We start from the raw sequence: 142802 nt of genomic DNA on the forward strand, positions 1-142802 counted from the left end.
CCCGACGTCTCGAACCCTTTACAGCGTTCGTGGTTAACGGCTGACTGAAGAAAAGCTACAATGTGCAAAAATACCCACATACAAAAATAATGAACCATAATAAACTATAAACTAAGGCTGGTTGTACATCCAAAATCGGTTTATAAGGCTAGTTATATAATAGAACTATTTTCAAGTAAAGATATACGCGATAAAGCTACGTCGGCTCTAACCCTACACCTCTGACCCGAGAAGATTTAATTCCCTCCTAAATTGTAGGAGGGTATCCCAATATGGGACCGGCAAGAAACCTAATTGACAACCGGCAATGTGGTACATTTTAGTTGACAACGTCACAATTGTTGACATCACAGAAAGTCACAACACCAAGTTCGAAAAACTCGCGCGGCTAGAAGATGTTGATATTAACTTTAGCCAGTCCAGACAACGCCGTCCTCGAAACGTCGGAGGTAAATTAAAAACTTATTTTACGCAATTAAGTCCCGCCGTTGTGAATAATAATGACAGAAAGTTTTAAACATCTTGTCAGTTAAATTCACATGATGATTATTTTAGATATAATTATAATTTATTTATTTTGTACGATAAATGAAAACAAAAAAAATCATATGAGAATTTTGCTTTATTTCTTTGTTTTAGTGTAAAGTATCATCTCATAAAATATCGATAACTAATTTGTTAGCACCTCATATATATGGGGAGACCCTTTTAACTTATGTCGTTTTGTCTCATTTTTCATTTATAGATAGGTAAAGGATGACTCACGTTAGACCGGGCCGTGTCCGGGCCGGAGCTTCCGGGGCTTCGTTTTCTATGGAAGGCATCACGTGATCACCTGTCATGTCATAGAAAAGTAAGCGCCGGAAGATCCGGTCCGGACACGGCCCGGTCTAACGTGAGTCATCCTTAAGTCTGTGTTTTATATGGGTGCTTGCCTAAAATAAAATCGATTTATTAATTTTTATTTTAACTATCCATCGGTGGAAAAGGTTTACCGATGGACACAACAGTGTGGGTGAAAAAAATAATCCATAAACAATTTATGTGTAAATTATTTTATAAACATGATTGTAATGGTAAGTAGTCTTCCCGTTTGTTTATATTATCTTTTAAAGGGAGATAAAATGAATAAAAACAGTTTTCAAATAGTTTATTTTCGCCGCAGTCTTATAACAATAAAGGTCGTCGACTAAAGACTATCTAATTAAGTATTAAAGGTATAATATCACATATCACTTGAGAGCACTGGCTAGTGGCACCGACGATTAGTGGTACTCGTGGTGCGCAGGCGCGGTGTTGTGTACTACCGCGTTGAAACTGAAAAAAAAAACAATATTAACAGACTTCGGTGATAGCTACAGGTCAATTGGTATAAAATACCTATTAAATAATATTGTCTTCGGTTACCACGATAGTTACTCATGAAATAAAACTATGAAAACGAATTATATCGCGTATATTGAATTTATAATACATCCTGACGTTACGAACCCTTTACAGCGTTCGTGGTCAACGGATGACCGAGGGAAAACTACAAAGTGTAAAAATACCCACATACTAAAAATAATGAACCATCATAGACTATAAACTTTAAGGCTGGTTGTACATGCAAAATCGGTTCATAAGGCTAGTTATACAATACAACTATTTCCATGTAAAGATATACGTATATATATATCTTATATATACGCGATGAAAACTACGCCGGCTCCAACCCTACGCCTTGGACCCGAGAAGATTTAATTCCCTTCTAAATTGTCCCTCCGAATATGGGACCGGCAACAAATCTATTAAATAAATTTTAAAAGACATATGAGAACATGATTTCATGTGGTGTCTCTACGTGTTGGCAATAGTATCAATCAACATTCCTAAAATACTCGTACCATCCAAAATTGACGGACTGTGAATAAAAAATTACAAAAAATCTGAGCAATAGCTTAATAATAACTTAATACGAATACGATTTACTTTAATGTCTTAAGCCCTAGTCCAGTTTCAGCTATATTTATTAACCGTAAAACGGTCCTTTTGTCCTGGGATGATTGCTGACACGGACATAGTTGTCGACTTATGTAATGATACATGTAATAAAAAACCCGGCCAAGAGCATTTCGAGCCATACTCAGTGTAGGGTTCCGTAGTTGCCCATCCATCACAACTACCCCCCTCAAACCTTTTTTTTTCTAGTATATTACTACTTTGTTTTTATATATCCATGCAAAAATTCCGTTTTCTAGCACTAACTATCACACGTAGCAAAGCCACAGAAGGAGAGACATACTGTACAGACAGATGGATAGAGTAGACATACGGGCTGACAAACTATATGTATGTACCTAAGTAATTTAATCAAAACTGTTATGCGTTCTAGTGACTGCATAACAATTTAGCAGTCTATAAATATAGCGATTGTCTTACCCATTGTGGTCATCAGCGGTGTAAGTAACCTTGCGGAAGGAACCGTCGGGCTGCAGCAGGGAGTACTCTCCCTTCACGACGTCTCCGTCGCGAGCCTCGTGCTGGGTCTTGTGGTCACCAGTGTGGGGGTCGGATACTGAGTAGGAATAGTCATATTTGGGATGGGCCTGTTGAAGAAAAAATATATCTTAGTAAACGTGAAAAAAAAAACACAACAGCTTGACTAAGCGACACATTCTAAGTTTAGTATAGCAAAGTTGGAATGTAGAATGTCGTTTCAATAGGTCAATCGTTAATGCTAACACACTTAACATTTAGTGTCGTGATATTCTGTTCATTAAATCACCGAACAGTGAACTTTGCAACGATCTATATATTGAAGTATATGTCCTCTACATATGTACATGTACATTCCAGTATTAACTATTCCACATTACTACAAGTCAAGAGTAATGAATACAGTCGATTGGTAAATTCAAGCAAAAAACAGAAGAGCATCTGAATTTTGTTGTTAATGTTGACGGATAGTCATTTATCATGTTGTTAAATTACTTTTATTTCACAAGTGCGCTCACATGTGATTACCGACCAGCAGGTGCATTAGTGTCTGACATTGTCTATAAGCGAAGTGTCTATTTGTTGTATAATCAGCACCATTGCCGTTTGCCATTGTTTCAGATCAGATAAGCTCGATACGTTCACGGACTGCGCAAGCCAACGAGTTAAATGAAAACTTCGCTTAATCCAGATTAGTGACAAAGTAAAGCTGTCAAATCGTGAGAGCTTTAACGCAACCGCGAGTATATTTAGGTCAGCATCGGCCAGCAATGATTCCACATCTGCCATTAAAACAAGCGTGAGAGCACGCGCCGGTTTATGCAAACAACGGTCCATTTTCCCTTGTATCATGACAGTCATTACGTCCCGGAGGCCTCGTGATTTGTGGGCGCTAATGTTGCAAGCGCCCTGGGAACCGCTCTGTTATCGGCCTTGCAGTCACGACCGGGATATACTCGTACTAAGTTCTGCAAAAGTGTTATGTAACCCACTTTATATCATATCATTACCTGCGGTGGGCGAATTATGACTGGACCGTAAAGACTAGCGACAACGGACTGAACCATGAATTATGTTTGAGTTGCATAGTCTGTTAATTCCTCCGTCGTGGGATATTATGGTGTTGCTTAATAGTGCTCAACTATGTCTAAATAAATATATGTACGCCTAATTAGATGCTGTAAGTAGATTTTTACAGAAACTACAGTGAATACTTAATAACGGATTTCTGATATTTAACTTCACACACGAAAAAAATAGCCCTTTGTTCTTCAGTCAAATGCTGTAAGACGCGGCTGCTTTCCTGCAATTTATGAGATTTTCCGACAGTTGTTTTCACACGTGCATTGAATAGCATAAGAAACAAATTCATACGCTAGGGTTATCTGCGTGCGTTGAATTTTTCAAAGATAGTGGTTCGTTTAAGGAAACTAAATAATTTTGCGTTGTTAGATGCATTGATCCATTTCATGCAAAAAGAGTGTGTGACGCAAGTTAAACCGGAGGGCCGCAGGCGCCGTCTCCCGGAAACGCAGTCGATTGTGTTGAATCGGGCCACAACACGCGCAGTTTATGCAAGCCATCAATTAGCTCGTTACTTCGTATTACGCCATCGTCGGGTAACATAGGCCCAGGGAAACAAAACCAGCTTTATTGCTCCACTTGCCACGAGATATTAGCGTTTGTTTATTCGCGGCGTAACAGCTTTAATTAAGAGAAAATTGGATCTGTTATGTTAGATTTTCATGCGCGTTGAACGCTGTCGTTGGGAATCGTTATCTAAATTTGTTCTAGCGTTTTTATTAACGTGTAATAATGTAACAAAGTGTTGTAAATGTAACGAGCCTTGCGACGATTACGCGGCGCTCGCGCATGCTTGGAACGGTCGCGATGTTCATTTGCTGAAGGTTAATGTGCGCGATGTAATGAAATAAAACGACAAGACATTAAGTTTCACGGGATGGGGAAATCTGCCCGCCTTACTGATACATATCTTAGGTTAGGTGTTGCAGAACACAATTGTAGCAAGGTATTATTGTGCTTTATTTTCCTTAAAAATTATAGTTCTTGAAATTTTAAAAATGTCACGATTTTCAAATTTCTAAAAACGGTCACTAACGTTAACAATGTTTTTAGTTGGGTTTATTGAAATGATTTAAAACATATGAGAAATGCACCATGGGAAAGCGTTTGCCACAAATAACTACTTTATTAAAACTTAAGTTTTTTGGTCGTTTTTACGCCTCGGGTCAAATTTCCCCATTGTGGGTGACAGATAGAGTAAAAAAAATCGTCTCTTCTATAGTCGAAAGTAAAGAACATTGGCGCCCGCCGTAATTTTCGAGTGTATCAAAACGTCTACATTTGTCCCACCAATATTCTCAAGTTTCGGGAATAGAAAGAGGAAAACAAGGTAAATTTTTGTTGTTACGTGTGATACTATTTACAGGATTTTTGGTCAGCAACGGGCATGTTCATCCGTTTAACTTTGGTGTTATTAATAAAGATTTGTATTTGAGTTGCAAGCGTTCACATGCTACGGAAAAAGCTTTTACCATCCAAGGGAGCATATGCTAATTTGCCACGTGGAATTATATAAAACATTTATTTTACGAAGCCTAGGACTTCGAACCTGTAATATTGAGCGTATTGAGGGTGTGATATTGCTGAATCCTGCTCCAGAACAGGTGACGCAGCAGGTAACTGTTGTGGCGCCAGAACGATATTTACTTAGACTTATATTGACCGGGATATAGATTACCTTTTGTATCACGGTCTATATCCCGGTCAATATAAGTCTAGTGAAACTAACCGTGAATCATTCAAAACTGTGATATTTAATTGCTACATTTTATATTATATGTACGTTACAGGTCAATTCGAACTCCCATTGACATCAAAATGACATCCAAATTATGTAATTTAGTTATCGTGCATTTCGCTCGTACTTTTCTGTACATGTATTGGCGCGAGCGAGGCGTACGATAATTAAATGTGGTATTTTTTATAAAAAGGGACCTTATTGTCGATGGTGCTTACGCCATTATTAACGATGCTCTGATATAAATACAATGCCGCGCGACGCTGTGCGGCGTAAGCGCCATCGACAATAAGGTCCCTTTTCATAGAAAATGCCCCAAATAACATTATTCAGATATCATTCTAATGTCAGTGTACGTGCGTTCGAATTGGCGTCTTAGTCTGTAAAAGCGCTTTCAAAATAGCATTTTATACGAGTGTACGTGTACGCGCGTATAGATAGAATGTATAGGGAAAAGTAACGCGCTTGTAAGCGCGTAAAACGAAAAACCAAATGTAGAGAAATGTAACGCGCGTGTAAGCTTGTAACGCCGAAACGACCGTATACGTGCAGAAAAATACGCTAGTCTGAAACCGCCCTAATATATGAATATGGATATATAAGTATGGGCCCTATTTGCCTAAAAAAATGATATTTGATTTGATTGGAGGAATCTTACATGATAGTCGACGTGGTGTTCTTCGTGTCCGCCGTAGTGCGCTACGGGCGCCGCGTACGCGACGGCCTCGTGGCCGTACTCCTCGCCGCCGTAGTGGCCCAGCTGGACGACGCCAGCCGCTGCCAACGCGACTACGGACAGGACAACTGCGGCCTGCAATCAAATAACAGATATTAACGTTGCATATGATGCGCTCAGAGAGACGATAGGAAAAGGCTGGGGCAAAGCTTGCCAGTGGTTACTATGAAGTACCAAATAGTATCGAATTTTAACTCATATTCTACTTGGCAGAAAAATCCTAGAATAAAAACTATGTAGTTGTAACCAGCGAAAACAACTGAGTGGTAACTTCTGGGAATAACCCAATAAAACTCTAAATCTTTCCATTCCATGGGTGGATCCTCGCAAAGAACACCATCAACTTGTTGCATGGAAAGCAACAACTGCAGTTGCCAAAGGTATCGCAAGGTACGTATTCTAAAAAGGTTGTCTTCGATCCAGAGCACTATACCTAAGGGCTATCGCGGCGCAAACAATCCTTTCACTTAGTGAATCACGGGCACTTACTTTGGCGATCATTTTGCGTTTGAATAAGGTTTGCTTCGTCTGAACGACCACACACGACTGGTGGTGAAGAGCGCAGACGCCGACTTTTATATTGGTTTAACCGCCAAGATGCGATGCAGTGTGCGTTGTCTACGCAAGACTACGGTAGTTGATAATGATAAAGTAATTACGTAAAATTACGTAGCCGGGTTCAAGGTGATGATAGAACATATGTTAGACAATAGTCGTAAAAATTAGAGCATTTTGCCTCCATTTACTTTCTATAAGAATGTTGGCTAGGGTTGCGTTCAGCGCATTGCACAATGGCAGTGATCACATAGCGATGTGACAACGATTACATTTTATGACCCTTTCTGTTTTCTCTGCTCGGGATATCTGATTAGATTCTACGTGACAACTGCCGTTTGCCAAACTGCTAAGGAAGTCAAGGAACCGCTATAATATGTAGTAGGTACCTAACTATTTTGTCATTTTATCCTGCAGTCGGCAAATGTTATCCGGTGTAGTTTTTCGAAATTGCATCTCAATAGCAGGAACCTAATGAAACACCAGATTAAATTAACAAGTCGAAGTGTGCTATACAACGCAACTCTTTCATTAACTCTTAGCAGTACTCTTGAAGATTGAACCTGTCTTGTTAACATGTAATTAGATACCTGCGTAAAGAAGTAAGTAGAGCGTTGCCAGTAAGCAGAACATATGCAACAGTAGCCTAAAGACAAAATAATGACCGTAATAATGACGACCTTGCCCGAGACAATTTAAATATGCAACTTTATCACATACTTTGCTGCATCAACTTGCTTAGCTCGTGATTCAATTAATCTTTCGCTTTCTCGGTACTCAAAATCAACACTCGCAAGAAAAACCAACTTTCCTCTCTTGTTGCACAAATAACTATTTCGATTTTCGAGAGAAAATGAGAAATTATTTGTATTAGGATCATCAAGCAGGTAAAATATATGGCAGTGGTCAATGTTTGTGATTGATTTAAGGTAATAAAATTGAATTTGACAATTAGTTGCAAACATTTTTCTATCGTATTCATTTGTTTATAACCTATTTCAACACAAACACACACATCAATCTCAATTGCTCAAAGGTTATAAGGAGTTATATATCCACCACATCTCCCCCAATAGGCGCATCCCCTTTACAGTACCGCTAGGACTATTAAAAGTTGACACAAGATCTCTGAATCCACTTGGTGAAAATATTCCACGTTTAAAGTAAATTGGACGAGTTAAAATTACGACATACGTTTCAAAATCCCGAGCACATTTATTTTATGAAACTACGAAACTATCGAGAAACATGTACAGTCAGCATATTACTCGCCAGTCTACCTGTGACCACGAACGTAACGTCACGTTCGAAACGTCAGGCCATAAACAAACGTAAGTTTTTACGCGATTAAATCCCGTGTTAGTTTCAAATTAGGAGTGAAATTTGTGTGTTTAAATCAATATAATAGGGTATTTGACAAAATTTTTATGAAAGGTATCAGTCGATCAGGTTGTTTTTTTTTGGATCAACGTATTTTTTTTATTTTTTTTATTTAGGGACTTTAAATCTTAAGATTACGCCAGTCCCATCGTACCTTAATCTAAATTACACTCATCTACGACCTGTCAGTATACTGACTAATATACACAAATAAATATATCTCCTTATGGGACCCATTGTTTTAAAACAATACAAAAGTCACATATGATGGTCAGTCACCCGCACTTTACTGACGAAATGCTTCTAACAAAATGCCAATACATCGTAACGTCACCATGCACCAGCTATTGCTTAGAAGGCGTTTCGATGTATGGAAAAGAAGGAAATTGCAATTTTGTCGATGAAATATTGCGTTTATGTATATTGTTGCTATATAATTTTTTTAAAGGTTTCCAATTTATTGTTATAAATTGCTCATTTTCTATCGTATAAAAATTCAACATGTGTCAACAACCTTATAGTAGCGGATGAAACAACGCGCGAAACGTATCTGCCACCCTGGAATACTTATCCAAATAGAAATAGGTATATAAAGTTCGCGTTCAAAAGTATCTATTATTACAGTCTAATTGTTCGATATATAAGGTCAATGCGGCCTATTCCGTCATACGGGAAATTCCATTGCGGAAACTAAAAGCAATCGCTGCTTTGTCGAGGAAATTACCAATTGTGTCCTGTTTTAGGATAAAAACGCTTGTTGGCGGAATTTTCAGTGTGACCGAATTGGCCGCATTGACTAGAGACAAGGACATACCGTCGACTGAGGTGAACAGGGGATGGCAGGGTGAATAGGGGATATTTCGTTTCGTGCCTGCAATATACGGCCACTTGGGCACCATTTTTTTTAAAAGAAACAACTTTATTATTTTTAATTAAGATTGAATCTCCAATAATCATAAATTGGCAATAAGTAGTATGCTTATTTTTTTAAAGATTTATATATTTCTTACCTTGAAATAATTATTGTTTCTGGTTTAAATATTACTACAACGGTTTAAAAACCGAGTCTGTGCGAAGACGGTTTCAGCATACGTTGCTCGCGCATATGATTAGTTTTAATTTTTTTAAACTAATAAATAAAAATATTTTAAGCAACTAAATCGTTAGTTAGACGTTTTATATGAAATCTTTGATGTTTTTGCGTTCAATCATAGCCAAAACAAAAACAAAACACAAAAGTAGTTCGTTCAATGAACTTAATGACAGCACTGACATTACAGATTTTGTCTATGTTCTTAGGTCTTACCAGCCCATTAGTACCAGCTAGACCCAAGTGCAAGGCCTATTTTGGGCCTATTGACAAAGATTTTTTTAAATTTTGTTAAGGAGGGTAGAGGCACGTTAACCCTCTGTAGATTTTATGAACATATACAAAAAAAAAACACAAAAAAAAAAAAAACTGAAATAGATAATAATTTATATCAAAAATTAAATAATAATTTACATAACATATATGTAGTAGTGTGACTACTTTATAAATACAAATCAAAATCTTTAATAAAATAATTTGATTTGTTCCCGGACTTGTATAGACGAAGCCCAAAGTTGTTGTTGTACAATATTTTTATGTTAATTACTGGCAACTTTTTCTAGAGAACGGACAACACATAGAAGCTTTTGGCGGGTCATATATTTCCAAGGAAGTCAATAGGCCTTGTACGGGAGTAGTAATTTGAGCCTTTGAGTGTTATTAAGGTTATTAAGTGTACCCTTCTATAAATAAATAAAGATTTTAAAAAAAAGTGTACCCTAAAAACAAATTGATCAGTGAATTCATGTTGATTGAGGTGTCGAGGTGTGACTTCTTTATGAAAAAGCAATGGTTCGTATTATCTGATGGTACCTTCCGATTTTCATCTCGGACACAAAAAAAATCGCGTTCAGAAAATGACCCTTAACTATAATTATTTTGGGTAGGCAGGCTTATCAAAATTGCTGCACTGGTGTCACATGTGATGAGGACATAAACTAGTAATAGGAAATAGAAAAACAGCGGTTCTTCAGTAACTAATGTATGTACCTAAATTGGATAATACTTGGGTGAGGTTGAATAATTTTTTTTCAAATTTTTTCAACCGTTAGGCGTAGGTTATTTATCGGTTCTGTTTAATGAGCACTTATTGTTGTTACTCAACTTGTTCATCGAGCGTTCCCGCGTGTGATACGTAACATTGTAAAAACGATCTTCAATAGCAATTTTGCAGAAAATTATGCTTCACGGCGTAATTTCAGATACTTAGTTTACCAAATAGACATTGTTTTAGTTTACGAATATTCAGTTATAAAAGTTCACTTATCTACTCACAGCTCTCACTGAGTATTGTATTTATTTTCTCTTTTAGACATGTTAATGTCACATGTTTTTAAATAGTTACCTAAATATGAATGAAATATAAGCCGTTTGTCAACATAATTCTAAGGATCGAATTTTACTTATCCACCTTTAAAACTAGTTCGATATCTGGGAATCAAACTAATGCTACGGTTAGTCGCGATTACTCAATCCATACCTAATTGCAGAACTTGAGATCTGGTACGTTCCGGTATACCAGCAGTGAACATAAACACTATCCTGATCACTCAAAAGGATATATTTTAGTGAAAATCTCCAGGCAGTTAGGTTCTTGTTCGGGCTGCAGTCGGTGTGACATAATAATGGAAAGACATCGATAGGTACTAGAGTTCTATAAGTGTACCTAAAATGCGAAAGTATGCTATGACTCGAAGCTTTATAGTCTAAGAGGTTTGCTGCGGTAATATTACATTATTGGATTGCATAAAACAATAATCTACGTCATAAATTTGCTAAGTTATTGTTTTCAAAGTACAAAATTGGCTTAAATATGCACTTAAGATACATATATACGTGGGTAATTAGTAATGGTCGGTTATTTATTAGCAATTTAATGGCAGAGTTGAGTTAAACGCATCGGTATGAGCAGTTTCAGCTAAAATCAATGATTAAAGCGAATAAAGTTTATATTGAGACCTTTAATTAAACTACATTGCCACCGAAATACTTCGAGTTAACGATCATTAGTCATTGTAGTTAGTTATTTTGCTTATAAGAACATTGTATAAACTCACTATAAAATGCATCCTTGTACTTGTAGGGAAGCCAGTGCTGTCAAACTGGTTTAACTTGGCAGATATTCTGAATCATCAATTTATTAAAATGCAGCAATACATTAACTTCAACACAATGTCTTCGGACTTGGTACAGTGCATAGTGCATACAACGTTTACTAAAAGCATCACTCTTAACTAATCATCGTTGGAGCTTGACTCTTCTCAAAAAAGCTTACAGTGGACGATGGTACCTATTAAACAATAACATTTAAGGAGTGTAAAGCAATGTATCTAACAAACGAAAATTAGGAACAAAATAATGATAGTCATAAATGTGTATAAATAATAACAATATTTATTAAATATGTTAATAGTGCGTTAAGGTGGAGGGTATTCAATGGTGGTACGCGTTGAGGGTGAGTCCATCGTGGTGGGCGGGCGCGTGCTCGTGCACCGTTGGCGCTGAGTTGTGCACGATGGCGTTAAATCTGGAACAAGTATAGTAAAAAGCTTCAAAAGTGTAACCCGACCACGATTTCTTTTTGTATACTTCATCTTTGTCTCCAAAATCCCTAATACATAACAAAAATAAACGCACTAACAAACAATACATGGAGCGATCACTATAGTAAATGGGGAAAGCATCAATAATTGATTTTTCACCACACCAGCTGGCAAAGGCTCTCTTGATTGTTCAAAAACTGATATCTCAACCGATGACGTTAAAAACAATTGCATTTATTATGCTATTTTTTCTAATTTTTTATACGTCCGATTCAAAAGTTAAAGATAAGAGGGGGACACATTCTTTTGGACTTTCAAAACGATTATTTTCAATAGTACTTATTCACTTATTAAAAAAACTTATAGAAATTATGTGGCACACATTGATTTTTACTGTTTTTTAGAGCAAACTTGATCAAGCGCCCTGCACCTATGCCGTGCGCTTGGCGAGGAATAGAAGACTATGGAGGAGCCCGAGTGGAGGATCCGCGCGAAATCGCCTTTTCATACAAACGTAGTCCTCATTTTCCTCTCTGGATATTAACATAATTGAAAATATTTATTTAAGTGGGGCTCCCATACAACAAACGTGATTTTTTTGCCGTTTTTTGCGTAATGGTACGGAACTCTTCGTGCGCGAGTCCGACTCGCACTTGGCGGGTAATTTTTCTTGCAAATTGACCACTAATAGCTTCACGTCTAAGACGTATTACCTAAAGGTACATTGAAATGAACCAAGAACATAGGTTTAGGTACCAGACGTACTTACTCCTAAAATATCTCCAGCAGTCTGTATAAAAAAAACCAGGCGCTATGTCATGCTTGCTATCTGTCAGATCAAACGTTATGACCTTATTAGTAGATTAATCAATTTAAATCAATAGGTACAACGTGCGTTATGCTTTAGTAAATATTTGTTGATTGAACCAAAAAATATATAAATAACCATTTGAGAAATGGGTTTAATTTGGTTTGCGATGAGGAAATAATGACCGAAGGGCATATTTTTTTTCGTCGACCATTATCTGAGTGGAGTATGTCATAACACTAATAACTAATAATTGGGGACTTGTGTCCAACATCGTTCGAGGCTGATGTGCAATTGATCATTGTAACTATGAGAAGCTTCAAGTGCAATTTAACGCAGGGTAGAAAACGTCAAATTGCAGTATTGCTGCACGGTTTATTGAGATACTATCAAAGTTATCGACCGACACAACATTCGTATCTAGATAAAGAGATGTAATAGATTGCACTGTCTATACAAAAAGCAATTAGTCTCGCCAGCCTCATCTTGGCTTTAACACAGTGGCGATTTCTTTTATATAACGCGGCAGATGCGTACGTTTAGCGTGCTCGATATGAATCTTATCTCTGCTTGAATAAAATTAAGATGAATGATCCTCTCAGCCTAGGTCATTATTAGCTAATTTACCACCGCGTAAGTTTTTAAGCTTTTATTTGCTTTGAACATCCGATATGCGGTGAGTTTTTGGAATGTTATGGTATTTAAATTTACGTATTTTGTTGTTTTACCCATTGTGGTGGTCGGCGGTGTAGGTGACCTTGCGGATGGAGCCATCGGGCTGCAGCAGGGAGTACTCGCCCTTCACGACGTCACCATCGCGGGTCTCGTGGTGGGACTTGTGGTCGCCAGTGTGGGGGTCCTCCACTGAATAGGCATATTCGTACTTAGCAGGACCCTGAAAACAAAAACATTTATAAACAAATATGATGAAATTTGAACTAAAATGTTATCTTCATCTACTCAGACTGATTGTCGGAGACACGCAAATTGCGCTAATGTTATGAAAGCTTTTCTTCTCCGTCCATCTCAACGGTGATTAATTAATACTGATTCCGACCAATTTGATTTACGCAAATAGTGAGTAATATTATATTACTAGTATGTAATGGAGTGTTTGATGAATAGTATTAATCCAAATCGCAGCATGATAGATTGTCGATGCAATGTTACAAAACTTTCTATAGTCTTAGAATGACAAGGAGCTTACACAATAAACATTTAATTGGGTTGTACTAACTGATCTCATTTTTAATCATATTATTAGCTGACTATGCCTTTCACTTTCTTTATGACAGTAAGTTTAGGTGCGTGTTTAGGCAATGTTCTGCGTAAATGATCTGAATGTCTAACGAGAGCCGAAGTGACTCAAACATATATTTTAATTAAGAACTCGGACGTACATGCTCTTCGACGAGTTCATGGTGGTCGTGTCCTACGGCGACATGTTGTACGATGGGGGCGTGGTGGATCTGGGCTGTTTGGTGGACGACGGGGGCGGCGTGGACAATAGGGGCAGCGTGGACCACGGGGGTTGCATGGACGGCATGGAACAAAGGAGTGCTGTGCTCATAGGAATGCTCTAGGTGGGAGCTCTGTCCAATAATAGCGGGGGAAGAGTGGATGAGAGGAGCAGACTGTTGGTAGATGGTGTGGATGGGAGTCGCGTAGTGGCTGTCATGGCTCTCTACGTGGTGAGATGGCTGGTCGTGTCGGATGATGCTCTGGGAGGAGACGGCGTGTCCGTGCCCGTGGTTATGGCCATCCTCCAGGATCAGGCCTGCGGAGCAAATCGCCACCAGGGCGCTGAAAACTGCGATCTGTGGAGAATGTATGTGATTAATATTAATGGGAATCGCACCCTCAGTTAATTATTAAGACAAGTATTTGATCCGTCCTGGAAATGAATTATAAATAAGGATGAAAGAAGAAGAATTTATGTTAGGACTTTAAGTGTTGTGTTGTTAATATTGGCATAAATTTTAAATTTGTATCAATAGGTCTGGATCATAGTAAAATAGAACAGAAAATAATTCAATTTATATAACTTAATTTATAATTCTCACTTTAGAGTACATGTTGGTGGTCTACCGAATTGAAGTCGATTGATAAGGTCCCTGCAGGGTTGGTAGTTTTTATACTTCGGGCAGTGCTCGGGCGCAGGTCACCCGATACTCAAAACCGGCCCGACATGCGATTCCGCCGTATTCGATTACCTTTAGGTGCATTACGTCATTGCATTGACATTTTTTAAGAATTTTTCAAGGTTACAGTAAAGCTCTGTATACAGGCCCTTTTAAGAAATACCAGAATAATGATATTGTTTTTTTTAAACAAAATTAAATACTAATCGTCATTCATTTTACAACGGAAATTGACAAAAACATCGACGCGTTCAGGCCGCTGCAGTAGTATAGGAGCAGTAGTGCAGCTGCGGTGGGAAATGGAATGTCACCTTTAGAGAGAATTAACTGGCAGTAGGCAGGTAGTTTGAAAAAAAAAACAATTTAGGCCTATATACATATACTAATATATAAATACGACCAAAAAGCGTGTAGCACGTAGTTGCTTATTAAAAAGGTATTTAAATTAAGTAACACTATTAAATTTGACTAATTAAAATAATATCTAGGTACGTCACTAACTGTGCCCGTAGGTACCTAGCAAGCAAGCAAGCTCGGTTCTCCATACGAACGTAGTTCCTCTCTTATTTTAAAACGACTAGCTAGATTGCTCTGAAACTTTTTACTTACAATAGAATAAGGTATATCTATGTCTGTAATTAGTTTATGTAGCTTCAGATACCTACCATAGTTAAAAAAATACAGCGAATTTAAGTTTTTTATACAAAACTTGTTTCTACTCTATTTCGTTTGTTTTATAAGCTGGAGCTATATAAACTAATTTCAGACCTAGATATACCACTTGTCATTGTATGTGCAGTTTCATTAAAATCCAACACGTAGTTTTAAAATGAGAGCGGAATTACGTTTGTATGGGAAGGTGCAATTCGGCCGAGCTTGCCAGGGACTCTTAATCTAAAATTGTTACATTAATTAGTCTCGTTAACCACATATAGCTTTACCGCTAGCCTTGCGGTCAGGAAGGTGCTAGGAAATCTATGATTAAGGTAACCACTGGTGTCCGTTTTCAGTTTTTGTTACTAATGACTCTTACCGTAAATACTTAGACGTAAAAACAATGTGTTAAAGTAGGGTTAAGCAGCGGCAAGTATTTTGACGAGGTAAAAGGCATCAAGAAAATTATAGGTATGTATCAAATTACTAGCAAATTATTAAATTTTAGGTACTGCTTGAGGCAATCTAATTCAAATTTCTCCGCTCATATTTGTTATATTAAGTTAGGTAGTATAAATAACCTATTTATTGCCGAACAAGTAAGTATGTTACTTAATGATATGTTCATTCTCTTTTCATAAAGTAGTTTTTATCAACATTTATCTTGGCTGTGAACAGTTTTTCACTATTCTCTAGCAGGAGAGGCGATCTCTACGTAGCAACGTGACACTAGGCTTTTATCTTACTTAAAAAAGATAAATAGTACAATAATATTTATTTACCTTTGATCAAGGTATGGATGAAATATTTTTCGGTAGTTCGTATTCTTAATTTTAATCTCTATTATCTATAATAAATAATTCAAAATTATCCGTACAAATGGCAAACTATCATACATTAAATTCATTCGTCATTATAATAGTCAATATAAAATGTAATACAAAAAGGTACTTTTTGTCGGTTGTCAATAAAGCACTATATATATATATATATAGCTTCAATTAGAAATCAACCTTATCGACAACCGACAATGTGGTACCTTTTGGTTGAAAACGTCACATATATACCAAACCATTAGCGGTTTATATGTCGCGGTGTTTTCCAAAGGCGATGAGAGGTCCATGGCTAATTTAAGAGGGTATGGGTTACATTATCGAGCGTTATTTATTTCTAGTTCGGATGGTACACTTTAATAGTTATTTGTTTTACAAGGGGGCAAAGTTGTTGCTTAACCTTTCGTACTTCTTGATAAGCGAGCAAGCGAAAGATTCCAAAATTGAACCACGAGCGTAGCGAGTGGCTCGAAAAGTGGAATCTTGGAACAATCGAGACAGCCTTTACCAGCTGCTGGTGTGGTGAAAAATAAATTATCTAGCCTAAAAATAATAGTTGACTAAACGTGTACAGTGTAAACTCAGCCGAAGAATATCGGCCGGTAAGAAAGTACAGGTAGCGCTTCGGGTTGCACCGAGTGCTCCGGTAAACTCTTGCACAATCAGGGCCTTGCTACACTTAGCTCATTATTTCATTAAATAAGATGAAGGCTCACCAGATTCTCTTGACTTACTTCGGCAGTTTTATGACTTAAGCGTAATCAGACACAATTTTTGCAAAGTACACACGAGTATACTTAATATACGAATTTAATGTTATGTTAGCTATCACGATAAGTCCATATTGACAAACTACCTATATTGTAAAAAAAAGATGGATACTTCCAAGTTTGACAAATTACTGTATGTATGATTACAATTGAAAACCACTTCAGTTTATGACTTAAGCGTAATCAGACACAATTTTTGCAAAGTACACACAAGTATAATATAGAATTTAATATTATGTTAGCTATCACGATAAATCCATATTGACAAACTACCTATATTGTAAAAAAAAGATGGACACTTTTAAGTTCGACAAATTACTGTATGTATGATTAAAATTGAAAACCACTTCAGTTGTAAACTGAAATAGATATCATACACTAAAGAAAAGTGACCAATTAACTCCACCGGTGTGACTCCTTAAAAAAAACCGGCCAAGTGCGAGTCCGACTCGCGTTCCTAGGGTTTCGTACATTACATAATATAAACATGGTATTTTTAGGTACGGAACCCTAAAAACAAATCAAAAAATATTTCATAAAATAATTTGATTTGTTCCATACTTGGCAAGTCATTTCAGTTGTAGTTTTTAATCATATACTCGTAAGTCACTAATTGACAAAAAGAAGCACCTAAATAATTTTAAATATTTTCTTACACAATAACCTAAAAACAATTATTAAGTAACTTCTGGTGAATAATTTAGTAATGAATATCTATATACAATGCTCTCAATTAATTTGCCTAATTTTCATGGTATTCACCCTCTCACTACTTTTGCGGTCGTAAAAAAGTCCCTGTTTCTCGGAGGAACTTTAGCTGGAGATACAGGGGAATATGTTTTCGTTTTGTCAAAACGTCCGTGATGATTTTACGTATTTCACGCGATTGTGGTAAACATGGAATAAATTATAAATATTGCTCCAGTACCCGGTGTGCCACCGGTCTGCGCCCGCCGCGCCGCTCTGCATGCTTCCCCGCGTCGTAACTGAACGTACGCGAGAACAGCTGCCTGTCCGTCAAGGTCACCCTACTTTGCACCCATGCACTCATTACTCACACGAGTCACACGATTATAATACAGTCGAAAATTATCTCAAAATTTGGGTTTTATAGCGCAAAATATATTTTTTTTTTAGGATTTATGACAGTTTGGTTCTGCAGTATTTGTTGTGCGGTTTAGTGAAACCTTGCAGCTGCGTCTTTGACTTATTTAAAACGGAAGTGGTATAGTAAAAGTAACTAATATTTTCTTATGTTTTTTTTTATAGCATTTTAGCGATAAAACAGCCTTGTCATTCTCTTCTACTCTATCTTTGTTATTGTATTCTCTGTATAGAATTTTATTTTATTTAGGTTTGATATAAATATTAAATAGGTAGGAATATAAAAAAGAGGATTTATAAAACAATTCAATTTCACTTTTTACTGCAGCTTATCCATATAGGTTCTTATTTAAGAATATTTAGCCATCAGATAGCTCCTGTAATTACTGTGTATATTCGGCAAAATTAAAATCAATATACAATTTTACTATACGCTTGTTTCTTTTTTATCGTATTCTGAATTATTTTGTTTTTAAGTATTTCGTTTTAATGGCCTTAAACTTTGAAATAAAAAAAAAATACGTTTAAAAATATTTAAGTACCCCCGCTTCATGTCTTGACAGGTAACAAACCAATCTAACGCCACTATATATAAAATATGCAGTTTCTGCGATAGTTGACATGCAACACGCAAGGTGCTAGCTGAGGATGTTGCGAAAATGTGCTCCGCTTGTCACCCTCCTCTAGATTAGAGGTCGTACCTTAAGGCGGTTCTCTGAGCCAGAAGGCGAAAAATCTCCTTATATGATCATGTTTTTCTAAGAGGCGTTGATATTCGTAGACGTGGAAAATATATATGTAGTTCTTGACTATATTATCTTTAACAACATAGCTTCCGATACACGAATTATGACACTTCGCTCGATACAATTAATTCCCAAAGTAACCTCTAACTCGTAATTTTAATCCTACTTTACTCGGTTATTTATTATGTGATACTATAAACAAAAAAAGAAGAAAAAACAATCTTAACATAAATAGTAATTTCATAGCTTTAGAATTTTGATATTGTAAGGTAACGTTTTTAAAATAAATAAAAACCGACAAAATTCGATCAAAAATGACACATGGCGCGTATGTTCTTTCCCGTTCTTTCTTGCGAAATGTGACAAAGACAGTTGCAAACCGATGGAACGGCCTTAATAGGTGACTACATATCGTTACTTACGTCTTTCTTACCATACAGATACTCTAATAAACCGCGTAGGTTAGGAATTAAATACGATCTAGGTGTCCAGGGTGAACGATACAGCTTTCGCATAATGCATTAGTTGATGAAGAGTTTACAATCGGAATTTCATGTGATTAATGGCGCAAATACACTGTAATGTAACGATTCTGGGTTGTTCGGCACATCAAAAAAGCGGTTGTGTCAAAATGAATTTATAAAAAATAATGCGTCGTTAAATGAATTTATGAAAAATATAACCATTATGGTGTACTATGCTATGCATTTTGATATAAGTAAATTCGTATTTGCTCATATGTCTGGAACATACACCTACATAATATATGCTTACCAACCTAAATTCAAAAGATACGTCTGTGTTATGACAATTATGCATTATATTTTTTACTTCTTTAGAGTTAGCTGATCTTTTTAATAACGTTTCTTCGCATGAGTCGTAACGGTAACTTTTCTTTGTGTGTGTTTCTACGAGTATATCGCGATGCGTCTAACCTTGCCTCCGTGACTGATTCGTATCAAAGCTCAAGCCAGCTGCCGCTCACGCAATATCAAATGCATTCAAACGAATTCCAATGTCATTGTTGTATTACTTAATTGGTTAATTGACACCCTTGGTCTTTTTGTCAAGGAGATATGTAAGCATTTAGTAAATGTTTTTATAAGACTTCAATATTTACAAGTAAAAACATTGGTTGGAGCACATGTTGTAATGTAAGCATATTAATAAAGGATGTCCACGGAGAAATAAAATATGTATAAGGACATGAATCACAATGTACCAATTAAAGTATGCAGTGCATGCATGCAAAGCATGAATAAGCAATGCGAGAGTGAAATGGATATTTTCGCAAATAAATCAAATTAAAATACCCGTTGAATTATTAAATTCGATAGTTCTAAGCTGTGAATTATCACAGCTTAGTAATTGAGATAAAAATGATGACTGTAAGCAAGACAACAAGACACGAGTTCAATTTCAAACCGATTCTAGTTTAAGGTACCTACTACCTACTGTCATTTTGTCTGATAACGGAACCATAAGCAGCAATTAGGTTCACTTCACCATTGTAGACATACTTACTTAAAGTTATGGACTATAACGCCTAATTTTCTTATCGAACCTATATTCGCATAAAGTTAAAGTTACTTAATCTTTTACTATTTATTAACCTGTGAGGTACAATTATAACTTTTACGTATGCACACAAGCAGTTAGCTAATCACATCTATGACAAAGGATAAACTAGATAACACAGTTATTAATATTAATGGCAACAAAATAACGCGAATTTCTTACTGCCAGCTTACTCTCCCGATGGTCTCAATAAAAATGGATTTTACGAATGAGGGTTAAGCGTGTTCATTTATTCCTGTAATCATTTTTTTTTAATTCGACTTAAACACATTGAAAATGCTCTTCTAAGATTTTCAGAATTTGTTTTGATCGTCGCCCCACAGCAGAAAGTATTTAAGAATATAAAAATACATTAATTTATTATCACTCCTCTTCATACCATGAAAACCAGCAACAATTTTTCATCAACGCTTCATCTGATATTGTAAGATTACACTTTCCTTAGTTAGGTTATAAGTATACATTATAAGTATAAGGTACACTTATAATGTGTCTATATGTGCTTAGCTCCACACATCCTTAAGTACCTATACTTTTAAAGGAAGCCATAATCTTTAACTCTATGTCATGTACATAGGTATCTTTAACTATTGGCCGCTTAGAATAAAACCTCAAAATTGGAAGAAGTACGAGCCGTACGTGTTCAATATAAAATCGTAGTTTTTCCCATGTCGACTAGATATTTATAGTTATTACCACATTTAACAGTTCCTAGATCCTAGTGTATCCGAGCGATCTCGATTGCGGAATGTCGAAATATTGTAATCTAGTAAAGGTACTTAATGCATAGTTTCACTACAGCAGAACCGGCGCAGGTTCGCGGCTTTCACTCCTTATTTTGGTTCGCACATTGTATGCTAATGGGCTGATATGCATTTTCATCTGATAGTTCCCACGCTCTGGTGCACTGTAATTTCAATTAGCTGCATTGTTAAAGTGCGGGATTTGTCCTTACTCTTAAGGAATGGACGCATAACAGCTTTGTGTCGAAAGAAGAAATAAAATTATTTAATTTTATCAACATGATTTTTATTGGCTACATTTTGACTAATATACAAGAAGTATCTATTTACAAAAGCATCAAAGAACTCAATAGATATTACAAAGTGGTAACCGTAACTAAAATAATGTTCTAACCGTTCAGTACTAAGAACTATAACACTAAGAGTAATAAAGGCGTGTCTGCAATAAGTAAGATATGCGGTTACTCTTTGCAAACCACTTGCTACAAGGAAATTTCATAATAAAATAATATGATACGCACTAATGGAAATGAGAACACATGGAAGACTTAGGGACTGGACTTAGTGACAAAACTAGAACACATTAACTCTAATATCACAGATTGGGTAAACGGGCCTTCTTAATGATGATGGATGACCGGTGGGGTGTTGTGTACCACAGCGTTGAATCTGCCGAGAAACAAAGCACGTTTTAACAAAGTAATTATAGAAACTGAGTTAACATACACACGTATTGCACCGTCTAGAACAAATAAATGCACGGGACATTCTCACCTGTGTTCTCACAGCTGTCTGCACTTGAACCACTTTTGCTATAATTATTATACTTAGCAAAATTACACTCGCAAATATTGAAATAATGTAACGTTTTTTTACCCGTTGTGGTGGTCGGCGGTGTAGGTGACCTTGCGGAAGGAGCCATCGGGCTGCAGCAGAGAGTACTCGCCCTTCACGACGTCACCATCACGGGTTTCGTGCTGGGATTTGTGGTCGCCGGTGTGGGGATCCTCAACGGAATACGAGTATCCGTATTTAGGATGAGCCTGCAATAATTCATGACTTAATTTAACTTGAGGGTTATTTTAGACAACACACTTTTATGTGTCTAAATCAAAATCGCCGAGCATAATTATCTAGAGGAAGCTGCTCGTACATAGTATTTATTAAAGTAAATGAGATAAGAATAACTTACGTATTCATCAACATAGTGTTCCTCCTCGTGGTGAGCAGGAGCGGCGTGGACGGCATGAGTGGGGGCGGCATGGACAGCGTGGGCTTCATAGATGGCATGAATCGGGGCAGCATGGATGGCGGGAGCGGCGTGGTAAGCAGGAGCGGCATGGACGAAGTGCACCGGGGTCTCGTGGTGTTGTTCGTGGTGCACAATATTCTGGTGCGACACCGCTGGGGCATGGTGCAGGAGACCAGCCTGGCACACCGCCACCAAACCGCACAAGGCTACGATCTGATACAAAAACAATCGGTTTTACAATGATGTTATCATTGGACATTTAGATAGGTATGAAAATTAGAATTTATATGAAATGATAAGATAAATGTAAATGTGGTTTATTGAATTCTTTTAACTCAGATATCCCTTGAGTAGCGGATTTTATGTAAAGGAATTAATCTGAATTCCCAACTAAAAAGTATTAAAATATATTATTCCTCTAAGCGAATGTCCTATGCGTAAGTTACGCAATTTATGAACGTGAGCTTACTTTGGAGAACATTTTGCTCTGAATACAAACGCCTGTACCTGACTGGTATAGCTCAGATGGAGCACTCTTTTTATATAACAAACAAAACATAAAAGCGGTGGTGGGGCTCTATTCCCTGAGATATCGGATCAGATCACAGCAATAGCCGCGTTGCCAATATGCTCACTTTATAGGATGTCGCAACGTGATATGGCTATAGTATGGACAGAAAAATGAACAGTGAGAGGCTGATCAAACTGATAACAGTAAATAAATACCTTTTTATTTTTTATGTAGAAGTTAATTTGTCTATGACACATTATTAAAATATTATGGGTACGAATAATTACCTACAGCAAATAATTTATTCTTTCAAGGTTTCGACTTAATAGGTTTAAATTGTTTTTTTTTTTTTATAAAATCTAGAAAATAAAAAAGGTAAGTAGGACTTTAATAAAAATTTAAAGTTTATAATTAAGGTGTCGTTCGGATTTAGACTAAACCAGCATTAGTGCTGCAGTATTGCAGCGCGACATTATATTGCATTACTGCAGAAAAAGTCAAATTCATCTAGTCTAGTTAAAATCACCTTTTTGACGTTTCCTGCGGTGATACAGTAAGCAGCATTACTGCAGCACGACATTACTGTTAACTGCATTGCTGCCGCAAATGTCAACATTGATGTAGCTGCCCAATTTATTGACATTTGCGGCAGCAATGCGGACTGGGTATGTCCTTAAACTACGTCCAAAAGAGAGGTATGGGCACTGTGAATGTCATTCCAGATCTAGAGCAGAGCCCAACTGGGGAAATACCTCCACCGTACATAAAACCGCAGCCAAATAACAGTATACGCTACTCATAGTGTTGTGTTCCTGCCGGTGAGTAGGTAAGGTTGCCAGAACTCAACGATGGTGCGGAGTGTTACGGTCGGCAATGCGCATATGTAGGTAACTCCACGTAAATAGGCTACGGAGACTGCTTAACACCAGGCGACCCGTATGCTTATTTGCCACCAACGTACTTAGTATAAAAAAATGCAGTCGGCAGCAATATCGCTCAGTATTAGTGCAGCAGGAATGCTGGCGTAGTCTCAATCCGAACGGTACCTTTATTGAGAACGTTGTCAAACTTGAGTGCACTTGATTTTATGATTATTAGTTGTTGTTGTTACAACCGCTTTACATCATTTCATACATAACTGCCTCTGCCCGCGACTTCATCTATCTGGGAGTCGTTAAAATACCTAATGTTGTTGCTAAGTTTATCCAGTTGTTTTAGTGTGATTGTGCAACAAATATCAAAAGGTAGAAACTTCCGCATCTATAAAATTAAGTAGAATATTAGGATTGTCCTATCGTGTTTAGATTCCTGTAATTTAAACAAAGAGTGTACCTACTAAACTAAAGTAAAATATTCACCGTTTCAAGGACAGATAATTATGTCAATTAATGGTGATGGTAGCTCAAAACAATCACAATTAAAAATAAGTTGTTTACGTTTATCAAATATTTATTTGAAATCATCTCACGCAGAAGATTGCAAAAACTTTGATTAATCTTTTCTTATTAGGATTCCGTACCCAAAGGGTAAAAAAACGGGACCCTGTTATTAAGACTCCTCTGTCCGTCTGTCTGTCTGTCTGTCACCAGGCCGTATCTCATGAACCGTGATAGCTAGACAGTTGAAATTTTCACAGATGATGTATTTCTGTTGCCGCTATAACAACAAATACTAAAAACAGAATAAAATAAATATTCCCATACAACAAACGTGATTTTTTTGCCGTTTTTTGCGTAACGGTACGGAACCCTTTGTACGCTAGTCCGACTCGCACTTGGCCGATTTTTAATGTCTATCATATAAAGGTGACAGGTCAACTGCAGTTTTGATGCCGCAGCTGTATCCGTCTATTTCCTTGATAAAATAAGCGACGCGACGGATATGTTAGGTCAGGTCAGGGTAGGTAGGTGCGACGACGAGCGAAGCGAGGAGGAGCGTGCTAGGTTAGTCGTGACTAAAACTGACTTCATAATGTTAATTAAAAAAAAGAACGTTATAACAAAAAGACGATGCATCGTCTAGTCAAAACTAGTTTTCATCGAGGTCTTTCGGAAAACTAGTTTTAACTAAGGAAACGGCGTTTTCCCTAGTTAAAACTAAGGTTTTTACGGTTACATACAGTATATTAAAGATCTTAACTGAACCTACTTTAGACGATACTGGTACCTACCTAAGAAATCGTCAACCGATTACAACGCGGTAGCTCTGGGCATCTGCTGACTGGACTGGACATCGGACTTCGTTCTTATTACGAAATATACTTGTAGCAACATTATGTCAAATCAGAATTAGGTTACAATTGATAACTTCTCGTACATAAATGACAGGAATCGAAGTTGATCCCGGACGTGTTACGAGTTACGATATTTAGTCTACCAGTTTACATAACTAGACTTGAGTACTGGAACTTATACAGTGTGTAAATCCAATACGGGCAATAAATTAATTCACATAATTATAGAATTCATCCGTGTAATCTTTCATTAAGAAGTTTTTTTTAAGTTACACTTTATTATGACCACGTAATTAATTTTTCAAAATTTACCGAGCAGCAATGTACTGCAAACATTACTAGACATAACATGACATGACATTACAAGATACGATCTTTTTATAGTAACTGCCAACAAGCGTTGACTGTATTTAAGCTGATATAAAGATATAAAGTATAGTTATAAATCATCTAACGTTGGGCTTCGATTTCGATATTATAACGCTAGGTTTAGTATAAAATATTTCATTCGATTCAACCTTAAAATTTAAAATTTGATTCGTTCTCTTAAATGGAATCTTTAATTGTCGAAGCGAAATTAAATTGGTGTAAAAACTTTATACGTTTTTTATGTGTAGGTAATCTTCGTTGTAACCTTGACCTTGTACATGATTGTAACACTTATGTAGGTATTCGATTGTGTTAGTATTAGTAGTAGGTAGCGATTTTTAGGGTTCGGTATCTCAAAAGGAAAAAACGGAACCCTTATATAGGTTCACTCGTGCGTCTGTCTGTCACAGCCCATTTCCTCAAAAACTACTGGACCAATTAAGTTGAAATTTGGTACACATGCCTATGTAAGTTTGTGACCCAAAGACGGACATGTAAAGTAAACAAATGAATTTTAAACATAACGGGTCGTGTCGTATCAAACAGTCAAAGAGCTGCCGCAGGATAGGGAAAGCTGGAAGATACTCCACCGACAAGAGAATAACTCTTAAGGGTCCCCGGCCAGCTCGGTTCTCCATACAAACGTAGTTCCGCTCTCATTTTAAAACGAGTAGCGAGATTGATCTGAAACTTTGTATTCACAATAGGATAAGGTATATCTAGGTCTGTAATTAGTTTATGTAGCTTCAGATACCATAATTAAAAAATTACAGCGAATTTAAGTTTTTCATACAAAACTTGTTTTTTCTCTATTTCGTTTGTTTTATAAACTGGGGCTATATAAACTAATTACAGACCTAGTATATACCTCATGTCATTTTATGTGCAAAGTTTAACTATAATCCAACACGACTCTTAAGTTAATGATGATGATGACGTTTTCTGTCAACAGTTGTCATCTTGGGGAGGGGAATAACAACGATTTAATCAAATACTTATTCTTCCTCCTTGACCTTTTTCCCATTTACTTGTTTTTGGCTATTTCAGCGTCTGTATTAACATCTTTCATGTCTTTTTCGACTGTCGTCAGCCAAGTGGCAGGTGGTCTTCCACTTCCTCTCCTTTGTGTCGGCACATTTAAGGCTAACTTGACCATATGATCTTCTGGGCGACGTATGATATGCCCGTACCACCGGAGACGATTTTCTTTAAGTTTCTCGGATATAGGTGCGACTTTAAAAGTTCCTCGTATATAGTCGTTGCGGATTCTATCCAACAGTGTGACTCCTCCCGACCAACGCAACATGCGCATTTCTGTGACATGCATTTTGTTTATGTGTTGTTTGCATGTTGCCCAACATTCCGAGCCATACAAAAGAGCAGGTCTTATTGCACTTTTATAGATTTTCCCTTTAACTTTTATTACATGGCAACAATTGGCAACATGGATTTAATCAAATACACTAATTATAAATACAATGGTCACAACTTGGTCAAGAGAACACAAGTCGGAACAATAATCATGTCATACTTAAATATGATAAACCATTGGCGTTTGTCATTGTCTAAAACAAAGTATTCAAGAGTATTCACGCACTATATTTGCAATAATCTAGTCTCTAATTGCGGCTTGCGAAACCGTATTATTATATACATAGCGACACCATAGACATACATTCTAATAGTCTTCGCATTCATCACAATTTGTTTTTGTTTTGTTATGGAAAATGTAAGTTATGGAAATGTTTGTAAATCCGTCAATAAGGCCGGTGATAGACGTCCGGTGTTTTCGCCGGACAATGGACCGTGTTACGTGACTACGTCAAATTTTGTATGTGGCTACCGACAGGTACACCCAAGAATACAAGACATTATCGCGTAAATCGGACAAATCCGGTGAAAACACCGGACGCCTACAACCCACCTAACAATTTTTTACGAGCCCTAATACAAAACAACTATTAGGTATATACATATATTTTTTTAAATGTTTATTATACTTTTTAATCGATAGACCAGGTAATGGGACATATTATTATTTGTTTCATCTATTTGATATTGGATTTTTATGGAAATTACGCACTAATCAATATCCTACTAACTGTCCTTTTCTATTATTTCACTTTGACACTCATGGGCTCAAAGCAGAATAGTCTGCTCAATTACGGCCGCGTCGCTATACTGATGATATTTTTTACCCCTTTTGAATTTTTAATAGACAATAAACGCATTTTTTAAATAAACACATTTTCTTGCAAAATGTAACAGTTGAAGCACTGTTCAAAATTAAGAAACCAGCAAATTGCAAATACGTACCCATAATAATCGTTTTGTTGCCATGTAATAAAGGTTCGTTTGCGTAATCTTTTTGGATATATATGTCTGCGAGCTAAACATACTGTGAAGTTTTATATAAGTATAATAATGCGTACGCAAATGCTACAAGTGCAACGTCTGGCTCAAAACGCACGTTGCAAATAAGTTTTCGGACTCATTACTCTTCAAAATACTTAACTTTTCTGTAAAACGTAATTAGATACCCAGTTAAGTAACGTTTTAACGTTATAATTACGAGTATGTCACTACATACACTGATTACTGGTAAAATGTTGTAAGTGGGTCGTGAAGTGGTCGTTTAAATATTAAGGATGAAAGTTTTATATGTTTGAGTTGTTAGTCTGGGAAAAAGTTTATTACTTACACTATAAAATACTGTGGTATTTTAAAAACAATATAAAATGTTTTATTCAGCAACATATTTTTATTTTATTTTTTGTTATTTTAAATTTATAAAGCAAATTGGCATATGAAGGGTGTGTATTTAGATGATAAACCGAAACCATTGGTGCTTGACTCCAGGGAGTTCCTGAATATAGTGTTTTGTAATTATCCTACATGTTAGCCCTTACAAAAATACCTTTTTTTTTATTAAAAAAGAAGGCAATGTAAATCACAAGCTCCTTTAAGTCAGTAGCTAAAAACATGTTGCATGTTGCACTCTATAGTGCACGTACGTTAACGTGTACAAAAACGAACATATATATGTAATTCAGTTTTTATTTTCTTTTTTTACAGTTCTTTTTATAACAATAACATAACCACCTGGAAATTCTTATCGTTTACTTCAACAACATTTTACACCTAGGCCGGTAACTTTACATGACTCTTAATATCTTACAACCCAACAACAAATAAATAATAAAAACAACCAAACTTTTGATTAATATCTTACAAAGTAAATTCTTGAGTGGTAATATGAGGAAGCCTGTTCAGAGTCTAACATGGAATTATCTTTCTTACTTGATGGTTCTTCGGTTACCGAAACAGGTTCTTTTGGGACGTTATCAGTAGATTCTGCGGATACTGGTATCAAGACCATACCTTCTGCAGCTGGCATTTCAGCAGACGGAGCGTTTTCCATTATCATTGATACAACGGCGGGCATTTCTTTAACGGGAGTTTGTTCAGTTTCTACCTTGACAGCTGGTTGCGTTTCCTTTTCTCCTACTTTTTCAACTACGGAAACTTTATCTTCGCCTTCACTTTTAATATCATCGGAGTTTTCAGATGTAATCTCATTTGCAGGTTTGTTATTTTCCTCAACAATTACATTATCCATGTTTGGTGTTTGATGGTATTTGTAATCCTTTCCAGGGAAATAGTGGTTAATTTTAACGCCATGACCAACGGGATAAAAATGTCTAGCGTGACCGCTGTAGGAAACAGCATGATTTCCGTGCATATTGATAGTTTTGCTCACAACTGCATTAAACCTGAAGAGAAAATAAACGAATATAATAAATAATAATATGACAGTTGTATAAGAATACAGCTTACAGGATCGTAGCAAAATATTAAACTTTCATAATATATTTTCACTAGATAGAAAATTAACAATGTTGTTCCATATCATATCCATAAGTACTAGATATATTATGAAACAGAGTGGATATATTTAGTCCTTAAGAAATATCTTTAGTTCCCAAAAAGTTTACTGTGAGTTAAACTCAAATTTCTGTAGGTTTACAGTTTTTATATATGAGTTTAGTCCAATAAAGTCATTTGATCCTCATAAAAAAGAAGGAACGGCATTTAGTTATTTTTGAAATAGATGACAGGATATCGTGTTTGTTCATCTGCACACACATAGCTTTTAAGGAATAAACACTCACCCGTTATGGTCATCGGCGTCGTACTCCACTTTGCGCAGGGAACCGTCTGCTTCAACCAGACTGTACTCCCCTCGCACGCGGTCACCATCCCTAGACTCCCTGTGGTGCTTGTGGTCACCCGTCTTCTTGTCCGACACCGAATACTCGAAGTTATATTTAGGATACGTCTGCAATAGGAGCTTAATTTTAATAAACCGACTAGAAATTAACGACCGGGAAATTATGAAGTTAATTATGTCAGATTTACCATCTTTATAGATTTTCATCATCTATAAATAAAACTATTCAACTGAGAACTACCCGATTTTTCAACAGATATTTAGTCATATAAAATCTAATAGTGCACAAAAGTGATGTATTTTTAATTAGGACATCATGTGGACGGACATGGGAGTTACAGTTGTCTCAGTAGTGAATAACTATGGGTTTAATAGTACTTTAATCCAGTTCCATGTAACAGTTGTCTCAGTAGTGAATAACTATGGGTTTAATTGTACTTTATTGTATTCATAAAGTGGCCAGGCACTGCAGCTGGGTGTACAATATAATACTTAGTACATTTTGTATTTGTACTCACGAAATAAGAGTCATATTTGTAGTAGTCGTGAGAGCTCGGCGGATGATACGTCTTCACCATTTGCCAACCTTTAGGGCTGTTGATGTCGACGTCCGATCCCTTGTTCCCACTTGGTCTGATAAAAACTGCGGCCACGGTGCTCACGAAGCAAATGAATATTAAGACCTAAAATATATAAAAATAAGTAATGTAAATTAAATATTAAGAAATACAAAATATATATACTTTGAGGTTTAACTTAATTTATTACCTTTCCAGACATTTTGTTTCACTTGGTTTAGTACCGTCCTAAACGGAATAGAAGAAAGAACTGTTGACTGTGCGTAGATTTTCTAACCAATTTATACTTTTCCAATTCCTATTGTAAAAATTGTTAAGTCTTTGTCATCGAGCGCTGATCAAGATGCGGATAGAATAGAGCGGATCTGTCATTCGTTAAGTTCCGGCAAAATATTAATGCAACCAATAGTTAGACTTCAAAAAATAATAACGCGCGTCATACATATAGGTATGTTGGCTGGTAACCTGATGCACGTGTGTGGTATTAAAATACTATTATAGGTATGATATTATGTAGCAAGGGTTACCTTGGGGCATTGTACAAGAACCAATTTTAGTAAGTATATACCTATATTATTATTTTCAGCTTGCCTAAAACAGAATCTGAAGAATATTCGGTACATCTTAGGTACAGTCAAGGGCATAAATATATATACATTTACAAAGTTAAAAATATGTGTATGCTCTTACACCTTAGACAATAGTCGTATTTATTAATTTTTGAGCCATTTGTCTGGATCGATATTTTTGTCTTCTACTGTACTTATGAATATTGTGTTATAATATTATAACTGAATTCTACGCACACGAACTTACACGAAGAGGCCTGATAAAAATCAATTATCGAAAGAGTAACGTAGGCTACAGGTCGCAGTTAAAAACTTAATTAAATACCAACCTGCTAAAGCTTGGACTTTTTAGCCTTTTGCCTTTGGTTATTTCACTATTCCTTAACTTTTTCACCTCTCACATGTAAATAACTAGCACTCGCTTTCAAAAAGTCATATAAATAATTATGTACGAAAAGCATCTGCCAACGTGGAATACTTTCCAAATATATATATCTCTACAGTTCGCATTCAAAAATATCTGTCACAGAGGCTAATTGTTTTACATAAATGTAGAGATATCTCGTTTTGTTAGGCTGTTAGATAATGTTTATTTTTATCTTGTAAGTTAATATCGTGTCAGACTAGCTTTTCGCTCAATTTTCCGTACCTAAATAATTTTGAGGGTTTGGGTAAGTATTTACCGACATAGGCACGTTTACACAACGTTATGGAAAGCCTACTTGCTGGTTGCTGGTATGTGTGTAACTTTAAAATACTCTACATTAAATTTTCAAATGAAGATACGGTACTAAGGCTGGCAAAGCTAAATAAATCTCACTTGTATTAAATACCTTATCCATGTTATTACTATCTGGAACATTTGTAATCGTATCATCACATTACGTTTCACAATCAAAAAGCAAAGGAACCATTGACACAGCTTTTGGGGACAGTTGACTAAAAATTAAATTTAACAAAACGTTTCACTTAAAACCTATAGTTAGTTACCTAGTTAGTTTTAAGTAGGTAACTAACTAGGGTTTACTTTGGTTGTAATACTTTTCGATACTTTCAGTTAATTCGTTTGTCATTGTATTGATATTTTGAGTATTATACGTAAGTATTACACACACCTTCAAGTGTAACATTTTTTAGCCACCCCGCATGACACACGTAAGTGACATTGAAAAATCGGTTTGTACTTAGTGGTTTCGAGTTTTATTATCATTATTGTATTCATTATTTAAATTTATTGGATTTTGATTTTATTGTTGAAAGTTTTGTTTTTATTTTTAATGTATTTACTAACACATAGCTATAACGATGGTACTAACAATATTGTATGGAATTTTGAATGTTCTGAAATAAAGATTTTTTTTATCGTTATACGCTGTGAACATTCCTTTTCACTTAATATCGGAAGAGTGTTACTAGTTAAATCGAATAATAAGTATGCAGAATAGGTATTTTAATTAAGATAATACTTTTCGATTGTCATAAATAATGTTTATAATTTATTTTTATTCATTCTTCAGCCGTCATTACGTTCAGTAGACATAGAAACTAACCGAACTAAATCATTACGATTGTACTTAATTTGTTATTTATCTGAACTAATAAACTTCCTTACGGATCACTATTTTTTAAGCACTTGTTTTGGCCTAACTTCCCCTTTCCGATTCCGTTTCTAAAAATAATAATTATTTCACGAAAGAGAGCGGAATCTTGCAAATGTTATCAGAATATCGCATCACCACAATTCAATGGATGCTGCTAATTCATTGTCCCACTCGGTTGGTACCTACTAATTCGATATTTGCGGTTGTTCTATCTATCTATATAAAAACTGCTACTTAAAATAAAACCGGGTTTTAGTACTGTGCTTAGTAATAGCTGAGTGAGATAAAAAAAAAGTACAGATTAACACATGTTTGCCCATGCGATGGCAGCTAGGTCTGTTTAGAACAAAAGATTAGACCAGGCCGAGACTCACGTTAGACCGGGCCGGGGCCGGGCCGGACCTTCCGGCCCTTCGTTTTCTATGGAAAGCATCAAGTGATCACCGATCAGCCGTCATAGAAAATGACATGTCGGACGCCTCGGCCCGGGCACGGCCCGGTCTAGCGTGAGTCATCCTTAAGAAGGATCATTCAATTCTTAAGGGCTTCAAGAAATTATCAGGTGAAATTTTGTGTCAATCGCTTTACATTAGAGGATGAAAGAGACCCTGCTCCGATAAGGGAAACAATCAGGAAGTGGACGTCAAGTACCGCGGTGTCAGATATTTCCAGGATCAGGTAACGATAAAAATGTTGTAAAGCCGTAAGTAGTTGGAATTATACGATTTTTATTATTGCTGTAAGTAAAATTTAATAACTAAGGCCCACTTGCACTATTCCACTATCCCGTGGTTAACCGGTTAAACCTGAAGTTGCCATGGTTACCAGTACATTTTGACACTTGGTTAACGATCTAACCGCTTAACCCCGGGTTAGTGGGATGGTACAAGTGGGCCTAAGAATCTCTCCGGAATAAAACGTAATTGCTAAATGTATAGTTTAATAAATATTTGTAATATTAAATATTTTAATCTACACATTTCTTGACTTAATGGTGGTAGTAAGTGGGGGCAGAGTAGACGACGGGAGCGGCCTTGACGACGACGGGGGCGTGCGTGGGGGCGGTGTTGTGCACCACGGCGTTGAAACCGTTGTGGGGGTCAGCGGTGTACTCCACGGTGCGGATGGATCCGTCAGCCTCCTTGAGAGAGTAAGAGCCCTTCACGACATCACCGTCACGGGTCTCGTGCTGGGACTTGTTGTCGCCGGTGTGTCCGTCAGCAACAGAGTAGGAGTACTCGTACTTGGCTGGCTGAGACTGGAAGCGAAAACTTATTAAATTTTTGTGCTCAAAATAACTAGAAATTCCTAAAAATTTTTATATTCTCGCATCCCAAAAAAAAAAAATTAGGTAGGTAGATTACGGCAACGTAGCTAAATACAAAATATGAAAAACTTACGATTTCCTCGTGGGCGACGGGAGCGGCGTAGTGGACGGCAGCGGGAGCAGCGTGGTAGGCGACGGGAGCGGGGGCAGAGTGGTAGGCGATGGGAGCGGGGGCAGAGTGGTAGGCGATGGGAGCGGGGGCAGAGTGGTAGGTCACGGGGGCGGGGGCGGAGTGGTATTCAACATGCGCAGGAGCGGCGTGGTAGGCGACGTGAGCGGGAGCGGCATGGTAGGCGACGGGGGCAGCCACCAGCTTGTGGGCCAGCTGGGGCTGGTCGTGGCGCACGATGCTCTGAGAGGAGACGGCGGCGGCCGAGGAGTAGTGCGGCTCAACTAGGAGACCGGCCTGGGCTACTGCCGCGAACGCGCAAAGGGCAACGATCTGTAAAATACATAGGTAGTTAATTAGTTTCATGAATACTACTTATGTTATATATTGTAATAATATACCAATAAATGATTTCAAAAGTTGTAGTTTTTTAAATCCTTTTCGACTTACTTTGGAGAACATTTTGTTCTTTGCTCAGATACGTTACAAATGTAAATGATAATTTTCGAGAGACAAGCCCTAGTTTTTATACATGCGAATTGCAAATGGGTAAGGTCATGCTCGAGTATAGTATGAGACAGCGGCCGAAGTGGTCAAGCGAGCTTTTGGCACAACCTTGCCCGGGTTACGCGTGCGCAAGCGCGCATTCTTCCTAGAAAGCACTTATGCTAAGAATAGCCTGGGCGTGGTGCAAATTACTTGTTTTCTTTCTTAAATATTTAACCCTCAAATAGTAGAAAATCTTTCTTGAAAAAATAATAATATATTTTTGATTAATAAAACGGGCCCATAGGCACATTAGGTACATAAATATATGTCCAAGAAGGTCAAATTTGACAAGGTGTAACTACATAAAATGTAGGGAAATATTTTGTATGTGCACTTGGCGTGATTTTGAGAAAAATGCGAAAAATGCATTACACTGTGGACGATAGTAAAGTCTTACATAGGAAAATTCTAAATAGTGGTTCATCGCGATGTGCGTTTTCGTATCTTTTTATCAAATTTTGGATAGTTCGGTTTGTAAGAACATTCAGATCTGTAATATTATAAAATTTACCAATATCGTGCAAGTCAGTGCACACTTATTACGCAAATTCAAATATGCGAAGGTGACACATTGAACTCTGTGCGATATTAAAATTGATGTTGTTGATAAAAACCATCCTATGTCCATCCCCGGGCCTCAAACTATGTCCATTATACCAAAGTAAATCTTTAATCGGTTCAGCGCTTTAAGCGTGAAGAGCTAACAGACAGTTACTATCGCATTTTATTATTCTATATCCTTCCCCACATCTAAAACTATCCCGATACCAAGTTTCATCTAAATCGGTTCCGCGGTTATTGATTCCCCATACAAATTTCCACACCATTTATAAAAAGTATCCTATATCCTTTCCCGGCACTCAAAATATCTGTATATCAAATTTCAACTAAATCAGTTCAGCGGTTTAAGCGTGAAGAGGTAACAGACAGACAGACAGTCACACTTTCGCATCTATAATATTAAGTACTAGCTTTTGCCTGCGACTTTGTCTGCGTGGAGTTAGTAATTTGGGTAGCTTATGTTTTATCCAATATGCTTTTTATTGATTTCCCATACAAACTTCCACCCCCCTTTTCACCCCCTTAAAGGTGATTTCTGGAATTAAAACTATGTCCTTCCCTGGGACTCAAACTATCTCTATACCAAATTTCAATTAAATCGGTTCAGCGGTTTAAGCGTGAAGAGGTAACAGACAGACAGACACACTTTCGCATTTATAATATTAGTATGGATGGATGTCTGGTGTTAAATAGGTAGGTATTAGATTAACTCTCAAATGAATAAAAAATTAGGATTGTTAAACGTAACATAAATTATTACCATAGATTTAGACTTAGATTAGAAGTTGTAGGTACGTTGGTAGGTACATGGGAGGTATGGTAAAACCTAACATTTATAAAACTCGCTTACTCATTAAGCTTAAATCTTTAACAAAATGAACACTAATAGACCTAATAGTAAAAAAAACAAGTGCAGTGATATACACGCATCAGCTTTCAGCTGCTAGTGTATTAAACAATATAATATAATAATAATAATAAATAAGTTTTCGCAAAGCTCATTTTTGCATGGAGTGAGCACTCAAAAGCTTACTTATTTTTTTATGTCATTACTAACCACTTCGACTGGTTTGTCCGATTATAAGTCCTTTTCACCTATTGTACCTATTCGCATATTTAAACACTCCTTTTTTTCATGTATCGGGAAAATTTATATAATCATTATTATATGTACCATTTCTATTTCACCTTGTGCTGACTTGGTATTATCAAAGAGGATATAATAAGATAGAGCGGTACTGTCATAGTAAATTTTGTAACCACTGTAAATTCACTGCCATCTATCGACATACTTCAAAACTAAAAATGAAGATTTATAAAAATACGTTAAATTGTATTTAAATATGGATAAATGATTTTTTATTTGCATTAATTATTTTTATATGGTTTTGACCCATGTTCTTTCACTGATATGCGTTAAAATTATAAATAACAAACGAAACCGTCAACGCCCTCTATACGAGAGTAGGCTAAAACTAGTGGCGCCATCTGATCGAGAATCAAATTTTCGTGATTTTCGAGGCACGTTTTTTCCTTAGACTGTATCCATCTATTACGGAGTTATATCTATCTTTGTATGTACCATTTCTATTTCACCTTGTACTGACTTGGTATTATCAAAGATTATATAATAAGATAGAGCGGTACTGTCATAGTAAATTTTGTAACCACTGTAAATTCACTGCCATCTATCGACATACTTTAAAACTAAAAATTAAGATTTATAAAAATACGTTAAAATGTATTTAAATATGGATAAATGATTTTTTATTTGCATTAATTTTTTTATATGATTTTGACCCATGTTCTTTTACTGATATGCGTTAAAATTATAAATAACAAACGAAACCGTCAACGCCCTCTATACGAGAGTAGGCCAAAACTAGTGGCGCCATCTGATCGAGAATCAAATTTTCGTGATTTTCGAGGCACGTTTTTTCCTTAGACTGTATCCATCTATTACGGAGTTATATCTATCTTTGGTATTATAAAATATGAATCTATATATCGTGTACGCCAACATCGCCCCTGTTGATAGTTCAGAGCAAATCTTTCTATTGTTACTTTTGTAAGCGTGTTTTCTAGAGGATTAAGAGTCACACGAACCTAGCCGCCGCCAAGTTACGCTCTCATTTTAATACGTCAGCCTAATATATCAGGCTTTGACATGAATATTCAAGTAACACATAAGGTAAACGTACTAATAGTGCTCGACATGCTAATACCCACTAGATAACACCCTCCTGTCACCATTATTGACAATAATTTAAGTTTAAAGATGCCATGTACTGGGACCGTGACGAGCACTAGTACGTTTACCTTATATTTATATTATGTCTGGTACTGGTTTTTGTTGATAGGAATTGAGTAGAAGTTTAACATACAAAACTTCTAGTCGCTCTATATTTTTACCATATTTAGCTTGATTTAGCATACCAAATGTCATCTTTCAAGTAGCCACCTATTGACGCTAACTCTGCACATACTGTGACGCTGTGACGGAACAAAACGTGGAATTGCCATTGCACACGTCATATTTTCATAAGAGTTTGACGTTTAACCCCCTTATTCATAAAACTTGCGCCTGATTTATAAACTGTAATAGATGTCATAATTATATTTAAAAAAACGTGACGAAGCCCTCCAGTGGTGAAGGCCGGATCCGAACCGGCGTCTTTAGCTGTCGCGGCTAACGCCATGAACCCCTAGGTCTTTGACCAACTCTAAGGGCAAGCAGGGCGGAATAACGATATAGCGAGAGAGATTGGTGCTGCCATCTATGAACAACTTTGGGAACAAATCAAATTATTTTATTAAGTACTAGCGACCCGCCCCGGCTTCGCACGGCTAGTTCAACTAATTCATACAAAACCTTTACAAATTATACATATAAACCTCCCTCTTGAATCCACTATCTATTTAAAAAAAACCGCATCAAAATCCGTCGCGTAGTTATAAAAATCTAAGCATACATAGGGAGAGACGGACGGACAGACAGCGGAAGGCGACTTTGTTGTATACTATGTAGGTAGTGATTTTAATGTGTTTTTTTAAGTAGTCACACTACTATATATAAATAATAAACTGTAATAGGTGTCATATAAATATTAAAGAAGTGACGAAGCCCTCCAGCGGTGAAGGCCAAATCATCTACCCTATCGGGCCTGATTTAATTAGTTAAATTATTTTTTATCCCTTTCTTACAAATGCATAAGTCAAAATCAGAGATACAGACAAACGATTCACATCTAATTCAGGCCTGCCGGGCTAGCACATGATTGGCACGAGAGTATCTCGCCGCGACATAGACTACTGGTCCCCCTTTAATTAATACAGTTAGTAAAAGACGGGTAGTCTATCTCGCGGCGAGATACTGTCGTGCCAATCATGTGCTCGGCCTACAGTAAAGCGTTTATGAATAACGCCATAAGAGGACACTATCATCCTAACCTATCGGGATGTGATGACAAATTTTTTTGGTGTTTGGGTGGCTGTCGATTTAGTATACAATCCTGTTTGTAAAACATGTGATCTAAAAACATGTACCGAAATATGTAGTCTAATTTAAAGTTAAATAAAAAACCGGACAAGTGCGAGTCGGACTCGCCCACAGAGGCTTCCGTACTTTTTAGTATTTGTTGTTATAGCGGAAACAGAAACTTTCAACTGTCTGGTTATCGCGGTTCATGAGATATAGCCTGGTGACGGACAGACGGACAGTGGAGGCTTAGTAATAGGGTCCCGTTTATAACCCTTTGGGTACGGAACCCTAAAAATGATTTGCTACGCTATCGTACAATGATGCGGAAGATACTATACGTTTTCATATTTAGGTCTATCGTCAACTTGCAACTCTCGCTCTCTTGCACTCACACACGTACAGGTCAATTCGAACAACGTGACAATGACAATTACCAGATACGAGAACAATACGAGATCTAATAGTTACGTTATAGTTTAGTTCTCAATTAGTTATCTTTTGCCAAGGGCCTGACACTCTTTGATAGAGAAAGATAGTCTTATTGCGATTCCTGTAAGAGGAAAGAGAAAATAGTGCCATGCTTTGTCCTATCACCGACCGGGTGGCATCATAGGTAGGAGGCGATGGCAAAATACCGAAATTTATAAGAGCGAAAGAGAAAAAATCCTATGCTGCCCAAATTTTATATGAATATTCTATCTCATACCCCCGGTCGCTCGGTGGCGCGTCTATTTATATAGGTAATGGGCTGGCTGTTCGATTTTAAGCTGTCGTGAGACATACTACTTAACATTCAACTATTCAACTTGAGAAAGGAGACCAAGGCTCTCCGAAACATGTCGCGCGAGTGACTAAAAACACGTGGTATACATAGCAGCAGCAGCAGCAAAGTTAGTAGCAACACTAGCAACATTACCTAGCGTTCGTATGTCTATCGTTTTCAGAGGGCCTAGCGAATTGACGTCATTTACATAAAACGCCAACCGAAGAATTAAATCCGTTATCTCTACACATTTTAACTTTCGACTGGTAATTAATCCATTCTGAGTTTTTTTTTGAAAGAAAACTGTGAATTGATTGTGTGATTGTGTGTGTGTGTGTGTGTGTGTTGCGCTAGAAAACATAATAATGCCGAAAACTTTTGTCCCCGGATAATTATTAAATTGACTGGGTGAAGAATTAAATACAGGATAATTAAATACAATTTTTTTTATTATATATGTATTTGCAATAAATTAACTAGTCATCATTAACTGTTTCTTTGGTCGAATTGCTTAGTGGTGGTAGTAAGTGGGAGCGGAGTAGACGACGGGAGCGGCCTTCACGACGACGGGGGCGTGGGTGGGGGCGGTGTTGTGCACCACCGCGTTGAAACCGTTGTGGTCGTCAGCGGTGTACTCCACGGTGCGGATGGAGCCGTCAGCCTCGTGGAAAGAGTAAGAGCCCTTCACGACATCTCCGTCGCGGGTCTCCTGCTGGGACTTGTTGTCGCCGGTGTGTCCGTCAGCCACGGAGTAAGTGTACTCGTATTTGGGGTGGGCCTGAAGTAAATAATAGTTATTAATTTTAAGATTAAAGGCAGTTAGCCCATAGGTAAATAGACAACCAGAATGATTTTCTTACAATTTCTTCATGAGCGATGGGAGCAGTGTAGTGGACAGCAGCAGGAGCGGCGTGGTACGCAACAGGAGCGGGCGCGGCGTGGTAGGCGACGGCAGCAGGGGTGGCGTGGTAGGCGACGTGAGCGGGAGCGGCGTGGTATTCTACGTGAGTGGGGGCGGAGTGGTAGGCGATGGGGGCAGCCACCAGTTTGTGGGCCACGGCTTGGGCCTGGTCGTGACGCACTATGCTTTGCGAGGAGACGGCGGCGGCCGAGGAGTAGTGCGGCTCAACCAGGAGACCGGCCTGGGCCACAGCCGCGAAGGCGCAAAGGGCTACGATCTGTAACATCACAAGTATCACAACAGTTTTAAAACATGGCTTCAAGTGCTAAACAAGGAGGACATTAATGAAACATAGTGTCATAGAAAATAAATATGTAAATTTCTGTGCACTCACTTTGGAGAACATGTTTGTATGTTTCACAAATGTGAATGATAAATGTGACACCCCGTGATCTAGTTTATATACTCGCAATTTGCACTAAGGAAGGTCAAATTTAAGCGAATCAACTCAGTTCAGTGGGCGTGGTCGGGCGGGCTTTCAATGCTACCTCGCCCTAGGTTAAGGCGCGCTTCATGCGTTTGTGATGTATTATGTGATAACAACGTCTAATTAGTAGGTATTCTATTTCCGAAGTAGGTTTCAGAGTTCCCGGCAAGCTTGGTTCTCCATACAAACGTAGTTACGCTCTCATTTTAAAACCGCTAGCTAGATTGCTCTGAAACTTTGTACGTAATTCCATTGTAAAATGGAATAAGGTATATCTAGGTTTGTAATCAGTTTATATTTATAACTTTTGATATTTCGAAATATTGTTGACCGAAGCGTGGCGAAGGTATGCATGTAGGTCTAATATGTAGCAAAATGCCCGAGTCTAAATTTTGACTCGGGCATTTTGGTCTCGTATGTTCGGATGTTCTACAGGTCACAATTCTCAACCGATTGTAATGTAATTTTGTGACCAGAATCTATGATTATTTTTTTTTGGTCTGGTCTTTGGAATTTTTTCAAAATGGCGGTTGTGATAGCTCACGCCTAAAATATGTCGTATGAGTCGTATCGATATCATAAGTTTTTTCTTTTTGAGACAATAGGTTTGGGGAAAGATTTTTGTTTGACTATTAAAAATAACCAAAATATTTAAGTAGTAAGAAAATAAATGAAGAGATAAAAATTGCCGAAATAAGGAAATTGCTTTCTAAACTTGTTTTGCAAGAAGTTCTGTTGCAAATAAATGTATGCTAAGTATTTGTTGAGTTGGGAAATTATTTAATTATTTAGCGCTTATGTTTATGGGATTAATTGTTTGCAAAATGAAATTTTTGTAATCCAGTAGTAATCCTGTTATGACGACTGAGGTTTATGTATTTAACCGTTATTGAGATACAACAAAACGAAAAAACTAATAAATAAATAATTGTTGATTATTTGTTGTTATATAGACAATATAAATAAGAGTGAGCTGAGCGGTCAAACCCGATAAGTTGAGCAAATGGATTATTGAAATTGGAACTATAGGTATGTGTGAAGTTCAAACATAAAGGAAAAAAAAATTGACATCGGATTTGACCGCTCAGCCCTCAATTACATTCTGTACTAAATTTCATCCGTCCATATACTACAGGTTACGAGATAGGTAAAGCCTGACCAGGAGTATATGATCACGCGCCATGTTGCGGAATTTCATTGGAACTAAGTTTTTCATACTAAACTGAACTGTCACCACTTACATGATAATAACAGCGCCCTCTTGACAATGATCATATATTTCTGGTCGGGCTGAACGACGCGTATATAGACCTAAATTATTACGTAGCGCCAATAAAAAAACAATTTGAAAACTTCAATAGTCTACATTTTACGATGTTTGAGATATTTTATAGCCCGCTGACAAATGTAGGTAAGAAATGAACAAACGAAGGATGTTTTTCGAGCTTTTATATGTAGATACATACTTATGTACCTAAATAGGTTTACATTAAGGTTTAGCAGCAAATTGAACACTCCTAATAGGCATACTTACCTCATGAACTTCATCTTAAAGTTCCACATGTTTTTAATGTAGATGCCTGTTTAATTAAATAGGTACATGCCTTTAGAAATGTGAATAAAAATTGTTAATCCTTTCATCTGCGGGCGAGACCCGAATCGGGCATCAGTCTTTGCGCAATTTTAAATTCAAATGTTTGAACTTCAAGGTCACTATTTAAACAAAATATCTTTGACAAGCCACAGATGAAAGGATATATAGGTATATAAGTGATAGGCTTAAGGTACCATTTCTATTCAAACTGTACCAGCATTCCTGCTGTAGTATTGTGGCGCGACATTACTGCTTTACTGCCAGTCGAAATCAATGTTGACGGACAAATCGTTGACATTTCCGGAAGCAATTGTTAAATCTGGGCGTAAAGGAAAACTATAAGAAGATCATACGAAGATGTATATTGCCTAGAGAATAAGCACGGATAACAAATTTAGATTATTCAGCAGCAAGGTCGAAAATAATGTGACGGCATCACGCACGCGAATAAAAGCTGCGTTTATGCAGTTACCTATAAAACAAGATTCTTTCAGTTTACGAAGACACGTTCTAACAGAAATAGTCTGAATCCGTACCTTAGACAATTTACAACAGTGACAACTCATTGTGTTTTTCGTGCTTTGTGCTGCTTAATGTAAGCTGCTGGAGGCCACTCCTCAACCGAATTCCAAAACCTGGTAACTAGTTCATACTTCAATCTAACCTCTAATAAACCCTGTTCCCTCCTTCACTTGCCAAACAGACTCTGGCACACCCACTGTCAGTAGAAAAATCTAATTAAAAAATGTAAGCGAGAAGGTTTGACCTAATTTTCTCCTCACCGTAGAAAATATTAATTTTGCCAAAATATGGATGACACCAAATGTCACATTCTCCTAATATTATTTATCATAAATAATAATAACAGTGACATCCATTGTTGGTATTAAATTTATTTAATCCTAATGCGCAGCTTACATTTTTTATAGACGGTAAAATATGGTAGAAAATTTCAAAAGTATCAAGACCATTGAATCCATTATCTGTGGTGTTGTTACATACAGATTTTTCAAAAACGACTTCCTCTCGGGCCTGCAGACTTTTCTTGGTCTAACTAAGAATAAATAAATATTTGAGGACAATCTTACACAGATCGCCTAGCCCCGAATTAAGCAAAGCTTTTACGGTTGGTCCTAGGCGACGATATACATACGTATATAGATAAATACATATATAGATAGAAAACACCCATGACTCAGGAACAAATATCTGTGTTCATCACATAAATAAATGCCCTTACCGGGATAACCCGGGACCATCATCGACTTCATGCCAGACCGGTCGTCATTAATGTTTTAATCAGGTACCTACTCGACCTTTTAAAACATTGCAAAGTTGTATTAAATGGATGTGCGGTTTCGATGTAAGAAAGGATGTGTCGATTTCTCAGACACGCTATCTATTAAATGATGCCGTATCGGATGTTACTTACATCTGTGCTTGTCGATTAGTTATGATTTTATGAATGACCGGCCTGATTTACACAGTACATAATTATTATGTCATTTCGGCCACTAAGTGGCACAGGCGTTCGAACTTAAATCTAGAGGGCGGCGATATAAATTGTCCTGTTAGGAATCTATATTCACCACTAGGTTTTTGATAAAAATATAACAGTATAAAATACTGTAAACACGCCAAAAAAATTCCGCGTTTGAACTTAATTATGTTTTCTGAGGCTGATCAAAAGGCGGACTGACCGCTGCGAAGATGGCGATAATCCAGTCATAATCGCTCGCAACTCACTTGTATATCGCAAAAAATAAATATGCATTTTTATTTTTGACACTTTTTATGTATTGCATGAAATAAATAAATATTTAACAATTATCGCCAGTTCCTTTCTATGATCTTTGGTAACAATTTCCCTAAATATATTAGTGGTGGTAGTAGGCGGGAGCTGCGTAGACGGGCGCAGCCTTGATGACGGCGGGCGCGTGCGTGGGGGCGGTGTTGTGCACCACCGCGTTGAAGCCATTGTGGTCGTCTGCGGTGTACTCCACGGTGCGGATGGAGCCGTCAGCCTCGTGGAAAGAGTAAGAGCCCTTCACGACATCTCCGTCGCGGGTCTCCTGCTGGGACTTGTTGTCGCCGGTGTGTCCGTCAGCCACGGAGTAAGTGTACTCGTATTTGGGGTGAGCCTGCAACCCAATGTTTGGTAAATATGATGCGACTTACACAGGACACGTACACTATTGAATTTTGTTTTGGCCACAACTTACGATTTCTTCCTCATGATGGGCTACGACTTTAGCGATAGGGGCAGAATAGTGGATGGCAGCAGGAGCAGCGTGGTAGGCGATGGGGGCGGGGGCGGCGTGGTACGTGACGGGAGCGGGAGCGGCGTGGTAGGCGACATGAGCGGGAGCGGCGTGGTAGGCGACGGGGGCAGCGACCAACTTGTGGGCCACGGCCTGAGGCTGGTCGTGGCGTACAATGCTCTGCGAGGAGACGGCGGCAGCCGAGGAGTAGTGCGGCTCAACCAGGAGACCGGCCTGGGCTACTGCCGCGAAGGCGCACAAGGTGACGATCTGAAAACGAAGTTATTATTTGAGTATACTTTATGTTTATTTATTTAATAAATTGGCATTTATTTATTTATTGGCTGTTGCTGTACTCACTTTGGAGAACATGCTTGGTAGTTGGTTTAGCTTCAACGTCTATCTAAAGTCTGAATGATGTATGTGTCGTATTGAAATCTGATTTTATACTTACTCGCCATCCACTGTGCAAGCATTCCCAATCAGGTTGTAATGCGACCTTGCCTCCGGCCAGAGGCGCGAGCTTACGTATTAGTTCATTCAAAAGTACGACATGACATCCTCCTTAAATGTAACAATTGATTGGTGATCAGTGAAACAGTTAAAAAACCAGCCAAGATCATGTCGGGCTTAACTTCTTTTTAACTGATAATGTTCAAAATAGTTTTCATTAGAATTTGAATTTTATTGAAATGATCTTTATTTTTGCGATGTTTTTTTATTCACGGTTTAAAAGTTATTACTTAGACAGATTTTTTTTGGACTCACGGAGCGATTATTCCCTAACATACGTAGGAATTTGATCAAAAATGGTTTTACGTGTACGGTAGGTATACCCACTCACACTAAAAATAAGTAAAATAACTGATAATAAAGAAGCGGCAACTATTGCATAATAAAAAAATTTTTTTTTTTAATAGCTTTGTAAATCTTATAATGTTTTCCTAATTATGTTTAGAAATTTTGTGGCCGAGGTCCTCAGAACTAATGTAAAAAAATAATTGTTTGCAGGTAACTAGGTTTTGACTAAGAATTGATATTTTCATTAAATTGGTAAACCTACTAAAATTGTTTTCAATGGGTTACTCACATACAAGTAATTAAGATGGAAAAAAAAACGCTTGACATGTTTTAATCCAATAAAATACTCGACCAGTAAAGGCGGTGCAGCCGGCGGTCCACCGTCAGGAAAATCCTCGAAAATTGGATCTAAACATGTACTTATACCGTTTTTTTTCGACTTAATAATACGTGAGTAGGTAACCCGTTGAAAGCGATCTTAATATGTTTGAATCTCACGGGAGTTTTATGGTTCGAATTGGTAAACCTGTTTCATGATACTTGCTTTTATTTTAATATTTGGTTAATATTGCCAAAGAGGATTTCAAGTAGGTACTTATTTGTTTTTCTATGGTAAATAATTTTTCAAATATTACTACTAAAACCAGGCTTACAATATCGTTTTCACAAGATTTCATTTAGTTTCGGCTGTGTGTTCTCTTGTCTGTAGTCAAATCTTGCTAGTTTTTGACACAATGTTTTCAGGAACTAAAATTTATCAACCTCATGAAATTTTGACTCGTAGCAATTTATCTTAATTAATAGTGACTGTACAACGCGTATTCGGGATTTCTTACGTATGTAGAAAAAAATCTGACAAAAACACTTTTTCATTTCTCATGCTTTTAAAGTGCTTCGTTGTTGTTCTAAAAAGTGTGCAGAAAATGATACGTTTCTGCTTTAGAACACTGTACTTTCTAACTTTGTATGTTTTTGTTTTTTATTTTTACTATAAATTTATGCAGTTAAAATTTTGGTTTTAAATGGATTTGTTGTACAATTTCCATTCTGATAATTAAACCTACCCTCAAGAAAACTACTGAAGTTTATACTTAGCCGTGTTTTTAGGGTTCCGTACCTAAAGGGTAAAAACGGGGCCCTATAAATTACTAAGACTCCGCTTTCTCTCTGTCTGTCTGTTCGTCTGTCACCAGGTTGTATCTCATCAACCGTGATAGCTGATAGAAGAAATTGTTAGTTGAAATTTTCACTGATGATTTATTTCTGTTGCCGATATAAGACCAAATAATAAAAACAGAATATATATATTTAAGTGGGGCTCCCATACAACAAACGTGATTTTTTTGCCGTTTTTTGCGTAATGGTACGAAACCCTTCGTGCGCGAGTCCGACTCGCATTTGGCCGTTTTTTTTAAATGCACTGTACCTATTTTACTTTCCTCGTATTCGAAATGAAAAGTAGTGTTTAACTCGGGTGAAAGGCACCATTTCATCCCTTGGTTAACAATCTACTATTGCACAATTTCATTACTGAACCTACCTTTTACGGGTACGAATAAAATACGATAAGCGACTTTCTAAAATGTGTCCAATGAATAGTTACTTGAAAATTTGAACCTACACGCATGGCACATTTGACCCGAAGCAAGGTTACGTTACGCTATGTTCTGCTTGATACATTTTACAACAAGTATAAAACCAGAATTCAGCTCTATACTAGCATCATTTACTTATTAGTCATAAAAGTAAAACAATCAATTATGTTCTCCAAAGTAAGTTTAATCATAAATACTGAAAATAATAGGTACTAAATTAAAGCCTTCAATATGACGTGATTAACAAATACCGCCACTGTTCCAGATCATCGCTTTGTGCGCCTTCGCGGCAGTAGCTCAGGCCGGTCTCTTGGTTGAACCACACTACTCCTCGGCTGCCGCCGTCTCCTCGCAGAGCATCGTGCGCCACGACCAGCCCCAGGCCGTAGCCCACAAGCTGGTGGCTGCCCCCGACGCCTACCACGCCGCTCCTGCTTATGTCGCCTACCACGCCGCTCCCGCTCCCGTGACCTATCACGCTGCTCCCGCCTCCATCGCCTACCATGCTGCTCCTGCCGCTGTTCACTATGCCGCGCCCGTCGCTAAAGTTGTTGCCCACCACGAGGAAGAAATTGTAAGTTGCAATAAAAATAAATCTAAGTAATAAATTTCCTTCCTCTTCAACATCAAAACCTACAAAATATATATTTTACAAAACATTGACTTTCCAGGCTCACCCCAATTACGAGTACACTTACTCCGTGGCTGACGGACACACTGGCGACAACAAGTCCCAGCAGGAGACCCGCGACGGAGATGTCGTGAAGGGCTCTTACTCTTTCCACGAGGCTGACGGCTCCATCCGCACCGTGGAGTACACCGCTGACGACCACAACGGCTTCAACGCGGTGGTGCACAACACCGCCCCCACCCACGCGCCCGCCATCATCAAGGCCGCTCCCGTCCTAGTCAAGGCTGCGCCCGTCTATGTCGCTCACGCCTACTACCACCATTAAGTTACATGTTGAAAATTATACCAAAGAGAAAAACTGGCAGGAGTTAGTGGTTGAATATCTATTTATTTCATGCAATGTATTAAAAGTCACAACAAGTAAATATTATGCTGATTTTATTTCTTTCCCAATAATTTAGGTAATATTGTGTTTTTTTTATAATCCATTAAAACGCATGATTAATGTAGCATAGTCTTCTCAAATAAGTCTTCTAAAATGAAGTAATAAGTTAAATGTAGTTAAACATTTGTATTATTCACGTATTATTGTTAAAAGTATGGAGTTTTAAAACTGTAAGAAATATTTAATCTCAACTACGTTGCTGTCTATGGCGTCTATTCTTACCTTATAATTTGTGTCAAAAATGTATTAGGTAACAATATACAATCCCATCAGTTAATTGCACTATTTGTCACATAACTTACACAAGTGGCCTACTACTTTGCTAACAAGATGATATCTATCGATATGTTGATCGGGATTTAGATACGTCATACAACACGTTTTACATGTCTGTGTTTTGAAATAAGTAAGCCATTCAATCAGTCCTAAACTGAGCAAGGATTTAAAATTGTTGAGTTTGGATCTTGATTCTTGCTCCATCCATTAGTGCTTGTGTTATCACACTTGCAGTTTCCATGTAAGTTGCGAGCGATGCCGTTCCTGAAACCGCCAGGTGTCTTCTTCACCGCGCTCAGTCTGCGTTTTGCCCAGTTACAAAAAGCAAAGATTCAAAGTAGAATATTTTTTGAATTTCTTAATTAACGAGTTAGACACCATCAGTAACTGGCAGTAAAAAGTACAACAACGGGAGTTGTGGATATCAAGGGGAGGGGCTTTTGCCCAGCATTGGGACAATATAATGAGTAAAGATAAAAAAATTGTGTACCTAAAAGTTCACGACTTGGGAACTGATAGAAGATATAATTGCCTTAGGTTAGGTTAGTTAGCTTAGGTATGTAAATATTAACTTCACATAAACGATACATGTGGATATACAGTTGTTTTCTCAGTTGTAAAGCTAGTGGCAAATACGGATCGATGTTCTGTACGGATTTAAGTTCGCTCTGCTGTGCCACACCGGTCGGTCATTCACAACTACAAGCGGACGTAACATCCTCTACAGCATCGTTTAGGTAAATCAGCGCGTCTTACTACACATCCTTTCTTGCATCTACCACCTTTAATTCAACGCTGTAACTTATTACAAGGTCAAGTAGATAAAAACGAGTTTAAAATACAATTTCGTAGCTCCAATATTTAAAAATCATTATTATTACAAATCCACGTAAGCTTAGAAAAGATCACTTTTTCGGACTCAGGATTGTTCACGTGCTAGAGGGGTTGGGAAACATTTTCATTGACGTGTGTTTCCCATGTATTCCCCCAGGAGTCCCAGGATGCCCGCCCCGCGTATAGTGCTCGGTCATGTGTCGCAAAATGTATCTCTGTGCAAATGTGAATTCATGTTTTATAATTACTCTACCTTTTAAATAATTGCAGATATATTTATATTTTTGCGATTTTTATGTAAGAAAGTGAGGTGAGGATAGGTGGGATAAGAGAAACGCTTGTATGGAAAATAAACAGTTAAAGATGCTTTAATATGTACATATATTACAAACTAAGAAATTAAATGATAACACTAAAATAAAACTAATGCATAAATAAAATTAACTTAAAAATTCTTACGAAGAAGGACTTTCATTGTAGGGTTCCTCTTGTTGCGAACAAAATAAACTAAGTATGTTTCTCTTACCTCCACCTGACCCTTTATGAACTATTTGAAGAAGATCAATATCTGCTGATACTGATTAGTTATTATTTCTTTTCTTCTTATTAATCTCACTTCCATCGCGCGAATTTAAAACCTATTCACACGAGATAACTTTGTAATTCACCACTTGCATGTCAGTAACTAAAAGCATCGTGAGAACATATTTTAACTAAGTACCTACTAGCAAAGAGACGACCATCCATTGACCTTCATTGGTCGTATTTCATAACGTAATATGTTTTATTTGAAAGATATTAAATATAATGTTTAATGAGTATAAATGCCTCTGACCTTAGCAAGGTTCAAGCTTAATTTGAGCTTAAAGATCAATTTCTGTCAAAATTGGAACCATTGCTTTTTCTGAAAATGTTAGTATTATCACACAAGAAAAGCATACGAGAATATTTAATATTGGAGACAAGCATAAATCACTCAATATACTCCTGCTTTACTTCCAATAGTCAATAATAGCGTCGCTCGCAACTCACTTGTAAATTGCTAAATAATATGCATATTTAATTTTTGACACCTTTTATGTATTGCATGAAATAAATAAATGTTTAACAATTATCGCCAGTTTCTTTCTATCATCTTTGGTAACAATTTCCCTAAATATATTAGTGGTGGTAGTAGGCGGGAGCGGCGTAGACGGGCGCAGCCTTGATGACGGCGGGCGCGTGCGTGGGGGCGGTGTTGTGCACCACCGCGTTGAAGCCATTGTGGTCGTCTGCGGTGTACTCCACGGTGCGGATGGAGCCGTCAGCCTCGTGGAAAGAGTAAGAGCCCTTCACGACATCTCCGTCGCGGGTCTCCTGCTGAGACTTGTTGTCGCCGGTGTGTCCGTCAGCCACGGAGTAAGAGTACTCGTATTTGGGGTGAGCCTGCAACCCAATGTTTGGTAAATATGATGCGACTTACACAGGACACGTAAATTATTGAATTAAGTTTTCGCCACAACTTACGATTTCTTCCTCATGATGGGCTACTACTTTAGCGATAGGGGCAGAATAGTGAATGGCAGCAGGAGCAGCGTGGTAGGCGATGGGGGCGGGCGCGGCGTGGTACGTGACGGGAGCAGGAGCGGCGTGGTAGGCGACATGAGCGGGAGCGGCATGGTAGGCGACGGGGGCAGCCACCAACTTGTGGGCCACGGCCTGGGGCTGGTCGTGGCGCACGATGCTCTGCGAGGAGACGGCAGCGGCCGAGGAGTAGTGCGGCTCAACCAGGAGACCGGCCTGGGCCACAGCCGCAAAGGCGCATAGGGTTACGATCTGTGTATGAAAAAATAAGATTAAATTTTGGTACTATTTATGCATGCGCATTGGTACCTTAATTACTCAAAATTAACGTGAGTACTTTATTCAACTTACTTTGGAGAACATATTGATTTTGATACGTTCAAATTGTAAATGATAAACTGCAAGCAGTGAATACTTGTTTTATACTTACAAACTGTTGGTACGTGTCTTGGTATTCTAGAGTGGAGTAAGTAGTAAGACAAGTTTTTGGCATAGCCGACCTTGCCGCGGGCGACATCTCACATGTATACGGTGTTACTGTTCTAGATACAAAAACGCTTTTCATTTTAAAAAGCTTTTAATATAATAAAACAATTGGTAGATTACCAATATACTCGTAGGAGTGACATGGTCAGAGTTGGGATTCCATGGAAATACACATATGTTTTTAGATTAACGGATATATCATGATTCTAGTACTATAATGTAACTTTATTAAACATGATGTTAAAATATTTTCATTAAGGAAACTGTAAGTCTAGCTTTAAGAAAATTTCCAGTGTTATGTATAACTATAGAAGACTGTTTGTTTCTTAAATAAATAAATAAATAAATAAATATAATATACAAATAACAAACTGCTGCATCGCACATTGGCCGCACCGTGAGGGCAGCAGGGGCAGCTGCTGGGGTGGCGGCGCTGGGAAAATTTAAGTATGCGGGGTTGGACGCGTATTTGTTTGTGCCTCTGGTGGTCAAAACGGCTGGCTGTTGGTGCTCAGAGGCTAGAAAGTTTTTCAAAGAGGTTGGGAACCCCTTGCGAAATAGAGGCCTGTATCCCCGCTCCGGGTCATTCTTGGTGTAGAGGTTATCTATCGCGATTCATCGCGGTAATGCGGTGAGCGTTTTGGGCACCTTTGCGCCTGGGATGACGCGGGGTGGAATTTTTGACTGGCTGCTGACTGCTTTGTTTTTGATTTGTGTTTGTGTTTTTTGAATTATATTGTTTTATGTTAAGTAATTTGTAGTATTGTAGTAATTATGCGGTTTAATGATTTAATGTAATGTAATGTTTTAAATCTTTAATTGTACGTTATCGTTTACTTTAGAAATGACAATTGTTTTTATTAAGTATTTTTGTAAGATTAACAAATAATTGTAACTCACAATAACAAACTAGAAACCTACAAAATATTGATATATGCTTTTTGGTACAAGTATGTATATGTATGAACCTATTACAGATGTATTTTTTTTCTGTAGGATTTATATGGAAATATCTTTTCTAGGTCGTTTAATAAGCATCTAAACAAAATGCTACTTATTACTTTTTGTTTCTAGCAAACTAAGACATTTGTCATTGTCACACGCGCCGTACATTTGTATATTACTTATTAGTTTTCCATTTATAAATTTTCTTTCTGATATCGCTTTTTACTGATTTTCCGCAAAATGATGTTATGCTTGCACATAAAAATAAAAATAATTGTTTGATATATATTTATTTAATTACTTCCGAGTAGAATGCTTGAAGGATTCTTGCATATATTATCTGTAAATATTACAATGACGTTTAAAATAATTGGGCTATTATAATTAAATTTTTTGCGCCACCGTATCTTTAAGAAGGTAAGTAAGTAGTAAGGTCGGGGTACTTTAGCCCTCCAAGGTTACTTTGCACACCCATAAAAACCTATTTTATTGAATTGATACATTCTTAAAAACGGCATTATGTGATTAATCTGTTTTTGTGTAAGCATTTAGTGTCGTTTTTGAGAATTTATTAATTTAATAAATGGGTTTTAATGGGTGGACAATTAAAGTAATCTTGTAAGGGCTAAACTACCCCGACCTGCGAGACAGCGATTGGACCTTTCGTTCCCACCTATGGCCGCCGCTCGCCGCTGCCGCCGCCGCGCGATGTCGTGGCCGGGCCGTCACGGTAAGTATTTATTTACAAAAAATTTGCAAAGAAGTTTGTATTTGGGCTAATACAGCAAAGTTCAAATTGTTTAAGAACAGTATAATTGAAAAATACTGCTTAACACTATTTCTGTCTCATACTTTGCTGTTAACTTAATTGCTGAAATCAAAGATTGATATAACTCCGTAATAGATAGATACAGTCTAAGGAAAAAACGTGCCTCGAAAATCAAGAAAATTTGATTCTCGTTCAGAGGGCGCTACTAGTTTTGGCCTACAGTCGTATAGATGGCGTTGACGGTTTCGTTTGTTATTTAACAATTTTAACGCATATCAGTGAAAGAACATGGGTCAAAATCAAAAAAAATAATTAATGCAAATAAAAAAAATCATTTATCTATATTTAAATACATTCTATCGTATTTTTATAAATCTTCATTTTTAGTTTTAAAGTGTGTCGACAGATGGCAGTGAATTTACTGGGGTTACAAAATTTACTATGACAGTACCGCTCTAGTATAAGTTACTCTATGCTGAAATTAATAAAAAATCTTAGTGTGCAGGTTGGCCGAAGATTGCCTTTGCCCAGCAGTGGGACACCGTATAGGCTTATAATTATAATAAAAAGTGTGCAAAATTGTGAATAGGTAAGGACACATGTCTAGATCATATAATCCGCTAATCCTTATCCAGCAAAATACCTAAATACAAACTGTTAGCGAGAATAATTATATAAGGTGTAAAGAATAAATCTATTGCAAGGATCGCATTGTCGAGACTTCAGAATATCTGGGAGAGTATAAAGTATTCTAATTAAGGAAAATCTAATATTGCGTAACCTATACTTACAGCTAATTTAGTAGCACTTTTCTAGCAAACGTATTTTTTAATGAATAATAAAAAAACCGGCCAAGTGCGAGTCGGACTCGCGCACGAAGGGTTTCGTACCATTACGCAAAAAACGTCAAAAAAATCACGTTTGTCGTATGGGAGCCTCCACTAAAATATCTTTTTCATCTGTTTTTTGAGATACAGCCTGGTGACAGACAGACGGTCAGTGGAGTCTTAGTACTCTTAGTAATAGGGTCCTGACACTACGGAACCCCAAAAAATACCCGTCATTCTAACATAACAGGATGTGCAATCACGATACTTAAATTGAACCACCTCCGTTAAAGGAGTGGAAGAATGGTATCATCTATAAAATGTTTTTGCATGTTATTACTACCTATATCACTACACCTTAAAGTCCCTCGCCGCGTGTGTCTGTCTGTATGTTCGCGATAAATTCAAAAACTACTGAACAGATTTTCATGCGGTTTTCACCTATCAATAGAGTGATTCTTGAAAAAGGTTTAGGTGTATTATTTCTGAATCCATGCGAAGCCGGGACGGGTCGCCAGTTTATTATAAAATCGAGAATTTACTTACACAGCAACTTGTTGAAGTAATTCTATAATTCATATATTAAAACATTCATTATCTCCTGCGGCACTTTGACACGAGGCAATGTCAAATAGTGAGTAGTATCAATTCAAAACTAGTTTCTATTAATAAGTATAAAACGCTCTAGCACAATGATCAAGTTATCATTCATACTTCATACACTACAGAGAAAGTAGCAAAATGTTCTCGAAAGTAAGTGGACAATAAGTATATTTACTGTACATATCAGCATGTCATTAGTAAATAAAAATAATAATGGGGCGTGTAACAATTTCAAAAATATCGTTTTCATTTGATATTAAGTACAAATGTTACCTTGCTCGGGCTCATATACAGGCTGTCATTATTAGCCATTGGAGAAACCCTGAAATCCCACGTAGGGTTACTTCTTGGGAATGCTCTAACGTTAATATTTTTCAAATTATAACAAAAGATAGAAATACAAATTTCCAACAAAAGTTATTTCCAATAATCGAACACAAAAAGAAACATACTGTATTAATAATTGGCAGTCCTTTTGACAATTTGTTCGAAAATGTGCGGCAATGATGACATTTGCCAAAAGTCAGAATCTTATAAGTGTCATAAATAAAAACGAGAATGAAAAAGGTCCAAGAAGGTTTCATACTATTTATTACCTCAGGAGCTACTAACACATACTGGAGAATGTTCCAAAGTATAAAATCGTAATTAGTTAATTTCTTCGTAACCGCTACACCGGTTGTTATGATACTTTGATTTGATTTATATGAATTTCATGTTAACAATTTTTGTTTTGTACAATAAAGTGATTTACTACTACTACTACTTTGTATATTGGTTCAATACCCTAATGCATATGTACATTTCGGCTGTGTCCAATGGCTAGGGACACCCTGTATATTCGTGCATTGGGGACTGAAATTAATTAATTAATTATTATTTAACAACTACAAATTTTCTAATTGTAGAGAAATTCACCAATCAGTGAATTCAGATCAAACAAATAATTATTTGCAGATCGTGGCTCTTTGCGCGTTCGTGGCGGTTTCCCAGGCGGGTCTCTTACCTGGGCCCCAATACTCCCACGCCGGAGCCGTCTCATCCCAAAGCATCGTGCGTCACGATGAGCAGCCCCATCACTCCGCCAAGTTGATTGCCGCCCCCGTCGCCTACCATGCTGCCCCCGCTCCCGTTGTCTACCACCACGCCGCTCCCGCTCCTGTCGCCTACCACGCTGCTCCCGCCATCCACTATGCTGCCCCCATCGCTCACCATGAGGAAGAAATCGTAAGTTTCTAAGATTAAACATTCAAAAAAATCAATCAAAGAAAAAAAAACAAATGTAATGATGAGTGTGCAAATGTACTTTATAAAATTTAATCATGGCGTAATCTAATATTATTTCTTATTACAGGCATACCCTAAATACGAGTACACTTACTCCGTGGCTGACGACCACACCGGCGACAACAAGTCCCAGCAGGAGACCCGCGACGGAGATGTCGTGAAGGGCTCTTACTCTTTCCACGAGGCTGACGGCTCCATCCGCACCGTGGAGTACACCGCTGACGACCACAATGGCTTCAACGCGGTGGTGCACAACACCGCCCCCACGCACGCGCCCGCCATCATCAAGGCCGCTCCCGTCCTCGTCAAGGCTGCGCCCGTCTACTACCACCACTAAACTGTTATTTTGGTATAGGAAATGTTATTTATTGTAAATATAGATTCTTGCGAATGATAAATAGGTTGTTTTATGTAGGTATAGGTACAAAGCACCCCTAAAAATGTTATTTAACTTGACATTTATACTCTTGGAATAATTAACAATACAAAATATTATAATAATGGAGAGTTCCGAGTTTGGCCTAAGATTTCAAAAAAATCGGCCAAGAGCATGTCGGGTCATGCTTAGTGTAGGCTTCCGTACTTACCCGTCCGCCACAATAGGCCTCCAACGGGGCTATTATTAGTAAATATCATAACAAGCAAAAGGGAGTTCGCAGCGCTTTGTATGTACAGTCTTTCTCTTAAGACGGGAAGACTTTTTGCGATAACTCTAAATGGGTTTATCCGATTCTCGAAAGTCTGTTAAGTTTTACTTTCAAGATTTTTCATTATATTTTTTTGGAACAATGGTTCAAAAGATAGAGGGGACATATACACATTTTTTTTTCTTTTGGAGCAATTATTTCCGAAAATATTTACCATGTCAAAAAAAAGTTGAACAGTGACCCAACTATTTTTTTAAATAAAAGGCAATCCACAACAGGAGTGAAGCGAACCAAAAATTCCTTCCCACTTTACGTATAGGGGAGGTATTCTATTTTTTCCTTTTTGTACTTTTTAGGGTTCCGTACCCAAAGGGTAAAAACGGGACCCTATTACTAAGACTCCGCTGTCCGTCTGTCCGTCCGTCTGTCCGTCTGTCCGTCTGTCCGTCTGTCCGTCTGTCCGTCTGTCCGTCTGTCCGTCTGTCCGTCTGTCCGTCTGTCCGTCTGTCCGTCTGTCCGTCTGTCCGTCTGTCCGTCTGTCCGTCTGTCCGTCTGTCCGTCTGTCCGTCTGTCCGTCTGTCCGTCTGTCCGTCTGTCCGTCTGTCCGTCTGTCCGTCTGTCCGTCTGTCTGTCTGTCACCAGGCTGTATCTCATGAACCGTGATAGCTAGACAGTTGAAATTTTCACAGATGATGTATTTATGTTGCCGCTATAACAACAAATACTAAAAACAGAATAATATAAATATTTAAATGGGGCTCCCATACAACAAACGTGATTTTTTTTTGGTGTTCTTTTCCGTAGTGGTACGGAACCCTTCGTGCGCGAGTATGACTCGCACTTGGCCGGTTTTTCTTTTACCACTTTGTAGGCATGATTGATTTATATCCATGCCAAATTCGAACTATCTATCACTAACGATCACAGAGCAAAATTATGCAGAGCGGAAAATTATGTAGCTAAAAAGTGTGAAAAAAATATTAACATGCTCAGAGCCCTGTCTGGCGCGTGGTGGAGTGCTCATATTTACATAGAGTACTCTCAAAAACTTTTATATAATGAATTCATTAGATCCCATCCAGAAAATTATATTTTATTCATTTTAGGGATAACAAACAACTATACAATATAATGTTACATTTAGTAGTACAATTAAAATGAATAATTACTATTATGCATAGCCAACGACGTTAATGCTGAATTTCAGATGGACGTACAGTTTTAACTTAAACTAATAAACTAAATTAACTAAATCTGTATTTCAATTAGGGGTTTTTAAGGGAATCTAAGATAGCATATCTAAAATTAGCCTCGGGTAGATGACATATATCTAAGTGGGTAAAGTGTTGAATATACGTATAGTTAGTAGTAAGAAGCCTACGGAGGGGCGCGCGCGCGCTGGCATTGGTGTGGTACGGCACGGGGCCCCGACTATCCCCGGCACGGGGCCACCGCGAACAGCCGGTACGCGCACGTGTCTCGGTCTCGGCGGTTAACAGTTGGCAATTATAGAACATATTTTTCTCAAACATGCAATGAAAAATATTGATATTATGTTTTCATATTAGGCTATGAAGTATCACGTCTCAGGCGCGGCTAGACGAGAGGTCTGTAATGTAATTTCATACAAAGTTGCAGGCCTAGGCTGGGAAGTGGCTCTTTTTTAATTTCCATTTCACATATATTTGTGACATAGCATCATGGCATTCAGCCTTAAAAAAAAACTATAATAATATTTGCTTTTTGGTTCGGAATGACATACTGCCAATGCGCATATTAAAAAAAATATAAACAATATTTGATATATTTTGCAGTTTTATTAAATATTATTATTTCAATATTTATTATCGTCATTTTGAAATCTCACTATTTTTTTAATACGAGTTGGAGCCTACACGTGGCATACAATGAGTGACTGGGAAAGTGTTCTATCTCACTTGAGGCAAGTGTGACTGTATGTTATAGCTTTTGCCTGCGACTTCGTCTGCGTGGAATTATTAATTAAGGTACCTACCGGTATGTATTATAATTCATCTTCATCTAATAAGTCTAATAACCTTAATTCGCCAGCTGGGAAAACAAGCGCCGCCGCGTTATGAACTTATGAAGTGAGTTTATTCCTATAAATATAGGTCATTTTTGTTTTGTTCACATATTTTTTTTCATCAGTTCAGATCAGGTTCAGGCAGACCAAAAAGGAGATGGCGGGACGACTTGGACGCATTCTACCCCAAATGGTGGGAAAATGGCGATGACAGGGTCGAGTGGAGAAAACGAGGGGAGGCCTTTGCCCAGCAGTGGGACACCAAAATAGGCTAAAATATAAAAAAAAGAGTGCATATTTCAATAAAAAAGTTTACTAAAAAGGTTAAAGGTTAAAGGTAAAGGTTACGGGTAAGGTTACTGAGTGGTACCTAATTGTAAAATATTTTATCTGGACTACAGTCCTCTAGCGTATCCATCTGTCAACTTTACTTCAAGTTCCGCCTCCAGGGGAGAGGAAGATAAATTAGGGGTGAATTAGCCGCTTACTGACACAGACCGAATTCCACGCAGGCGAAGCCGCGGGCACAGCTAGTAATATATATGTCACAGTTACCTCGGATTATATTTTATCATAAATGATGATAACTAACTAAGTATACAGTATAGATCTATAAATTATCATCGTTTAGTAACATGGTTATTGCGTTTTAATATTAAAAATTGTTTTCTAGCGTGCACTAACAAAGTAGTCACACTCTCACACTTACCTCATTTTGCCGGGGAAGTGTGACCCTGACTCTACTTCCATTAAATACCTTAAATACCATCTTTAAATCATCAAACGAACATAAAACACATTGATTTCAGCTAAAGTTGAACCATACCATATTCTACCTTAGGGCACAGTTCAAAATCCAACTTTATGATATTGATTTATGTGTTCAAAGTAAACTTTTACAAAAGTATGTCACACTTATCCATATTGACCTTATCTCAAATTTAAAATTAATCTAATTAATTGCATAGGACTTCTTAGACGTTTAAACTCAGTCGAAAACTCGACACACCTTTAGTTTGCGCTCAGTCAATAACCTCTAACCGCTTACTTATATCGGGCAAGCCTATTACAAGGTTAACCGATAGTAAAACTAATCCGTATGATAGGGTTTATGAAAACAAGCGTTTTAATATCTCGATTAAAAACCTCGATTAGGGTAAGCAGTTCTGGTCCCTGGTCGGGCTGTATTTTAGTATCATTATACGCGTTAAAATCAGTTTGTTAAATAATTTTGTGTCCTCTTTGAATTAGGTAGTCCTTTATATTTTCGGAACATATTGACATAAGTATCCGATTTTAGCGATATTGCTCTACAAATGAACGTGTCAATCAGGATGCGCAGGAGTTACAGACATTATCATTAGACACAACTACATACTTATCACGCATGGTGGAAATTGTGGCTGCTGCCAGTAAAATTCTTATAAGCAATGCGCTGACTCAAATGGCATAAAACTTGGTCAGTTCAAAGAAACAAAATAAAAAAGAATAGAAGAAAGGCAGACGTATTCTGAAAAAAGGTATGTTGTTAGTGGCTTTTCAGTGACGAGACCACTGTTGTTTGTTTTTCTGTATTATTATGAAAAATAAACATTATTTATTTTAGGTACCTAGTTTTAGAGGTAAGTATTAAAAGGGGTTTAGGTTTAAAAATAGTTTTATTCGTTTATCATTCTCAAGTATCTATATTTACAATAAATAACATTTCCTATATCAGAATAACAGTTTAGTGGTGGTAGTAGACGGGCGCAGCCTTGACGAGGACGGGAGCGGCCTTGAGAACGGCGGGCGCGTGCGTGGGGGCGGTGTTGTGCACCACCGCGTTGAAGCCGTTGTGGTCGTCAGCGGTGTACTCCACGGTGCGGATGGAGCCGTCAGCCTCGTGGAAAGAGTAAGAGCCCTTCACGACATCTCCGTCGCGGGTCTCCTGCTGAGACTTGTTGTCGCCGGTGTGTCCATCAGCCACGGAGTAAGTGTACTCGTATTTGGGGTACGCCTGTAAAATATATTAAATATCAATAACTTAAAATATTAACTTTAAAAGTACATTTGTTACTCAGAAAAATAATGTGAACCTTATCAGTGGTTATTTCGGATTTGTTTATTTATGCAGTTTTTAGTTAGGTACTTGTTATAATATCTGCAATAAGGCAAAGTACATGCAATATAACTAGGTACTATACAATTTCGAACCTAACTGTACATGGACAATTGGACCTATCATGTTGATATTTTATTTTTACATTTCTATGTACAAAACTTACGATTTCTTCTTCGTGGTGAGCGACGACTTTAGCGATGGGAGCGGCGTAGTGGACGGCGGTTGCAGCGTGGTAGGCGATGGGAGCGGGAGCAGCGTGGTGGTAGACAACGGGTGCGGGGGCGGCGTGGTAGGCCACGGGGGCGGCGACAGCCAGCTTGGCAACGGGAGCAGCGATCAGCTTGGTGGAGTGATGGGGCTGCTCATCGTGACGCACGATGCTTTGGGATGAGACGGCTTCGGCGTGGGAGTAGTGGGGCTCAGGCAAGAGACCAGCCTGGGAGACAGCCACGAACGCGCAAAGGGCCACTAACTGTAATTAAAAAAAATTTTTTTCATCTGAATTCAAATATTTGGTCAAAATTCATATATGTTCCCATATTTATAAAATAAATAGTCTTATGTAGATAAATATTGTACTTACTTTGGAGAACATTTTGTGAGCTTTCTCTGTCGTGTATAAACAGTGAATGATACATTTCAAAACGTTCTCGTCTACTATACGAATAAAAGTTACCCGTTTGAATAGTTTGAATGGTTATTTTATTAGACATATGTAAGTAGAAGTTTGCCCGAGGTCAGTTCATTCTGTCTATCGTACGACCGAGTAATATTTTTTAAAACATTGTTGTCAGAAAGAATTGCTTTTGCAACCATAAAGAAATTGATTCGTTTTGATAATATAAATTTAGTTAAAAACAAAACGGACAAGAACATCTCGGGCTATGTTGAGTGTAGGTAGTATTGAAACCAAACTAATGCTTATGTTTCAGTTACTGACACTACAAGGGTTTGATAACTTTTAATAATTGTCCAATAACTCAAGACTTATTTAATGATGCATTGATTTCGATATTATGTAAGTTTTTGTATATGTAAGTACATACATCCAGTATTCATTTTTTTTAATGTTTCTTTTTACGAACTATTATAATCACAACACGGCGAGGACTCCTCCTCAGACGCGGGTGAGCTTCATGTGCGTTATTATCCATCAACTCTTCGTCTAGGCTTCTTTTATGACGTCTACCGCCAAGACTATCCCAGGGGTTACTTTTGATATGAGGATTCCAGTTTGGAATTATTACATCTCGATGTGTAGGTTTCTTTATTCCGGGGATTTGAATATCGCGCGCTGTCCTCGCTAATATAGAAGTACGGGTAGGATCTGGGATGCTAGGACGCGGGAATATAGACTTTGGTTGATGAGTATTCAGAAATCCAGAAAGTTTTATATCCCTTGCATTGCGTCTGTTGTAACCCGGTTGTGATGGACCATTGTCCCTGCTGCCAGTAGATGTTCTGGGACTGCCTCCACCTTGCTTGGCGTCGAGTGAATCAACGTTGCGAGCGCCTCTTTGACTAATTTCTAGATGTTGATGGTGGGTATTAGGCACAATTGAATCACTGGATTTCACATTATGCAAGGATGCAAGATTTGGAGTATCTGTTTCTGACAGCGCTATATCTTCTGCTGCTCTGGCATAGCGAAGTAGATTCGGGACTCGCCGTAGTGGCCGGTATGTTGGGAGTATACTATTGGGTATAATCGGTTTAAGCGTAGGACGATGCGGCGGCCTGTATGTAGGTAGAATTATTCGTTGACTGGTTGATCCGACAACAAACACTATCAGGAGAGCTCCTAATACGACAGCTATTTTAAACATCTTGAGCGCTTCTCAAATGCTTGGGATGAACTGAGTATTAAAATTAATTGCCAAGTTTTATACCCTAGTTTAAGGAAACTCGGGTACTTTACCTCAACAATGATTTATGATTGAGAAAAGGAGAAGACCTGTAACTTGTTTGCTTGTCTTATTAGTACCTAATGTAGGAGTTAAATTTAATCCAGACTACAGAAATGCTTTGGTATTTCGTTATCTAAAGATGGTTAACGAACTCGCTTGTTCTTTCATGCTCGGTCAATATTTGCTGATATCATTGTTTTCATAAAACGGGACTTTTTTGAGATTTGGATAGTTATACTGAATTGCTGAGTAAGCATAAGATTACATCATCCAGAATCAAATGAAATGTTTTAAACGGTACAGCATTAACATTCACTACCTACGGTTATTTAAATGTATTTTTGCGTTTATTAAAATATTTGATTTATCTATTTTTTGTAGTGTTGCTTTACTTCTTTAATACTCGTACGTTATAGAAGATAATACTTTATAACATTTAAATACTTAAAAAATTTACAATGAAGTTTTAATGATCAGGCTTTGGTTATTTAAAGTATTGCACAATTTTACTTATTTGTACTAGGCTAAGTAAGGACATTTATGAAGTGACTTATACCTTATGACAATTTAATGAAAAACATTGTGTCCGGATCGGATCAGATTGATAGCGGTAGATTAATACTTTAAACCGAACCGAAGTCATTGTGGACCTACCTATTCATTAGTTTTTTTTTGGAATGATATAGGCATAAGTATTTATGTTTATAAACGTTACATTTGTATTTACATGACATAAATTTACTTTTTACCATTACCTAAATATTGTCTAAAAGAGATCGCTTTTTAGACATTAGACCTCCTCTTGTGGCTAATACTTCTACTTGAGTTGCTGTACCTATTCTCTTTATTATTTACTCGTATTGAGGTGTGTCAGGTGTGCAATATAGCAGTACTTACCTATTTATTGTATTGTGTGTACAGTCGCCATCAGATAGATCGGGGCGGCCAAGGTGTTCAAAAATATCTGAGCATGGCATGTGGCATGAATGGCATGTTTCCCCGAGAAGTAAATATTTTAGGTTTAATCAATTACTTAATACAATATTTGAGGTTGTAGTTAATTTTATTATAATAAAAAAGTACTTTCGTTGAATTTAAATAACTAAGTCACAATTATCGTAAACATACTTAATAATAAATTAAATAATTCAATATATTTATCTTATGTAAAAAATTAATTACTTTTGTTATACTGTACATTTGGTTTGAACCGGTACCTACCTAACCTAACCTAATAACCTAACCAAACATTAAATGCTTATTCGGATTATTCAAGTGATAGCGTATGTGCGCTTGGGGTCCTCCCAGCTTCTCCGACACGACATTAAACTTGTTATGATAAGCTATACGCGGAATCGGTTGGAATGGCGTATTTCTGCTTAGCTCGTGCGGTATTGTGATGAAGGGGATCCCCTGCCTGAAACAAAATAATTCAATCCTAATTAAATAAGATTAAACGAGGCATAGTTTGTTTTAGTCATAACAACTTATGTGACTATAGTTATATTTACATAAAAAGTAAATGTCTTAAGGATGACTCACGCTAGAACGGCCCGGGTCCGGGCCGAGGCAACCGACACTTGATGATGGCAGGTGATCGGTGATCACGTGATGCTTTGGGCACTAACACGTAAGTCATCCTTTATTCAAAAATAACTTTTGGTGTCTCTAATAATCTAAATTTATAAGAATTAATAGAGCAAATATATTTTCCGGAGAATCGTAGACATCAGATAACGTGGATTTATGGGAATACTTGTGCATGTGCAAATCAAATTCGAGTTTAGACATAAAAGAAAGTTCCAAATTCAAAAGCACAAACATTCATTCATTTATTGCACTTTTTAATATCAGATCCAATAGAGTTAAATAACTATTTCAAAAATATTTTTTCTGATGTCTAGATAAAATTGTAGTGAATTAGTAGAGAAAATATTTTGTTTGGATAATCGTAGATAGATGACGTGATTTTAAGTTAATCGTGATATTTTTCTGCTTCGAAAAATTCAGCTGTAGCATAGTATTAACAATGTCAAAAGTAGGTATGATGATATCCTCATCATTGCTCACTCGAAGACCATAGAGACTGATGGCTTAAACTGGTGCTGATTTCCGAAAACATTTTTTTTTTAATTGAAGCTAGACGTGAAAATTTAACTTACTTTGGTATAATTCTGACGCCAAGATTTAGTACATGAGAAAGTTTCGGATTTTCAGTCGTAGTTGTTGGGGCGATGTACTTAGGCTGCTGATGCAGTTGCTGCTGATCCAGTTTCTGCTGATCTAGTTGCTGCTGATCCAGTTGCTGCTGAAGTTGATGGAAAATCCCCAAATGGTGCAAGTCAGCCTATATATGAAAAATTAAAAATAAATAAATTTTTGTAAAGAAAATATTTTCTGTTATTATTAAGTAATTTGAATTAGCCTTCATTATTACCCATAATTAATGTCATTACCGGGTCTAACGCGATTCATTCATCATTACCATTTCAAATTTTGGTGTCGCAGCTGTTGTTGGCAACGGTAGCGTATGCAAAGTCTTGTAGACCTTTGGTCGAAGATGCGAATGATGGGAATGCAACATTTTAACATCATGGTTTATATGTGGCCTATAAGTACTAGGACTTATGTTCTTCGCCTTGTTGGAAATATGTTTTGGTTCCAGGTGCAACGTAGGTTCAGCTGAATTTTCAGTAAGGTAATTTTTTCCGTATTCAGTAACTGGGTTAGAAACAATTGAAGTATATAAGACGGGCGTTGATGGATAAATGTTTTCTTCTGAATTTGAAGATAGAGAAAAAGGATGGTTAATTGGAGCGAATTGGATTGTTCTGTTACTCAACGGTTTGAACGGTGAGTTATTCGCTGAATGAACGTGATATGATACCTCCTGTCTCTTTGGAATGTCTTCATTCCTCTTCGGAGTATCCTCATGTCTTTTAAGAATGCCTTCTGCCATCTTTGGAGTGTAATGATGTGTTGCACTGTACTTATAAGATAAGGGGACATCTTCCCTTATAAAACTATGTGAATAAGTAGCTTCATTAGATTTTCCTTGTGGATGTAAGGGTGGAGCTCCAGAACATAAAGTAATTAAGGTGATTACATATATAATCTGTAAGAGATAATGAAATTTAATGTGTTGGTAATGCTTTGGTGTTTTATTTTGTGGTAAAAAATAAGGTTTGACTAAAACTCACTTTGAAAAACATCTTGCTAGAGATTCGTCGGTGGACCACTCGGAAGTGTTTGTGTCCGGATGCAATGTGCTACACTTATTTATAGGCACGTAGTTTAATCACAAAGAGAAATCACATGTTATATAACAATTTTTGTTATACGTAGAGCAATTATTCGTTTGCCTCCGGAGAGCAACTCCTGCAACAAAGCCGATGGGCTCCGGACCTTTCACCCGTTTTTTTCGATTCAAATAGAGTCAGTTGATGGACAGACATTGGTTGTTGCGATTGCGAGTTGATTAACTCGACTCAACGTCTGTAACTTGCCAAGTGTAGGATTTGTTTTGGATAAATGAGATGACATCAGTGTGTAGTGTATAACTTCCTTGCAATTGTCTACAAGTGTGAGGGGTCAATATTATGCATTTATTATGGGAGATAAGCGAAACTATTGTCCACCTATTATTCAGTAGATTATCTATGTAACACGCGGTTTATATACCGCTTCTGATCTTTTTTTTATTTTCTGCAATAGGCTTCTAATACAAAAACCAAATTTTTATCTTCTGCTGAATAAAAACAGAGCACTGATCTAATTCCATACTAAAATATAATATGAGCCCTTGTAGGTGGACAACAATATGTTATTAGTTGAGAGAGTCGTTGTTTTCTGCATCTATAAATATATATGTCTTGCAATAATTAACTACATCTTTTTTAAACTTGGTATTTACTTATCAGTGATATGCTTGAATTAAACCATATATTCTATTTAAACTAGAACTTTTGTATTGTATTATTGTATTGTTGTATTGATATTTTTTGTACTATCATGTTTTGGCAATAAAGTGATTTCAATTTGAATTTAAATTGCTTGATGGTCATAAGTAAGTACCTACTGAACGTAAGAATCTGTAGTTTGATTACTTCTTTCTTTCTAGCATCTCTCTCCAACATGTCTAGTCAAGGTTTGTATTCAGGGTTTATGTACTCGTAGGCATCTGAATTGAAGTATAAAGTCTTCGCACTTTATCTATGTAAATGGAGGTCTATATTTCAACATTACAGGTAACAGCATCGATCGCCTAAAGGACATCATGCTCCGCCGATGTTAAAGTATTATAGTACCTAGGCCCTCGTGTGCAATTTTTACACAATGCGTAATTTACATTATTATGACGAAAGTAAATTAATCTGAGATTAGGTTGGTATTTCTAACTAATTCAATCCGCACTGTGTGGGAGGTAAGTTGTTGACACTCGCGTGGAGGCCAGTGCCCGAGGCGTTGCATGCTATATGGTGTAAGTTCTGAGATCTTGGCGATGTGTGACAATTAGCGTAAATGCACACTAATAAATAGTGAAATATATTGTTTTATTGCAAAAATTCATTAACAGTTATTACAAGATTGTTTTTGAATTGTTTGTACCTTCTTTGAATTAAAAGTATAGGTGACTGACAATTTAAAATTAAACCGAAATATTTTTTTATTGTAGCGTAGCTTTTGAGGGTTCCGTAGCCAAAATGACAAAAACGGAACCCTTATAGTTTCATCACTTATGGCACTTTTGTGTCTATTTATTCCTCGAGACTTTTCAAATGATCGAACTTGAAGATTTTGCGTTTTTTGTCTAAGAGATCATCGTATTTTTATCAAAAATACGAAATAATATGAAATTTTAGTTCAATCAGAGACTGAAAAAAGGTTCAAAAAACGTATTTTTTTAACAAGACAGGTATACAAGTGAAGTTTAGTGAAAAAACTTTAACTAACTAACACTAGATCTTATGACTTACGGCGCTTAACGCATGAATACAATAATGTGTTATAATATTGCGAGCCGGTCAACTATGCGGTTATCCCTGACCTTACAACCGGGCCACAAATTCGACTCAACGCTCTACTTACCTGTCATTATGTTATTGATGGCTTCAAAACTGATAGATGTATTACTCTGTCAACTGACTAATTGACAGAGATAAAGATTTAACCCAATTGTAATAACATGGTAATCAGTGTCGTTTTGTAACGGCGTCTTTAATGTGATGTTTTGCGTACACCTACAATGTAATTATTTGTTTTGTTATGTAAAGTAGGTATACCTATTTATAAGCAGGTCGCCGCTGTAAAAAAACCGGCCAAGTGCGAGTCGGACTCGCGCACCGAGGGTTCCGTACTTTTTAGTATTTGTTGTTATAGCGGCAACAGAAATCTGTGAAAATTTCAACTGTCTAGCTATCACGGTTCATGAGATACAGCCTGGTAACAGACGGACAGACGGACAGCGGAGTCTTAGTAATAGGGTCCCGTTTTTACCCTTCGGGTACGGAACCCTAAAAATAGATGATTACTCGTCGTCGTGGACGGAAGCATGTAAACAATAACGTGACCATTGCTCGTTAAACATGTTTATGGAAGGTAAAGAAGGTTCTAACTCTTAGGTAAGTAGGTATTGAAAATTTTACTGAGGTAAATAAATACTACTAAGTATTACTACTTACCAGTAACTACTAATTACTATAATACTATTAAGTAAAATGAAATACATAATAGAATTGGAATAGACTCGGGATTAGCTTTATAAATAATATAACAGAAAAAAAGATTCCTAGTTCAATGTTTAAAACATAACTACCTATTATTAAATGATGATGTGACGCAACTATTTACGAATTTATCTATGAATTTACAACCATCAGTAACGGATGATAGTGGATTTCATTGATGCGCTCGAGTGACTCATCTTCATTCATCGATACGAGTAGGTCGATAACCTCAAAGTCGTGACGTGAGGCATCTTATCGAAAATGCGTTAATGTTTTGATAATGTTGTCAACTTGCTTGAAAAATGGGAAGTTATGTTAAAATAAACAAGAATGAAGTAATTTAAAGTTAGAACAGGCTGATTTAAAATTTCATACAATAAAATAATTACGATCGTTATATTATATAATAACAAAATGACTGTTCATAAAACTTTTGACTTTTACAAAAGTAGACGTTTCGTTTATAATTATAGTATTGCCCACATAACTACGCCTATGTATATTGTATAGACTAAAGATAAATGTAAGTCTTTGCCCTATAGGTACTATAACGAACACAACAACGGAAACGGAAATGTAACGGAATCAAACACAAAATTAGTGTTTTCATCTAGTGTTATCAGTAGTAGTAAGTAATCACTTCATCGTACACAACACTGGTTTACATTAGGTAAACACGAATAACTTAACTATATCATGCCCCATTGGAGCTTTACACATATCAATGTGATATTAATATTTGCTTGGAATACTAAGAACGAGAGAAAGAGAGATGCAATAAGAATAATCTCAAATCAATTTCCTATTGTGATTTCAAAAGCTCGAATAAAACGCAATAAATAAGTATAAGAGCCTCGGTAGAGAGTACCATTTTAGTACCATTTGGAGTTGAAACTCTAGGTCCATGGGGACCTAGCGCGCTCAAGTTGTTTGCAGTAATCGCGAAGCGTCTGGTCGACGTAACTGGTGACCGAAGAGCTGGCGGCTTCCTCGCTCAACGTATCAGCATTACGATACAACGAGGAAATGCCGCCAGCAGCACTGTAGGTATATATCTTTTAATATAAATAAATGCTATTGCAAAGCTGGAATATGGCTTTAAAAAAGTAAATTAAGATATATGAAGCTATTGTAAAGAAGCCTGTGAATAGTGTACTTATTATTATGTTACCTATTATTAGGCAGTGCACAGTGGTGGACTGTCAGAAATCAAATATTTAAGTGCATAAAGTAGTATCAAGGATAATGAAGTGGCCATGTGTTACCTGATCATGCAACTTTAACCTTTAATCTGTACCGACACCACTAAGAAAGTTTGTTATATTTGACCCATAGTAAATACAATATACCACGCTGCGACCCGACGACCTTGTCCCGCCCAAATCTGAGCACTATAAAAGGCACACGTTACACATCCAATGCATCAGTTGATCACTAGTCAACAAACAATATGTTTTCCAAAGTAAGTCATCAAAAAGTGAAGAAAAAAAAACGAAAAGTGTTTGTGTTTACTTGTTCAGTTGAAGAGGAAAAACCGTATGGATTGCGCTAAATAATTATTTTTGTTTTAGATCCTCGCTTTTTGCGCCTTTGTGGCGGCAGCCCAGGCTGGCCTTATTGCCGAGCCCCACTACACCCACGCTGGTGCCGTCTCATCCCAAAGCATTGTGCGTCACGATGAGCAGCCCCATCACTCCGCCAAGCTGATAGCCGCTCCCGTTGCCTACCACGCCGCTCCCGCTCCCATTGCCTACCACGCCGCCCCCGCCCACGTCGCTTACCACGCTGCTCCTGCCCAGGCTCACTACTCCTCTGCCGGTGCTGTGTCCTCCCAGAGCATCGTTCGCCACGACGAGCAGCCCCATCATGCCACCAAGCTGATCGCCGCTCCCGTCGCTAAACTCGCCGTGGCTGCCCCCGTCGCCTACCACGCCGCTCCCGCGCACTACGCTGCCAGTCCCGTCCATTACGCCGCCCCTATCGCTAAGGTGCTCGCGCCCGCCCCCAAGCTGATCGTCTCTGCCCACCATCACGAAGAGGAATACGTAAGTGTTTGCATCATAAAGACATAACATTGTTATAGAATAGAATTACAAATTAAAACAAAAAATATCTCAGCTTGTCAGCAGCATCTCAGCTTGGTGCTTGATTAAGTCATGCTGAAAACTGCAAAACCGTCGTCAAGTAAAATTCGTGACACTGCAAAATTACACAAAATTATCAGTAAATAAATAGAGAAAATTAAAACATGAAACAGTCAGATATTAAGGAAATAAATACCCTAATACCTACATATTTACGTATTTATTGCTAAATAAATAAATCTGTATTGGTTTAATTGAAATTGGTAATTTTGATTGAATTATTCTACAAATTCTGAATAATCATACGAAGTATCAGAAACGGTTCTATAATTTATTTTCTTTGTTTAGGCCCACCCCCAATACGAGTACTCTTACTCCGTGGCTGATGGACACACCGGCGACAACAAGTCCCAGCATGAGTCCCGCGATGGCGACGCCGTGCACGGCGAGTACTCGCTGCTGGAGGCCGACAGCTCCGTGCGTAATGTGCAGTACTCCGCCGACGACCACAACGGCTTCAACGCGGTGGTGAGCCACTCCGCGCCCGCGCACGCCGCGCACGCGCCCGCTCTTCTCGCCCACCACTAACTCCTGCAGGAATTGTAGACGTTAGACGTTGACTCGTGATTATAGACGCTAGGAACCCTGAACTGTAAATAGTCAATAATATTTATTTTTATAATAATAAAAGCAAATTGTTGAAATATAAAACTGTCTCCTTATTGTTTATATTATGTGCAACCTTGTTGAAATTAACTTTAACAAGCAACACGTTTGGAAAACCTCAATCCGACTACGGTTTAATTAGTAAAAAAACACATTTTTAAAATTATAACCCAGAGATAACATAACCACTACCTACGTTTTAAAAAGTGGGACTCCCATACTAGAGAATGGAATCAGTTTTCATGGCTAATCATTACTAACATGTACGACTATAGTACATTGTGTGTAAGTAAAATTTTGCAAACGAGATCTATAGATTCACAACAGCCGCAATATTTTTACCCCCGGAGTTGCACGCAATGTTTTTCATCACACTTGCAAAGAAAAAGCTAAACTCAAGCGAAATAATTCTTAAATACAAGTACGGTGACATTTCAGACATTTGTCCGCCGTATTGCCATTGTTTGACTGGTTCAGGCACGATTGAAAATTGTGTAGGTACTTAAAAAGATTTTAAATGAATCAAATTAAATATTTTTAAACATAAACAAAACAATTTTATAATGTATAAACGTAATTTGAAAAAAAAAATACCTCATTTTATACCACTTTTGAACAAGTATCTTACTTAGAACCTACTTGGTATTGGTACGTATGACTGTGTAAGTGACAGTAAAAAAAGCTATAACTCCCGTGGGAGTAAAAAGGACTTTGGCTACCGCTGCACTTGCGTGAAATAGCACACTTACTGATGAAAGAACCATCAAAGAACAATAAATAGTATCAACATAATAGTTATTATGTAGTATACTATAAGTTATCTTAGCGTTTTTTATCGAAATCTATACCTAGGTTAATTTTATAGTGGATCCTATCAAAAACATAAATTTGAAATTATCGATAGCCGATATTTTAATTACAATCAAAATTAGAACATCTGTAAGAAACAATAGAATTTGATTTGTCCTTTATTCTAATATTATCAGCCTAGATGACATTTTATTCGAAATGAAATGTCAGTTGCAGGCAATTCTGACGAATCCGACCCCCGACTCTACAATATAAACAATGTATTTTTTTATGTGAAACGTGAGTGAAATGTCTTTAAAAAACCCGTAGGGGTCGGATCAAAAACTAAGTAATTAAGTCCGACTCACGCTTAACTGCACATCTCTAATAGGTTTTCCTGTAATCTATAGACAAAGAGCTATTTTGTGTATTTTTTGTTTCGGAGATAAAGGGGGGGGGGGGGGGGAATGGTCATTCTTTGCCTATTTTATTGAATAACTTCTAAACTGTTTATCCTAAAGTTATAAAAAAATATATTTGAGATTTTCACAATGAACTCTTTCATTTGATATGTATCACGATATAGTTTGAAAAACTTTATTTTTTAGTTTTCTCATTTACCCCCCGAAAGTGGCCCCCGTGTTTAAAATTTATTTGTTTACGTTACATGTCCGTCTTTGGGTCACAACTGTGACCCAAGCACACGCGTGACACCATCATCACAAGCGTGAGTCGGACTTAATTAAGGTCAATGCGGTCATTTCCGTCAACGGGACATTTCCGTCAAACGGCGTTTGCGGCTATACAAACAACAGTACACACTTACTGACTCGATCGGTAAAGCAGCGAGAAAATTTAATACCCGCAGTCAAAAACAGTTGGCGCTGTCTAGCCAATGAATGGAAAAAAAACCGCTTTCAAAGTTTAGTTGCGCTCCGAGCTCGAACGCGAGTGTAGTATGCTGCTGTGTTTCGTGACGGTGCGATGAGAAAATGTAAGTTACGGCTTAGTAAGTAGGTTTATTATATAGTTCGATATGCATGCTTGCTGGTAGTTTTATCAATTTTCAATTATAAGCTGTTTGTGAGAAACTATGGGTGGTTAAATATTCGTATTAACAAAATGATCGAGCTGACAAATCCGTCAATTGCGAAACGGGCAAAATCGTCATGTGCCGGAATTTCCCCATTTCATATATTGCAAACCTTTTTGATTTGACTTAAACATAAATAATAACTATGAAACTAAATACCGAGTTTAAGTCTCGATTTAATGTTAATATCGTCGGCTAAAGTCGCAAACCTCGTAACTCAACCTGACCAAATTTTACAGGAGGCACAAAAAACTTCATTGTCGATTTTTTTTAAGCAGACGCTTAGTGTTTTTTTACAAAATGTTAACTCAAATGAAGCCGTCAGATTTATTTAAACTTTATAGCACAAAATACAATTTTTTTTTACTAATTATTGTTCACATTTATTCAATAAAAAATGTAATCTGAACCCAGAAAATATGGAGTTACGAGTTTTTCTTAAGGAAATCGTAAAGATATTATTTGTATATAATGGGAGTCAGGAGTTTTGCCCAAAAAATTGATGAAAATCTTTTAATCCGAACAAGTTAGGTATTGTAGATTTGTAAAATAATAAAAATAATTCAAATTTGTGGGTTTGCTTAACACAGCTATTTTCATGCATGTCTACATACACATCTGGTATGACTGTATACATCTTAGCATGTGTTGATTAGTCCATATACGATTATCATTATTTTGTGGACTTTTTATAATATACCGGATTATATCATAAATATGAATTACGGTTCAACAATCATGTCAGGGGAGTTAAGAAAAAGAGGTGTAAAACTAAGCAGGTCGAAGGAGAAAGTTATTAAGGTGTAAGGTGTTATTGTATGTATTAAATATGATTTGTAAGTAATCGAATTTAAACTGTTGTGAGACATACTAACATTAAAGAATTAGGAGACCTAGGCTCTCCGAAACATGTCGCGCGAGTGACTAAAACAAGTGAATCTACACCGTGAAATTATTTAATGATTTGTAAGTAATTAAATATATTGTCGCGCCCATAATTACTTGGACACTGTACTTCAGACCTTACTCAACAGTGGCACCAACTGGTGATCACAAAAACAGTAGTTATTAAAAACATGTAGTTGACGGATTTTCCCTAGCGTTTGGGAATCTGTTTTAAAAGGTTTACTACTCCTGATCGTAAAAATAGGCCGGAATTGTCCCAAAAAAATATACTTTGAAATACAATCGAAAATAAAGCTTATATTGAGTTCGCTAAGGTTTAGTTTCGATTAAGAGTATAGCGGTATTTGTTCACTTGAAGGATATGTTTGTAATACGTCACGATACAAGAAAAATCGTTGGTTGACGGAATAGCCCCAAACCGTAGGGAAAATCCGTCAACTGACACGTTTTAAGTAAAAAAACATATTTAAATAACCAACGTTACTAGCATTTTAATATGAGTACCTTCATATAGTTAAAGAAATGCTTAATCTATTACAGTGATCAGGTTTATTAAAAAGTAAATATCATCATAGTTATGACCGGCCAAAGTGAACTAATGAAAAAGTATGACGGAAATGCCCTCATTGACCTTACTTAGTTTTTGATCCGACCCCTAGGGGTTTTAATAGACATTTTACATAAAAAATACATTGTTTAAATTGTGTAATGTACGGAACCCTTGGAACGCGAGTCCGACTCGCACTTGGCCGGTTATAGCACCTTACTTCACTTTAATCACCATCTAGGTTATATCTTTACTTGTAAAGATGTAAATAGCATGTGTTATACTGTTTTAGAATTAGTATTAGATAAACTACTTTTTAGATAGTTGGTTAGTCTGTTTTCCATACATTTTTATTCACCACAAGCGAAAAAAAAGCGAAATTCTCTTGATGATAATAATATGTAAATAAGTAAGTTTTTTTATCAACGGTGTGAGTTTAATAACAGACAGTTTTATATTTCAACAATTTGCTTTTATTATCATAAAAATAAATATTATCGACTATTTACAGTTCAGGGTTCCTAACGTCTACATCAGAAGTAATTGCGGTTGCAGGAGTTTAGACAGTTTAGTGGTAGGCGAGGGGAGCGGGCGCGTGCGCGGCGTGCGCGGGCGCGGAGTGGCTCACCACCGCGTTGAAGCCGTTGTGGTCGTCAGCGGAGTACTGCACCTTGCGCACGGAGCCGTCGGCCTCCAGCAGCGAGTACTCGCCGTGCACGGCGTCGCCATCGCGGGACTCATGCTGGGACTTGTTGTCGCCGGTGTGTCCATCAGCCACGGAGTAAGAGTACTCGTATTTGGGGTGAGCCTAAGAAATAATACAAAATATTAGGTATATCTGTATGTAAATTATAAGTATTTAACGTATGAAAACATTTATTCACACAAAACAATATAAATGTGCACACTACATTAAAAATAAAATACAGAATTTGAGAAAATCTTTTAAAAAATAATATAGTTACATGTAGTATTTAACTCGTAAGTAGGTACACACATATGTGTACACATGCACATATGTGTGTACCTACTTACGAGTTTGACTAACTCAAACTCTCTTATTTAGGACACTTACGTATTCCTCTTCGTGATGGTGGGCAGAGACGATCAGCTTGGGGGCGGGCGCGAGCACCTTAGCGATAGGGGCGGCGTAATGGACGGGACTGGCAGCGTAGTGCGCGGGAGCGGCGTGGTAGGCGACGGGGGCAGCCACGGCGAGTTTAGCGACGGGAGCGGCGATCAGCTTGGTAGCATGATGGGGCTGCTCGTCGTGGCGGAAGATGCTCTGGGAGGAAACAGCGCCGGCAGAGGAGTAGTGAGCCTGGGCAGGAGCAGCGTGGTAAGCCAGGGGCGCGGGGGCGGCGTGGTAGGCGATGGGAGCGGGAGCGGCATGGTAGGCGACGGGGGCGGCGATGGCCAGCTTAGCGACGGGAGCGGCGGTCAGCTTGGCGGCGTGATGGGGCTGCTCATCGTGACGAACGATGCTTTGAGACGAAATGGCTCCAGCGTGGGAGTAGTGGGGCTCGGCAATAAGACCAGCCCGGGCTGCCGCCACAAAGGCGCACAAAGCGAGGATCTGTAATAATTACAAGCTTAATTAACATTTGTCACATCATATATTACACTTTTTTTTCACTGCACTGAACACCTATTGTCACTTGAGTAATCCATAACACTTACTTTGGAGAACATTGCTGTTTGTTTAGTGGGTCCAAACTGATACGTTACATGTGAGAAGAGCCGTTTATATAGTTATTTGGTCAGGACAAGGTCGACAGGTCACAGAGCCATTTCGTGATTAATTATTGTCGCTTGATGAGAAATTTGACCGCAGGCTGAGTTGAAGTAGAGCACCTTCAAATTTTGACGACTAAAATATTTCTTACAATTTAATAACTTGATTGATATCGCACCTTAAGCTGAACCCTTAAGAACGTTTCTATGTAAAAAAAAAATATGTAGGTAAAATAAAATATTTAATTACAACTTAATACGACAGCGGATAACCGCGCGTAAGCGCCTTTTCGTACAAAATTGATCCCCATACAAACTGCCACCCCCCTTTCACCTAAAGGCATTGGCTAACTGCATAAAATGCATAAACATTCTAAAAAAAAACCGGCCAAGTGCGAGTCGGACTCGCGTTCCAAGGGTTCCGTACATTACACAATTTAGACAATGTATTTTTTATGTGAAACGTGAGTGAAATGTCTTTAAAAAACCCGTAGGATCAAAAACGAACTAATTAAGTCCGACTCACGCTTGACTGCAATTTCTAATAGGTTTTCCTGTAATCTATAGGTAAAGATCTATTTTGTGTATTTTTTTCAAAATTTTAGACCCAGTAGTTTCGGAGATAAAGGGGGGAATGGTCATTTTTTGCCTATTTTCTTGCATAACTTCTAAATTATTTATCCTAAAATTATAAAATATTTGAGATTTTCACAAGGAGCTCTTTCATTTGATATATAACACGATATGGTTTGAATAAATAACTTTATTTTTTAATTTTCTCATTTACCCCCCAAAAGTGGCCCCCATGTTTAAAATTCATTTGTTTATGTTACATGTCCGTCTTTGGGTCACAAACTTACATATTTATACCAAATTTCAACTTAATTGGTCCAGTAGTTTCGGAGAAAATAGGCTGTGACAGACGGACAGACAGACAGACGCACGAATGATCCTATAAGGGTTCCGTTTTTTCCTTTTTAGGTACGGAACCCTAAAAATGCATTAATATTCTTTACCAAAAGTGAAATGATAAAATTTTTACACTAATCCTTTTTTAAGAAATTATTGTTTTCTCTAACAAACTTTCACCCCCCTTTTTAAACCCTTACGGGATGATTTCTGGTATAGGGTTCCGTACCCAAAGGGTAAAAACGGGACCCTATTACTAAGACTCCTCTGTCCGTCTGTCCGTCTGTCTGTCACCAGGCACAGTTGAAATTTTGACAGATGATGTATTTCTGTTGCCGCTATAACAACAAATACTAAAAAGTACGGAACCCTCGGTGGGCGAGTCCGACTCGCACTTGGCTGGTTTTTAATTACTATGAGAGTTAGAAACTTTTAATGTATAGAATATGTTTTTCGCTCCTAACTCTTATAAAAAAAAATAGTCAAAAGTACTTACATCAAATTAGGTATATAAAAATAATTTCCATAATGTCAATATCCAGAGAGAAAAATGGTGATTGCTTTTGTATGAAGAAGCGGTCATCCACTATCCTCTTAATAATGAGGAATAACGATGAAATTTATTTACTTTGGGAGAACTTAATAAACTTCGTTTTCATTTAAAAAAGCAGGCTTTGTTAAATTGGATTTTTTATTTATGTACATATTATTATAATAAATTACGAGGTATACAATCAACAAGATCATAACAATCAATCAACAATTATTAATGGTGGTATTTGGGTGCAGCGTGTTGCGCGTGACCTTCGCGCTTGACCTCAGCATTGAACCTGAAACAGAAGTGACATTAATATTAACATATACAGGGTGGAAAAACTGAATGGGCCCTGGGGGGAAGTACCTTAAAACCTTAAATTAGCACATTTTACTTAAAGGAAACTTTCTTTTATTTTTTAAAAGAAACAAGACTTCATTCAAAGATTATTTTAAATTCGCTTGTCTCGCCCGACTAAAAATTTCTAAAAATAAACATTCGCTATTTTGTTCTACTGGTCGATACAGTTAATGTTAATGATAACATATCTCCAAGAAACATTAGGTCTTACACTCGTCTGTCGTACAAGATATCCATGAAATCGAATATTTAGACAAGCGAAATTGAAAAAAAAAACGTACACATCATTGAATGCAGTTTTGTGTCTGTTTAAAAATTAAAGAATGTTTCCTTTCAGTAAAATGAGCTAACTTAAGGTTTTAAGGCACTTTCCCTCCAGGGCCCATACATTTTTTCCACACTGTTTATACATATTGCTGTTAAATTATATTACAAACCTTAAATCTGATTTTTTACCTTTAAACGAACAATTCTTGTATTATATATATTTATATATTTCGGGGATCTTGGAAACGGCTAACGATTTCGATGAAATTTGCTATATGGTGGTTTTCGGGGGCGAAAAATCGATCTAGCTAGGTCTTATCTCTGGGAAAACGCGCATTAATGAGTTTTTATATGTTTTCCGAGCCAAGCTCGGTCTCCCAGATAGTTTATCTTATTAGAAGTAATCTTACTAGCAATTCTGCACATAATATGCAAATGCATTCAATTCCAATAAAAATAATATCTAGATAAAGAGACATAATGATTTTGTGACATGACAAGCGTAAAAACGTAAAACAAACACAAATTATTAAACAGCTTACCCGCTGTGCTTATCGGCGGAATAGTGCACAGTCCTAAGAGTGCCGTCGGCCTCGTGCAGGCTGTAGTAGCCCTTCACGACGTCGCCGTCGCGGGACTCGTGCTGAGACTTCTTGTCGCCGGTGTGCGGGTCCTCCACCTTGTACTCGAACTCGTATTTAGGGTGCGCGTAGTAGTCGTGGTGGCCTTCGGGCGCCTTGCTGGGAACGTCGTGGCGTTGGATGTTTTGCGAGGAGACGGCATGGTGGTGCTGGTGGTCATGGTGAGATTCAATATGGGCGGGCTGGTGGTAGGATACTACACGCGCTGGTTCGTGGTGTTCATGCTTGTATTGTTCGTGCCCATTATTATGATGAGTTTGGTGTAAAACGATGCTCTGAGATGAGTATGCATGCCCATGGTCTAGCGTATGTTGCTGCTGATATTGGGCGGCAGCTACGGTAAGGGCAACGACGACAAAGATGATCTGCAAACAAGTAAAACATGATAAATGTACAAAGACTATTCAATTCAGTCACATAATTCTTTAAACAGTCTAACTTATCGGGACTGTGACGTGTTCCTCGTCCGACAATCTGGTGGAGTCTTCGGAGGAAAAATATCCCAGAGAGGTACATTGATATAATAGGTGACATGTACAGAAACGTAAAATCGGTCATCCGAACCACAGTGGGGCAAACCAAGCCAATAGCAGTTACCGAAGGGGTACATGAAGGTTCTGTGCTAAGTCCATACCTCTTCTGCCTGGTGATGGATGCACTCACTGTACATGCCCAAACCAAACCACCATGGACATTTATTTACGCAGACGATGTAGCCATCTGCACAACATCCCGAGAAGAGTTAAAAGTAGCTCTCGGTGACTGGAAACGTCAGTTGAAGACGGGGGGCCTGATGCTGAGCATCGCGAAATCCCAATACATGGTGTGTAATGAACCAAACTAGCCTGAAGACCCCCTCGTTATCGATGGACAGCAAGTCACTCGGTGTGACGAATACAAATATCTGGGTACCATGTTGCACACCTCAGGAAAATTGGAGATGAACTTGCAGCACCGGATTGCCGCTGCCTGGCTGAAATGGCGGGAAGTGACTGGCGTTACCTGTGATCGGAGGATGCCCGTAAAGCTTAAGGGCCTAGTATATAAGAGCATAATAAGACCGGTTCTAACCTATGGGGGTGAAACATGGGCTATGACGCAGAGCCATGTCCGGTCCGTTCAAGTCGCCGAAATGAAGATGCTTCGGTGGATGTGCGGAGTAACGAGGCTTGATAAGATACGCAACAAGCACGTTCGCGGTAGCCTCGGAGTACGTGATATCGCCGATAAGCTACAAGAGAGTCGACCGAGATAGTTTGGACACGTGAAAAGAAGACCTCCTGATTACATCGGGAATGTTGCTATGGATCTGAACATTGCTGGGTTCAGAGGAAGAGGAAGACCGAAGATGAGATGGGCAGATAGATACCATAGCAAAAGACATGAGAGCCTGCGACGTTTCAGTGACGACACGTCCGATCGTGCAAAGTGGAGAGAAAAGACAAGAAAAGCAGACCCCACAATCAGATGGTAATAATAATGCTAAGGAGAGAGAGAGAGAGTCTAACTTATCGGGACTAAAAGCTATATGCCAGTCGGCGGCTGGAAGTTAGACCATCATACTTCGTTTTTTAGTTTTAGAAAAATGGCAAACAATCTTGACGTGTCTTTTTATTGAAAAACGTTTTTTTTAATAGTAACTATTACTTATGAAACAAAAAAGAATGTAAATGAACATATATGCTATACGTCTTTTTCAATAAACAGACACGTCAACATTGTTTACCTCTTTTCAAATGCAAAAAAAAACGAAGTATAGTAAAATGTAACATCGGTAACAGCTCAGGAGCGGTATTCGACATGCGTTAAGTGACGTTTCGTGTTGAACTTCAGTTGAATGGAAGAAATCGTGTGTTGTCGAATAGGTAAATTTGACATTAGCAATCCACAGTTAGGTGACAACGAAACCAAACCGAACCACGCCGAGTTCAGAGCCATTTTAAACCGTATAGTAGTAAGAAAACAAAGTTGATTTTTGTTGCATAATTTTTTCAATGAATGAGTTTTGGTTGTACCAAATGATACTTTCCACAGTTGATGAACAAATGATTCATTCCACTGTTGAACTGATGTTGAAGCCGAAACTGACAGTTGTGCATCTCGAATAGGGCCCCAGGTTAGCCTGTGATTTTAGGTAACCTGGGGCACTTCTTCCAGCCCTTACAGTTAGTAGTAAGTAATAGCTAATAGTGTTTAATAAAGAATTGTTTTCTACCTTTGTGTACATAGTCGTATATTTGTGATGATCGCTGTCGAAGTAAAAATACAACTGATAACTTGAATATGTCAACTACAGTATTTTATAGGAATACTTTTACAAAAGTTTCGTAAGGACAAGACTTCAAAAAAAACCTGAATATTTCAATTTCATTCATTTAGCGGATAAAGTGAGAGTAAGTAAACAACCTTGTCTTTTATGAATTTGTTTTGATGTAAATGCTTTCATTTCTCTTCCTACGTAATTTTTTTATGACATAGCCCTTGACCGTGATAAAGTTGGCTAAATATATCATAAAAACAATATCCCTTTTCCTTGTTCCAACGTAGGCACCATGTTGGTCACTTTAATTGAACCCTATGCCATACATATACCATATTTAGGTCTGAAAAATATACGTAGATTAGTAAGTATCAATTTATTTTCGTGGTAGTTTAAGTAGTGTACAAGACATATCCATTGACTCAAGAAAATCGATGTAACGCATATTTTTCTTGGTCCTTTTAAATGAACACCCAGAAGTAGCACAACACCTTAAGTTCTAAGTAGTTGAAATACATAGTATTGTTTATATACCTACATAGTGACAAATCGTATATCTTATTTATGGACAGTATTCGAATACATCAAACTTTTAAACTTTCAGTTTAATAAATATTTAGTTAATTCACTGGCGATTTTCAATTTTTATTTTATACATATTCGTAAATTTGAGGAAATAATCTTTAGATTAGCTAGGCTTTAGCCTCACAAATAAAGGAGGCTGACAACCCACATACTGCATACAATGCTTCGAGAATCGTGAATGTTGAAGAAGTTTATTTTTTATTTTTTTAGTTATATGCGAATTAAATCTGCCATATTATACTTCTGCTGTTTATACTTAATTTCAAAACATACAATTCGACTTGACTGACCGCATTATTGAGCCCTCATAAGACGGCGCTATTAAATAAGATGCTTAAAATCCTTTAATTATGCTTTTAATTGTCCCTTTGTACATAAAACATAAATATGACAGAGGCCAGGCAAATCGCATTTCACATTTAGAAGTCATAAATAGCAGTAGCGGTGTCAGATTATATCCCTACGTATAAAACTAAAATTATAAAACCAGCCAAGTGCGAGTCGGACTCGCGCACCGAGGGTTCCGTACTTTTTAATATTTGTTGTTATAGCGGCAACAGAAATACATCATATGTGAAAATTTCAACTGTCTAGCTATCACGGTTCATGAGATACAGCCTGGTGACAGACAGACAGACGGATGGACGGACAGGCGGACAGACAGACAGCGGAGTCTTAGTAATAGGGTCCCGTTTTTACTCTTTGAGGTTGGGTGTGGAGGTTATCTGTCTTGATAACATTGAATTGTATTGGTAACTTGTTTGCAAAACTTAACTAAATTACCACGATGATCAGAAAAACAAATAGGGTTCATTTCCATATGATTTAAGTATTTTGCGAAGGTTAATCTCATAAATTATAACTAAAGATATTTATTATGTCGACGCCTGCAGTGTCACTTGCAATTTATGTCAAAATTTTAAAGATTTGCGTTGGCAATTTTAGTCTCCTGATAAAACAATATGAGCAATCAGTTTTGTTTATAGAACTCTAAGTCAATATTTCTTTATTTCAAGGCGATTGAGTCAAATGTGAAATATACATATGTAAAGCATACTCCTTTATAAAGTACTTAGCCAGAAAACTATAACTAAGCAAAAAAAAACACAAACATATATTCTGAATTCTGAAACAGGGTTTCGTAAAAATACATAATATGAAACGGGTTAAAACTAGGTATCCAAATATTGTTATATACTTAAGTTTTACGATTAGCACTAAAAATTCGGTGAAATACCTACGAATTTGTAGTATAATTTTCATTGCGATAATTAATTTAAGCCCCATGCTAAGTTTTTTTTAATACGCACGTCTTCGAATTGAAAAGCAGAATGTGGCTCATCGGAAAAGGACGCATTTCATCCCCTCGTAAGCAATATACTATAAATATATCTTGGTATGCTTAATGGTATATCTTTATCTACGGAATTTCTCTCATAGGTACAAAAAAGTTGTACCCAAAAACACCATTATATTGTGTAAACTACCAGTAATTATGGTTAACCTTAATACCTGAATCCAAAATAATCGATAATATAAGTATTTTAATTATTTACTACTCTTTTTGTAGGTAGTCCTTTTTTTCGCGTACTACTTGTTGTACGTCAGGTCAGCTACCACTTTTCTCAAAGCTCATACTCATACCCATCCCAAACCAAACCATGGCCATACCAAACTATACTTATACGTACTCATACAATACACATCCCCCAGTACCCATCGCACACCACACCATACCCGCACTCATAGGTACCTATACCAAATTCATATCCTTACCATACCACAAATTAAAAAATAGTTACTACGTAACAGATACATCATTCCCATACAAAAGCGAAAATACCTACGCTATAATAGCCTACAAAATCTTAATAATAATACCTGCTGTTCAGGACGAGAAGAAATGTACCATAAGTACGCGCACAAAGAGTCGAGACTGCCATGCTCGCCGTGCGAGTCACGTGCCAACGCGTCATCGTAAGAATGCGCTAGGGTTGTACTGTTACTTATGTTATTATTGTAATAAAACGAATGTTGCGAATCAACCATATTTTTTTTAAATATTTGATTGACTAATAAAAACAACAATTATATTACCTGACTCAAAAAACTCCTTAATTTAAGATTTACCTACTTATGTTCAAAGAAATAAATGGTGACAAAATTCATAGATAATACTACTCGGTAAATACGACAAATTTTCCTTTGTTTTTTGACTTTTACACCCATCTACTGCACAATAATTACGTGGTTTCGGCATTTCGAAGCGTAGGCGCGGGAAACGTGCGGTGCGAGCGCTCAGGCGGGCGTTCGGCGGCCCTCTGTCGATGTCGGTTGTATCGTCGACGATACGCCGAGCGGTAGGCATATAGCGCGTGGCCTTGAGCGAGTGAAGGAGGCCTGACCATACTCATAGCCGGTATGGCTACTCATCAGAGGGCGGAATTGCTAATGGCAAAAATCAAACGTTAATAGAGTTGAACGTTGAATTTTATCGACTTTTTCAGCTATCGATAAGTCCAGTCACCTTTTACATTAACCTCTTTAATTAGCTAGTTGACCATTTGACCTCTTTGATTAGATTAAAAGTAAATTGCATGGCAGTTAATTGTCATTTCTGCCACTAGTTTTTTTGCAACTAATTCACGTTTGTAAAAAATGGTTAATCCAAAAAGAAAAACAATTAACAAATTGATAAAGAAGTATCCTTTTCTTACTTACAACGAAAACAACTCAACAATATACTGCTTTAAATGTAAGGTTCACTTAAAGCAACTAAAAAAATATTGCGTTGAAACTCACATAACGAGCAAAACACATTCACCTGAGTTTAAAGAGGTAAAGAACGATAATAGTTTTTATCTAGATTTGATAATATTTCTCGTTTGTTGCAACATTCCATGAAAAAAAATTATAATCCACATTTCCGGAATTTTTTAAGGTGACTGAACTTATCGATAGCTGAAAAAGTCCATAAAATTCAACGTTCCAACTCTATTAACGTTTGATTTTTGCCATGAGCAATTCCGCCCTCTGCTACTCATACTATACACATGTTATAATTATACACATCTTCATACTCACATCGTACATCCTAGACCTTTACTTCACCCACTACTTGTAGTAACTACAAAAGTAACTGGGTCGAAATATCGGGAGCTCGTAAATAAATTACTTATTTACTCACTTACTTACAAAAGGTAATCACGGTCTATATCCCGGTCAATATAAGTCTACTGCAAAAGTAACTTTTTAAAAGCATATTATATTTATATAGAACTACAAACTTACTTATGCAGTTCTTAAATCTTTAAAACGTCGTGACTGAAATTGCAATATTTTTAAGTTTTTTATGGCTTGATAAGCTAAACGCAACTTCTGTTTTTTTAGTGATGAATAGGCAGGCGTTTTGACCAGGATCCCACCTGAAGGTAAGTGATGATGCGGTCTACGGTGGAGCACGCTTACCTATGAGATACCTATTAACTCTTGCCTTGAAGAGCCCCAGATTGTACTCATGATCGTGAGTAAGTGAGAGTGTCAGTGACAAAACGAAGGAACTTTGACGTGCAATAATTCTTAAACTACAAGTTCAAATTGAATGTTCTTGGGAAAATATCTAAGCTATATTATACCCTATGTCTTAGTCACAACTTAAAAAACTTAAATATTACTTAACTAATTAATAAAACTAAACAAATCTAAAAAAAAAATTGTAGGCAGAAATGGTGGTTCGTCCGAACTGTAACTCATATAAAATAAGTGTAAATTTTAATATAATATATATTATATTATATAATAAAATATTTTTATCATTATCTGCCTACAATAAAAGGGAACCAAATAAAAATGATGAGTCTCTTAAACAATCTAGTTTATTCCATATTTACACTAATAATATAGGTATGTAGCCATGTACCATGGAGTTAAAACAAGTCAACAATTTGTGTATCTCTAAATATCACAAAATCAATGATGATGAGCTGGAACAGTGTGCTTGGCATGACCTTCATGGGTGACAACGGCGTTGAATCTGCGAGCAAAACATAAATAAATTGAAGTTCCTTTGTCCAAGGCATATAAAGAATATAGCCCTAAAACTATGAAAACGGATTATATCGCGTATATTGAACCCCGTCACCCGTTGACCACGAACGCTGTAAAGAGTTCGAAACGTCGGGATGTATTATAAATTCAATATACGCGATACTCATGAAATAAAACTATGAAAACATAATCCGTTTTCATAGTTTTATTTCATGAGTAACTATCGCGGTAACCGAAGACAATATTAATATAGCCCTAGGTATATTCTTCCCTACACGAAAAGTAGGGATGACATTTTTTTACTTTAACATCATAAGATATCTCGTTGGATAGGTATTTCTAAAATGCATATTTCAAGGAAAGTCTTATATCAAAAGGACCTACCCGTTTCAAAACTATAAGCTTTAAAGTACTAGATAATACTTAACCTAGACCTTACCAGTGAATAACCATTAAGTATTAGAAACATGGAAAATATTACTGCATTATGAGTATTTAGTAACTTCAAAAAAAATAATGCTTGATATTGAAATTTGAAATACTGCTTACCCGCTATGTTTATCAGCAGTATAGTGCACGATCCTGACAGTGCCGTCAGCTTCATGCAGGCTGTAGTAGCCCTTCACGACGTCGCCATCGCGGGATTCGTGGTGGGACTTCTTGTCGCCGGTGTGCGGGTCCTCCACCTTGTACTCGAACTCGTATTTAGGGTGCGCGTAGTAGTCGTGGTGGCCTTCAGGCGCCTTGCCGGGCACGTCGTGGCGCTGGATGTGCTGTGACGAGACGGCGTGGTGGTGGGCCTCATGACCATGTCCCAGTTGGGGCCGGGCAACAGCCACAGCTAGGGTAGCAGCTACTACGAAAGCCTACAAGAACCGAAACACCCTCATTAATATCACTGGAACAGTGAAATATTGTATGTTTGGATGTTTGTTCTTCCATTTGATGAAATTTGTCAATAAAAAGGGATTAACAGTTTTTTTAATTAATACTGTGTTTATTTTTAAGTAACCCACTACATGCCTAATTAAATATTATCTAATATTAGTAAATTAGGTTTTAAATATACGTACCCTGAAATGCATGATGATAAATTAGCAGTTGTTAATCAACAGGTACTATAATTGTGACTGATAAGATATCAATACTGCAGTCACTTTATATATGTACAACTTTTGGGGGCTCGACGGGCTCGTTGTTTCAAAGCTGTTGACCGCGACCACGTGCTGGCGAAATTGTATGCGCACAGTACTTTTGAATGTCGACACATTCTTTCTATTTTGCTTTTGACTTCTGGTATGACATTGCATATTTCATATTTGTAATGCAAGCTAATTAAAAAATAGTTACATATTGATTGTGGCAATATCAGTAGTTGAAATATTACTTACATGGTTTGATCATACATCACAAAAAGCTTTACTATCTATTTCAACAAAAAAGAAAAAAAAAGTTCAATGTTGAATATCCTCATTCTCTTATCTAAAGACACCCTATTTCACTTGTTTTCTTAACTCATAATGCAGCGATGGCCAGCGGAACTAAGACTGTTCACACTGGCTTGGCACCACAATCGTATGAGGATTCAGTGTGACAACCGAACTCATGTGTAATGAAAACGGATATTCTTTGTATCGTTTTTTACAAGTTGTGACACGTGCCTGCCCACACGCAGTAAAAGTACATTATGGTCAAAGCAGAGAAGTAGGCGATTGCTGACCAAGTTTAGTATTCGATAATGTAATATTTGACTTGCTAATCCGATCCTCTATTCTGCTCCACTACGCATAACAGTGGTAACAGTCATCGGACCACTCAATGAAATTTTTACAATATTTTCTCAAAATTAAGACTATTTTTCCAACGGCTTTTACCAACACGGTTGTGCTTTGTAATGCTCAGTGGGCAATATTGAAATGATAATCTATGTTTTATTTAAATGATCCTCCAAGTCAATACTTGCCGATTTCTAAATCATTATAAACATACCTATTACAGTATACTAAATTGCTAAGATATTTTGACAACAAATTTTAAAGTATAGGTGGTGCAAGTTCTCCCATGTAGAAAGTAAATCGACGTTGAAAGAAATGTAACCAAAACACAAGGCCGCTCACACTTGTCAGTTGGACAAATTAAATATACTGGTTTGCTGGATTTTTTGTATCTTGCGTAAGTTTTGATTAAGTAGTGCTATAAAACATTGCAGAAAAAATAACAACATCAGTTGAGAACTGTTCGTGCACTAGGAACAATACCTACTAATTAAACACTATGAACTCAAAGGTTTACACCTATTTAATAACTTATATAAATATTAAGTACATTAAGTATATATATTTAATGCAAACACATTAATATTAAGTAAAAAAAAGTGTTTAATTTGGTTTTACCCTATATTGAATACAAATATTTAATTTTAAAACCACTAAATTAACCCAATCACAAAAATATGCAATAGAAATAATTAAAAACTTTTTTTTTTGTTATAAAATGCAGTGGTCCTGAAAAAAAAATCCTTATTTTTTGTTTTCAGATCATATTTGCTGCCTGTATCCTGGCTGTAGTAGCCGCTCGGCCACAGGAGAGTCACGGACATGGACATGACTCCCACCACTACCACGCTGTTTCCTCACAGCACATCCAGCGCCACGACGTGCCCGGCAAGGCGCCCGAAGGCCACCACGACTACTACGCGTACCCTAAATACGAGTTTGAGTACAAGGTGGAGGACCCCCACACCGGCGACAAGAAGTCCCAGCACGAATCCCGCGATGGCGACGTCGTGAAGGGCTACTACAGCCTGCACGAGGCCGACGGCACTGTCAGAATTGTGCATTACACCGCCGACAAGAAAACTGGGTAGGCAATATCTATCTATAATATAAATGAAAAGGAAAAAAGTGATGCAATGTTTGTGATGATTTTATATCATTAATTTTGTGAAAAATAATAACATGTGTATTTCTCCTTCAGATTCAACGCTGTTGTAACCCGTGAAGGACACGCCAAGCACATTGTTCCTAGTCGTCACCACTGATTCTGCGATTATACTTATATAACTATGTTGTTGACTATTGTATAACTTAATTTGTTTTTAAAGGAGTATTTATTAAATAACTATTATGTGAAATACTTTAAAATATGTGTTTTTATTCCTATGGTCTCTATGGTACCTAAGTATATATAATATGTAGAGGGCGGAATTGCTCATGGCAAAAATCAAACGCTAATAGAGTTGGAACGTTGAATTTTATCGACTTTTTCAGCTATCGATAAGTTTAGTCATCTGACTTTAACATTAACCTCTTTAATTAGCTAGTTGACCATTTGACCTCTTTGATTAGATTAAAAGTAAATTGCATGGCAGTTAACTGTCATTTCTGCCACTAGTCTTTAAGCAACAAATTCACGTTTTTAAAAAATGGTCAATCCAAAAAGAAAAACAATTAACAAATGGATAAAGAAATTTGTCTTACTTACAACGAAAACAACTCAACAATATACTGATCTAAATGTAAGGTTCACTTAAAGCACTTAAAAAAATATTGCGTTGAAACTCACATAACGAGTAAAACACATTCACCTGAGTTTATAAAGGTAAAGAACGATAATAGTTTTTATCTAGATTTGATTATATTTCTCGTTTGTTGCAACATTCCATGGAAAAAAAATATTTTTTTTAAGGTGACTGAATTTATCGATAGCTGAAAAGTCGGTAAAATTCAACGTTCCAACTCTATTAACGTTTGATTTTTGCCATGAGTAATTCCGCCCTTTGATAATATGCTATTAAATTTTATGGTGCCATACATAAAAAATCTTGGGCGCTGGTGGCCTAGTGGTAAGAGCGTGCGACTTGCAATCCAATCAATGCAATGCAATCTCGTACCAATGAGTTTTTCAGAACTTATGTACGAAATATCATTTGATATTTACCAGTCGCTTTTCGTTGAAGGAAAGCATCGTGATTAAACCGAACTAATCCCAATAAGGCCTAGTTTACCCTCTGGGTTGGAAGGTCAGATGGCAGTCGCCTCCGTAAAAACTAGTGCCTACGCCAATTCTTGGGATTAGTTGCCAAGCGGACCCCAGGCCGCCATGAGCCGTGGCAAAATGCCGGGACAACGCGAGGAAGATGATGATGATACATAAAAAATCTTAATCTTGTAGTCATGATTCTTTCTTCCTAATAGCCATATACAAGTATAGGCCAAGCAATAAGAAGGTATAGAGGGAAATGCTAGGAACACAATTTTTAACTTCGTAGATTTGTTTGGACTAGTTAAGATATGAACATATCAAAAGTCCCCGGCCGTAACTGGTGCTGGGGGGAGAGAGGGGTTTGAAGGTTCCATTTTTCGGTTTTTCGATTATATTTCGGAAACTACGCGTCTGAGCGACTTGGCCACTTATACAAAATAAAAATAGATTTAATTTGTTACAAGTTTTATTCAGTCAAGTTTTTCGATATCTCGTATAGTTTTTGAGATATCCGCTCTTGAAGGTTTATTTAGGGCTCTCATTTTTATCTTGATTATCTACATTAGTTAAGCTGCCAGGCCGGGTTTGGTAACGTTTTCGTATAAATTGATGGGGATGCTGAATTCATTTATGGTATCAACATTGACACCTTTCCGGCGTAAAACACATAAACTTTAAACAAATAACTTTTTTTTTACTCCTCTTCTAGCTTAAACCGCTGAACCGATTTAGATGAAATTTGGTAAATAGGTGTTTTAAGTCCCGATACAGGATATAATATACCTATAGTTTTTATCTCAAAAATCATTCTTTGAAGGTGTGAAATTTGGTGTGAGGGGAATTCAGCTTCTTCGCCGAAGTTGAATTCCTGAGGTTAATACTGTTTAAATTTAGGTTTGAAGTCATGTTTGGTATCATTATCAACTAAATCAAACATGTAGACCATCCCAAATATTATTTAAATAAGTTCGCGGTTATTGAATCCCCATACAAATTTCCACCCCACTTTTCACACCCTTATAAGATGATTTTGGTTATAAAAACTATCGTTTGTACTGTCCCGGGACTCAAACCATCTCTATACCAAATTTCAACGAAATCGGTTCGGCGGTTTAAGCGTGAAGAGTAGTTTTATAAAAAATCATTTTTTTAAATTTTGTTTTTACTTAGGAATGGTGTCAATGTTGATACCATAAATGAATTCAGCACCCCCGATTTATACGAAAACGATCCCAAACCCGGCCGCGTATTTACAAAGGCTATACTGATATGGTTCAGATGCGAACTGTACGGCTACCATGAGTTCCGTAAATGATGGTAAATGACAGTCGAAAGTGAGAAAGTTAAGGAAAATGTATGGAGTAATTGTACAGTGCCTCTACCGGTCACGTAAAAAACTAAAAAAATCAACTGGCACCATGAGTCACAAACGTTTTAACGTGAGTTTTCTATACATGCCTAACTTCACACCTAAAACGTTCTCTTTCTAACTATATAATGAAAACTGAGCCAGAATTATTCTAGGTAAATACTTTACGCCGTTTACGCGAATAAACGTGACAGATGTCATCGAAAAATACGTGCGTTTTCGATGTGACATTTTCTGTCAACTTGGAAACAACAATATTTGAACGAAATATTTTTATTCGGATGTTTATTACCGTTTTGTATGTGACAAATGCATTTCCGTTATTAAATTATCATTTAAATGCTTAGTTAATCATTGTAGTTTTATCACGACTTACCTAAAACACACGAAAAAACAGAAATATTTGAACGTACGCTAAGAGTGTCAAACAGTCAAACAAGAGGCAAGTGCTCGTTTAGAAAATAATATTAAAATAAATAACTACACTGTGTAAAGTTCGGTCGAATTAAACGCCTTATAGTAAAACTTTTGTTCCTCCAAGAAAACAACCCCACAAATATAATGATGGAGTGTTATTGTAAGGCCTAATCCTATCAGACAACCTGCGATGTCTTTATGATGTCTCGATACCTTTTCAAAATGCAAGGTAAATATACCATATGATTAGTGACTAATGTATAAAGTATGAATGTGTATAATGCTTAACGTAGGTAGCAGTAAACTTACTAAATAACCTATAAACTTATTCTTTTTCAGGAGTATAACAACAATGATAGTAGCTGATGAAACTTGGTAACTTAAGTAACAGCTATGGAACTGTATGATCACAGCCACATCATCTGATGTGGCCGAATGTGCAGTATTCTGGATGTGACTTGGCCAGTAAACATCATTACACATTCAGAAATTATAAAAACAGGAAGATATCTGAAGAATATAGTGTTATACAGTGCTTTTTAAAAACTAAATAAGAACTAAAAATATGTTGGTAGTGAAAGTTAGATGTATAGTTCATAAATCACCTAAACCTGAGTAATCTTTAGGTACTTTAACCGCTTCGAACTACATATCAATGCAATTTGTAAATAAAATAGGCCACAGGCAACTCTGGAAATTCTAAAAATGTTATATAGTCATAGAGAAAGATTATGCTAGATATTTAACTTTGTGAACACTCGCTAGAAAAATGATGTACCTTCTGGAACGCAACAATATTTCCAAGGTTGTAATAAATAATAATAAAATGAAGTGGTATTTTTTGTTTAATAGGTTTGTAGCATATTTGGTAAGTATGTACAACTAACAGTAATAACTACATCTCATACTAACTTCATATATAAGTATATAAATAAGATTATATGAGATTTGATAATTTAGATTATCATAGTAATACCATTTTTTTGCTTTTGCGTGGATCTAATCTGCTTGTCATTAGACCCAGTTCACACATACAGTTTCTGATACAGAAAATCATGTGTAATCAAAACAACACTATGGTTTAGCAAGAGGTGCATAGGCATATATATATATGTATAACATTTAATACTCGCGTTTTGAACACATATTAGATTAGGCCCCATTCGCACGCGAGCTTAAAAAGCGTCGCATTAAAACCCGACGTTGGAGCTTTTTTACCGTTTCTGATATTTGTGTTCATATGAACGCTTAAAACTCACTTGTGAGTCGTACTCCCTGTAGGCCGAGCACATGATTGGCGCGACAGTATCTCGCCGCGAGATAGACTACCCGTCTTTTACTAACTGTATGAATTAAAGAGGGACGGGTAGTCTATGTCGCGGCGAGATACTGTGGCGCCAATCATGTGCTAGCCCGGCAGCAGTCCCTGCCTTGTGGAAGTGTAGTAATAAAAACACGCTTCATTTTTTAAGAAGTTTATTTGCGTATTCCGGTAAAAATGGTCGGGACTCGACTTCTTGAATTTATAATTCGGGATCGAGCTCCCACATAGTTATTTGTTACGAATGTGACGATATGCGTTATGTATTCAAACGCGTCTCGGCAGAGCCATGACGATTGACACTCGAAAGCCATCTGACAGCAGCGCCGGCGCTTTTATAACGCTTGTGAGAACAGATACACGGAGTTCCGTATGCTCAATTCAATTTACGGCCAACGCTCAACGCCGAAAATCGAACAGTGCTCGATAAAAACCGGCCAAGTGCGAGTCGGACTCGCGCACCGATGGTTCCTTACATTACACAATTTAAACAATGTTTTTTTTTATGTGAAACGTGAGTGAAAGGTAAATTGCGGTTTACGATTTGTGACGTATTAAAAAAAACTACTTACTAGATCTCGTTCAAACCAATTTTTGGTCGAAGTTTGCATGGTAATGTACATCATATTTTTTTTTTAGTTTTATCATTCTCTTATTTTAGAAGTTACAGAGGGGGGGGGGACACATTTTACCACTTTGGAAGTGTCTCTCGCGCAAACTATTCAGTTTAGAAAGATATGATATTAGAAACCTCAATATTATTTTTTAAAAACCTATCCATAGATACCCCACACGTATGGGTTTGATGAAAAAAAAAATTGAGTCAGTTCTAAGTAACCTCTAAAATTTTTTTTTTTTTCTATTTTTGTGTGAAAATCTTAATGAGGTTCACAACATACATCTACTTACCAAGTTTTAACATTATAGTTTTTATAGTTTCGGAGAAAAGTGGCTGTGACATACGGACGGACAGACAGACAGACAGACAGACGTTTCCGTTTTTTGCCATTTGGCTACGGAACCCTAAAAAGCGCCGCGCTTAAAAACCGCCTTCGTGTGAATACATACATGGTTATCCATTTGTCATTTAAACGCTTTTTTAACGCGCGTTGAAAAAACTCTCGTGCGAATGGGGCCTTATTTACCGACTATAGTTGGTTAAACCAAATTGGCAGTAAATAAGAACAAAAAACTATACTCATCCTTTTCTTTTGGGTGCAAAGCCAGTGAAACCAGTGAAAGACAAAGATAGTATGATTCTCTGTGTGTTTGAAATGAGCATGAAACTAGATTCATGTTTGACAAACTATAACAATTTTATTTGGTATGAAGTTAGCTGCATAGTTCGTACGAGCGCGTGTTTAATAACCAACTTCAAGTATATTATTATTTAGTCGATGTGGCCTTATTCAGTTACGCGTTTGTACTTACAATTTGTCCTCTAATTTGTTTGTAAAACTTATGAAAGTGGCTACATTAACTATGGATGAAGTCGTTTCTTGTGAAGGGAAGGGATGTGTCCACGTATTACTCAACGAAGGCAAGGTAAAATCGTTAAACTTTGTAGAAAAACGGGATATCATTTCCGCGCCAAAATACACGACTTTTGTATTCTCAGATAAGTCAGTGACTGACTGTCAGTGTGACTGTCAGTCGCATAAGAGAAAATTCTGTACGGCCGTTTACAAAACACTTGGGATTGTTGTTTTACTTCAATTAAGGCGTAAATAATTAGTGTGACAGAGAAAAATGCCTGCAACTTGCAAACTTCGGTGTTCGCGGTAGGCCCTGATATGTTTGTAAAATTCTATCTAGTAGTAGTATGAGTATGCCCTGTGCGCTATGATTAGCTCGCCTCGATACGCTAAGAAATTCATTTGAGTACAAAGAGTAAAGATTGGACAGTTATTACGAAAACATAATTTTTCGGCTTGCCTTACTCCAAAACTCTAGGCACGCCACTGATGATTTAGCCCAGAATTTTGAATTCAGAGAATTATAAACATTATATGATAGCTTAAATAATATTATTAATATTAAATTAACAATAAACACATACATATATACAAGAAAGTAAATTACGTTGACCGCGTAGACGTGAGTAAATATGTCAATGTCAAAACTGGTAGTTTGCTAAGGATTTCGATAGGTAATTTACCGTTTACTCATACGTTTGATATTTAGTTCTTTAGGTGACACCTAGAGGCGCTGTACAATACTCCGATATAATTCTTGCTCTGTTTTTTAGTATACTTAGAAAGGGACAGCATCGTTTGCAGTGGAGTGAAGTTGGGCACATAATACGTAAACCGACGTAAATATGTGACGTACGCCGCGTTTATTCACTTGAAGTAAGTGAAATTTACTCTGGCAACTGATGGTAGAGGTACTAACTAGATTAGCTTTTGTTTGGACAAAACTTAACAAAACCCTAATCTATTATAGTATAGAAATTTACTGAAATCGTATAGACTTTATTAACTAAATTCATACGGATATTGTTACTACAAATGCTAGTCTGTTGCGATCTAAAATTTGAATAATATTTGAGTAACGACTCCGATTGTATTAAATAAATTACCGTTCATGCAAATTACTTAACAATGCCTAAGATTTTTTTTAACTTTTAGAATTATTTCAGTTGGTAGGTACGAGTAACCAAAATTTCGTAACCAGCTACAGAATGGGAATCAAGATTCCCAGTTAATTTGAAGCCGGTTACGTATTGGGCCAGCGTGTTACCGTTTGGTAACTAAGTTTGGTAACTAGCTACAAAACACGAATCTAAAATTCCTTTTATGTAGTCAGTTACGAATTGGGCTAGAGTGGAACCCTCTGGTAAATAAGTTTTGTAACTGGCTACAAAATGGGAATCCAAAATTACATTAAATCAATAGGTGGGTAGGTTAGGTTCGTTAGGTAGCTTCAAATGCCCGAAGGGCAAACCGCCCAGAAATAGGAGCCCCGCGAAGCGTGAGCCTGATGTAGATAATCAAGATAAAAATGAAAGCCCTAAATAAACCTTCAAGAGCGGATATCTCAAAAAGTATACAAGATATCGAAAAACTTGATTGAATAAAACTTGTAACAAATTAAATTTCTTTTCATTTTGTATAAGTGGCCAAGTCGCTCAGACGCATAGTTTCCTAGATATAATCGAAAAACCGAAAAATGGAACCTTCAAACCCCCCTCCCCCCAGCACCAGGGTTATGGCCGGGGACTTTTGATATGTTCACCTCCTAACTAGTCCAAACAAAGCTACGAAGTCAAAAACTGTGTTCCAAGCATTTCCCTCTATACCTTTTTTTGGGCATTTATTTCCTGGACTAAGTTGGTACACTTTTAAATAATACCACAGATTAAAAAATAGTTACTACGTAACAGATTCATCATTCCCATACAAAAGCGAAAATACCTACGCTATAATAGCCTACAAAATCTTAATAATAATACCTGCTGCTCAGGACGAGAAGAAATGTACCATAAGTACGCGCACAAAGAGTCGAGACTGCCTTGCTCGCCGTGCGAGTCACGTGCCAACGCGTCATCGTAAGATTGCGCTAGGGTTGTACTGTTACTTATGTTATTATTGTAATAAAACGAATGTTGTGAATTAACCATTTTTTTTTAAATATTTGATTGACTAATAAAAACAACAATTATATTACTTGACTCAAAAAACTCCTTAATTTAAGATTTACCTACTTATATTCAAAGAAATAAATGGTGACAAAATTCATAAAGATAGATTTAAAATACTACTCGGTAAATACGACAAATTTTCCTTTGTTTTTTGACTTTTACACCCATCTAATGCACAATAATTACGTGGTTTCGGCATTTCGAAGCGTAGGCGCGGGAAACGTGCGGTGCGAGCGCTCAGGCGGGCGTTCGGCGGCCCTCTGTCGCAGGGCTGCCAGTACATAAATTTTGATTATACGATCCAGTGCCTTCAACTATACGAAATTCGATTGCATTATACGAGTACACTAATTCTAAAAAAATGGGCTAATTTTAAATCAATATTTTTAAAACTGACGCGTATTTAAGTAGGTATAGCCGGTCAAACAACTTTTGATAGAAAAAGGAGCGAAATTAAAATTTTCTATGGGACGATTACAGGGACAGAATATAGTTGCCGTTCCATTAAATTATTACGATTTTTGTTCATTCAATATAGTTGGTCAAACCAAATTGTCAGTAAATAAGAACAAAAAAAACTATACTCAGCCTTTTCTTTTGGGTGCAGCTAGTACTAGTGTAAGACAAAGATAGTATGATTCTCCCTGTCTATGTTTGAAATGAGACAGTCCTTTGACAAACTATAGCTGACCTTGTCAAGACACTTTTACTATTATTGGGTCGTGTTTAAGCTCCAACTTCCCGCTTACCACCCAAAGCAAAACCAACCCTCCCCAAGTGTTTTATTAAGCGAAGCGGCGGGCCGAAGTCCCGATGCTGAGCTTCGAAACCCAGCGAAGGCCGAAGTCCCGATGCTAAGCTTCGAAACCCAGCGAAGGCCGAAGGCCGAGCTCCGCGTAGGGCCGAAGGCCCGAAGCGTCCCTTACGATTTCCTAAGCACGCGAGGCCGAAGGCCGAGCTTCGGGAATGAAGTGCTCGCATGCGGATCTTTCCTTTCTACCAAAAATACAACTTCATTACTTTTTCCCTTTGGAGCCACGCTACGCCACGATTCCCGTACTATTCCTTTGAAGTTTCAAAAAAACCGACAACTTCCCGATTGCCCGCCACGGCTGACAACTGACGGCCAGTCGTCCGCCATTGTATACCATTGCCCCCTGTATACAATGGCGATGGCATGGCATGGCCCATCCTTCACCACTATGTACTGGGGCCTTAACAGTATTGGCACCCTGATTGTCAGTAGTTTGACATCCGTGTATTTTTTCGTATCCAATTATACCGATTGACCACCTATACGTGATAGATACGAAAACAATTTGATTATACGGATTTCGTATCCAATTATACGATCTGGCAGCCCTGCTCTGTCGATGTCGGTTGTATCGTCGACGATACGCCGAGCGGTAGGCATATAGCGCGTGGCCTTGAGCGAGTGAAGGAGGCCTGATAATACTCCAAGTTTTATTTCAAACTCTTCATAAGTAATTGAGATAATTACCGCAGTAGTAGTACCTAATCTTAGTGCCTAACAGGAATTGTTATTATGATACATTACTATGTAATTCCTGTTGCTAATAAGTAAGTACCTACTGCGGTTGTTTCGCAAGTCTATAATTTCAAGCCTAGTTGATTCTTAGTGTAATAATGGTAGTAAATCTTTTGTCTGTAATCTGCTAATGATACCATTAACATGTTGGTTTCACTAATAAAACGTTGTCCAACATTAAAATACTTAATTAAACCGTTGTTTTATACGAAGAAGATCCTATAATTCCGTGTTGAAACGGGTTGGATAGTTGGTTCATTTCGGTTATTTGCATTCAAAAATAGGTGTTTGCACTAACGTGAATGCAGTAGATACCTAATACTATTGCATATCAAATATTATCAGATCGTCACTCTCGCAAACATTACATTCCGCGTTAGCGCAAGTGGATGGTTGCAATGGTAACCTTAAATTTGACCTGACTACTTGCATCCTTCTTAGTAGATACTTAAGGGGCCCACTGACTATCAGTCCGCCGGACGATATCGGCCTGTCAGTTAGAAGAAAAATTTGACAGTTCCGAACAACTAACAGGCCGATATCGTCCGGCGGACTGATAGTCAGTGGGCCCCTTTACGTCCTAATTAAGTTATAATTTTCTAACGATTTAAAAAAAATACGGTTAATTTTTTCAGGTTAGCTAGATGTATAATTATGATTTATTTTTATCGGGGGATTTTTGACATAATCATTAAAAGTCATAATGTAATGATTGTCATATTATCATTTTTCATTATTCTGAAACCGTTAACTTTTCAGGATTTTCCTCGGGTTATCCTATAGATAGGTTAGGTTAGGTTTGTTTCATGGCAATCCTGAAAAGTTACGCGTTTCTGAGAAAAACCAAATTATCACTATATTACATTATGACTTTCAATAATTATGTCAAACATATTTACATTTACCCATTTTTATCATTTACCCACTTGTCCAGCCTTCACGAAATTACGATGATTTTGCTGCTTATGAAATCAATTCATATTTCTATTCAGTACTTAAATTATATCGATTATTAAGTCAAGGTCATTTTCACATTCATTCACGCAGACCACCGCGGTTACTTATTTTAAGTTGTAGCTGTGACAACTACTAAACATAGTAGGTTGTTGTAATTTGATTTTGAGACTACTTGAGATTTCAAAAAACATTTATTTCTTAATTTTAGTGATATATGAATAAATTGGTTAGATAACAGTTTTTTTTGTGGAACTTTTAAGTTGAAAGTGTGTAGATAATCAGAAAAGGATTTGCTTGTAAAAAATATATTTGGTAAAAAATATTTACAACATAACAATTATCGGTAGATCACAGATTCATACGTAAAATGTAATATAAAAGAACAATTTAGTAGTGGTGGTGGTGTTTCTCGGGCACGATATGGTGGGTTTCGTGTTTCACGTCAGCATGGAATCTACAAAAATACAATGAAAAAATAATGTATTATTTGGATTAAAAACACAATAGTTATTTTTTGTTTTACAAGGGGGCAAAGTTGTTGTTTAACCTCTCGTGACTGATACTCGAGCAAGCGAAATATTTCAAAATTAAAACAATGGAATCTTGAGCGTTGCGAGGGTTTCGTAACCCTCGTGGGGTTAAACAAATTTTGCCACCAAGTGAAACAAAAATTTTCACCACACCAACACAAGGAAAATTCGTAAGGAACCTATAGACCGTAAGGAAGGCTCGCACTGTCAAAGATTTATCAGAACTCTTGTAGAGCCGAGCTTCTAACTACAAGCCGTAAATTCACAAATCTACGCCTTAGTCAAAATTTGCGGCTTGGCCACATTTTACATAAAAATGTTTTGGTGGGATAATATCGTCATAGAGTCATCATCTTACCCGGTGTGCTTGTCGCCGTGGTAGTGGACGTGTCTGATGGAACCATCAGGCTCGTGCAGGCTGTAGAAGCCCTTGACGACATCACCATCGCGGTGCTCGTGCTGGGTCTTGTGGTCGCCGGTGTGCGGGTCGTCTACTTTGTACTCGAACTCGTACTTAGGGTAAGCCTGTGAAATTTAAATACATTTTTAATTCATGACAAATAATTAAATACTAGTAGGTACCTACTTCAAACATCTCTTCATAAACTAAATTTATATATCCTGCGTTACGCTTTTAATTATATCAGAATAAAATATATGAAATGCATTTGCAGCCGTCATAACAATCTTTTGATCGTAATAAACAATCATAACGATTGTAACGCAACGAACTCAATTATAACAGTGCGTGGCTAACTAGAAACCACGCAAACAAGGACGATCTTTCCATACTTACGTAGTAATCGACATGGTCGTGACCGTGGTCATGGCCATGGTGACCGTGACCGTGGATGGGCACGACGTGCGCGGGCCCGTCGTGGCGGGAGATGTGCTGCGAGGAGAACGCGTGGCCGTGCCCGTGCCCGTGGTGGGCGACGGCGATGGCCAGAAGGGAGGCGAGGCACAGGACCTGGAACGGTAATTTAGTTTTACTTCAATTTGTGGTGAAAACTTTATCGATTTTTTTTTGTAGGTAAGTAACACAGTTAATACTAGAAAATGTAAGAATTTATCAATTAGAATAGACTATGGTTCCGTTCTAATCAGGACATTATGTTGGGCTTTCTGGGAGCAAAAGCTTATTTAGAAAAATCATTTTGTGCTTTTGGCATTTGTTCGTATAATATTTGAGGAGTACTGCATGTCATGTGGATATTAATGGAATGGATATCATATCCGTGTCCAAGAAAGGATTCGGACGAAAGGCACAACAATAATCCATAAATGAAGGAGATCTCCAGTAATTTTTGTGACAAAATGAGAAACTTTTTAGTTTTTGGATCAAAGGTGAAAAATTGATTTTTATAAAACGTCAAAAAATGTAAGCCGTTGTAATTGTCGAGTAGCCTTTTTTCTAATATATGGTCAATAATAATAAATAATATTTTTAATTTTTGATTTATAATACCGTCCAATAATTTATTTCAATTTATAAGATTGTTTATAAATTACCTTGGAGTACATAGTAAATTTAGAACAATTTGCTTTTGTCCTAAAGGAGCTAAACACAATAGCTGACTGATACATACCAGCCGAATTCTGCGACTTTTATATTGTCGTAAAGGGTATCAAGGCAATATTGATTTCACTAACTCATTCACTGGTAAGTTTGCTCGCCAACTAAGTCATGCATAGTGTTTGCAACTATTTCGTAAATTCATTGTTAGCTGTATAATTTGTATAGGTATTTATAATCAACATCCATAAAAAGTAATTTGCGGTGAGACAATTTTTAAATCGCCAACGTCACCTAAGTCAAAAAGTAAAGTCGCCTGTCGTTACCTAGTCTTAAGCTTGTCTCTCTTTGTGTATTTTTTTTAAACTTGCACAATAAATATTTACTTACTTAAAGTCATCACCAGTAAAGTTTACCTAAAAAAAAACTATATAATTGTATTGTATTGTATTGTATTTCTTTATTGCAGATAACAAGATCCATATTACATTAAAATCACGAGCACAATCAAAACAACAATAAATAGGTACATCCAAACAAATCTTAAAATTAAATTAAATTAAAATTAAATCAAATTAAATTAAATTAAATTAAAATTTCAGTCATTACACACACAACTCACATAAAAAGGCACATTACAAAAATTCAACACATACAAAATAAATATTAATAATATCAACAAAATTCTGTCAGGTCAACTCACCACATGAAGGGTGTTCCAGTGTCTCGCTATGGGGGAGTCTAAACTGCTAGCGATCACGCCCAGTAGGTATGCTGTTGTTACTCTCGCGCACACGGCGCATGATGGAGGCGACCCGCTTCCGCATAATGGCATGGAAGCCGTCTACTCGCGCTTCCGCAAACATGCCCGAAGCGCTACAATACCTGGGCAATCCCAACAGCATCCTGAGCGTGTTGTTATATTGCACCCTTAAGGCACTGACTGCCCGCTGAGTATAGTCCACCCACAGGCAGCACGAATAAAAAGACTGGCAAAAAGCCTTAAATAAGGTAATTTTTACCTCCCTACTGCAACGCGCAAACCTGCGGGCCAACATATTCCCCCGAACAGCCAGCGCCCTACGCTCCCTCTCAATGTCCAAGTCGTCCGAGAGGCACTCCGTGACCCAGTGACCCAAGTACTTAAATTTATCGGTTCTTTTTAGTGGTTCTCCATTCAACATAATATTTGGGACTCTGTCCACTTTAAAACCGCGCGACTGAAATACGAGAACCTCACTCTTCGTCGTGTTGTACCTAAGTCCATGAGTCACCGCGTACCTCTCACACTTGCCAAGCAGCCTACTAACTGCACACGCCGAGGGCCCCAACAGCACCATATCGTCAGCATAGCTAATGTTGTTTACCATTTTACCTGCCACACAACAGCCAACCCTGGTGCTGCTGAGATCCTCTATCAAGGCGTTTACATACAGATAATGAACATGACTACTATGTTAAAGGATTGCAGTGGTACGAACCGTCAAAAATAATGACCGTGATTTTACTGTCATCCTGTCTTTTTTGACGGATTAGGTACCTGTATATTTTTAGTCACACAATTTAGAGAGGGATTTGTAAAAAAATATTTACAATTTTGATGGATGTTAATATATATATATATTAGAGCTAATATAACTGGGGATGGTGGAGTGAAAAAAGTTTACCTGATATGAGCTCAACTACTTATCTGAATTGTGTACAGGTAGGTGTAGTTGAGCACTACACCTATTTCTAAATTTTATACAGGTAGGTACTTTATGTACACTTTGCAATTGAAGATTCTGAGTCGCAATAGAAAAATATATTATCCATGAATAAAAAAACAAATTCCCCAAACATTCCACACCATTCTAGAATATTCAGGGATGTTCCCTGACATTCGAACCCCCACGACGGATCTAGTTTTATATACCCCTACCAATAAGTCATTCCATCCATACAAAAAAGGCGAATGATCCACAATGTTCCAGAATATCCCACAACATTCAAGTGTTCTGGAATGTTCCACAATGATCTGGGATGTTCCCGAACATTCCAGAATATTGTGGAATGCTTTGGACTGTTCTAGAAATGTCTAGAGGGCGAAACTTTCAGTCATGATATCTTCTAAACTAAAGGTTACATATCAGAATACCGAAAATTGATTTACCTAATGCTGAATCACCTATGCTCGACTCACCTATTTTTAAAATACCTAACGATCATTTTACCTAAACATTGAATGACCTAAGTTCATAATACCTAATTTCATTTAACCTAATGGACGAAACACCTAATGAACGATATACTTAATGCACGTTTTACCTAACGCACGTTTCACCTAAACCTATTATACCTATTATTACCTATTATTTCCCTGCAATCAGTCTGAGGAAGCTGCCACAATACTAACCCAAACGCTACAAAAAACAGAGGAATGGCTACAAGCCAACAATCTTGAACTTAACCTAAATAAAACAAAAGTCATACAATTCAAACCTTATCAAAAACAAGACTTGCCAATCAGCCTTACTTATAATAATATTAAATTAGAATGCATAAAATCAACAACTTTATTAGGGATCGACATAGATACTAGTACCAATTGGAAGCAACACATACAAAACCTGACGAAAAGGGTATCGTCATTCATTTATGCCCTAAATCACCTCAAACGCGTAACGGACTTAAAAACAGCTCTTGCAGCGTACTATGCATACGCTCACTCCAGATTATCCTACGGAATCGTATTATGGGGTAATAGTACCGACATAGATAAAATATTTATTCTTCAAAAAAGATGCATCAGAATAATGGCCAACATTGACGAAATGGAAACCTGTAAGCCATTTTTTGTAAAGTATAAAATACTCACTCTTACCTCTATATATATCCTAGAGACCAGTAAATTTGTAAGAAAACATAGCGAACTATATTCTCCTGAAACACTACCCAAAAGAAACGACCGAAATTTAAATAAACTGAAACTTCCCTTTTCTAAACTGAAACTGTTCACATCTAGCCCACACTATATGTCAATAAAAATATATAATCACCTCCCAAATAACATAAAAAACGAGAGTAAATTAAGCCTGTTTAGCAAGAAACTAAAAACATTTCTGTTAGATAAATGTTACTATAATATCAGAGAATTTTTTGAAGATATATAATATCTCTTTTGTGATACTTGTGATCGTAAATTGATTGTAATTGTATTTGATATTGTGCATGGCAGATTTTATTTAAATGTAAAATAATTAATTGATTATTTGGCACATATGTAAATAATAAGATGTATAATTTTAGATTAAATAAGTATGTTTCCCTATGTGGAACTATGTTGCCGTGCCCTAACAGGGCGTCACATGAACAGCTTATATTTAAGAACACCTGTACCTGCTATGTGATATGCAATAAATGATTTCAATTTCAATTTCAATTTCAATACCTAATGCACGAAGCACCTAAAGCTGATATACCTAATTGACGATACAGTATACACCTATAGCTGATATAAATACCTAAAGTTGATTTACCTAATGGATATGCTACCTAAAGCTGTTATACCTAACGAACGAAATACCTAAAATCGATATACCTAATGCATGTAATACCGAAAGTCGATATACCTAATAGAGGATACCCCTAAACTTGCTTTACCTATTGAACGAAATAACTAAAGCTAATATACCTAATGCACGGAACACCTAAAGTTGTTATACCTAATGCACGAAATACCTAAGGCTGCTTTACCTATTAATGAACGAAATACCTATAGCTACCTACCTATAAATACATAAATACATACAAAACTTAATCGCAATGACTATTTCATACAAAAACACCCTCAAGGTTGCAATTTAAGATGAATTATTTTGATACAACTCTATTTTGAGTGAAAATAGCGGGCGCCGGTTGTGCTTTTTAATTTTTCACTTTCTTGTTTATAACAGCCAACGTCGCAATGATGATGCTATTCTGTCAAATAAAAACTTAGTGACAAATATGTCTTATTATGTAACATTTTATTTATATAATAACCAATAAATATTTACTTTATATCGTGTGTATACTTTATGTCTAATGCCGAAATAAAAAATTTGAAAATCCATACTCTTTGACGTGGACGTATGGATTACGATCGGAATTAAATTTAAAAAACTTGGTAAAGTAAAAAGCACTAGTTCGCAAAAACCAACTGGGCGAACGCTAAACAGTAAAGTAGCACTATTTGAGCAACTGTATTAAAAATACTTTTTGTATTCCTACAAATATATCCTATAAAAATAAGGGAAAAAATATAAAACTGCAAAATATTTACACATTGCTCAACAGGAATATATTCATATATTCATTCACAATAGTATTTTCCACCTGGTATGCCGAGGGTAAACGTTAACGACCAATATACGTGCATTAGGTATATTAGCTTTAGGTAATTCAATAGGTAAATCAAGTTTAGGGGTATCGACTATTAGGTATATCGACTTTCGGTATTACGTTGATTAGTTATATCGACTTTAGGTGTTTGGTTCGTTAGGTATAACAGCTGTAGGTAATTCGTGCATTCGGTATATCAGCTTTAGGTGTTTCGAGCAATAGGTATATCAGCATTAGGTAATTCGTGCATTAGGTATATCAACATTAGGTATTTCGTGTATTAGGTAAACCGGCTTTAGGTATTTCGAGCATTAGGTGTGTCAATTTTGGGTAAATCGACTATAGGTAATCAGAGCTTAGGTAAAACAATATTAGGTGAAACGTTCATTAGGTATTTCGTTCATTAGGTGTTATGAGCTTAGGTTAATTGACCATTAGGTATTAAAAAAAATAGGTGAATCGAGCATAGGTGATTCGACATATGGTAAATCAATTTTCGGTATTCTGGTATGTACCCCTTCAAAACTACGCCCTTCAGCCCTTGTTAACCATATTCAGTTTTGTGAAAAGTGACATCGTCAACGTTCAATCAAAGGGCGTAACATTCACCGAGTTACCGAGGTGACCATCGCTAATCTTAATGTTTAAAAAAACTATATCGCAATGAAGTGTTCGCATCACAGTTTGTTTTATTTAATTTTAAGTTATACATTCATGGAGACTATATAAAGGAAATCTCTATGTATGAAAAGTGTCCATCAAAAAACAGTAATTAGGCGGCGCCACCATACACCGAAATACTACCAAAAACAACCTACGTAAATTGGTCGGGTTATTTGTTGGTTCATGTTATACTCATGTCCCAGACCCTAACTAGCGCCACCGGAGAGATTAGGAACTATTATTTAAAGCTGAAAGCGGTCACTTTTGCAACAGTTCTGCCATAAGAGATTGGCATCCTTTTCTATACCATCCATATATACATTGTTAACTTTACATGTGAAGTTAACGGTTAACGATTGTCAGTTTAACTGACTCAGTTATCATCTGGGCTACGCTCCCTGGGCGATTATGCGATAAGGTATTAGATTTTTAGACATGGCAATTAAAAAATATAAAATTTTGTACACTCTCCATGATTTCAAATTAAAAGATTTAGAAGTCGGTTACATCGCTCCTTTTTACAAAAGTAGCCCTGTAATTGCCATGTCATTTAATATCAGTAATTCATGCGAAATCGCGCCCCGTATCATTCTCATTTCACGTATCGAGCGCTACCGATGACCGGAGTCAGTGTCAACACGCAAAAACTCTAGCCTTTGTTGCGTGTCGGCTTTGACAGGGGTCGCGGTCGACAAACACTTTCTATATTTGCATATTTCTGCATAACTGACAATGAAACATATCAGCTGAATAACAATAAGTCACAATATTTGAATTCTTTTTCCCTAATACTTGTGTTCAGCAGCTTCGATATCCTAAATTAGGTGTACCTTTAGTAAACTGACAGCAGTTAGAAGAAATATTTTTTGATTCAGGCGTTATTCATCTAAAAATATGAATGAAATAGTATGTAAAGAAGTAAATTAAAGTAATTAAAAGTGCCTATGAGATTTATACCATAACATTTACCATCAAATACACGCGGAAGCGTTCAGTTTACTTTTTCTAATTCTTGAAACAAGTTAACTACTCTTGCTCTTCTTGGGCAACTAGTCCAGACTAAATAAAGTTGTTTTCCTAAGACCACTCGTACCAGTTTGAAGGTGCCATGACATTGGATTGTTACCAAAATTCGACATCGAGAACTGATTTCAGCTTTGTTTGCCAGATACTATCTTAGCAAAATTAACAGATATTGCAGGTTAAATAAAACCTTATCTGATTGAACTTTTATGTCTTATTAATGTTGGTTGCATTGTCCTTGACTAGAAAATTTACTATTGCTAGTTATATCAAGATAAGTATGCAACATTTTGATAGCACACGCAGTGCAAGTGTTATTTTAAATGTCAAATTTTCTATGAAATTATGACGTACAAATTACACTTGCATTGCGTATGCTATCAAAATCGTTGCAGACTTGTCTTGGTCTAGCTCTATTGTCGTTTTGCCTAGTGTATTCAGATATTTTACTACCCGCTGTTAAAAATTCGGTTTTGTTTGGTAAATTGTAGGTTTTAGTTAGATAAAAAAAAAGTATTTAAACAGAGCTTAAAAGTAGGTACACTTCGTATTTTTAAGTCAAATTTTTGACTTCTTATTTTTTGCTCAAGAATTGGCTTCGTTAACCCATTAGTTTTTTTTTACAGATTGAATTGGTAAGTACAGTCTACATCAATTATTTGCTTACATTTTTCGGCCTAATACAATGGAGTATAGAACAAAATTGTAAACATAATTATGGACTGTACTGTACTAAGCAAGTAGGATATGAAATCAAGAAATAATAAAGAACTATTTATGAAACAGATTTTCAAATGTTAATATTTTTTATTTGGTATAAACATATCAAAGTCGAACACAAATAGAAACAGTATAAAAACAAAATCGTTAGTATTTAATAGTGATGATGGTGGGGCACGATGTGGTGGGTGCTGTGCTTTACGTCAGCGTGGAATCTGAAAATAAGAAGAAGGAAATAAATAATTTATGAATAAACCAAATATTTGGGGACAAGCTTGTACTATGGGTACTAGGTTAATATTTTGAATAATAAATGACAAATGACATTGCAATTAAAACTTTCGACACGAAGAGTGTATTTTTGACATTTTAATTCTTATTTTTACATTTGCTTATAATGATTGTATGTTAAAATAATTAATCAAAACTTCTCCTCTCCTTGGAATTGTAAATTATAGTTATAGTTGTAGTTATAGTATATTGCAGTGCCCAACAGGGTTCACAAAAACCTAGCTTATAAGTTTACCACCTGTACAATTACTTTGTGTATTTGCAATAAAATATTGAGTATTGAGTAGGCGGCTGAGGCGATAAACATACTTATATAGATACATACATACTCGTACTTAAATACAAAATAACACTCATAACTGCCCTTACCGGGATTCGAACCCGGATCATTACCACCTAGGCTAGCAGGCCGTAAAATGGTAAATTAGTAAATATAATAACAAATCCTTAGTATACAATACAATACAATACAATACAAATCCTCTTTAATGCACAACCTCAGAATAAATGTACATGGAAACACAAATAATACATGAAGACAGGGGTAAACAACAGGCGGCCTTATCGCTAAAGAGCGATCTCTTCCAGACAACCTATAGGTAGTTGAGAAATGACACACATAAATTAACCATACCATTAGCAAGTACACTATGTAACAGATACAAATCATAATTCTAGGAAACCAGTATGAAAATTTTCATAAATATCGTTTTTTGTGTAACATGGACCGAACATTATGGAATAATTATAAGATCTATCTCGAAGAAAAATTACCTGTCGAGTTTTCACAAAAAACAATTTCCCTGCGGGCCGAGCACGGTAGCATTTTTATCGCCTGTCACCACCATACTTGTCACGTTCTAACAAGTATGTAAGTGCGAAAGTGACAGGCATAGTGACATGTGATAATAATGCAACCATGCTGACACCCACCGCTGAAGACCATGTGAATTTACTAACACTTACTTCATGTGAATGATAATTAATGTATTAAATACGAGAAATATAAAATGTACTTATAGGTAGGGTATAGGGTATATGGACAGAGATTTTTAACATTACAGCCAGTAAATGACATTGATTATGGAATTCACGATTGCGTATGATCTTACCCGGTGTGCTTGTCGCCGTGGTAGTGGACGTGTCTGATGGAACCATCAGGCTCGTGCAGGCTGTAGAAGCCCTTGACGACATCACCATCGCGGTGCTCGTGCTGGGTCTTGTGGTCACCGGTGTGCGGGTCGTCTACTTTGTACTCGAACTCGTATTTAGGGTACGCCTGTCAATAAAATATTAGTTGATTTAGCTGTTATAAAGTAGAATTTCTTTGAATTCCAATGTAAATTATTCTCTCTTTGATAGAGAAAGACAGTCTTATTGCGATTCCTATAAGAGAAAAGAGAAAAAAGTGCCATGCTTTGTCCTTATCACCGACCGGGTGGCATAAGGAAGGAGGCGATGGCGAAATACCGAAATTTATAAGAGTGAAAGAGAAAAAATCCTATGCTGCTCAAATTTTATATGATATTCTTTCTCTTACCCCCGGTCGCTCGGTGGCGCGTCGCGCGTCTATAACTACTTGTATATAATATGTCTATGAAATTAATAATTAATAAACAATACATAATGACGTCACATACCTACATGTGAGCATGTACTAGGTTGATTCATAAAAGAAGGTGCGAGATTTGCAATGAACTGTCAAAATTCTCATATTTATATGTTCAACCCGCGCTAGTTGCCTTAAGCGATATTTAAAGGCCACTTGCACCATCCCACTGACCCGGGGTTGAGCGGTTAAAACGTTAACCCAGTATCGAATTGTACTGATATTTGGTGGTACCGGGTTAGTGGGATGGTGTAAGTGCCAAGTGGCACTAAGTGTGGTATAAGTTATTCGTACAGGTTATTCATAGGCAATCCAATGATAGTCGCTTTCAATTTGCAAAGGACCTTCTTTTTAGGGTTCCGTACCCAAAGGGTAAAAACGGGACCCTATTACTAAGACCGCTATCCGTCTGTCCGTCAGTCTGTCTGTCTGTCACCAGGCAGTATCTCATGAACCGTAATAGCTAGACAGTTGAAATTTCCACAGATGGTGTATTTCTGTTGCCGCTATAACAACAAATACTAATAATTTTTAAGAAAAAAAAAACCGACTTCAATGGAGGATGCCGTTGAAAGGTTACTTATTATTGATGGTGCACTCCAGACAATGAAATGAAAAAGACAGCATCTTTTGCCTAACTAAAATGAGGTAAAACCAACGTTTCTAGTAGCATTTCGTTTCTGTAAGGGTCATAGTTCTAACCTAACCTAACCCAATGTTCTGATAGCATTTCGTTTCTGTAAGGGTCACAGTTCTAACCTAACCTAACCCACTTTTCTGATAGCAGTTCGGTTCTGTGAGGATTGCAGTTCAAAAAAAAGTCCAGGTCCAAGTTTGGGTCTGGGTCCATAACGAAGAGAATAAATCGCCAAACGTGAACTATGCGTCGTTAAAGAGTTCCATTCTGATATTTCTGATCATCATCAGCAGCTGCACTTCATCAAATGTCACTTTTTTAAATAGAAATGCTGGATTTGTTGATGAAAATACAAAAATCACTATATGTATGCCTTTCACATTTGAGGAGTTCCCTCGATTCCTCATGGATCCCATCATCAGAACTGCGTTTTGACAAAAACGTGACCAATCTGTATGTATATACTTACAATCGAAAAAAGAATTTTCAAATTCGGTCCAGAAATGGCGGAGTTATGGAGTAACAAACATTAAAAAAAAACCCAACAACCGAATTGATAACCTCCTCCTTTTGAAATCTTGAAGTCGGTTAAAAAGTACGGAACCCTTGGTGGGCGAGTCCGACTCGCACTCGTCCGGTTTTTCACAAACGTACTCTGCGGGAAGCCCGGATTTTTGACATTTTCGGCAGCAATACAGTCGGCACTCGGCAGCAACGTCGCGCTGCTCTAAGGCTGGTGAAGTCTGAATCCGAATGGTAACTTTAATATATTTCGATCGTCTATACTCACGTAGTAGTCATGGTCATGATGGCCATGGTGTCCGTGGATGGGCACTAGATGCGCCGGCCCGTCGTGGCGGGAGATGTATTGCGACGAGTGACCGTAGTGGGCGGCAGCCACAGCCAGAATGGTAGCGAGGCAAAGTACCTGTAGCAAACAAATAAGTTAACAGCATGTTAATATTGTGAACAACAATTCTTTTAGAACTGCATAGCCCAAGTCTGTAAGCAAGGAACCAGAACGAGAAGTGTCACGTTCGCCTTGCTCAAAGGCTCCTTTAAATGCTGGTTCACTTCTTATTTTCCTTCTGTTGCACCCGCAACTAATAAGCCGCAATTTTGAACTATTTATTCCCTCACTGAACTGAAAGTCTTACAAAACTATGAGTGGCAATTAAACTGTGTTTTTAAGGGTTCCGTACCTACCCAAAGGGTAAAAACGGGACTATTTACTAAGACTCCACTGTCCGTCTGTCTGTCTTTCACCAGGCTGTACCTCATGAACCGTGATATTTCGATAGTTCAAATTATCACAGATTATGTATTTCTGTTGCCGCTATAATAACGAATACTAAAAACCGGCCAAGTGCGAATCGGACTCGCGCACCGAAGGTTCCGTACTTTTTAGTATTTGTTGTTATAGCGGCAACAGAAATACATCATCTGTGAAAATTTCAACTGTCTAGCTATCACGGTTCATGAGATATAGCCTGGTGACAGACAGACAGACGGACGGACAGACGGACAGCGGAGTCTTAGTAATAGGGTCCCGTTTTTACCCTTTGGGTACGGAACCCTAAAAATTAAATTTGTACGGAACCCTCGGTGGGCGAGTCCGACTTGCACTTGTCCGTTATTTTTTTATATTCTAATGGTTGAAAATGTATGCTCTAGCCCTACGTACCGAATGCAAGAGGCGCGTTGTAGAAAAAAGCTCTAACACAAAAATATGACATTTTCTCACAGTAAATTTTTTTTATGTTTAGGCGTAAGTATAGATAATTATATTTTTACCTTTGAGTACATTTTGTGTTGAGGTTTGTTTAGCTTTGTCCTAAGCCCAGCAAGTAACTGATACATATTCAGAAAAATGTACGACTTTTATATAGTCGATAAGGGTATCAAGGCAATATTGATTTCACTAGCTCATTGGCGGTAAATTTTTGCTCGCCTAAGTCATACAGTGTTTGCAACTATTTCGTAAAGCATTTGTTCACGATACACCGCACGCGCGTTGACGTTGCATAGTTTAGACGTAAATTGTCTATTAATTTATGCAATGTCTATTTTATCTAAGTAATTAACTATTTCAGATAATAATATCAGATATGATCATGTTCACTTTAGACCATTATTATATTATTTATTAGTTGGCTAAGTACATCGTTAAGATTATCGATTTTCAATTTTCATGTTTTATGCTTAGTTGCTTACTTTCAAGTTGAAAACGGATACCTCCTTCAGTATGTAAGCTTCTACTCATTTTCAAGTTTAGAGATTTAATGACATTCATCACTTTAACTTAGAAGCACTGCTTCTTTGTTAGGGCCAACACAGATGAAAAGCAAACGCAGGTGCCAGTTGTATAGAAACTAGGCAATTGGCTTAGAGTTCCAGTAGAATTCGTATTTATTCTCGCCTCACATGGGTTGACATATACAGTCCCATTGGTTATATTTAAATAAGTTTTTAAAATGTGCTTGTCATAATTATTTTTACAACTCTTTGCGACAATCTTACTCGTACATAAAGAAAAAAAATTAAGCTGAAGCACCTTTGAAGTTTAAGAGTTACGATGTCATTAAATACAGATATACTTAGACAAATACTGGCGTATTACTTTATAGAAATCCGATTGTGTTTTATTCTGGCTGTTAAAACACTTCACACGGTAATCAATGTAGGGGAGGCACAGCCCTTACCATGTCAGGGAGTATTGGGATCCTCGGTGTCGACATCTCCAGTGACGTCCAATTCCGTAGCCACCTGGAAGGGAAGGCTGATCTGGCATCCAAAAAACTCGGTGTGCTCAATAAAGCACGGCGATACTTTACTCCAGGGCAAAGACTGCTGCTATATAAATCACAAGTCAGACCCCATATGGAGTACTGCTGTCACCTTTGGGCAGGAGCACCTGGATGCCAGCTTGGACCCTTCGACTCAGTCCAAAGGCGCGCTGTACTAATCGTCGACGATCCCAAACTCACAAGCGGTATTGAACCTTTAAGTCTAAGGAGAGACTTCGCCTCCTTATGCCTGTTCTACCGCTTGTACAATGGGCTGTGCTCTGAAGAATTGTTTGACATGATGCCAACGGCCGCTTTCTATCACCGCACCGCTCGCCATCGGCAGGGTGTTCATCCTCACACCCTAGCACCTAAATGGTCGTGTACTGTGCGGTTTAAGAGGAATTTCCTCCCGCGTACGCTTCGGCTGTGGAATGAGCTCCCTGCCGAGGTTTTCCCGAGGGGCTACAGTATGGGGTTTTTCACAAAAGGAGTGTACAGGTTTTTAAAGGGTCGGCAACGCGCGTGTAATATCTCCGGTGTTGCAGGCGTCCATAGGCTACGGTAACTGCTTACCATCAGGCGAGCCGTATGTTTGATTGCCACCGACTTGGTATAAAAAAAAATCCGTTGCTATGAAATAAGAGTTAAGTGCAAGAAGTAAAAGTAAAATATATCAACATATCATTATGGAGAATAGTTATGTTTTACATGAGGCAAATTCGTTGTTCCACCTCTCGTGCTAATATTGATTGACAGCCAACCAAGAGCGTGGTGAGTGTTTCCAAAGGTTGAATCTTGAGCGTAGCGAGGGTTTCAAGGCACTAGGGTTAAACAAACTTTGCTAACAAGTAAAACACAAACATTTTCACCACACCAATGCGCCGTTTTTTTGTCAGCCAGGCTAACCTAGCATAGAGTGTGGAAGTGTTAATATAAACTTCAAACTTCTTTGAAATTATGACGTTTGAAATAACACTTGCATACTGTGCTATCAAAGACGATGCAATAACGCTTCGCTTTCGGTATATTTATTCATAATGCTACCTATATTATTTGATATCTATTTTTATCTTATTTATTTGCAAAATGAATTGATGATAGGACTAATAATTGACAAGGCGTTTTGTAATAAGTTTGTTTATTACGTTTATCCTAAATTATGAACAATAATAACAAAATACTCGTAAAACAGAATACAAACAATCTAACAACAATCATATTTAAAAAAGACTCAATAAAAGGAATTTATTTAATGGTGGTGATGGTGCTCAGGAACAATGTGGTGGGTGCTGTGTTTGATGTCAGCATGGAAACTAGAAAATAAAATAAAACAATCAATATTAAGAAACGGGAACGTAAAGAAGTACCTAGTAACGTGAAAAACTTTGTCTCACCCAGTCTTTTTGTCACTGTGGTAGTGCACGTCCCTGACGGAGCCATCGGGCTCGTGCAGGCTGTAGAAGCCCTTGACGACGTCGCCGTCGCGGTGCTCGTGCTGCGTCTTGTGGTCACCCGTGTGCTTGTCCTCCACCTCGTACTTGAACTCGTACTTGGGATGTGTCTACAATATAAAAATAATCATATTAAATATATATTATGTAAATGTTGATATCATTGTAACTATATAAAAAAATGTATTTTACTATAAGCTCCTGATGACGCTCCTCGGTAAGGAGTGAAACATATCGAGCGTTTTCGACTTAAAATACGTGAGTGACCCGTTATTAATATGTTTAATATACTTTACTATACATATATATTATATGTACATACATAGTAGTCGACATGCTTCTCGTGTCCGTGATGATCCTTGATGGTTACCACCTCCGCATGTCCGTCGTGCTTGGAGATGTGCTGCGAGGAATGGGCAGGTTCGTGTTTGTGCTCATGCTTGTGCTCGTGGCTTTGCTCATGTCCATGTCCATGTTTGTGTTCATGGTTGTGCTCATGTTTCTCCTCGTGCCAATGTTCGTGTCCATGTTCGTGTTCATGTTCATGTCCATGCTCATGTTTCTGCTCATGCCAGTGCTCGTGTCCATGCTCATGCTTGTTTTCATGACTGTCTTCATGTGTCAGCTCATGCCAGTGCTCATGGCTGTGCTCATGCTTATGCTCGTGGCTATTGTCTTGTCCATGCTCATGTTTATGCTCATAACTATGCTCAGGCTTGTGCTCTTTTATATACGCTTTTAGCACTGGGCCGTCGTGGCGTGTTATGTACTGGGAGGAATGTGCAATTTTATGCTCGTCCCCATTTTGTGCTGCCACCACAAGCACTGCAGCAACCAAACAAATTACCTGTCAAAATGTTGGTCTTATTAAAACATAAACCGTACTATCATTAAATTATCATTTTACCTATATAGGTTTTTTTAAATGGTTCAAATAAATGTGCATATGTTTAGTTTTAAAATAGTTTCTTACTAACCTTTAATATCATTTCAATGATATTCTCTTGTTGTCCTGATGAAATGAAGTCAAATTGTATACTGCTACCGTTTCTCCAAAAAACAGCTCTTTTATTTAACTGAGACCAATTCGATTTCAATATTCATAATTGATCATTAACACAATCATATCCTAAAGTTGAGTGTTTTGTAAAAATTGTGTAATTCATTTGAATGTTGGAGTCGCGTAAAACCTCATCATTATTTGCAATTTGCATTAACAGCTTCATATGGTATCGATTGAGAAAAATTGCCCGAGTTTTAAGATTTTGGTAAAGTATTTTTTCCCCATTTATTTTTTTAATTCATTAGAAATAAATCATTCTTAACCATTTTTCTTAGATAAATACAAATGTATAGTGTATGAATATAAATATAAACACAAATGGATATTAACATTAAAATCAAATGAGACGCCATAAAATAAAAATGCCCCAACTCCTCCTTCCACACTGTGATAACGATCAAATACGGGCAAGGCTACCATCGATTTTGGCTTCAAAAAAGTAATCAGGGCACGCGCTTCCATCGCCAAACCTTGGGTCTACTCTAAAACCATCAGCCTTGCGCATCGCTGTTTGCCTCCGTCTGGGCGTAAAGCCCTACGCCTGCAGTCGATGCTTCCAGCCTGTGGACGAAGTAGGATGGCACGGCCTACACTGCCAAATGAGCGCAGGCCGACTTTACAGGCATGCCACATTAAACAACTTGATCCGCAGCGAACTCTGCACCGTCGCCTTACCCTTTGACTTTGGAGTCGTCTGACCTCTCTGCCACCGACGACGACAAAGAGACCTGATGGCTGCACTTTTGTGCGTTGGAGCAATGGCCGCTCTTTAGCGTGGGACGCTACCTGCGTCAATTCGCTAGCCCCGTCCCACGTTGAAGGGTCGAATTGGGACTGCCGCGCGGACTAGGCTCTTTTTAAAGGGTCGTAAATATGAGTTCCTAACAGATGAATACGAGTTTGCGGCGCTTGCAATCTTAGAGAGGTACTGGGCCCATGGCCGACCAACACGGGTAAAATTAAAAAATGTGTCGGTCCGACTAGTGTCTCGTGCGACCACAGGGCAGGCTCCTTCTTTGCCCAACGATTAAGTCTGGCCATGCAAAGGGGCAACGCCCGCCGCCAGCATCCTGGGCCCCATTCCAGAAGCGGGTGACTTTGGTGAGGTGTTTTATTTATAGTTATTGTGTTGATTTTAAAATATTTACTTGTTGTTTATAATTCTTCGTTTATAGTTGGAAATTGATGAAATTGGTACCTAACTAATTAACTTTTTGGGTAATAAATGAATATAGCCCATTTTTAAATAAAAAGTTATTGTTAATTTCATTTCACGGAAGAGACGTGAACTTAATTCTACCAAACGCAAGAGGCTCAACTGCAGATCTGACTTATTATAGGTAATACATAAAATAGCGTGAGAAGCAAAACTTTTGATAACTATAGTTGGTCAAACCAATTTGTCAGTCAGTAACAACCAGGAAAATTATACTCATCCCTTTCTTTTGGGTGCTAGTACTAGTGTAAGACAAAGATAGTATGATTCTCTCTGTCTGTGTTTCAAAGGAGACAGTCCTTTGACAAACTATAAATGTAGGTATGACCTCACGTACTAAACTCCGATTACCTACCTACTATACCATAGTAGAGAAGCCGTCTTTGCTAACTCTGCACCGATTTTGCAGCGACACCCACTTTTTCCTAAAACTTTACAAGCCTCAATTAGTTAACTTATGTATACATATAATAACTGTTTCTTACAAATAGGTAAGTAAAGTAAAAATTACATATAAGGATTAATAGGCAGCTAATTGAGGCTTGTAGCGCGTTTATGAATAACTGTGGCACTCCATTATAAACATTTCTTAAGGATTGCCGTTTATTTTGGATGGCATTCCCACTCGGTCTCCAAGTCGGTGTGGTGTGAAGTAGCTTTGACGCATTCTAGCTGCTTTGACCGACGTAAGTGTGACCGCACCGTAAGGTTTAGGTATTAATACGGCAAAGTACGCTAATCGCTTGTAACTCGAAAACGAATGTAGTACCTATTTCTTTTAATTTTAAGTAGGTAGGCATTTCTTAATGGTACCGTTTTTTACGCATTAAAAAGCACATTTGGTTTTGACGTAAGTTTGTTCTTTAAAACAAAACTATGAAAACGGATTATATCGCGTATATTGAATTTATATATAATACATCCCGACGTTTCCATCTAACTACAATTTAGGAAGGAATTAAATCTTCTCTACATAAATTCAATATACGCGATATAAAGGATGACTCACGTTAGACCGGGCCGTGTCCGGGCCGGAGCTTCCGGCGCTTCGTTTTCTATGGAAAGCACCACGTGATCACCTGTCATGTCATAGAAAAGTAAGCGCCGGAAGCTCCGGCTCGGACACAGCCCGGTCTAACGTGAGTCATCCTTTATCTGTAAATGCCTGTGCGAACTTGAAGTCTGGTAGATAGCAGGCAACAGGTAATAGGTAAATAAATAAATACAAACATGAATTATTTATCGTTTTATATTTTCTAAATACGTAAATCAATAATAAATACCTATAGTAACAGGTGTGTTGGTAGTAGATAACAATAAATTAGGACTAATAGTAGGAGATACGGTATATATGGTCCACCTTCACCGAGACGTCTGACGGATGAAACTTATATTTTATGAAAGAAAATATGTCCCTGAACATAAATAAATAGGGTTGCCTAAAGAAATATGGTCAGGGCTATTTTTAATAAATTTTTGAAAATATTTTTTTCTTCAAATTTCACCAACTTGTCTGACGAACGAAATAAGTTCCAATGGAAAGTATACAACTTGTACACAGCATCAATAAATTAGGTTGCCTATCTTTTTCCGGCCACTATTATGAGGTTGCCGTGTGAAAACGGGTGAGTTTTTATCGATAATTGCACTCATCTGTCTGACGCTTGAATTATATATCAAAATAATGGTAATTTTATTGCGAATACGGTGGTATAGGGTTGCCTGCGAAAATCCGGTCACAAATAAAAGTTGCCAGGCTTTTAAAGAAAATAAGAAGGAAAGCCTTTTAGCGATAACTCAAAAACGGCTTAACTGATCACGATTGTTTTAACATTTTTTGAATGTGTATTAATCACTATTTTTGTGATTTTTTTATAATTTTTGGATGGATGGTTCAAAAGATAGAAGAAAAAATCTTTTTTTTCTTTCTAAATAATTATTTCCGAAAAGATTCACTATCTAAAAAAATTGTTCAAAGACCCCTATTTATTTTAAAAGACCTATCCAACGACACCCCACACTATAGGGTTGAAACGATAAAAAAATTGTCACACACATTTTGTTTCTTTCAAAGCGATTATTTCCGAAAATATTTACTGACTGTCTAGATATAATACCTATCTCTATTTAAAAACGAATAAAAGGCTACAGATATAAAATATAAACAATTAGCGCGGTTTTATGTTACTATAGGTATTGTTGTCGACTGTACTGCCGTACAACACTACTCAGATTTTTTATCAGAACAGTAGTGCACAATCCTGACAGTGCCGTCGGCCTCATGCAGGCTGTAGTAGCCCTTCACGACGTCGTCGTCGCGGGACTCTTGCTGAGACTTCGCCGGTGTGCGGTTCCTCCACCTTGTACTCGAACTCGTATTTAGGGTGCGCGTAATAGTCGTGCTGGCTTTCGGGCGTCTTGCCGGGAACGTCGTGGCGTTGGATGTTTTGAGAGGAGACGGCGTGGTGGTGAGTATGGTGGGACTCGGTGTGGGCAGGCTGATAGTGAACTGGAACATGCTGCTTATGGCTGTGGTGCTCATATCCGTGGGTCTGATACAGCACGATGTTCTGTGAGGAGTACGCGTGGCTATGACCATGCCTCTCTTGAGGCCGAGCAATATTAGCTACGGAAAACACAATGGCTACGCAGATGATCTAATGTAATTAACAATTACTTATTTTCATTTCAAGCCTACTAAGAAATGCCTTTAAAGTTAATAAATTAATTTTAAATTTACTTGCAGTACATGTTGACTTGATAAATTACATAATATTTGCATTAATTAACGGCGCTTTTATATAAGCGGCATATTTATTGTCATAAATGTATCCAAAGTTTTAAAACCTGTTTGTTTAATATCGTCCATAACCTGCACAACTGCACTTAAGTTACGTTTGCATTGGACCTTGAATTTATTTTTAACCGCATATTTGGAGTGTCTTTCACCCATCATTGAATAAATTATACTCCCACGTGGACACGGATATTTTTAGATTTCTAACATCAAATATAAACCTTTAATAGTAACACTTTAAACTCGCATTTTTTATACCTGTTTAATAATTTCTACGGGTCTAAGATCACAAATAAAATTGCGCAGTTTTAAAAGCAATTTTCATATCTAGCTTTTGTGAAAAAATTGTTACACATTTTAAAGTTTCCCTATGCTCGTGATTTTTTTTCTATCAAGCGAAAGTCAAGAAAACCCTTTTTCGAATCAATGAAGTTAATAGAAAAAGGCCTCAAGATTACTAACTATTCATATTTTGTGCTACGATTTTTCAAAAATTCTGCTGGCTGAAACCTACTGTACCTTAACGCATGATCATAGCGAAACATGCCATTGCCATGCCATTCAACAGCGACGTCGTCACTTGTGCGACTAAAAAACGACTGACAGAAAAGTTGCATATCAGTAGATTCTGAATCCCTATGACTACGGTAAAAAAATCTTGCAGGTAAAAATCTGTTTTGGTAGAATGACTCATTATATTTAATATAAATTAATTATATTTAATTAATTATATTTATATTTAATTAAAAGGGGTTATGGGATAATCATTTTTCCTCAGTACTTCGAATACCCATAAGTTCTACAAAAAATCCCCCTTTTTTGGCCGTCTATTATAGTATTTTTCAAACTCGATGGGTATGCGGACAGATGTCATCTCAATACAATTTAGCAAGATTTGGCGTGTTTATGTTATAAATTATAAGGAGATGACACCGGTCACCCTACCCATCGAGTTTGAAAATACTATAATGTTTTAAAAATATTATCATGTATTTCTGCTTAATTGTAAATGTATACAACCGTTTGTTTCTTAATAAACAATAAACTAATAAAATAAATAATGTGATGGACGGGAAAATCGAAACCCTATATTATGCATAGCGCGACATGCTCTTTGCCGGTTATGTTATATTGTTAGATATATATTTAGCAAAGAATATGTTACTCAAAAATGCCTCTTGGTTATGTATGTAGTCACGTTGCTATATTTACTCAACCCGCAACCACATGAAATAGACGTAAATCTATAGTTTCATATAGGTTGTTACGCTTTTGACCATAATAGACATATCGGACCTTGGATGTGGTAAAAAAATAATACATATATGCAAATTCAAACAAAAGTATGAGGTAAAAGTTTATTTACAAAAGTAGTAAAACAAACAAGACTACAACTAACACACAAAACAAAACAACAAAACAGGTACTACTGACTACTACTATAAACAACTTCCACTACTACTATCACAAAACAAATACAAGTACTAGAAACAAAACAAGTGAGTAATATTTTAAACAAACGTGATTGGCATCAAACATTTAACAAATTCCTTAATTTTAATGATGATGATGGTGAGGAACGATGTGGTGGGTACTGTGTTTGACGTCAGCGTGGAAACTGAAAATTAAAAGTATTTGTTAATTTTGTTGCTCTCATTTCATTTAGGCTTTCTTTAAGGTGTGATTACTATTCTCTATTTTGTACATCTACGAAGGATAAGAGTGCGACAGATTTAGGTTTTGAACATTATTTTCATGTAATTATTTGTTTAGTGGCAAAATCTAACCCGGAGTGGTGGTCACTGTGGTAATGGACATGTCGGTCGGAGCCGTCGGGCTCGTTCAGGCTGTAGAAACCATGCACAGAGTCTCCCTCACGATGCTCGTTCTGCGTCTTGTGGTCGCCCGTGTGCTCGTCGTTCACTTTGTACTCGAACTTGTATTTGGGGTGAGTCTGTAAACACACAAACAATGTTGTAATCTCTCGTGACTGTACAGGTATAAAGGCGTAAAGAGTTTTAACTTTTACTCACGTAATAGTCGACGTGCTTCTCGTGTCCATAGTGGTCCTTGATGGTCACCTCTTGAGGATGTTCATCGTGCTTGGAGATGTGTTGCGAGGAGTGTGCGTGGTGCCCATGCTGTGCTGCCGCCGCCGCTGCGATAAGGGCGAAAACACAGAGGACCTGACAAAGTAAACCATATATTATAAAATCTCTTTTTAATGAAGATAGAATGTATTTCTATTTGAAATGTGTATATGTACCGACCTTGAAGTCCTTGATATGCATTTTTGTAAATATTTTTTGAAACCCTGATACGACTGAGTTCAAATGGAAACTGATATTGTTTACCAGATATCCAATTCTTTTATAATGCAGATAACGGGGACAATATCATTTCATTATTTTATTGGTAGTTAAAACTCTCCGAATGGGGAACGCAGATTAATCGATTTCGCAAAACTGTTAAACCAACACTAAGTACGTGGTACGTATTATCTTGTTGCAAACTAATTATGCAAGGTGTTATACTTATGTGTGAAACACACCTAAGTAAGTGTCCAGTGGTGTGGAACCTACTTTACAGCTTGGATCGCCTCTTGCGTGTAGCAACACTATTCTCTCTCTTCTTAATAGCCGCCCTTCTAAGCGTTCACATCAAAAATGTAAAAAAATCCTATATTAAATAATAAACGCAGTAAAAGTGCAGTTAAAGTTTTTATTTCATCTATTTTAGGTCTCTCCATCCTCCAACATATACCTAAAACTAATTTACTATATATATAAACTTAAGTGAACGGTCTTAATTACTGCAGCATTAAGGATGACTCACGTTAGACCGGGCCGTGTCCGGACCGGAGCTTCCGGCGCTTACTTTTCTATGACATGACAGGTGATCACGTGATGCCTTCCATAGAAAACGAAGCGCCGGAAGCTACGGCCCGGACACGTCCCGGTCTAACGTGAGTCATCCTTTACATGTAAAGCCGAGGTAGATCGACAGTAATATCAATGAGGTATGGTCAAGATTAATTAAAAAATCAAATTTTAATCCTTCAAATCGAAAGATGGGCGTAAGGCTATAGTTTTTTAATGTCACTTCGCAAATGTGGAAGCAGAAATGATGTCGCACAGATTCTACGGAAACAGTTTCCGGAAAAAAACTTTTTTTTTTCTAAAATAGGACATTTAAAGCCGCCCTCATTTAGATCTCCACTTTTGGAACTTCGTTACCTAATGCAGTAGCTTCGAAATGCAGAAGCTACGGCAGCTTCGAAATATGTGTACCTATAGCAAAATAAGGCGTGGGTGAACTATTGTTAGTATATTCCTTTTAACGGAGAATACCTGACATGAAGTATTTATAAAATGACCTAGCACGAAAATCGAATAGCTGGCTAATGTTGATTCAACTGCATTTGACATAATTATATCGCAGATCTTTAATTTGGTAGGCTTAAATAGACGTGGTGGTCGGCAGGTTAAGAAATTATTAATTTCCTGTACAAAGTTTCACCCCCCTTTTTACACCCTTGAGGGATGATTTCGGGGATAAAAACTATTCTATATCTCTACTTACATTTCAAACTATCTCCATACCAAATATCATCTAAATCGGTTCAACGGTTATTGGTTCCCCATACAAATTTCCACCCCCTTTTCACCCCCATAAAGGATGATTTCTGGGATAAAAACTACCCTATGTCCTTCCCCGGGGCTCAAACTATCTCTATACCAAATTTCAACTAAATCGGTTCAGCAGTTTAAGCATGAAGAAGTAACAGACAGACAGACAGACACTTTTGCATTCAGGCGCGGATCCACCGTTGTGGGCAAGATGGGCATGCCCACAACCTTTTTTACACTTTCACGGTATATTGAGATCGATAGGCCTTAAAAATAAAAACAATGAATCGTGCGTGATTCGGAACGCAGCAAAGAGCCATAGACAAAAATGGTGATACTTTTTGTCACATTTTTGACAACATATTATCTGTTTCGTTTTGGCGCATGAATATGTATTAGAAAAAAAGAGATGACTACTGGTTGGAAGCGCGCACTCGCGCAGACCATAGACAATAGACAGATCTACTAATTTAAAAGCAAAAGTGTATTGAGTTGTATGCATGCACATGTAGATTCCCGCCAAAATGCCAAAAGTTCCGAGGCAAGCCGCCATTCTTTAAAAGTTTTTTGTTAATGTCAGTCAGGGTAAAATAGCTGTGATAGTGTGAGTGTTGTTTCGACACAATGGTAAGTTATTTTAATGAAATTATTGGTATTTTACCGCTCTAATGCAATGCCCTACTCTATATATCATTTGTAACTTTATTTTAACTTTGTTTTTTGTTAATTTCGGCCAGGGTTTACCTAAACAATCAGAGCAATTTATCGCTCTGATTGTTTCTCGACGTGTAAGTAACCTACTCTATGTATATTACTTTTATAATAAAACAAAGTTACAAATTATCCAATAAAATATTCATTACCTACATTGTTTATCGATTTATTATTTGTACCTATGATATTTCGTGTTGTGTGTGATTTGTTTTCTTGAGGGGGTTTTTTGGCGTCTTCTAGTCAATGACTAAGTAAATATCTTGAAAATTAAATCCTACAACTACTCACGCAGCTGTGCAATAGGTATATATTTATGGGGCATATCATGCTATCTCGACTGAACATTTAGATTTAAAAAATTTAATTGGGTAGATTCTTTATGTACCTAGTCAAATATAAAATAATTTACCTACATATTTAGTGGTCGATTGAGTAGTAATGGAATACCTCATACTATAGGGAAATAAGTCAGCTAAGCGTAACTACGTTTACTAAGTATTAGGTTCAAGGGAGTTTAAAAATGATTCATAATACGTATGTATTATTAGTAATTTTCAAACTTTACCATACTATATAGGTATATTAAGTAAGGAAACTGGTATATGGAGTACTCTATGCTTACTTATTTATCTATGCGTCATACCTACACATAATTGCTTATGCTAATTATACACAACGAAAGGTTGAAACTTCATAGAACAGGAAATAGATTTAGTTTACGTTGGTAATTAAATTGCCTACCTATTTTTTTTTTTAAGTTACAGTCCTACAGCTAACCAAGATTGGACCTAATATAAAATACATTTAAAAATAAGACCTCTCCCACCTCACGCCAATTCTTAATATTTTCGAAAAGCTTGCTTGTGCATGTTGTTTTGAGTTTTGGTTGCATTGTTTTACAGGGTGATGAGGGTAGAGGTAGTGTGGAGAAAAAGGGTAGTGCCTAGTACCTAGTACTAATTAACTAATAAAAATACGGTATAAACATAAAATATTTCTTATCTTAAGTTCTTAAGCCTATTCAAATTTGACTTTGGAAAGTAGGTAAAGTTGTAAAACTGAGTCAAAAGTAGTACCTTAGTAATAAATGTAATAAATAGATATATATTGATTATAGTCTAGCATGACTTAATTGCTTTTAATGCAACTTATAGATTATGAAAAGCTCTGACAACTAAGTAGTCCACAAATTAGCTGTCTATCATTTATGATTTTTTACTTAGCCTCCTTGGGCTTACCGTGGGACTTAGCCAATCTGTGTAAGAATGTCCTATAATATTTATTCATTTATTTACTTACGCAAAAGGCTAAAATGTAAAATTCTTACTTTTTCATAACCTCGATACGAATGACTCCCTGTATACAGATTGGCTCAAATAATTTTTTGCAAAAAATTATTGTAAACAAAGAGAGTGGTGCAAAACTGAATCATTGCAAATAAATATGTATGAAGCAGACCACTGATTAATTTTTGCACGTAGTATTTATTTCTGCAATAATTACTAGATTTAAGATTTGAGAGAATTGCTGTTTATTATAAGACGCGTTACAATAATAAAACAAATTAATAATAAAATTTTATAGGAACGTAAATAGGTATAGTGTTGTAGCAAAAAATAATTACCTATTTACATAAAAAAATCCTATAATTTTTTTTTAAAGTTCCTACTTAAACCAACTCGTCTGAATTATATTGGTTAAAAAGGAGTAGTTATATTACTAATCATCAGTCATGATCATTATCTTAAATTTCTATTTAAGTAAAAAAAAATAAACTAATTATCTATTTTTAGTTCATGTACGTATAATAACTTGATGGATGTCAAAGGATATTTATGAAGATCTTAGAAGTTTTGTTATGAAAAAAAATAGACTACCCGACTACCCGCCAATCATACCTCTATGATTGGTGCAAAACATGGTAATAACTTTTTAAAGATAAAATTCAACATCCTATTTTCAAATTATTCAAAATGGGAAATAATTTACAGCAAACATAATTGCTTACCAAATTCGTATACCTACATTTAAGATTCATTTCAAAGTAGAGTAGAATGCGGTTCGGTTTAGCATCTAACTGTAAATAAAGTTATTTAATGTAAAATGTATACTAGCGTTTAATTTAATTTGATATCATTTGAAGTAGCCGAAATATCATCAAATCGGTTCAGTAGTTGTAAATTAAGTCTCGCCTGGTGCATGTCACTTGCTGGTCACACTACAATTTCCGAGACACCGTCAAGACACCGCCCAGTTTAGTGTCCCTATTGGCTTACTAGCTGTGGCTAGTATAGGAAACAAAAAAAAAAGATTGATTGAAATTGATTTGGAATTTAATCAAAACTGACTATTTAATTGGACGAAATCAGCTCTGAATTAATTCAAAGCCAAAGTCCTGATGCGCAGGAAAAAGGAAATAGGTAATCAAATTCAAAAGTCATTCATGACTCATAATTGCTTTATGAGCGAACTTAGAGTCGCACTTGGCCGATTTTCGGTTTTCGGGTGGCTGTGACCACAACCTTTTTTGAGGGCTGGATCCGCGCCTGTTTGCATTTATAATATTATATAAAGTATGGATTATGGAAGTGGGCCGGCCACGTGGCAAGAATGCACGAAGAGAAATGGACTAAGATCGTCACGCTGTGGTCTAGGCCAAAAGGAACGAGAAGACAGGGCAAACCAAACGCTCGTTGGGCAGACGATTTACAACGTAAAGTAAAGAACTGGCAAGAAGTAGCTCAAGACAGAGGGAAATGGCATAATTTGGAGGAGGCCTTTACCCGAGAGGGGTCCAAACCTACTTAGTTTTAAATACATATGTATAGATCCAATTAATGATGTTATGTTAAGTGATTAGTTTAAAATTAGAACTCTATATTTATATTTTTTTCGTGTACCTATAGTTTAAGTTGGTTTATGGAATAAATGGGCTTTTTATTTTATTTTATTTATGGATTATAAATAGGATTAAAAGTTTCTCTTATTGTTTTGTTTTTATTTTGGATTCCCAACAATTGTTTATACTGAAAATTTTAACTAACTAATAAATTACATAATAGTTAGGTCAGGGTCTCTATTGTTTCCCATATAGTTTTAAGTCATAATGTATTGTTTGTCCACATTTTCGTTAGTCATAATTTGGTTTTTCCGAGAAACGCGTAACTTTTCAGGTTGCCATATATATAACAAACCTAACCTAACCTATAACAATAACATACTATTTAGTTTTTATTTTTAATAACACAATCTAAGTGTAATAAGTAATAGTTTGAAAATTGCTAGTATTAAGTACATATCACGATCATTAACATAATCCTAACTAGGTAATGTACTTTTTCTCAAAAATGGACGGCAAAGTCGACGTTGCCGGTTAACAAGTAGGTCGCGAAGTGCGTTGTTTATGGTCAGTCAAAAAATTAAAAAGTTAAAAATATTGCAGTCTCGATTTCGGGACTGCAATGTTGCATACAAATTCCATTATTTGTCGAGTTCCAAACTTTTTAAAAGTTGAAGTGGCCATATCAAATGAAGGCATAGGTCCATTAAACAGCCAAACAGATGATCAGTACTTATTATTATAATGTTGGTACCGCGACTATTTAGGTGTCTCAAATAGGTAGGCATATTTTCAGCAGAAAAATACACTTCTATTTTTAATTAAAAAAATAAAACGGCGGCAAAGCAAATCTTATTACTTTTTTCTGTGAAAATATATACATAAGAACGTTGCTTCTGTAAAATATTTCTATTATATTAGTATTTATTGCGCCATTTTTGAGAAAAGCACTATATATGACTCGGCTGGAAGGCTACTTGCTGGCTTCGGATTCAATTAAACGGACTCCCAAGGTCGTCCGATTAAAACGAATCCTCAGCCAGCAAGTAGCTACTTCCGAGCCTCGACAATAATGTACTATTTCAGTAGAGTTTAAACTAGACATAGGCAAAAGTTTAGCTAATAATTTGCAATTGCGGTATGCAATACATTTAGCTGCTGGCTACTTGTTGACTTGGGAGAATATTTTGCGACACACTCTTTGTTGCAAACTCGACAATTGGCTTTGACTTACTTTGTAATTATCAATAAATTACTCCCATATAGATATTGTTACAATTTCGGTATTATAAAAGAACAGATTTCTTCAGTGTAGTTATCAGTTTACAGTCTGATTTCATTAGATCAACTGCACTGCACTGCATATATTTATTAATAATGATGCTTAAAGTAAATATATACCCTACTTTACCCCTACTTCTAATATAATCAATATTATTGAAATAAACAAAATATGTAACAAATTATATATACTTTCAGGTAGTGGGTCTTCTTGCCTTAGTCGCTTTGGTGGTCGCTCAGCATGGACATGGCCACGGGTATTCCTCCCAGTACATATCTAAACACGACGAACACCCGCAAATAGTCACCATCAAAGACCACCACGGACACGAGAAACACGTCGATTACTACGTAAGTACAATAATTTATTTATTTATTTAATTCTTTGGAAAACAAACAGGCAAAAACAACACACATAGGTAATCCGATAACACATTCACAAGCCACACAGTTTCCACTTATAAATAAAAACAATTATGTTGCTCAGAAACTAACATAAATACAATTTTAATTTAATTTAACATTAATACAATTTAAAACATGCAAAACTCAAATAACTCGAATTGTTGAAAACAACATTTAATCGTTGGCAAGTATGATGTAATATGGATTAGCTATTGTACTTTTTATTGCAGAAACAAACTGTTGTAAATTGTTAAGCTAATGAGAACAATTTGTATGTTTATATATAATATATCTAAGTATTGCCATCAGTATGAAACAACGTGTTATTTTAATTATAGACTCGTCCCAAATACGAGTTCAAGTACAAAGTGGACGACGATCACACGGGCGACCACAAGGCGCAGCACGAGCACCGCGACGGCGACGTCACCAAGTCCAATTACCACGTCGATGTCAAGCACATTGTTCCGGAGCACCATCATCACTAAACGGGAATAACTACAGTTTTCATACGTTTTATATGCCAGTTGTTAAACAGTTAAAATATCAATGTTATTCGATATCATTGTAAGATAAATAATAAAAAAAAACTATTTTTAATTTGTATTTTTTATCATTACCTAGGTATGTAGATAAAGACTGTACCTACACAATGAAACCCGGCCACGCATGATGTGGTAAACCTTTTAAATGAATGTACATTTTCAAGCCGCACTGTTCCCTTAATAATTTGGTTATCAAACTACCTAATAAAATTAGAAACATAACAAAAAGTGGGGTTGTCTGTGACATTGAGCGTTATACAGTGTGTACATCCTAAGTATACGGGCAATAAATTAAACTAGATATAGAATTTTTATCCGTCTAATCATTAATTAAGAAGAGTTTTTAAGTTACACTTTGTTATGACCACGTAATTTTTTTTTAATTTACTGAGTAGCAATGTACTGCAAACACCACCACTTGCACCACCCCACTAACCCGGGTTAGGCGGTTAAACTGTTAACCCAATGTCAAATGGTACTGGTAACCATGGTAACTCCAGGTTTAACCAGTTAACCCCAGGTTAGTGAATGGTGCTAGTGGTCCTAAGTCCTAAGAGACATAAGATGGCATTGAATTACGAGATATGCCAGGCCATGCCATAACCATCGCATGGCCATCTCGCTGGTCCAGCGCTGACCCACTGTGTAGAGAAGCTATCATGTCATAGGGACTATCATTCGACGCGAGAGGATGACAGAAAGTTCAAAATGCGGTAATGTATTGTGACTTGTGGCTTGTCAATTTCATATAAATAGCAACTTTTTCTTGTACCACGTTGCCATGGTTACGCTATAATAATGCATGTTTGAGAGTTAGACCAAGATAAGTCTGCAACGATTTTGATAGCACACGCAGTGAAAGTTTTATTTTAAAAGTCAAACTTCCATGAAATTATGACGTATAAATAACACTTGCATTGCGTATGCTATCAAAATCGTTGCAGACTTATCTTTGTCTAACTCTAGTTTATTGTTTGAATCGCAAGTTCCATAGAATATCCAATGCTTAATAAAATGTAGGTATCTTATAAACAGTTGTATACGAGTCAATAACGCGATAGATCCGTTGCAGTATTGCGATCATGCGATAGAGCCGTGTATAGATTCTCTCCATGGCTGAGGGCCTACCGCGGAAAATGAAAAATCTGAATTTCATTATATGCAAGAGCGATAGAGGCAGATAAATAAAATTCGATTTTCGTTTTTCGCGGTAGGGCCTATGTCACGGGCCTGTTACGGTCATGGTATACAATCAGATGGCACAGACTACAAACCGAGACGAGGAAGGATTACATAACACGTTAAAGAGTAAATACCTACTGCACGGATATGATGATCGTTCTTGTCTACGTGACAGTGTGATAAAACGGTTTCAGTCACTTTCTATCACGCGGTGTTACACAGTTATTTTAACACGTTGATAAAGCCCTCCATAATACGCCTGCAGGTTACTATAACTGCAGATATAGTTATAGACAAGTGAGCCAGTAAATTTGTTAGTGTATACTTATTTAGCAGATCCATAAATATTTATTTCCTTTATTTAAGACGAAAGACAAAATCGCCTTTTCATACAAACGTAGTTCGCATTTCCTTCTATATTGACTCAATTTGTTGTATATCAACCATAGTTGCCCCTACGTTTGATTTTTTTCGAATTATTGATTATTATAAGAGTACTTATTTAAGAGGCCGTAGTCGATTTTGGAGCAAAAATTTTGAATTGATAGATTTAGTCGTTGAAATTATACACGTTTTGTTACGTAATATCTAAATAACAAGTATTGGTTTCTATTAGCACGTTTTCTCATCTTGCCTTTTAATAATGAGGTCGCGAGCGTGCATCACCGGTAATATATGAAGAGAAGGGGCAGTTTTTAAAAATTCATCAAAAAATTATGGTGGTAAATTATACAAATTGATGTATACGAATAGTTTCAGCAAATGTTGTAGATTGTTCAAGTATCCAAATAACGTTGAAATTAAGTCGATTTTCAGAGAAATTGTAACTTGTTTTGAAGTAATTTCTGGAGAAAATTGAATTCGTTTAACTTTCATTTCCTCGAACTCTAAGTCATATAACAAAAATGTAATCTGATAAAAATTCAGTACAGAATATGTGTAATAGAAATTTACCATTTTTAGCAGTCCAAACTTTACGAAATTTATAAATAAGAGCGACAAAATCAGTGCTTTACGCGCGTTTACCTAAACGTCCTTCAGAAAAAAAATCATTACTAATTTAGTGAGTCTGTTTAAAAAAAATTGATCTGATAAAAGGCAAGATAAGAAGACGTGCTAATAGAAACTAGTACTTGTTATTTCAATTTGGTAACAAAAGGTGTACAATTTCATCGACGAAATCTATCAATTTTACATTTTTGCTACTAAAATCGACACCGGCCTCTTTCGCAACTAATCTTTACAATAATCAAAAAATCAAAAAAAAGTCAAACATAGGGGAATTGCTATGGTTAATATACATCAAATGATGTAAAAATATTTACCATAATGTGAATATCCAGAGAGGAAAATGGGGACTAAGTATTTACAGTGTAACTAAATTAAATTTATACTGATATGATTTGTTAGTCAATAAGATTGCATTAAACGTTTAGATCTTTGTGTCTTTATGAAAATCTAATGACAAAAACCAAGGCCATGATTTCTCAATCCGTCTCACCCTGTGTGTTTTATTCCACTATGGATGAGGTCTTGGTGGCTCAGTTGGCGGCGCGCTGGAGTATCGATCCAGATTCCGTGAGTTCAAGTCTCACCCAAGGCAGTAATTTTTCCATTTAAATTTATTCTAAGCTTAAATAGCATCGATTGCAGACGTTTCTGCTTGTTAAAAAATAATTCAGTATGATTTTTTCAATAAAAGCCAATAAATTATCAAAAAAAAACAATACGTTATTCGTATACTTTTATTTACAAAAAAATAACAAATTTATAAAACTAGCTACGCAAGAAGACTAAGAAAAAATCAACATTGTTTAAGCGGGTCTGCTTCGAATGACTTCATTCGTTTAATGATGGTGATGATGCTCGGGAACGATGTGATGGGTGCTGTGTTTGACGTCAGCATGGAATCTGAAATAACGTCAAAAACTTCGTTGCATTACTTGGTTAGTGTATTCACAAGTAGGATTTAATAGGTACATTTTGGTGAATTTTTGCACAAGGCATAATACTATTAACGAATTGGTTTCTCTTGAATAAGTATAACATATTTAGGTACCTATATGTATAATATAAAATTTACGGTAAGCATATAACATCCCTTTTTGGGCAGTCGTGTAAAAATAATTTTGATTACCCGGTGTGCTTGTCGCCGTGGTAGTGGACGTGTCTGATGGAACCATCAGGCTCGTGCAGGCTGTAGAAGCCCTTGACGACATCACCATCGCGGTGCTCGTGCTGCGTCTTGTGGTCACCGGTGTGATGGTCATCTACTTTGTACTCGAACTCGTATTTGGGATGAGTCTATATAAAAAAAAACGGTTAGGCCTTTAAATTGTTTAAAATATACCTAAATCCAGATTTAGTCACTCACGTAATAGTCGACGTGCTTTTCATGTCCATGGTGGTCATGGATAGTGACCACGTGCGGGTGTCCGTCGTGCTTGGAGATGTGCTGCGAGGAGTGAGCGTGCCCATGACCGTGTTGAGCGACCACCACCGTGGCTAATAAAGCCAGAAGACTCACAACCTAAAATTATTGTTTAAAGTTAGCTTTCTCTGGTTCATTTTAATTAGATTAGATTATTTATTTCATGAAAGACAATTACATAATAAGTTTACATTGATATCAAAGATATAAGAATTAAATAAATTAAAAATGAAAATAATAACATTACTAATGAAATAAAATTATAGCTCCAATAAGGATTGTCAACACAATTAGCAATTTTAAGATAAAAGTAGTTTCACGAAATGTTATTTTCTGACACTCCTACCTTAAAGAACATTGTTCTGTTGTAGTTAGTCCAATGAGGTTAGACTGTAAACTGATACAAGTAGCAAAGAAAACTGTTCTTTTATATTACCGAAGACATGATATTATCGATATGCATATTACTTATTAGTAATTAAAATTAAGCCACAACCAAACGCAGGCATTGTTGTGCAAAGTTTCGCAAAAAAAACATTTGCTCTGCGAGTGTACTCGTAAAACGGCGGGGTGTGTTGTAAACTGTCGTTTACAAAATTATTATTACAAGTACCATGTCGCGATTAATTAATATCTGTGAAGTACAGAATTGAACGAATTTATTGACAAACAAATGTTTTAAGATGACAGCTAACTGATTTCATTCCAATATTCTACTATCAGTGCACGTTTGAATTTGCCTATGTCGTTTGTAATTCTTTCTAGTTTTTTATATTGTATATTGACATACATTTTTTTTTGTTAAATTTATTCAAAAATAATCAAATACAAAGGTAATCCGCCACATGCTTCGTCAATCTATAAGTCTCTAATTAAAGTAATAATCCCAACATATTATAAATGCGAAAATAACTGTCTGTTAACCACTGAACCGATTTAGGTAAAATTTGGTTCCTTTGAAGATACGAGTAGTTTCAGGCTCGGTGAAGGACAAGGGTAGTTTTTATCAATCATTCCACGTAAAGCCTGACCAGGAATAATCACGCGCCATGTTGCGGAATTTCACTGGAACTAATTTTTTCATACTCTATGAACTGTCATCCTATACATGAGAATGAAAGCGCCCTCTTGACAATGATCATATACTAGCAAAAAGCAGAGCTTTTTAAGGGCTCGCGGAGTTTTTTTCCTCATGATCATATATTTAAGAGTTAGACTCTTGTCAGTGAAGCGATATCCATGCATGTCGGTTTTCTGCCTTCTCCTTGACAGCCTGATACGACTACGCGAAGACGACGTTGAGTTTTTCCTTTTTAGGGTTCCGTACCCAAAGGGTAAAAACGGGACTCTATTACTAAGACGTCCGTGTGTCTATCTGTCTGTCTGTCCGTCTGTCACCAGGCTGTATTCATGACCCATGTTAGCTAGACGTTGAATTTTTTTACAGATGATGTATTTCTGTTGCCGCTATAACAACAAATATTAATAAAAACAGAATAAAATAAATATTTGTGGCGTTCTCAATCAAAAGGTACCACTTTGCCAGCAATCGCTGGGTGTAAGTGTCAGAAGGGCCTCTACGTGTTGGCTTCGGCTCCAAGCACGCCTTCTAAGTGTCCAGAACCATTGTTTCGCGATGGGTATAATTTAAATTTTTCATGTTTTCTCCAAGTTATGCTGTAAGTATAATTCGCGTTTAGACAGCAGTTTTCTATGCTTCTGTTAAAGGTACTTATAGATAGGTACCTCATGATGACTGACGCTCCAATAGGAAGTTTTTCTATTTCACGCCAAAAAATTATAACGCCTTTAACTTCACATTTAAATATTCAACGATTTTGTTTATTATTGTAATCAGGGTGCGTAGCCCGCATGCCTATCGTTTCCGATACGTAGCGAAGGAAACGCAGCTGTCACTGTCGCACTAATATGGAAGAGTGATAGAGAGACAGCAAGTTCGGCCGAATTTCACCTTCCCATACAAACGGAGTTTCGTTCTCATTTTAAAACTACGTGTTGAATTGTAACGAAACTTGACACATACAATGACATAAGGTATATCTATGCGTGTAATTATAGTTGGTCAAACCAAATTGTCAGTAAATAAGAACAAAAAAACTATACTTATCCTTAGCTTTTGGATGCTAGTACTAGTGTAAGACAAAGATAGTATAATTCTCTTTGTCTATGTGTGAAATGAGACAGTCCTTTGACAAACTATAGTTAATATAGCTCCAGTTTATAAAACAAATGAAATAGAGCAAAAACAAGTTTTGTAAAAAAAAAACAAATTCGCTGTATTTTTTAACTGTGGTGTCCGAAGCTACATAAACTAATTCCAGGCATATCCTATTGTAAGTCCAAAGTTTCAGAGCAATCTAGCTAGTCGTTTTAAAATGAGAGCGTAACTACGTTTGTATGGAGACCCGAGCTTGCTGCGGACTCTTAAGGACGCAGCTGAGAGCTAGAAAGAAATATCCTGACCGGACCACGGTCGCTGTCCGGTACGCCTGACTGTTACAGTTTTATTTTGTCCTTGCCTTTTTTAGGGCTCCGTACCCAAAGGGTAAAAACGGAACCCTATTACTAAGGCTCCTCTGTCCGACCGTTTGTCTGTCTGTCACCAGGCTGTATCTCATGAACCGTTGAAATTTTGACAGGTGATGTAGTTCTGTTGCCGCTATAACAACAAATACTAAAAAGTACGGAACCCTCGGTGGGCGAGTCCGACTTGCACTTGTTCGGTTTTTTAATCTGTTAGAAAAATAAAAATTAACATTAGTAGGTAGGTACGAATGTTAATTCATTATTTTTCTAACAGATGGCGTTAGTAGTCATACAAAGTGTTATTCCTTTATTCTATTTTATTATGTTTATTAGATGATATTTTTATGTTTAATAACACATATAGACATGAATTTAATAAATGACTATGTTAAATATCAAAGCTAACAGTGCTATAGTTTTTCTGTAAAGTGTACCACAAGAATGCATACCTAGATTGTCGAATAGTGATAGGGCTCGCTGTTTGTACTCCTAATTTCAAAAAGAGCACTCTTTACTTGGGATAGAATGAAAGAACCATTAACATCACAAATAAAGCCAATATATTAAAAATAATTTCCGAACCTTATATCTAAACTCGATAAGAATGTCGTTAGCTAGTTGCACGGTCGGTTCAGCGACATCTAGCGTGATATTGAGTAAACATCTTTGTACGAAAGCTATTCTATGGAAGTACGGATGCGAACATGCCGCCCACCAAGAACTAGTTCTTAACTCAATTTAAAACTAAACATAACAAAATAACTAACTAAAACAACGGTTACATTATTGTAAGAGTAACAACTCGCGCTACCTTGTTCAAACCTGGAATACATTTCTTGACATAAAGCTAAAGCTTAATCTTCTTCACTTTTCAGCAGGTAGACACGTTTTTTTTTTTTTTTTTTTTAATTTTTTAGGAATCTTCGACAATACGCAACAACTCTCAACAACTTGTTAAGTGAAAAATATTTCGACCACATACTATCTTCGCCGTCCGATCGAGTTACTATAGTTTCTAGGTGAGTATGTATTTTCCTTTCTTCTATCTGAGTATTCTTTGGTTGTGATACTTTGTGGTCAATCACCTTTTGTTTCAGCCCTTCAGCTTCCTGCGCGGTACTGTGTAAAGGTCCCATGTGGTTAAATTCCTTGTATTCATGGAACACCTTTGTGTATTTTGTTTGCAGGCGCTCATCAGCTGGAAGTTTCCTTTCCAGAGAGTGAAATCTTCGCAACGGTAACTCTCTGGACCCTCCATTTGCACAGGCTGGTTGCTCACCCCTGAACGGTAACCTAACAACGTGGCGTCCGTTCTCATCCCGTGTAGCAGTCGCTTTGTTTATCTCCTCACTCCTCTTATCCTCAGGTGTTAAGATCCTTGGATTGTTGGTAGGTTCTGATTCAAGTTCCCCATATGACCTATTCAACTGTTTCACCTGAGTGTGCATGCTAACCAGCTTGCAGGAGATGTCAGCCTTTAATCCTACTTCACCACATATAATCCATCCCAGACACGTCTTTTGGGCTACCATAGTCTCCTGTGGTGATTTGATTAAACCTGTTTGGATGATTCGCGCATATACCTTAGTTCCCAACAATATGTCTATTTGATTTGGATTGTGATACTCAGGATCTGCGAGCTCGACACTTTGTAACTCAGGCCAGGAGCTTATTGTTACTTTTGCAGAGGGTTGGTTCGAGGTAACTTTGTCAATCACATAAGCTGTAACTTCAATGACACTGCTAGAGTCGGTGCGCGATGCAATTGTGACTTGAACTGTTGACTTCAACGCTGTAATCTGCTGACCTCTCAATCCCGTTACTGAAACCTTAATTGCTGTTTGTTTTAACCCTAGCTTCTTGACTGCAGCTGAAGTTATAAATGAGACCTCTGAGCCCGGATCTATTAATACCCTCATTAGTTCTTCCCTTTCCCATGATTTGGCTTTTACTACCGCGGTAGCCAGTAACCCTTGCTGTGAGACTTCATTCATGAAGTGATTTGAAACACTGGTTCCCGGTGTAGCTTCTCCCGTTGAATTTGTGACTTGTGGTATATGAACTTGTGCCACCGCTTGACTAGCTGATGGCTCCTTACCTTCATTGGCTTGAGTGTCCCCTTTTTGATGTAACAGCGAGTGATGTCGCCTGTTACAGATTTGACAATTTATTGTCAGTTTGCAGTATCTGACAGAGTGATTATTACCCAAACAGTTGAAACACATCCCGTTGGTTTGAACAAAATTACGCTTAACATCGACATCTAAAGCATTAAAATCTTTGCAATGTATTATCCTATGCTCACCTTTACAGTAATTACAAGATACATTGGTGGAGATATGCAGATTACTAACCCTTTCCACCTGATTGCCCTTGACCTGACTAAAATTTCCCTTGTAATTGTTATTAACATATTTAGGTTGTTGGACAAATCCCGATTTCGGTTCCAAAAATTCTAAAGAATGGTATCGCGTTTGCAAAAAATCTTTAAATTGTTCCAGAGTCGGTAACTCTTCAGACAGAGATACAGATTTGCTTACTTTCCATTCCCAGTTTTTCCGACTTTCTGGATCCAATTTATGACTAACAATGTAAATTATAATAATATCCCAAGTGCTTGTATCAATTTTGAGACTAGACAATGCATTCAACGTTTCCGTGGTACAATCTAACATATGCTTAATATCAGTGGCAGACTCAGTCAGAAGAGACTTTTGTGCAAAAAATCTTTTTAATATGCTATTCGCCAAATATTGCTTGTTATTATAGCGACTCTCTAACTGGGTCCAACACTGATCATAACTTTCACTAGAAATGGGTATGTGTCTAAGAAGCTGCTCCGCTTCGCCTGTCAAATGCGCCTTGAGGTAGTGAAGCTTCTGTATGTCATCGATGTCCTGATTTTTGTGGATGAGTGAAATGAACAAATCCCGGAACCCCATCAACTCCTCATACTTTCCCGAAAAGGTTGGAATCGTGATCTTAGGGAGCTTCACATGACTCGATTTTGACGTTGATGCTGTAGTTGACAACATGGGACTATCATTGCTGGGTGTTGCCTTTAACTTGCTCAAAGCGTTCTTAAGCTCGCACTTGTAATCCATATATGACTCGTTGGTTGCATCATACACATCGTCTTTTATGTATGCAGTGTCTTGTAACACATCTTGCTCTGGCAACATCAGTATCTGCATATGCATACGTGAAAACTGATCCCATATTTTTTCTAAGCTTTCAAGTCTGGTTTCAACGTACGAGATGGTAATCCGCTCCTTCGGAGACTTTTTGTAATTACTTGAAAATTGACACTAGCTTCCATCTTACTACTCATCTTGAAAATTTACAAGTCCCAGCAAACTTATCATAAATAAAGTCCCAAATGCTCACGTAAATTTGCTAAGTCCTCAAACAGTAAATCTTGAAAAGTTACAAGTGTTTTTTGTTTTTGCTCCTAAATTTTCTAAGTGTTTGGCTGATGTACTTCGATATGAAATCGGGCATAGGTTCCCCGTCGGTTCACTTTTTCTTAAATTATTCTAAGTCCTAAACACTTTGAAATTGTCTTCTGTCTATGAATTTTTCTAAGTCCAAATTTGACAGTTCTATTTTCCAATATTATTTTGACAGGTGACAGTTCCAATTAATGACACTGCACAGATAAACATAAATGTACTCACAGTTTGAAATCTTCTTACACTTCACTTCACTAGTACTTGAACCTTAGTTGAACTTCCCGCCAAGTTGATCCACCGTGACGTCACTCAAGGTCACGGCGCTGCTGACTCCGTCGACTGCTCCAATCCGCTGCCGCCCTCGGAGACTGCGTCCTCGACAACAATCCGTTGCCACTTGACGCAGGAAAGCACCACTAAATACTAAGGCCCAGTACAATCCGGTTCGAAGGACCATATGTTTGTACTCCTAATTTCAAAAAGGGCGCTCTTTACTTGGGATAGAATGAAAGTACCATTAACATCACAAATAAAGCCAATATATTAAAAATAATTTCCGAACCTTATATCTAAACTCGATAAGAATGTCGTTAGCTAGTTGCACGGTCGGTTCAGCGACATCTAGCGTGATATTGAGTAAACATCTTTGTACGAAAGCTATTCTATGGAAGTACGGATGCGAACACTCGCTTCGCTCGCCCTAATTAGGTACTGGTCGGGCTTTAGATGAAGTCGCGGGCAGAAGCTAATTAATACTTTTTGTCCCTCGCTTTTACTTTTACAGGTAATGCACGTGTGCACATGTAGACGTGACAGTAGTTTGACGGTGCATGTCATGTAATACACGGACACATGGAGACTATATAAAGGAGCCAAATCTCTACGTATGAAAAGTGTCGATCAAAAAATAGTAATTAGGCGGCGCCACCATACACCGAAATAGTACCAAAAACAACCTACGTAATTTGGTCGGGTTATTTGATGCCTTATATGGTTCATGTTATACTCATGTCCCAGAGCCTAACTAGCGCCACCAGAGAGATTAGGAAGTATTATTTAAAGCTGATAGCGGTCACTTTTGTAACAATTCTGCCATAAGACTGGCATCCTTTCTATACCATCCATACACGGACAGTAAAAGTATGGACGGTATAGAAAGGACGACAATCTCTTATGGCAGGACTATTGCAAAAGTGACCAGCTTGCAGCTGTAAATAATAGTTCCTAATCTCTCCGGTGGCGCTAGTTAGGCTCTGGGACATGAGTATAACATGAACCATATAAGGCAACAAATAACCCGACCAAATTACGTAGGTTGTTTTTGGTAGTATTTCGGTGTATGGTGGCGGTGCCTAATTACTGTTTTTCGATGGACACTTTTCATACATGGAGATTTGGCTCCTTTATATAGTCTCCATGAGTAAAAGTGTTAAATATATTGACTTTAACTTGGTACATAAGAAACATCCTTGTTAGGTATAACGGTAGTGCCCCATTTAAGTATAATGATAGGATCAAAGGTTGTGTTACGCCCCTCGGAGCTACGTACTGATATAACAATGTCTTGAAATAAAAAGATTCTTTAAAAGGAGCTTAAAAATCTACATTTTTTACGAAATTTTGATCTCACGTACTGTCGCTGCTGAGTTTGGGCAGTATCTTAATTACAAGTATGTCATGACAATAAATGACTTAGTATTTAATGGATATCGCTCGATTTGCAATACGCGAGATAAAATATAAAAGAAGTGGTTGGTTATGAAAATTTATCAGTTCACAACTGTACATTATTCGAGTACAACGAATTTATACAATAATTTTAAAATGTATTGCAAGGTATCTAAAAACTGCTTTGCAAATTGCAAAATTGAAAATCTAACTAGTGCGTTAAACTTTGGACCTAAAAATTTGGATACTAAACAAAGATTGTAATATTACAGATTTTGTGCCTCGCTGCTCTGGTGGGGTTGGTGATCGCGCAGCACGGGCATGAGCACGCGCACTCCTCGCAGCACATCTCAAAGCACGACGGACACGCGGAGGAAGTCATCATCAAGGACCACCATGGACACGAGAAACACATCGACTACTACGTAAGCCCCAAACAACATTAATCTGTTCTAGTGCCTTCTGCTGTTTGACACACGTTGACAATTAAATGTATTATAGACGCATCCCAAGTACGAGTTCAAGTACGAGGTGGAGGACAAGCACACGGGTGACCACAAGACGCAGCACGAGCACCGCGACGGCGACGTCGTCAAGGGCTTCTACAGCCTGCACGAGCCCGACGGCTCCGTCAGGGACGTGCACTACCACAGTGACAAAAAGACTGGGTGAGGGTTTTTATCGCTTAGTGTCGATTTACAAGCAATCTGGATGCCAGCTTGGACCCTTCGACTCGGTCCAAAGGCGCGCTGTACGAATTGTCGACGATCCCAAACTCACAAGCGGTATTGAACCTTTAAGTCTGAAGAGACTTTGCCTCTTTGTGTGTGTTCTACCGCCTGTACAACGGGCTGTGCTCTGAAGAATTGTTTGACATTATGACAACGGTCGCTTTCTATGACCGCACCGCTCGCCATCGGCAGGGCGTTCATCCTCACACCCTAGCACCTAAATGGTCGCGTACTGTGCGGTTTAAGAGGAATTTCCTCCCGCGTACGCTTCGTCTGTGGAATGAGCTCCCTGCCGAGGTTTTTCCGAGGGGCTCTACAGTATGGGGTTCTTCAAAAAAGGAGTGTACTGGTTTTTAAAGGGTCGGCAACGCGCATGTAATATCTCTGGTGTTGCAGGCGTCCATAGGCTACGGTGACTGCTTACCACCAGGCGGGCCGTATGCTTGTTTGCCACCGTCGTGGTATAAAAAAATAAAAATCAATGTCCCTAAAACTATAATGAAAACATTACAATATCTATAAATATTACTTCCTTTTCAGATTTCACGCTGAGGTGAAACACAGCACCCACCACATTGTTCCCAAACATCATTATCATTAAGATTAGTTTATCTAATATTATACGCACACCTAGACAATTTTTGTTGACACTGTTTGTTTGTTTATGAAAAATATAATTATGTAAACACAATTTCTGTCTATCATTTTACTATTTTTAAATGTTATACGTGCCGCCGTGAGGATTAAAATCGTCTGTCTGGCAAGTTCGTTTACAAGCTATAAATCTCGTGTTTTTATAAGTATACCGCTACCACACAATACAAAGCCCTCTTTCCATTTCTCTCAAATAGGTGTCGCAAGCACGAATACAACGGATATAGTTAAATTATTAGATTAGATTAGATTAGTGTGTTATGTAATAAACTTAGTAATTTAACAATCGTTTTCTTGTCTAACGTTTTTAATACACTCGAAACTTTTTAATATTATAGTTTCATTTAAAGTTTAGAAATATATAACCTGGAAATTGTACATAGTTGGAAAGTCCGACTAAGTAGTTTAAGCGAAGATCGTAATAGCGTTTTGCCTATAACCAGATATCTTTACTTTAAGTTAGGTACTGTAAAATGGGGTAAGTAGGAGCAAAACTGACATTCAAACCTCGATAACATTTTATTTTTTACATAAGTATGTATTATGAATATTACTATAGCTCCATTTTAAATTGGAATACGTTATTTTTGTAGCAGTAGCCTTAATAACCCATCTCACCCCCCTTTCAATCCTTGTCTCCCCATTCATAACCCAATTCTCCCCGCGAACCCTACTCACCCCATTTTACGGTACGCTTACAAATGTATAAGTCAAAATGACACATTGAGAGGCGTGTAGCGCATTTACGAATAACGCCATCAGTATTTATCAGCTAGTGCAACAAATTGAATACATCTGTTGAATTTGGAAAACACTTGTAAATAAACCAACGAAATCGAAGCAACAGCTTTATTTACATGTTGTAAAACTAATATAACACATACTACATAATCAGGTATCACAAGCATAAACACAAATCAAAAATAGTTTAGAAACCACAACGTAAATTAATGATGATGAGCCGGTACTACATGCTTGGCGTGACCTTCACGCTGGACCTGGGCATTGAATCTGGGAAGAAAAAGGATATGTTATTACAAACATTGCTGGATCAGAAATATCACTGTTGACAGCTGACACATCAAATCCGTAATGGATTCAGAAAAAAAAAAAAAAATGAGAATCGGTATGTATATTTTTATGAGGGAATAGTTTGTGATGACCTTTTTTTTACTATTATTAAATCTCAATTTAAATGAAAGTAGAAGTAGATGAACTTTAAAAAACTGGACTAGAGACAATGGTAAAAATAAGATTGAAATTATTTTAGAATCATTATTATTTATTTTTTAAATCTTTCTTACCCATTCTTGTGGTCTGCAGTGTAATGTACAGTCCTGACAGTGCCGTCGGCCTCGTGCAGGCTGTAGTAGCCCTTCACGACGTCGCCGTCGCGGGACTCGTGCTGGGACTTCTTGTCGCCGGTGTGCGGGTCCTCCACCTTGTACTCGAACTCGTATTTAGGGTACGCGTAGTAGTCGTGGTGGCCTTCGGGCGCCTTGCCGGGCACGTCGTGGCGCTGGATGTGCTGTGAGGAGACTGCGTGGTGC

The 142802-nt window shown here is 37.2% G+C and overlaps 20 protein-coding genes across 22 annotated transcripts in view; 5 read left to right on the forward strand and 15 right to left on the reverse strand.

Annotated features, from left to right (window-relative positions):
• Positions 1-1138: 1138 nt before the first annotated feature.
• On the reverse strand, positions 1139-6632 carry LOC134743143 (cuticle protein 19-like). Its single transcript, XM_063676486.1, has 4 exons — positions 6525-6632; positions 5958-6110; positions 2422-2588; positions 1139-1317 (listed from the first exon to the last, which is right to left on the reverse strand). The coding sequence occupies exons 1-4, from the start codon at positions 6534-6536 to the stop codon at positions 1266-1268; spliced, it is 384 nt and encodes a 127-aa protein (XP_063532556.1). The 5' UTR covers positions 6537-6632; the 3' UTR covers positions 1139-1265.
• A 4800-nt stretch (positions 6633-11432) lies between these two features.
• LOC134743145 (cuticle protein 19-like) lies at positions 11433-13746 on the reverse strand. Of its 2 annotated transcripts, none has more exons than XM_063676489.1 (3): positions 13649-13746; positions 13140-13306; positions 11433-11587 (listed from the first exon to the last, which is right to left on the reverse strand). In XM_063676489.1, exons 1-3 carry the CDS (start codon positions 13655-13657, stop codon positions 11494-11496), a joined length of 270 nt encoding a protein of 89 aa, XP_063532559.1. In that variant the 5' UTR covers positions 13658-13746; the 3' UTR covers positions 11433-11493. The 2 variants fall into 2 exon arrangements, with proteins under 2 accessions (XP_063532559.1, XP_063532558.1); XM_063676488.1 differs by having other exon boundaries at positions 13619-13746.
• Positions 13747-13793: 47 nt separating this feature from the next.
• LOC134742810 (uncharacterized) lies at positions 13794-14603 on the reverse strand. The gene is made up of 2 exons (XM_063675997.1): positions 14475-14603; positions 13794-14228 (listed from the first exon to the last, which is right to left on the reverse strand). Exons 1-2 carry the CDS (start codon positions 14484-14486, stop codon positions 13794-13796), a joined length of 447 nt encoding a protein of 148 aa, XP_063532067.1. The 5' UTR covers positions 14487-14603.
• A 6884-nt stretch (positions 14604-21487) lies between these two features.
• LOC134743130 (cuticle protein 19-like) lies at positions 21488-22764 on the reverse strand. The gene is made up of 4 exons (XM_063676471.1): positions 22702-22764; positions 22173-22445; positions 21857-22023; positions 21488-21649 (listed from the first exon to the last, which is right to left on the reverse strand). The coding sequence occupies exons 1-4, from the start codon at positions 22711-22713 to the stop codon at positions 21601-21603; spliced, it is 501 nt and encodes a 166-aa protein (XP_063532541.1). The 5' UTR covers positions 22714-22764; the 3' UTR covers positions 21488-21600.
• Positions 22765-28565: 5801 nt separating this feature from the next.
• On the reverse strand, positions 28566-30474 carry LOC134742811 (uncharacterized). Its single transcript, XM_063675998.1, has 4 exons — positions 30345-30474; positions 30095-30259; positions 29518-29684; positions 28566-29118 (listed from the first exon to the last, which is right to left on the reverse strand). The coding sequence occupies exons 1-4, from the start codon at positions 30354-30356 to the stop codon at positions 28566-28568; spliced, it is 897 nt and encodes a 298-aa protein (XP_063532068.1). The 5' UTR covers positions 30357-30474.
• A 2784-nt stretch (positions 30475-33258) lies between these two features.
• LOC134743125 (cuticle protein 7-like) lies at positions 33259-40542 on the reverse strand. Of its 2 annotated transcripts, XM_063676467.1 has the most exons (4): positions 40410-40542; positions 39975-40292; positions 33725-34039; positions 33259-33582 (listed from the first exon to the last, which is right to left on the reverse strand). In XM_063676467.1, exons 1-4 carry the CDS (start codon positions 40419-40421, stop codon positions 33313-33315), a joined length of 915 nt encoding a protein of 304 aa, XP_063532537.1. In that variant the 5' UTR covers positions 40422-40542; the 3' UTR covers positions 33259-33312. The 2 variants fall into 2 exon arrangements, with proteins under 2 accessions (XP_063532537.1, XP_063532536.1); XM_063676466.1 differs by lacking the exons at positions 39975-40292; positions 40410-40542 and adding an exon at positions 34211-34232 and having other exon boundaries at positions 33262-33582; positions 33725-34093.
• Positions 40543-43869: 3327 nt separating this feature from the next.
• Positions 43870-44729, reverse strand: LOC134743131 (cuticle protein 8-like). The gene is made up of 3 exons (XM_063676472.1): positions 44718-44729; positions 44319-44627; positions 43870-44237 (listed from the first exon to the last, which is right to left on the reverse strand). The coding sequence occupies exons 1-3, from the start codon at positions 44727-44729 to the stop codon at positions 43974-43976; spliced, it is 585 nt and encodes a 194-aa protein (XP_063532542.1). The 3' UTR covers positions 43870-43973.
• A 2268-nt stretch (positions 44730-46997) lies between these two features.
• On the forward strand, positions 46998-55818 carry LOC134742812 (uncharacterized; the record flags this gene model as incomplete). Its single annotated transcript, XM_063675999.1, has 7 exons — positions 46998-47327; positions 47425-47707; positions 50105-50317; positions 50429-50737; positions 54260-54282; positions 55090-55359; positions 55487-55818. Coding segments are annotated over 7 exons (1698 nt in total), but the record flags the coding sequence as incomplete, so codon positions are not given.
• Positions 49998-50989, reverse strand: LOC134743127 (cuticle protein 8-like). Its single transcript, XM_063676469.1, has 3 exons — positions 50854-50989; positions 50446-50754; positions 49998-50364 (listed from the first exon to the last, which is right to left on the reverse strand). The coding sequence occupies exons 1-3, from the start codon at positions 50863-50865 to the stop codon at positions 50101-50103; spliced, it is 585 nt and encodes a 194-aa protein (XP_063532539.1). The 5' UTR covers positions 50866-50989; the 3' UTR covers positions 49998-50100.
• A 3931-nt stretch (positions 55819-59749) lies between the features above and the next one.
• Positions 59750-75664, reverse strand: LOC134742813 (uncharacterized). The gene is made up of 10 exons (XM_063676000.1): positions 75610-75664; positions 75005-75505; positions 74501-74737; positions 70324-70519; positions 69521-69861; positions 64281-64465; positions 63363-63535; positions 60795-60868; positions 60375-60683; positions 59750-60106 (listed from the first exon to the last, which is right to left on the reverse strand). Exons 1-10 carry the CDS (start codon positions 75619-75621, stop codon positions 59837-59839), a joined length of 2298 nt encoding a protein of 765 aa, XP_063532070.1. The 5' UTR covers positions 75622-75664; the 3' UTR covers positions 59750-59836.
• Positions 69260-70525, forward strand: LOC134743121 (cuticle protein 18.6-like). The gene is made up of 3 exons (XM_063676460.1): positions 69260-69306; positions 69416-69889; positions 70277-70525. The coding sequence occupies exons 1-3, from the start codon at positions 69295-69297 to the stop codon at positions 70514-70516; spliced, it is 726 nt and encodes a 241-aa protein (XP_063532530.1). The 5' UTR covers positions 69260-69294; the 3' UTR covers positions 70517-70525.
• Positions 75665-77243: 1579 nt separating the features above from the next.
• Positions 77244-79045, reverse strand: LOC134742814 (histidine-rich glycoprotein-like). Its single transcript, XM_063676001.1, has 3 exons — positions 79039-79045; positions 78277-78775; positions 77244-77402 (listed from the first exon to the last, which is right to left on the reverse strand). The coding sequence occupies exons 1-3, from the start codon at positions 79043-79045 to the stop codon at positions 77339-77341; spliced, it is 570 nt and encodes a 189-aa protein (XP_063532071.1). The 3' UTR covers positions 77244-77338.
• A 6085-nt stretch (positions 79046-85130) lies between these two features.
• Positions 85131-86415, reverse strand: LOC134743141 (cuticle protein 19-like). The gene is made up of 3 exons (XM_063676483.1): positions 86341-86415; positions 85817-86133; positions 85131-85253 (listed from the first exon to the last, which is right to left on the reverse strand). The coding sequence occupies exons 1-3, from the start codon at positions 86350-86352 to the stop codon at positions 85190-85192; spliced, it is 393 nt and encodes a 130-aa protein (XP_063532553.1). The 5' UTR covers positions 86353-86415; the 3' UTR covers positions 85131-85189.
• Positions 86416-87404: 989 nt separating this feature from the next.
• LOC134743139 (cuticle protein 19-like) lies at positions 87405-88324 on the forward strand. The gene is made up of 3 exons (XM_063676481.1): positions 87405-87553; positions 87804-88129; positions 88244-88324. Exons 1-3 carry the CDS (start codon positions 87542-87544, stop codon positions 88305-88307), a joined length of 402 nt encoding a protein of 133 aa, XP_063532551.1. The 5' UTR covers positions 87405-87541; the 3' UTR covers positions 88308-88324.
• A 10481-nt stretch (positions 88325-98805) lies between these two features.
• LOC134743155 (histidine-rich glycoprotein-like) lies at positions 98806-111781 on the reverse strand. The gene is made up of 7 exons (XM_063676499.1): positions 111653-111781; positions 110649-110786; positions 108725-108891; positions 107500-107536; positions 99834-100007; positions 99396-99562; positions 98806-98961 (listed from the first exon to the last, which is right to left on the reverse strand). The coding sequence occupies exons 1-7, from the start codon at positions 111716-111718 to the stop codon at positions 98895-98897; spliced, it is 816 nt and encodes a 271-aa protein (XP_063532569.1). The 5' UTR covers positions 111719-111781; the 3' UTR covers positions 98806-98894.
• Positions 111782-113870: 2089 nt separating this feature from the next.
• Positions 113871-121465, reverse strand: LOC134742816 (histidine-rich glycoprotein-like). Its single transcript, XM_063676002.1, has 8 exons — positions 121441-121465; positions 121208-121389; positions 120962-121128; positions 120741-120792; positions 118644-119003; positions 114421-114945; positions 114042-114208; positions 113871-113960 (listed from the first exon to the last, which is right to left on the reverse strand). Exons 1-8 carry the CDS (start codon positions 121463-121465, stop codon positions 113897-113899), a joined length of 1542 nt encoding a protein of 513 aa, XP_063532072.1. The 3' UTR covers positions 113871-113896.
• A 6268-nt stretch (positions 121466-127733) lies between these two features.
• LOC134742817 (uncharacterized) lies at positions 127734-128581 on the forward strand. The gene is made up of 3 exons (XM_063676004.1): positions 127734-127745; positions 127836-127988; positions 128381-128581. The coding sequence occupies exons 1-3, from the start codon at positions 127734-127736 to the stop codon at positions 128528-128530; spliced, it is 315 nt and encodes a 104-aa protein (XP_063532074.1). The 3' UTR covers positions 128531-128581.
• A 2965-nt stretch (positions 128582-131546) lies between these two features.
• On the reverse strand, positions 131547-132633 carry LOC134743140 (cuticle protein 19-like). The gene is made up of 4 exons (XM_063676482.1): positions 132547-132633; positions 132144-132299; positions 131907-132073; positions 131547-131680 (listed from the first exon to the last, which is right to left on the reverse strand). The coding sequence occupies exons 1-4, from the start codon at positions 132556-132558 to the stop codon at positions 131617-131619; spliced, it is 399 nt and encodes a 132-aa protein (XP_063532552.1). The 5' UTR covers positions 132559-132633; the 3' UTR covers positions 131547-131616.
• A 7359-nt stretch (positions 132634-139992) lies between these two features.
• LOC134743142 (cuticle protein 7-like) lies at positions 139993-141236 on the forward strand. Its single transcript, XM_063676485.1, has 4 exons — positions 139993-140035; positions 140140-140292; positions 140369-140535; positions 141139-141236. Exons 1-4 carry the CDS (start codon positions 140024-140026, stop codon positions 141197-141199), a joined length of 393 nt encoding a protein of 130 aa, XP_063532555.1. The 5' UTR covers positions 139993-140023; the 3' UTR covers positions 141200-141236.
• An 850-nt stretch (positions 141237-142086) lies between these two features.
• LOC134742819 (sarcoplasmic reticulum histidine-rich calcium-binding protein-like) overlaps positions 142087-142802 on the reverse strand; it is a 7058-nt gene continuing 6342 nt past the window's right edge. Inside the window, exons 7-8 of the mRNA XM_063676006.1 lie at positions 142557-142802; positions 142087-142263 (exon numbers count right to left, since the gene is read on the reverse strand). The exon at positions 142557-142802 is cut by the window's right edge and continues 260 nt beyond it. Of these exons, the coding sequence (XP_063532076.1) occupies positions 142200-142263; positions 142557-142802 (310 nt within the window). The 3' untranslated portion in view covers positions 142087-142199. The remainder of the gene's footprint in view (positions 142264-142556) is intronic.

This window comes from Cydia strobilella, chromosome 7 (assembly GCF_947568885.1).
Source record: "Cydia strobilella chromosome 7, ilCydStro3.1, whole genome shotgun sequence".
In the NCBI taxonomy this organism is placed as follows: Eukaryota; Metazoa; Arthropoda; class Insecta; order Lepidoptera; family Tortricidae; genus Cydia; species Cydia strobilella.

Bases quoted from the DNA above. Each gene is read 5' to 3' on its own strand.
- LOC134743143 (XM_063676486.1), bottom strand. The intron at 2,589-5,957 runs GTAAGATTCCTC...TTTCTTCAACAG, and splicing joins AACACCACGTCGACTATCAT to GCCCATCCCAAATATGACTA. The intron at 1,318-2,421 runs GTAAGACAATCG...TTTTTTTTTCAG, and splicing joins ACCGCTGATGACCACAATGG to TTTCAACGCGGTAGTACACA.
- LOC134743145 (XM_063676488.1), bottom strand. From the start codon at position 13,657: ATGAGATCAGTTAGTACAACCCAATTAAATGTTTATTGT. The intron at 13,307-13,618 runs GTAAGCTCCTTG...TTTTGTTTTCAG, and splicing joins CCCAATTAAATGTTTATTGT to GGTCCTGCTAAGTACGAATA. The intron at 11,588-13,139 runs GTAAAACAACAA...TACTTGTTCCAG, and splicing joins ACCGCCGACCACCACAATGG to ATTTAACGCCATCGTGCACA.
- LOC134743130 (XM_063676471.1), bottom strand. The intron at 22,024-22,172 runs GTAAGTTATTCT...GAATTATTGCAG, and splicing joins AACACTATGTTGATGAATAC to GCTCATCCTAAATACGGATA. The intron at 21,650-21,856 runs GTAAAAAAACGT...GTTTCTCGGCAG, and splicing joins ACCGCCGACCACCACAACGG to ATTCAACGCTGTGGTACACA.
- LOC134742811 (XM_063675998.1), bottom strand. The intron at 29,685-30,094 runs GTGAGTACAAAT...CTCCTATTGCAG, and splicing joins ACAAATATGACTCTTATTTC to ACGTATCCTAAATATAACTT. The intron at 29,119-29,517 runs GTGAGTGTTTAT...TTTTCTCTTCAG, and splicing joins GACGCCGATGACCATAACGG to GTTTAATGCAGTTGTGAGCA.
- LOC134743125 (XM_063676467.1), bottom strand. The intron at 34,040-39,974 runs GTAAGAAAATCA...CTCCTAGTTGAG, and splicing joins CCATCGCTCATGAAGAAATT to CCGCACTACTCCTCGGCCGC. The intron at 33,583-33,724 runs GTAAGTTTTTCA...TTTCGCTTCCAG, and splicing joins CCGTCGCCCACGAGGAAATC to TCTCAGCCAGCCAAGTACGA.
- LOC134743131 (XM_063676472.1), bottom strand. The intron at 44,238-44,318 runs GTAAGTTGTGGC...ATTGGGTTGCAG, and splicing joins CCCATCATGAGGAAGAAATC to GCTCACCCCAAATACGAGTA.
- LOC134743127 (XM_063676469.1), bottom strand. The intron at 50,365-50,445 runs GTAAGTTGTGGC...ATTGGGTTGCAG, and splicing joins CCCATCATGAGGAAGAAATC to GCTCACCCCAAATACGAGTA.
- LOC134743121 (XM_063676460.1), top strand. The intron at 69,890-70,276 runs GTAAGTGTTTGC...TTCTTTGTTTAG, and splicing joins ACCATCACGAAGAGGAATAC to GCCCACCCCCAATACGAGTA.
- LOC134742813 (XM_063676000.1), bottom strand. The intron at 64,466-69,520 runs GTGACGCACAAT...TTTCATATATAG, and splicing joins GAGTGATGGGGCTGCTCATC to GCTGACTTGCACCATTTGGG. The intron at 63,536-64,280 runs GTAAGTTAAATT...ATTTTGTTTCAG, and splicing joins GGCGTCAGAATTATACCAAA to GCAGGGGATCCCCTTCATCA.
- LOC134742814 (XM_063676001.1), bottom strand. The intron at 77,403-78,276 runs GTAAGCTGTTTA...CTTCTGTTTCAG, and splicing joins TCCGCCGATAAGCACAGCGG to GTTCAATGCTGAGGTCAAGC.
- LOC134743141 (XM_063676483.1), bottom strand. The intron at 85,254-85,816 runs GTAAGCAGTATT...TTTTGCTCGCAG, and splicing joins ACTGCTGATAAACATAGCGG to ATTCAACGCCGTTGTCACCC.
- LOC134743139 (XM_063676481.1), top strand. The intron at 88,130-88,243 runs GTAGGCAATATC...TTTCTCCTTCAG, and splicing joins ACCGCCGACAAGAAAACTGG to ATTCAACGCTGTTGTAACCC.
- LOC134743155 (XM_063676499.1), bottom strand. From the start codon at position 111,718: ATGTATCAGTTACTTGCTGGGCTTAGGACAAAGCTAAACAAACCTCAA. The intron at 100,008-107,499 runs GTGCCCCACCAT...TTACCGTTCCAG, and splicing joins AGCACAGCACCCACCACATC to GTCCTGTGCCTCGCCTCCCT. The intron at 99,563-99,833 runs GTAAGTATGGAA...TAAATTTCACAG, and splicing joins ACGACCATGTCGATTACTAC to GCTTACCCTAAGTACGAGTT.
- LOC134742816 (XM_063676002.1), bottom strand. From the start codon at position 121,465: ATGCATATCAAGGACTTCAAGGTCG. The intron at 121,129-121,207 runs GTGAGTAAAAGT...GTGTGTTTACAG, and splicing joins AGAAGCACGTCGACTATTAC to ACTCACCCCAAATACAAGTT. The intron at 120,793-120,961 runs GTTAGATTTTGC...TTTAATTTTCAG, and splicing joins CACAGTGACCACCACTCCGG to TTTCCACGCTGACGTCAAAC.
- LOC134742817 (XM_063676004.1), top strand. The intron at 127,989-128,380 runs GTAAGTACAATA...TTTTAATTATAG, and splicing joins AGAAACACGTCGATTACTAC to ACTCGTCCCAAATACGAGTT.
- LOC134743140 (XM_063676482.1), bottom strand. The intron at 132,074-132,143 runs GTGAGTGACTAA...TTTTTTATATAG, and splicing joins AAAAGCACGTCGACTATTAC to ACTCATCCCAAATACGAGTT. The intron at 131,681-131,906 runs GTAATCAAAATT...ACGTTATTTCAG, and splicing joins CACGGCGACAAGCACACCGG to ATTCCATGCTGACGTCAAAC.
- LOC134743142 (XM_063676485.1), top strand. The intron at 140,293-140,368 runs GTAAGCCCCAAA...AATGTATTATAG, and splicing joins AGAAACACATCGACTACTAC to ACGCATCCCAAGTACGAGTT. The intron at 140,536-141,138 runs GTGAGGGTTTTT...CTTCCTTTTCAG, and splicing joins CACAGTGACAAAAAGACTGG to ATTTCACGCTGAGGTGAAAC.